Source organism: Panthera pardus, unplaced genomic scaffold, assembly GCF_024362965.1.
Source record: "Panthera pardus isolate Hobbes unplaced genomic scaffold, ASM2436296v1 HiC_scaffold_15, whole genome shotgun sequence".
Taxonomy (NCBI): Eukaryota; Metazoa; Chordata; class Mammalia; order Carnivora; family Felidae; genus Panthera; species Panthera pardus.
This window is the reverse complement of record NW_026526710.1, coordinates 44,179,158-44,323,336: the sequence shown is the minus strand read 5'-3', so window position 1 is coordinate 44,323,336 and position 144,179 is coordinate 44,179,158. Positions and strand designations below refer to the sequence as shown.

The 144,179-nt window shown below is 37.7% G+C and overlaps 1 long non-coding RNA gene across 1 annotated transcript; it reads left to right on the top strand.

Annotated features, from left to right (window-relative positions):
- Positions 1-83,831: 83,831 nt before the first annotated feature.
- LOC109276459 (uncharacterized) lies at positions 83,832-143,764 on the top strand. Its single transcript, XR_002084681.2, has 5 exons — positions 83,832-83,903; positions 93,894-93,945; positions 130,622-130,845; positions 142,805-143,020; positions 143,169-143,764. It is a non-coding gene; the product is annotated as an uncharacterized LOC109276459 (long non-coding RNA).
- Positions 143,765-144,179: the final 415 nt, after the last annotated feature.

The window sequence follows — 144,179 nt, the reverse complement described above, 5'->3', positions numbered from 1 at the left end:
TACCCATACTTACAATATTTTAACTTCTTTAGTAATAGCATGGACAAGCAAAATCATGTTAAAATATGTCAAAATACCAATAGGATGGTATCTCTTTGTCAGAATGAGTGGTACGAAAGCTATTTCAGAAGTATCTGTTCCATAGTGAGCCCAGAAGGAGAGAATTCACATATAATAATAATAGATATAATGTGCTTGTTCTTCCACTAAATGGTTTACTGAACTGTTCATTTTAATACTCAGAACAGAATAATGTCATCGAAATGGCAACATAGGTTGTTCCCAACTTAAGCCCCCCTCATCAGAAGAAGAATTAACAACTATTCATAAGCAAGAGGCTATTGTGAAAATTCAAGAACCTGGAGGTGAGACTGAAACACACCCAGAGAGACTGAGAAGGACCACATTGGAAGGGTCTGAAGAGTGGTTTCATGTTGACTGCATTGCCCCACCTCCAGGCCAGTATAGCCCCTCAGGGAGGAAGCACTCCTGGGCCTCTGGTTTCCTCCAGTGGGAAAAAAGAGCCCAAGGTGGACATGTAGCTCTTCCAGCATTACAAGGTGCTTCCTAGGCGGCACACTCAGGTCTCGCTTCATGAGGATCAATGGGAGAATCCACAGGGCTTGACTACAGGGGATCAGATAGAGATGAAGGGGGACAGGGCTTATAGAAATCAGAGCTCAAATCTTGGCAGATTGCACTTCTGCTTGGAGCTGCTGCTGAGCAGATATCCCAGCAGATATCCTGAGCCATTGGCTCCTCCCATAGGTAAAGCCAAGCCAATGGCTCTGTCTAGCCGAGGAGCTCAGTTGGCAGTTCTGCCTGGTTTGGGTCCCCAGCCAGCAAGCCATACCAGCCTAGGAGTCCATTCTATATCATCTGGGCAAGGAAGAAGGCTCAAAGTCCTACCCAACTGCTGAGCATAACCTCTAGCCCTGTCCCAATAGAAGTATGACAACAGATGCCCACATTTGTGGATGTGACCAAGGAGCACCATCCTACAGTCTCCCTGGGCAGATGAGCAAGATCACAGACCTGCTCAACTGCTGAGCATAATCTCCAGTGGCCTCTCACCAAGAAGCTAGCTAGAGAATCTGGTTAGCGGTGAAGCCCATCCTAAAGGTTGCTCATATAGAGAGCCAATCCAGCAGCCTTGTCCAACTGTTAAGCATAGCATCTGGTCCCACATAACAAAAGGGTCTAGACAGAGAAAGTGGACAGCCTCAAAGCTCAGCCTACAGCCAGAGAACTTAACCTACAACCCTGCCCAGCAACAGATCCCACCTTATGGCCTTGCCAAATTGCTGAAGTAACCTGGGGCACCACCCTCCCAGAAAACATAGACAGTGACCCCACCCTAATGCAGAGCACAGTCTCCAGCCCCACCAGCTACAGGGTACAGGTGGGGGTCCTGCCTAAACAGAGAACCCAACCTGTGACCTCACTCAACACTGGAACACAGCCAATTGCCTACCAAATTGCAAAGACCAGCCTGTGAGCTGGGAGTCTCAGCTAGAGCATTCAGAATAAAAAAGAAATAAAAAACATCGAAATTGGAAAGGAACAAGTAAAATTGTCTTTATGTGCAGATGATGTAATCTTATATATAGAAAACTCTAAATACTCTTAACAAAAACTATTGAAACTAATAAATGAATTTGGTAAAGTTTCAGGATACAAACCAACATATAAAAATGAGTTGTGTTTCTACACACTAACAACAAAGGAATCTGAAAAGGGGATAAAGAAGAGAATCCTATTCACAATGGCATCAAAACCAATATTGTACTTAGAAATAAATTTAGTCAATTAGATGAAAGATCTCTACACTGAAAACAGTAAGACATGGATGAAAGAAATTGAAGAAACACAAATAAATGGGAAGACATCCTGTGTTTATGGATTAGAAGAATTAATATTGTTAAAATGTTCATACTATCCAAAACCATCTATAGATTCAATACAATCTGGGTCAAATGTCCAATGACATTGTTCACAGATACAGAAAAATTATCTTAAAATTCATATAGAATCATAAGAGACCCTGAATAGTTAAAGCAACCCTGAGAAAGGAGAACAAAGCCAGAGACACCACACTTCTTGATTTTAAACTATACAATAAATCTATAGTAATCGAAACAGAATGGTACTGGAATAAAAAACAGACACGTAGATCAATGGAACAGAATTAAAAGCATAGAAATATATGCATACGTATACCATCAATTACTACTTGACATAGGAGCCAAGAATACTAAATGGGAAAATATAGTCTCTTCAATAAGTGGTGTTGTAAAAACTGGATAGCCACATTCAAAAGAGTAAAACTGGGCCCCTATCTTACACCACTCACAAAAATTACCTTGAATTGGATTAAAGAATTAAATGAAGGAACTAAAATTATGAAACTTCTAGAATAAAAGATAGTAAAAAATCTCAACATTTGTCTTGGCCATGATTTTTTGGATATGACACTAAAAGCACAGACAGCAATAGCAAATTGTACAAACAGGACTACATCAAACTAAAAAAGCTTCTGTACAGCAAAGTAAACCATCAACAAAATGAAAAGGCAAACTATGGAATGGAAGCAAATATTTGCAAACTATATATTAATAAGGGGTTAATATTTAAAATATACAAGGAGCTCATATAACCCAGTAGCAAAAAACAAACAAACAAAACAAAGAATCCAATAAAAAAATGGGCATAGGATCTAAATAGATGTTTTTACAAAGAATGTAACCAAATGCCCAACAGGTACATGAAAGGGTGTTCAACATCACTAATCACCAGGGAAATGCAAGTCAAAACCAAAATGAGATACCATCTGAAACCTGTTGAAATATTTATTTTCAAAAAGATAAGAAATAAGAAATACTGGAGAGGATGTGGAGAAAAGAGATCCTTTGTACATTGTTGGTGGGAATGTAAGTCGGTATAGCCAGTAGAGAAAACAGTATAAAGTTTCTTCACAAAATTAAAAATTGAACTACCCCATAATCTAGCAATCTCACTTCTGGTTATGTACCCAAAGGAAATGAAATCACAGTCTTGAAGAGATATCTATACACCTATATTTATTACAGCAGTATTCACAATAGTCAAGATACGGAAACAAACTAAATGTCTTATGTCTTTCAGTAAATGAATGGGTAAAGAAAAAATAGTGTGTGTGTGTGTGTGTGTGTGTGTGTGTGTAGTGGAATATTATATATGTAGTTGTATGATATATAATATATATAATATATAATATTTATGTATAAATATATATTTATTAAGATATTAATATAATTAATAATATGTAAATATAAAATTAATATAAAAATATATAATTACAAATATATAAAAATATATACTTAAATAGAATTAAATATTGTTAATTTATTAAATATATTTATATATTAAATATAATTTAAATATATTATTAAATATATTTAAATATTAAATATAATTAAAATATAATATAATTAATATAATATAAATATAAATAATATAATTAATTAATATAACATGATTAATTAATCATGATTAATTTATATAATATAAATAATAATTAATAATTGATAAATTAATTCTTTTATAATAAAAAATTTTATTTTATAATGATTTTAATGGTTAAAAATTATTCATAATTAATTAATAACATTTATTATATTATTATAATATATAAATATGTTATATATTTATATATTATAAAGATATATATAAATATAATATCAAAAATAAAATTTATCAATAATATTTAATAAATAATAAATATTATTTATTTTATAATAATATCTCAATAGTTAATTAATAATAAAAATAATTGATATTATATAATTATTAATATATACTAATGTGTTAATAATATAATTAATATATTAGTAAACACTATATACTACTATTACTGGTAGTACTATTACTAATACTACTATTATTAATATAGTGATATATATATATATATACATATATATATATATATATATATATATATATATATATATATATATATGTTTTTCAGCCATAAAAAGAAGGAAATCCTGCCATTTGCAGCAACATGGGTGAAACTGGAGAACATCATGCTAGATGAAATAAGTCAGAGAAAAACCAATACTATATGACCTCACTTATTTGTGGAATCTTAAAAAAAACAATTTCATAGAAACAGAACAGTCATTTCCATGGCAGAGGGTTGGGAGAAGTGGACAAAAGTGGTGAAAGAGTAAAAACTTCCTGTTATAAGACAAATTAAGTTCTGAGGACCTAAGGTAGAGCATGGTGACTACGCTTAACAATACTGCATTGTGTACCTGAAAGTTGCTAAGAGAGTTGATTTTAAAAATTCTCACTACTTGCAAATACACAATGGTAATTATGTGAGGTGATGGATGTGTTAACTAACACTGTGGTGATCATTCTGCAATATATATAAACTCATTATGGGTACACCTTAAACTTACACAGTGTTATATGTCAACTGTATCTTAGTAAAGCTGGAAAAATATACAGAACAGCTCTATTAAATAGGTGATATTATTCCATTACATACAGAGAATCTTAGGAAACTCAGAACCTCAGGAAGGTTAAGCAATGATCCAAGGTCATACCATTAGTAAATGAGCAATCAGGATTTGGACCCAGGTTTTTCTGACACTAAAATCCATGCTGTTAAGTCCTATTCTCATTACCTCACCACAAAAACTAGTGGTGGTTGAGAGAGAGAGAGAGAGACAGAGAAAGAAAATATCTAGTTTCAAAGGGGAAGAGGTCAACAGAGCAATATGAAGAATCCCTTAAGGAGGCAAAAAATACCTGAAGAAGTGGACACTGCCAAGACTTCCCAGATGAATTTATTTATTTATTTATGTATTTATGTATTTATTTATTCATTTATTTATTTATTTATTCATTTATTTATTTAATGTTTTCATTTATTTTTGAGACAGTGTGAGTGGGGCAGAAAGAGAGGGGACAGAGAATCTGAAGTGGGTTCTGTGCTGACAGCAGACAGCCCAATGTGGGGCCTGAACTCACGAACCGTGAGATCATTACTTGAGCCAAAGTCAGACACTGAACCAACTGAGCCACCCAGGTGTCCCCCAGATAATTTCTAATTAATAGGTGTTGTCTTATACATGGTTTGCAGTTTCTGGTCTACAATGGAGCAAACCCACACAAACATCACCTACAGTGAAAAACCAAATTCAAAACGCACAGAATGTATCCTGAGCATTGTTAAATTGTAATTAGGGTGTGGACCATGTCATAATTTTCATGGCCTTTCCATTGTTATCTCTTCCAATAATAATAAGAAAGTAAGAATACAAGATAGGTAAAAGAATGATCAAATTTGAAGGTTGAAAACTATCCCAAATATTATGGAGCTATTTTGACTACTCTAGGCTAGAACTTAGCTCTCTTGATTCCAGGTCAGTGGCCTTTTCTCTAAAATACATAATCTTCAATAGAAGTATTTGAGAAGCTGGTTAGAGTTACTGCCACTAGAACCCTCCCTTCCATGCTGTGGTTCCAGGATAATTATGGATACCAGTTTGAGCCACACAATTTCAGTATAATCTACTTCTATCATAATGTCTAATTTATGGCATCTATCCCATCCCAAATATAAAACACTTCCAATCTCCTTCCAGTTCTGTAACCATGATAATTTATATTCCATAATGAACAGCTACAGTATTTAACTTTTTGCTAAATACTGCAAAGGAAATTTCTAAGAATGCTCTAAACAGGGAATGACAGAAAACTCTCTCCATCTCTATTTGCCTTACGTTAGAAGTGGAGAAAGAACAACAACTACAAAAAGTTTATTAGATAACCTGAGCAAAGTTGGGCTATGTACCAATGTATTTCTTGGTTGACTGACATGTAATGCTTAACCTTTAAATTCATAACTATGGGTGGGGTGCCTGGGTGGCTCAGTCAGTTAAGCATCTGACTCTTGATCTCAACTCAAGTCTCCATCTCAGTGTAGTGAGTTCAAGCCCTGCATTGGGCTCTGCACTGGGCAGGGAGCCAACTTATAAATACATAGATACATAGATACATACATACATAACTATGGGTAAAATAGTCTCCTGTATTCAAAGATTTGAGTGAGAATAACATCGCTGATGATTCAATGGTGAGTTAAGTGACATGGCTATGTTCTCATTACCCAGACCTTGATAGGAGAACTTCCCATATAAACTACCATAGAGATAGTGGCTAAATCTAATTGAAGAAACAGGTAATTATCTATATCTTTGGGATTTAACCTAATAATATGTTAATAAAAATCATGTAAAAATTGTCTTGTACTAATTTAGAGATCATGACAAATATTCACCCTCTGGTCTGAAATTTTTGTATCTTTAAGAATGCATTTAAGAGAAATTTTCTGGATAAGATAAAAACCCAGAATTTGTATCCTTAGAATCTTCTATATAGAGTAGAATGCAAGTTTCTTTGGGGAAAACTCTGTGTCTTGCATTCATTGTATGTCTTGCAACAAAGGACAGGGATTGACAAAGAGTAAATAATGAATATGTGTTGAATGAAAGCTCATATATAGCTAATTATTTTCTCTTCTTTCAGCAAATTTTGTATTTCCTAGTTAATTTCATTGAGTTCTTGTTTTCAATTTACTTTATTTGGTGTCAGCAAGGTAGAAGGGAAGCCAAACTTGAGTCTATTTTTGCTCATTATTCTGTAACAGAAAAAATACTTCAAAAGCCTGAATAAAGTCAGGAAATACTTGTTAAACAACTATTATATATACTGTATTATAACAATCAAAATGGTGGCACCCTTCCCCTTACCTGTACTACTTTCTTCCTCTCTCAGACTCTCCAATTTTTAAAGCACTCCTCTAGTTTCAGAGTCTCATTTGTCTCTCACCTAAGGTCTGACTTCTTGTTGAGATTCTTGTTTCTTCCTGATCTTTACAAGGACACATCAAAACCATCAAATAATATGGTATCAGAGGTCAACCACTTCTAAGATATTGAATGTTTTACTGCAGCTGAAGAACAGTAGATATTTGGTACATCTTCAGCTGGTGATCATTTGTAAGCAACGTAAATGATTATCAAATAAGAAGAAAAATTTTAGAAAAGAAAACTTTAAGCTTCTTTGTGTGAGTCTGGGAATGGTCAGAGAAAATGTATTAATTCTATTGCTCAAGCTAATTTAGTTTTCCTTTTTCATCAGCTCCTCTTCTCATTTCCTTTTTCTTCTTCCTTCAAAGATGGTCCAGTACAAAATTATGAAGGATGCAATACTTTACTCTTGCACCATGCCACTACTGCCCTCGTTGCCTTTCTGCTTTCCTGACTGTCCTTCAGAGCTACAGCTTCATTTTATTTTTTTAATTTTTTATGTTATTTATATATTCTGAGAGAAAGAGTGGGGAGGAGCAGAGAGACAGGGAGAAAGAGAATCCCAAACAGGCTCCATGCTGTCAGCACACAGCCTGACGTGGGGCTTGAACCCATGAACCAGGAAATCATGACCTGAGCCAAAATCAAAAGGCAGATGCTTAACTGACTGAGTCATCCAGGTGCCCTAACAAATGTTCCATTTTATTTTTATTTTTTTAACGTTTATTTAGTATTGAGAGACAGAGAAAGACAGAGCATGAGCAGGGGAGGGGCAGAGAGAGAGGGAGACACAGAATCTGAAGCAGGCTCCAGGCTCTGAGCTGTCAGAACAGAGCCCGACGCGGGGCTCGAACTCACACACCGCGAGATCATGACCTGAGCGGAAATCAGACGCTTAACCGACTGAGCCACCCAGGCCTCCCCCCACCAAGGTTCCATTTTAAAATGGACTTCACAACAACTGGAAGCTCCAAGAAAGTGAACACTTCCAGATTAAGTGAATTAAATAGCTAAAACTACGCAGAAACTGCATTTATGTTAATCACATATACAATCACATTTCCTATTATAAATGTATTATCCTAATTTGTATTATGGCAAGTTTAAATCTTAGAAAAGATAAGCCCTGGACATTCCTTAGTCTCTTTTGCTGGCTCCTTTACCCTATCCCTGACTCTGCGAACAAGAATAACCCAGGAATTTCTCTTTGATTCTTTTTTGTTTTTCTTCTCTATCTTGTCTTACTACCATCAGCCATGTCCAACAGAATTTTCCATAATGCTGGAAAGGTTCTTTGTGCTGTTTCAATATGATAGCCACTAGCCCCGTTTGGTTATTAAGAACTTTGAAATGGGACCAGTGTGCCTGAGGAATTAAATATTTATTTTTTTAATTTTCATTCATTTTAATTTAGAGCCACATGTTGCTACTGGCTACTGTGTTGGACAGTGTAGCAGGATGGTTTCATTTAGCCCTATGGCTTTGAAAACCACCTTTATGCTGATTTTACACCCAAATTTTATCCCAAATGTTATCAACTTATTACTGCCATTACCTTGGCTACCTTAGTACAAGCAACCACAGTTATTTTTAGCATAGCATTTTACTAGTCTTCCTGCTGCCATTTTGTACCCCCCCCCCAACAATATATTCTCCACATGGTTGCCACTTAAAACATGGGTCATGCGCAGCATATCACTCCTTGCTCAAAACCCATCTATTGGATTTACACTGCTACTGTAAGAGTTACCACAAACTTAGTGACTTAAAACCACACAAATTTATTATCTTACATTTCTGTAAATCAGAAATCTGACACAGGTCTCAGTAGGCTACAATCTAGGTGCTGGTAGGGCTGCATTACTCTCTGGAATCTCTAGGAAAGAATCCATTTCTTTGTCTTTCCCAGCTTCTAGAATCCATCCATATTCCTTGGCTTGTGACTTCATTCCTCCATTTTCAATGCCAGTCACATATCATCATTCTGATCCGGCTTCTGTCATCACCGCTTTTTCACTAACCAAAGTCAAGAGAAGTTGTTTAATATCTCATGTAATAATATTGGGTCTGGCCACATAATCCAGGATAAACCCCCTATCTCAAAATGCTTACTACAATCATATCTACAAAGACGTTTTTCCATTTGTAATAACATATTCACAGGTTCTGGGGATTAGAGTGTGAATATCTGAGGGAGGGGGACCTTATTTGATCACCACAGCCTTCTGACCACTTCTATAATCTAAACACCTCTCATAATCTGGTCCTTCTCTACCGCTTTGAACTTGTTTCTACTATTTGATGCTGCTCTTACTCCATTCTTGCTCATTCACAATTCTCAAATACTCAGTGTTTCCTTTTCAGAGCCTTTCTCTTAACTTTATCTTTTTTTTTTTTTTCCAACATTTCCCCAAACTTTTCCATGGATCGTCACGGATTTATTAAATTGTCACTTTCTTGGAAACACATTCCTTAACCATCTTGACTAAAAACATGGAAAACCCCCAAAACCACCTCCCCACCCAGATCAAACTCTGTAGACTTAGTTTTATTATTGGTCTTCATAGAACTTATCATTCTCTGAAATATTATATTAAACAGCAATGTTGGTATTTGTATATTATTTGTCTCCTCCGATAAATATAAACTGTGAAAAAATAGGAACCTTATCTTTTAGCTTATTGTTGAATTCCTAGCATGTATAACAGTGTAGATGCCCAGCACATATTTGTTAAATAAATGGATAATTGAATGATGTTGATATATAATGTTTTCATAAAAGAAGTTGATTTGGTAATTCTGATCACATTTAGCAAATGTTAAAAACTTAATAGTATTGTGGAAAGAGGTATGTTCACCCATTGATAATCTATTCATTTTTACCATTATCAAACTAGTCTGAGATCTGTAGACAGAGGTGAGAGGGGAACTGGGCTGTTCATGACATCATGCCAGCTACTTTGAATGTCACATAAACTTAGAGAATGGGAAGCCTAGTGATTCATTCTGGTTCTTGGTGACAGGGAAGTATTAAATAAGTGCTTTCATTTTATTTTAAAAATTTTTTTTAATGTTTATTTATCTTAGAGAGAGAGAGAGAGAGAGAGAGAGAGCGAGCCTGAATGGGGGAGGGGCAGAAAGAGAGAGAGACATAGAGTCTGAAGCAGACTCCAAGCTGTCAGCACAAAGCCTGACACAGGGCTTGAAACCACAAAGTGTGAGATCATGACCTAAATGAAGTCAGATGCTTAACTGACTGAGCCACCCAGGTGCCCCTTTTAGATTCTGCCTTAGAAACTTTTCATAGCATACAAAAGGAAAAGTTTGGAAACTGATAAGGAACATGAAGCAACGTGAGGGCAAAATTCAGGCTAACAGCACCCCCCACCTAAGGTGGGATATGTGTGATATTCCTTGGACACTCCTGGCTACCCAAAACGGGAAAGGACAAACAAACAAACAACAGATGGTTCAACTAAGAGTCTCCACCAGTTTACCAGAAAAAGGCAATTCCATCAATCGCCTAAAGTCCAGGAACTCCCTACTGTCTGAATACTACTGCTTTGCTAGAAGGAAAACAACCTTAGCTTGACAATAGCTAGGTCTCCAGTAAGTTTTTAGCATGTGAAAGACTCTGTGGAAACTCCCTCTTGACTTTATCTCCCCTGACTCCATAAAAGGGTCACCCCCGCATACTTGTTCTTCCTGCCCACAGGTCCAGTCCCTGTGCTTTAATAAAATCACCTTTTTGCACCAAACACGTCTTCAAGAATTCTTTCTTGGTCATTGGCTCCAGACCCCACAAACCCCATCACCCCAAAACTTCAGCAGAAACCATGAGTCAAGTTCATAGCATGATTGGAAAAAATTTGAAGTCCGTATAATCTCTAGTTATTAATCTCATAAATCCTGGCATATTTAGACCTCATAACCTATTGTATCCAATAAGGGGAATTGGAGTCTCAAGAAAAAGAAGGAACTATTTAATGATTGCAAATTTCTACATTATAACTCCACTAAAGTTTACCAAAATTTAGTAGCTCCGTGATTTTCAGCAAGAGAGTTAAATCTCTGAGTCTCATACACATCATTGTAAAGGAACTCCTACTTTTAGAGAGCTGTTGTAAAAATCAAATGTGAAAATACTTTGAAAACTGTATGATGTATCATAATGATATCTACCAATTGTTTATTTGTTGTTGTCTAACCCCAAACTCTCCAAATTCATTGGCTGAAGATGACGGGGGATTGCCAACCCAGCTAGGGAGATGCACAGAGCCACTGGAAATGAGCTCTATTTCCAATTTATGGATTACACCAATCTGGGAAGGTGTGAGAGACTAAAAGAATAACCAGGTAGGAGGGTACTGTAAAAAGGGCACTTTAGAGGAAATTGATCCTCTGTGACTGAGATGATGAGGATGTCAGGAGTCAGGAGGAGGAGCTGCATTTATGAAGAGGTAATGAGTTCAATCTTAGCTGTGCTCAAGACCTTGAAGCAGAATCTCAGAGTCATTTCTGATTTATTCATCTCTACAGCCATTTAAAGTCATTTGCCAAGCCCTGAATAGTCATCCTTCTCGTTACCTGGCAAAAATCATCTCTCTTTCATTTATGTTGCCAAGACCCTCATCATTTCCAGGCTGACACAGCCATAGGCTCCTCACTGCTCTGTCTGCCTTCACTCTCAGTTCTTTCAATTTTCTCAGCCACACTATTGTCATTAAGTTGTTAAGTAAAAAAAACAAAAACAAAACAAAACAAACACATTCTTCTTCACTCAACTCCCAAATCACAAGCATTTAAAGCCTATTGATCTGCCTTTGTTTAGACCCGTAATCAAAGGTTTCACTTTGAGAGGTGACTGCTATATGCTGGGCTAAATCACTTCTTCAAATCAAATTTACATGAAGACTTTAGGGTCTCTTGTGATTCCTGAAATCATTGCAAAGCCTTCAGGGAAGTGATGTTTGGATACTGTGAAATATGTAAATAAGATTTACCAAGGATCTGTGCTTGGTTTAAATAAAGTTGAACAGGTATTCATGAAAAGTTCACATAAACTTCACATAAGAGTGCTCACATTTGACTAAAATAGTTTTTAAAGTTCTAAGAAAAAAAAGCACATAGAACATTCTGGCAAATTCTAGAATGAATAAAAAGCATGGCCTAATACCACAATGATAGCTGGATATGTATTGTAAATAGTTGCAGATAGAGCATAGTAATTACTGTTTGATTGTGAAATGAAAATGAAATCAGATGAAGGCTCCTGAATGGATATATCACTGTACGTAAAGACAGTACTTAAAATTCTACCAGTTGGCAATTTCATGGACTCCTAGATAGAATGCCAAATATCATTGATTTTTTTTTTTTTAATGCATGGGCCCTTTATGAAGCGAATTGTCTTGATTTCTTCCTATGATTTATAAAATCCAGCAGTCTTCACTGGTCAAATTATGAACAAATAAGGCAATTGAAGGTCATTTCAATCACTATCTTGCATGATATGCCTGTATGCTTTTGACCTTTGAGCACTAAACCAATGGTTAAGCATTGCAGTTTTGAAGTTCATTAGCTGTGATGAATCTATGCAATTAAATAAGATTGGAAGAAAGAAAGCTAAAAACTGTCAGTAACTGTAAGGTACTCTATATGTCAAATTGTGAGATAATTAAAGAGTAAAATCTCCCATGATCATATATAATATATATTATATATATACTATGTGTGTATATGTGCATATGTTTGTGGAGAGAGGGGGGTGCAGAGAGAGAGAAAGGAAGAGGAGGAAAGGAGAGGGAAGAGTAAATAAAATTTTATTAATATTACTGAAGGAAGAAAAAAATCAGGACACTGACATGGTGCTTGTTCAGTGGAAATATGTGGTATGCTGATAAGAAAGCAAGGGTTAGGGTAGGATTAAGTCAGAATCAGTATCATGGTCACTCTATTACTTCTGAGACTTTTTAGTCTCCCTTCTAGGCTCCTGGATATCATATTCCCTGTAGGAATGCTACATACAACTTGGTCAACCAAGATGCTTTGGGTCTTAGAGAAATTACTTTAAATGTGTCCTTTATTTCATCAAATTTGAAGTCTTATATAATAGTTGTTTCAAAGCTATAGAGTTGGGGTTTCTTTTTCAACAGTGTGGGGATTTATGGTACACTATCCATGGAAAATTATCATCCTCATTGCCTACCTAGAACAATGAACACCTGGCATTTTTGTTAGTTATGTTTTTACCTATCGTCCCTGACTACATTGTAAGCTCCTTGAGAGCGAGAACTACCTTATTTATCTTTATAATTCCAATAGTAAGTCCAATGCCTGACTCATAGAAGATTCTCAATACATGATCACTAAATTCAAGGAATTTTAGTTTTTACCAAAAGGGCTTATGATAGCCCAAGAGTCCATCATATTCTGGAAATTACTTAGTGTAGTAAGTTCAAATGCAAATTTTTATGGAAAACTATCAGTAAACCAATAGCAAGTGGTTTTTTTTTTCAACTTTTTTTTTTTTTTTTTTTTTTTTTTTTTTTTTGGGACAGAGAGAGAGACAGAGCATGAACGGGGGAGGGGCAGAGAGAGAGGGAGACACAGAATCGGAAACAGGCTCCAGGCTCCGAGCCATCAGCCCAGAGCCTGACGCGGGGCTCGAACTCACGGACCGCGAGATCGTGACCTGGCTGAAGTCGGACGCTTAGCCGACTGCGCCACCCAGGTGCCCCAATAGCAAGTGTTTTTAAGTAAAATTTTATAGCACAAGATTTCTTCTAAAAAAGAACTCCATGACAGGAGGACACACAAGTCACTTAGGGATAGACCACATTGTGGAAAAAGTTTTGTGATGACTACTTTTAAGTGTAGCTGCTGGAGCACCTGGCTGGTTCAGTCTGTAGAGCATACAACTCTTGATCGTGAGTTTGAGCCCCACATTGGTTGCGGAGCCCCCTTAAAAAAATGTTAAGCGTGGCTGCTTACTGAAACTGAAAACTATTCCCCTCAAATCCAGACATCCTAGAGAATAATAAATGTTTCTAGTCATCACAATAAGGAAAATGTATGAGGCAGAAGTATTTGTTTTGGAGAATCCTTTCTAAGAACTTGTCTTTCCAAGCCTTTAAGCATGATGGAGTATGGACCAGAATAATTCAAGTAAGGAAAACTTGGAGAAGGGTGGAAGAAAAAGTATTGAGAGTTTGGTAAGAAAGCACTCAGCACTCAATTAGTGCCACTTCATGTCATTTGAATTGGCAAGAGTGTACTTGGTCTGATTATCATTTAAGCCACAGGACATACAGTATGTATTTACTTTTGTCTCTCTCAATCTCTTTCCTCGAACTTTACTCCTCTAGGTACCTCCAAGACCCAAGACAAGCTGAAGTGTTACACATGGAAATAGAAGTACTTTTAAATACTGCTACGGAGCAGCACAGCTTGCCTTCCTCACAACGAGGGTTGAACTTTAAGTCAAGCGCCGGGTGGTGGTGCATAGGCTGGCTGTGCGCGGTGCCCCAAGGGGTGGAAGATCAATTCAGCTTTGCTGAGCCATGTCAGCAGTGGCTGTCTTTAAGATGCTGACATGGCTCTGGTTGACAGTTTGAAGAAATTTAACTGCTTTAATAAGGTTAAAGAGGGCAACCAACCACGAATAGAAAACAAAACACAATGCTGCTTAGAAGCTTGATTGCATGCTAGAAACGAGTTGTCAACGGGCAACATTACCCTTACCCATTACCTCCTGTACATTAAAACAAAAAAGGGACAAAGATAAATGAAAGCAAAGAAGAGGAAGAAAAGAGGCAAAGCCTCTCATAAAAACTAGCCCAATGATTTAGAATATTCATCACCTTGGCTGATTTTACAAAAAAAGTTTGACTAGTGCCAGTTAAAGGCACATAGTATCTATTGTTTCTAAACCGTTTGAGAAGTGTAATAGCACCAATTAACAATCCACATGGGAACAAGGAAGGAATAATGGCCTTTATGGATCTGTTGGGAAAAATAACAAAGTTTGTAGTTTCTTTAGAAAATAAAAAATCTAAAACAATTGCTGCTGATGTCCATAAAACCTACAAATAGTCCAATAAAATTTAGTGAGACACAGCTACATATGACCTATACTCTTATTCATAAAAATCAAGCAAGAAGTATTAAATTTATGCCTTGACATTGATCATGGCCATTTAGTTTTAGTTGTAAGTAATTTTACTTAGTAATATGACACAGAATCCAGCTTATTAAAGAGGCTATCAAAATATTCCCCAGAAGCCCACAAGAGCTGTTGCATGAAACAATAAAATATCTGGTTGAATATATTTGTTCACTTTTTAAAAAAGAAATGAGATTGTATTGTGCCACTCTTAGGATCTAAAGATCCTAAGATCCTAAATCTTTGTAAAGATATATCTGTTGGAATTAATCACAATGCCTAACCTTCCAATTTTTACTTATAATATTAATGGATAAATGAATCAGATTACTTGAAATCGTAAACTGGGCACTCATTGTGTACTTATTATTGTTTAGATCCTAAGGATGCATCAGTGAAAAAAGCAAGTGTTTTCTTTCAAGGAGCTTAAATTGGAAGGAAGGGCCGTGGAAGGAAGGACATAGATAGGAAAAAGTAAACATAACTAGTAAGTAAACTCTGATTTGTTAGAAGATGAGACATTCTGTAGAAAAAAAAGAAAGGCTGTCCTCCTTTTCTAGGAGAAGAGGGTATGATGCTGTTGTGCCATTACATAGGGTGGTTACTGAAAGCTCCATCAAGAAGAAGAGATATAAATTCAAGCTAAAAGGGCTCCTGGGTGGCTCACTGGGTTGAAGCTCAGACTGTTGATTTCAGCTCAGGTCATGATCTCATAGTTCAGGGGATGGAGTTCCACAACAGGCTCTGTGCTGACAGCTTCAAGCCTGCTTCAGATTCTCTCTCTGCCCCTCCCCTGCTTGTGTGCTCTCTCTCTCTCTCTCTCTCTCTCAAAATAAATAAATAAACTTTAATCTTAAATCAATCAATCAATCAATCCAAGCTAGAAAATAAGACACTGGTGGGGGGTGGGAGACAGGCGAGCGGGGAGGAGCTCCTAAGAGAACAATTTGTGCAAGACTCTAAGGCAGGAATGATGCATCTGGAGTGTTGAAGGAAAGCAAGGAATCGAGTTGGCAGGAAAGATATGATGAAATGGAGAAAAGTAGGAAGTCAGGTTAGAGGAGAATGAGGAGTCAGATTTCATGGGTTTTGTAGGCCTTTGAAAGGACTGATTTGCTCTGATGGAAGTTACCAGTCATTAGAGGATTGTGAGCAGCAAAGTGACCTGGTCTCAAGTGTCCAAGTCACTTGTGGGGAGTTAAGGGGAGCAGCATAGAAGCAGGGCAATCATTTAGGACACTAGTCCAACAATTCACGAGAGCAGGCTCAGACCAAGAGTGGTAGAAATGAAGGTGATGAGAAATATTGAGATACTGGATATATTTTCTTTAACTTTTTATTTTGACCTGCTTGTTTAGCCTAACGGAAATTTGCAAAAGTGGACTGAGAATACCAGTATATTCACCACTTAGCTTCCCCTAATGGTAACGTTTTACATAATCAAAGTACAATTATCAAAATCAAGAAATTGGGGCACCTGGGTGGCTCAGTCAGTTAAGCGTCCAACTTCGGCTCAGGTCATGATCTCATGGTTCATGAGTTCAAGCCCTGCATAGGGCTCTGTGCTGACAGCTCAGAGCCTGGAGCCTGCTTTGGATTCTGTGTCTTCCTCTCTCTCTTCCTCTCTCTCTTCCCCTGCCCTGTTCACGCTCTCTCTGTCTCTCTCAAAAATAAATAAACATAAAAAAATTTAAAAACACAAAATAAAGAAATTAACATGTTACACTTCCATTGACTAAACTCCAGACCCTATTCAAACTTCACTATTTTTAAAAGTGTTTTTTTCCTGTTCCAGGATACTATCCAGGATCCCATCTTGCATTTAATTGTTCTTCTCCTTAGTCTACAATCTGTGACAGTCCTTAGTCTTGCTTATCTTCCACAATCTCTCTTTTGAAAAGCACTGAGCAGTTGTTTTGATGAGTGTCCTTCAAACTGAGCCTGGTGTTTTCTTGTGACTGGAATAAGTTTATGCATTTTTGTCAGGAACACCATAGAAATGACATCTACTTCTCTGTGCATCATATCAAGAGGCTCATGATGTAGGTGTGTCTTATTAGTGATGATATTCATTTTAATCACTTGGTTATGGTGTTGCTTTCCAGATTTCTCCACTGTAACATTAATACTTTCATACTATCCAAATCTTTCTCCTCAAACATCTGTCCACCAATTTTAATATCCATCAGTGGGATCTAGTTTTAGACAATTGTTACTGTGGTGTTTGTCTAATAATGATTTTTTTTTGTTTTGTACACTTACTAATTCAGATTCTATAGTAAGGAAGGGTTGTCTTTTCTTCCCTACATATTTACTGATTCTATTGTTTATTTATGCACTCATGAAAATTTGTTATTCTATCAGTTAAAATCCAAGGCCATTATTATTTATTTTGTACTCAAATTGTTCCACTTTGACAACTGGGAGCTTTCTCAGGTTGGCAGTCTATTCTTTCTATAGGCCCCCCATTCTTGTTTAATCACTTCTTTATTTCTGGTACTACAAGATGCTTCAGGCCTCTATAATGAAGCCTGTTTTTTGTTTTGTTTTGTTTGCTTTTTTTTTTTTTTTTTTTTTTTTTTAGAAAATGGTATTTTAAAAACCATGGTTAGGGCACTAGGTAAGCTGATGTACTCATTGCACAAGGTACATAAGTAATGACATCAGAACATCAGTGTCACTCTGGATCGTGTAGTTTTTCTCAGAACAAAGGCAAAGGCAGGATTTTGTAGTTATGTCTATCAGTCGTATGATATAGTGGCTAAATTTCCAGTCTCTTCTGTTTTTTTATTTTTCTTTTCTCTAGATTAATAGATAAAAGATATTATATCTATAGATAATAGAGATAGATGATAGATAATGTATTATATCTAGATCCATACATAGATCTGTATTATATATTATATCAATCTAGATATAATACATTATCATCTATCTATGTATCTCTGTGACTCTGTATCTCTGTATCTGTCTATCTATCTATCTATCTATCTATTTGGATTCATTCTTATTTTTATTTTAACTTCTGTTGGCATTTTTTCATTCAGGTTTATCTCTGGGTTTTTTGGTTTTTTGGTGGTTCTTTTTTATTTTTTGGTCTCTTCTGCCACCAGTTTTACACCCTTTCAGAGAAAATCTTTTTCAAACGTATGGAACATAATAAAAAATCAGCTTTTCTGTGTATGTCTGTCAGCCAAAAATTATGCTGTGATAATAAACAACCCCCAAACCTCAATGCTTTAAATCAACAATTTATATTTCATGCTAAAATCACATGTTTGTGATGGGTTGCTTGAGGTTTGCAGCGTGTCCTCTTTCCTCTAGGATCCCAACTAGTGGAACAGCTTCTATCTGATCTCATGAAGAAGGAAGAGACATAGTGAGCCATGCTTCTGCTCAGCAGGGACACACATAACTTCAGCTTCAATTTCACTGGCTTTCAATGCTGGTCATATGGATGGGACTAACATCAGTAAAGCAAAGAACTTTAATCCTCCAGAAAGGGAGAGGGGGTTTCCAGTGGGAGCTGGGGATTCAGGGCATCAGATAGATGTAGGTAGATGGAAATCCAAATCCAATCTACTATCCTCTTCCTCTTGGCTAGGTGCTGTCTGAAAGAACGCACCTGAAAGAACGCACCTGAAAGAACGCTGTCTGAAATAACATTGTAGGTTTGACTGCAGGTGCTGGTTTTTTCATGGGATGCTTTCTAGCTACAACTCCAGGCCTTCTAGATTAGCTAGTTCCCTTCTTAAAGAAAGTCCTGGACAAGATGCATATTATTGATGACAGGGTTACAGCCACATGGCGTGACTACATCCTCAAGTTGATTTGCTTCATTCGTATGTTTTCAGCTTGGGAATAGGAACTCAATCTTCCTCTTCCACTGTCTACTCAGTTAGTCACATGGCAGTCCTTTGGAACACAAAGGTTAGAGCAACAAAGAGGTGGTTATTTGCAAGTATACCCTAGGCTATTCTCCAATTTTATCTAGTGAAACTGGTAGAAAAGTATCACCTTTAGCAGGGTAGACTTAAACCCTGACAATACTATTAAACAACTAAGTTTAATCAAATCTCAGCTATTCCTTTGTCTTCATGACAATTTTAATAACACATAACAGAAAAAAATGCTGTATTTCCAAACATGTCACATCTACTGGGAAACATTTGAGGCATTTGATCAGTGACAAAGTATAGGTTCTATATTTCTATATCTTTTCCCTGAGACTAATAATAAAATCAGTCTGTATTCCATTCATTCATCAAAAAATATTTATTGATACCCAATTATGTGCAGGGCTTTGTACAAGGCATAAAGGAATCTTTTTTTCCCTGAATGGGCTTGCAGTCTAGTGGTGAGATAGATAGTTGTTAAATAACTTATTTTATTAAATTAAATGTTTTATTTAATTATTAAGCAAGTAATGAGCTACAGTTACAAAGAAGATGCTTGGCTTACTAGTCTAGTGCATAAAAGGGAAACTGGATGGTATGCAAATTGCTTATGGGTGACCATCATCCAGAAAGTTACAAAGTAAAATGAAAAAGTAAAAGAGACTGAAAGTTTGCTATGAAAACTTTATGACAACACAGAATTTGAAGCACTTGTTAAATTATATAAGCAGATGTATCATAAACTTCATAGGCATTTCTGAAAGTGTGTTACTCAAAAAAGTAGGACTCAATTAGTGCTCAAACCAAATGCCAATGTTAATACAACATTTAAGGGAAAAAAAAGTCTTTGATGGTTAAGGTGTATGAGTTAAAAATTTGTGGATTTTTGAGTTCGCTTTGTGGCTAAGCCTTTTATTCAAGTTATTCAAAAGTTTACAGAGTTAGGAATGTTTCCTGAGGAGCTGGATATTGTAGAAGTTTCTGTTTCTAGCAAAGTTGTTAATTAATGTGGTTACCTTAAGCAACTAACAACCCCTCTGGGTGTCGTTTTTCTCAACTCTAAAATGAGAGATTAAATCGTATGATCTAAGTTTCCTTTCAGCTACACTTACTAAATGCTTCAAATGACTGAAGCAGATTGAAAGGCAGTGCATATTACAATGCACGCGGGCCTGGAGGACTCCATGCTTAAGCAAACCAGGCACCTGTGTCACTTAATGGTTTTTCCTGGTTTTATTCTCATTGTAATCCATGTGGTATCATTAAAGCAATTAGGCACCTATATAAAGCAAATCACTAGCTTAATTATACTGATATTTAGATGTAAGGTTTATTTTGAGCAAAAAATAGCCAAAGAATCAATAGAACTGGCATGTAAAATTGTGTGTATATACAACTTATACATGTACATAAATATATACATAGACATATATAATGTATCTATTGTGTAGTGTATTGGATTTAAAATTCTATCTATATATGTAGCGATCCTATATATCCATTTTTCATGATCCTATACTTTTCTACCAATAAGAGTTCTGAGAGTTCCTGTTATAAATAGAAATAAATATTTGTTTTTTTTTTCTAAGGATATTGGGTCAGAAAAATAATGTAACACTTTTTGATTTGTATAGAGTCACTTGCCACTAAGCCCCCCGGGGTGTTTTGCGGCCATCTGTGGGGTGCTCAGACATTTCTATCAATCATGTAACAGATGCCGTTCAATCAGAATTCTTGGCTCTCTTCCCTGATTTTTTGGATGGAATGGAGGTCCAGTTAGGGGTTTTGGAAGCAGTGCTTCAGCTTCTAGTGGATCTGCTTGTCCATGCAAGGCAGTGACCTGATGCTCTCATGGTATCCATCAGTCAGGTTTTCCCATTCACCTGGGTGCCGAAAACCTGTAACTTCACAATTGACTCCCAGACCACTCTTTACCACTCTTGACTTTTAGGAATGGTTAGGTGGTCAAGAAATTTCCACGACACGTCTAGTCAGACTTAAAGCTAAAATTCTAGATTTGAGCTGAACCCCTGAATTCTAATAGTCCTTTGGGAGACTTGATTTCTTTCACAGGGATTTGGAATAATAGCTCCTGTGTATCTGAATTCTGTTAGAAAGCCGGACAAATTTTCATAGTTCTGGGCATATTCAGTTGCTTGAGTAGAGTTTGGCTGATATTTATTAAGTAGATATATGTGTCAAATGTAGAGCCAAGTGTTTCTGTATGTATTTTTGAAGTAATTCTCACACAACTGCCTTAAAGTGGATGTTTTCAGTATTCACATTTTGCAGAGAAACTGAGTTTTAGAGAAGCTAAGTACCTTGTCCAAGCTCATGAGTAGGATGGTCAGGAACTTAAACCCAGAACTGTCTGACTTTTCTTTCTTTCTTTCTGACTTTTCTTTCTTTCTTTCTTTCTTTCTTCCTTCCTTCCTTCCTTCCTTTCTTTCTTTCTTTCTTTCTTTCTTTCTTTCTTTCTTTCTTTCTTTCTTTCTTCATAATGTTTATTCATTTTTGAGAGAGAGAGAGAGAGACAGAGCACAAGCAGGACAGAGAGACAGGGAGACACAGAATCCAAAGCAGGCTCCAGGCTCTGAGCTGTCAGCACAGAGCCCGATGCATGGTTTGAATCCACCAACTGCAAGATCATGACCTGAGCCAAAGTCAGATGCTTAACCAACTGAGCTGCCCACGTGCCCCAGAACTGTCTGACTTTAAAACTCTAATATAAACCCTAAGCTATACTGCCCCTTTTGGAATTTCAGTTCCACCCTACCTTTCTTCTCTCAGTGCATACTGAAGATTGTTAAAAACCCAGAGACAGATTTATGGGTATAGAAAGGATTTTGATTTTTTGGTGACACTTTTACATGACACAAAGCTGGGCAAACTCCTGGTTCTGTCAATTACTAGATATGTTATACTGTATGTCTCTGAATTTCAGTGTATTTATTTGTGAAAAGAAGATGATAGTACATGCTTATATGTTTTTTTAACCAAGATTACATATGTTAATGCTTATAGAACTCTTAGCAAATAGCTCTTATCTGTCCATCGAACCTGATAGATAAGTATTTGTTTCTTCCCATTTCCTTTCAGATGGCTCAAAGCCAACTGGATATTCTTTGGGATATACCAGAGCCTTATGAGTTCAGGAATCACTTGGGGAACCAGGAGATCTCATAGTTTATCTCCTCCACTTGGTGAATTCCTTCTCATTATTAAACATCAAAAATTTCTTGTGTAGCCTTTCCTGATACTTTAAGCAGTTAGTCTTGGCCTCCTATATGTTCAAGGGATTGTGATGTTTATTCTCATGCCAGTGTCTCCACACCAAGACTAGATTGTTGGGGATGAAATATAGATTATGTATTTTATTTCCACTATCTAGCACACAACATGTGCCCAAGAAGTGAATCAACTCATAGAGCAACTGTTTGCTTTGAGATTTTTCACAATACTTTTGACAGTCTATCGCTGAACAAGTTTTAGAATCACAAATTTTAATATTCTTAAATTCTGTGAGGTATAAAAAGATGAATATTAAGACTTAAATCCCTAAAAGGAGATCCAGAGATTTCTAACTGGAAAATACACACAAAAAGTGCTTTGCCATGAAACTAACTTCATGTAAATTATTAAAAGGGGACTTTCCCATTGTGCCACTGGAGAGTCTGCTAATGCAGAATGGTGTACCATCAGAAATTAAGTGCATTTAAGTTATGCATTGTTATCTAGTAGGATATTTTCTTGGGCTAGCAAGTGAAAAAGAAATGGTGGAAATTCTCTTTGACACAGGATGTTAGAAGCATCAGAGAGCAGTACCCCCAAAATGCATCCTTTGGAGGGACATTGCACTAGATGCTTTATCTCTAGCCTTACCTCATATCCGCTCTTGGTGTCCATCCTGGAGAGTAAGCTCCAGTGTAACAGCCACAGGAAGGTCAAAGTATGGCCAACAGCCTTGAGGTAAAGGAAAGATTTGACTAGTTATTTTCCTTATTTGGACTTTATATCTAAAGGCAGCACATGAATACTTTGATCCCTTAAATAATTCATGCCTTGAAGTTAAGGTAATCAATTCACTTAGTGCAATTGGTACTTCTGACTTTATTAGAAAACAATATGAAGGCAGTTTATAATGACTGAAGATTAATATTAAGAAAAATGATGGGGTGCTTGGGTGGCTCAGCTGGTTAAGCGTCTGACTTAGGCTCAGGTCATGATCTCGTGGTCCGTGGGTTTGAGCCACGTGTCAGGCTCTGTGCTGACAGCCTGGAGCCTGGAGCCTGCTTCAGATTCTGTGTCTCCCCCTCTCTCTGCCCCTCCCTTGCTTGTGTTCTGTCTCTCTCTCTCTCTCTCTCTCTCTCAAAAATAAACATTAAAAAAATTAAAAAAGAAAAATGAACAATAGTGTAATTCGGAGCTTCGATTGTCAATACAGTATAAATAAGAAGATTGTTACTTATTGTAGGTAGGTGATCAATGCAAAATGCCAAACAGAAATTCCATTTATTAAAACTCTTTCAGGAAACTGAATTACCTGCTTTTGCTCTCTTCATTGACAATTAATCTATTTTTATGACTTAAACCTAAAGCAATGACACTTTTTTCAGATGAAATTCATGTTAGAGGAGTTTCAGAAAAAAACAAAACAAAAACCAGTGCTTTTCTCTGTTTGATGGTTAAGATTCTATTCATCTTTCCTTTCAAAGTTGCACCAATTACTAACATGTTAATTGATAACAACCTGATTCAAAGGAGCAAATATTGGTTTTGCAGACTAGAATTGATAGACAATGAGAGACTTATTTTTTATTCTTAATGCAAAAGACCTTAAGCTCAAAATACTTAAGCATGCAAATAAACATTCTTTCTTGAATTTGGGATTCAAATATATCATTGAAAATGAGAAATCCTGTGAGTAATATAAATTGTAGTACAGTGTGTTAAAGAAGCAAAGCTTTAGTGTCTCACACAGATGTCCAGAGAGAAACAGTTCAGGGCAGCTCCATTATCATGAGACACCAGGCTTCTTTTGTTTTTACTGCACCACCCTAGATCTTCACATACATCCTCACCACATGGTCCAAGAAGGTTCTAGATATCTGGCCATATTTTATAGATTTCATTCTGGAATAAGGAGGGTAGGTGGAAAGGGGGAAAATCTCCCTTTCCTGTGAAGAACGTTTCTGGAAGTCTGCTTGTCCACAATTTACCAGTATTCAGTCACATGAGGCTCAGAGAGGTTAAGTGACTTGTTCAAGCTAATGTGACAGCGGCAATAGCGGATCTGAACTCAGATTATTCCACACTGTTTGCTTTGCTATAATAATGATGGATTAGTAGAGAAGAATACAGAACATTTGTAACAACTTAAAATAAAGTTGGTATCAATTCATTAGAAAAAAAAGATTATGGAATTAATGATAAAAATGATTAAATGAAAAATGATAAAAAAAGATTATGGAATTAATGATAAAAAAGCCAAATTAGATCCTCAACTCAGAGCATACGATAAGATATATTTTGTATGAATTAATATATATATATGTATATATATATATACATAAAATATATAAGTATATCTGATCTAATACTGACTTAGCAAGGAATTTCTTATCATATACGTAAGGAGTAAAATGCAAATAAAAAAATTATGCAAAAAATTGCTAGATCTATTACATGAGTACAGCAAAGTTGAAGAATAAAAAAATAAAAAGTAATCAATGAAAACAATTCTCTATTATATTTCTATATGCTAATTAATTACTAATTATAAATAATTAAAAATTTCAATTATAAAAATTGCGAATTGTAGTGTTTTAAAAATTCCATTTAAAATAGCACCCCCCAAAAAAACACACTTAAGGATAAATCCAATAAAAGATGTGGAAGTTTGTATATTGAAAAATATAAAATATTGAGAGAAGCCCAATAAAACCTAAATAAAAGATGAGATATACCAGCCTCATTAACTGAAACTGAAGAGTGTTATATATGTCAGCACTCTCCCAAATTGATATATAGAATCAGCAGAATTCCAATAAAAATACCAGCAAGACTTTTTGAAAAAAATCAACAAGCTAATTCTAAAATTTATATGGAAAAGTAAAGAACTTTGAACAACCCAAACAAAAGAACAACAAAGGTATCAGACTTACACCACCTGATTTCAGTATTTGCTATAAAGCTATAGTAATCAAGAAAGAATGGTATTAACAAAGGATAGACCCATAGATCAGTGGAGTGGAGCAGAGAGCCTAGAAATAGACCAATACATGTATGATTAACTGAATTTTGACAAATGTGCTGAAGCAAGTCAACAAACAAATGATAGCATTTTCAACAAATATTCCCGGAACAATTGGGTATCCATATGCTAAAATAAAAATCCTGACCCATACATACTTCATACCACTTATAAAAATTGACTCAAAATGCATCATAGACCCAAATGCAAAACTAAAACTATGACACTTCTATCAAAAATCATAAAAGACACTTTTTGATTTTAGGCTAGGTGAAGGTTTTTTGGCTTTTTTGTTTGTTTGTTTGTTTGTTTTAGATGGGATACAAAAAAGTATAAACTATAATAAAATGCTGACAAATTGGACTTTGTTGAAATTAATAAGTTCTGCTCTTTGAAAATCATTGTTAAGATAAAAAGGCAAGTTGCACTCTTGCAGAAAATATTTGCAAAACACTTCGGATAAAGGCCTTCTATTCAAAATATATAAACAACTCACAGTTCAATAATTTAAAAAAAATCCAACTCTTAACAAATTGGGTATAAAAGGAATATACCTCAATATAATTAAAGGTCTTATGAAAGCCCACAGTTAACATCACACTCAATAGTGAAAAGCTGAAAGCTTTTCCACTAAGTTCAGGCACAAGACAAGGATACCCAATATCAACCCTCAAATGTTTACAACTGTATATCATCTTGTGGATTGACTCCTTTATCATTATGTAAATCTCTTCTTTGCCTTTCATTTCAGTCTTTGGGTAAAAGACTCTTTTGTCTGATATAAGTAGAGCTACCCTTGCTTTCTTTTGGTTTCCATTTGTACGAAACATTTTTTTTCCATCTCTCCACTTGAAATCTGTGTGTATCCTTAGATCTGAGATGAGTCTTGATGCAACATATACATGGGTCTTCTTTTTTTTTACTTATTCATTCCACCACACTGTCTTTTTATTGATTGATTGATTGATTGATTGATTGGCTGGTTGATTGCATGCACAGGAGGGGCAGAGAGAGAGGGGGAGAGAGAGAGAATCCTAAGCAGGCTTTGCACTGTCAGCACAGAGACTTGATGTGGGGCTTGATCCCACAAACTAAGGTAAAATCAAGCGTTGGAAGCTCAACCTACTGAGCCACCCGGGCACCCCCACCACTCTGTCTTTTAATTGAATTGAGTCCATTTACATTTAAAGTCTTTACTGTTACTTTGTTAATTGTTTTCTGTTTTGTAGTTCCTCTCTGTTCCTCCTTCTTTTGCTTTCTTTCCTTGTGGATTGATGACTTTCTATAGTGTGAGGCTTAGATTCCTTTCTCGTTACCTTTTGTGTGCCCACATGTAACAGCTTACATATATATATATATATATATATATATATATATATATATATATGCAAATGAAGTTTGTACTCATTATGTTTTTGATGTCACATTTTGCATCTTTTTATTTTGTGTATCCTTTGATTATTTTAGTTATAGTTATTCTTACTACTTATGTTTTTTAACCTTCATACTAGCTTTATAAATAATTAAATCCACTTCCTTTATTACATAGTTACCTTTACCAGATTTTTACTTTGATATGATTTCTTATTACTAATCGGCACCCTTTCTTTTCAGCTTAAAGACCTTTAACATTTCTTATAGGGCCAGTTTAGTGGTGATAAACTCCCTTAGCTTTTGCTTGTCTGGAAAACTCTTTATCTCTCCCTCAATTATGAATAACCTTGCTGGGTAAAGTATTCTTGTTTGGAAGTTTGTTTTCCTTTCAGCATTTATAATATATCATGCCACTCCCTTCTGGCCTGCAACGTTTCTGCTGAGAAATCTGCTTATAGTCTTAAAGGGGTTCCCTTGTGGATAATAAGTTGTTTTTATCTAGCTGCTTTTAAGTTTCTCTCTTTATGTTTAACTTTTGACATTTTAATTATAATGTGTCTCGAAGTGGGTCTTTTTGGGTTCACTCAACCACCATCTCTGGGAAGGGCCACAGCAGTGATGTGGGGGTGCAAGGTGCCTGCCTGCCACCTCTGAGCCCATGTCTCTGTACATGGAGGTGGAATACTTTCCCACCTTTGAGAAAATCATGGCAGCAATGCAAGGGGGGGTGGAGATGTTTGTTCACCGCCTCTGGAAGGGACATGGTGGTAGTGTGGGTAGGCAGGTGCTGGCAAGATAGGGTGAGAGTGCAAAAATGGCACCCACCAGTGACAGCACTAGCAAGGTAAAGAGAGAAAACAAAAATGGCACCTACCAGCACCTCCATCCATGTAGAGGGTCCTAACAGGATTTTGCCCCTCTTGCAGACACTTTAAGATTAGCAAATGAACCTCCTTCACATATAGTCTAGGCTCTTTTTAAACTGCTGCTTCTGTCTGGGTCCTGGGGCAAGCGGGTTTGCACTCAAACTCTTCAAGAGTGAAATCTTTGTTTCCTACAATCCTTGGTTTTCCTGTACACAAGTCCCTTTGGTTTTCAAAGTCAGATGTTTGGGGGCTTTTCCTTCTGGTGTAAGTCCCAAGGCTTGGGGTGCCTGATGTGGGGCACAGACCCCTCATTCCTCAAGGAGGAGTTCTGTATTTGTGAGACCCCTTCCGATGATGCTTTGCCATACAAGGGGTGTGGTTTTTGGCAAGACCACATTGCTGCCTTTCCTACCTGTCTCAATGTGGCCCTTTTATACTCTGTTATGGAGTAGATATTTAGATGATTCTCAGATTCTTTTCAAATGGAATTGTTCCATATATAGCTGCAGGTTTATTGTGTCCATGGAGGGAGGTAAATTCAGGATCTTCTTATGCTGCCACATTGAAATGCCTCTCCTATCTTGAACATTCTGATTTATGCAAAGCAGGAACACAAAGAATGAAGCCAAATAAGAGTGAAACAGAATATCATGTGTGCCTAATTCAGTCTTTCAAAAATTGCCTATCTTCCATGGTCTGTGAGGTCCCAGCCAACAGCAGCTCTTTGGAGAAACTTCTCAGAGCTAGAACTCAAAATCAAAGTCTCTATGTGGATAGCATCTATGGCACTGATTAGGACAATGGCATCTCACTTTCTCAGGCTTTAGGCATTTTCATTATTAGGGATAATTGGGTACATGTAAAAGTTATAGCCACTTAAGACTTCCTCCTTCCCAGTCTTAGCATCTTTCGTTCTTAGGGAAGATTTACCTCACACACTGTTTCTAGAGGCATCTTCCTTATTTATACTGAAATAAAGCCTTAGGTCATGAGCAACATTTGGAGGAACCCATCATTCATCTCCAGAGAAGGCCAAAGTGTTCCATCTCAATTGTATAATGTCCTAGAGGTATCTTAGACATCATTGTCTCTGCCTAAAGTTTCTCTACTTGTAAATTAAAAAATAAGAGTGTATAGAGAGTCATAATTCTTCTTTGTACCTGTTTCTCCCAGTTACAATAATTTTCTTTGTCTAGCAAAGCAAGAAAATAATATATAAAGTGAACTTGGATAACATACTGAGCTGTCATCATTTGGCATGTTTGACAGACAATGTAGTTTGCTGCTATTGTATATTCAGTAAGAATACTGGAGAAGAATAAGGACCTTTATGTGCAATATCATTGCCTACCCTATTAGTAGTAGTTCACAGAAAAGTGTTCTGTCCTCTTTGGAGAGAGGCAACATATCCTATAGGTAGTATTCAGTTCTTAACTTTAAAGTCCAGCTACATGGTGACTATTTTCACACTATTTTGTTTGAAACCACTTGCCATGGTGATGGCACTTAGTGAAGCAGCTACTATTTTCTTTAATGACAGTCCACTGGAATCCATTTTTGATCTCATAATACTGCTATAGAGCTGGGATATATATATATATATATATATATATATATATATATATATCTCATATGATACATGTGTATACATATGTATATATATATATATGTATCATATATCATACATATCAGGGTTGTAGAATCTTGAGGATACACTTGTAAGCTAAAACCTGATCATTTCAAGAGCTTTTACAAAATAGAAATACTTTAAGATTCCTGTTTGCTAAATATGTATCTCAAATTCATAGTGAGTCTTATCAATTAACTCAGAATACCAAGGACATGATCCTGATATGCAGACAGGGTTTGAAATCACCTCACTAGGAGGGAAGGTTGCCTGTTATTTGACTCGATTTTCATATATGGACTTTGTCCATCTCATAGACTGATACCGAGTCAAAATACCTGTCATTTTTCCTCTAAACTTTTTTTTTAATTTATGTCTACCACCCTATGGTACTTTCCCCACCATTTCACCCTCTACTTTACATACCATCTTTCTGACACATTTGTTATATATCTCATTTGATTGGTGGCATAGAATCATACTAGCTACTTTGCTATCATAGTTGGTTTGTTGCCTAGACGAATTTCTCTTGCCATGGCTATTCTCAGTGTATCCACCTAGGCAGAAGACAAAGAAAATGGGTATAATATTTGATTCTACTTTCCATCCCAGTGCATCGATGTGCCACTATCTTTCAGGATCTAATTCCTGGGCTTGGAAATAGGGCTTGTGGGTAAAAGTCCTAACGATGTTGGTTACCAGCTTTGTGATCTTGACCTCCAGTTTCCTCACTGGTACAAACAGATGCTCAGCAGTGGTTCCTAAACTTGGCATTGTATCAGAATCTTTTAGAGAGCTTATTAAAAACACAGATTCCCAGGTGTCACTGCAGATGTAAAGAATTAGAATGATCCAGAATGGAGGCCTGGAGTTTATATATTTAATAAGCTTCTTGGGTACTTTTTATGTATTTTTCTAATCTTTGTCTAATTTGAGGACCTTTGATGAAGTGACTTTCAAGGTCTTGTCCAGAAGCCTTAATGTTTGATTCTAGGTCAAATAAAGAAAGAAAGAAAAAATAAAAGTGAATAACATCCAACACCATGACCACTATATATTAGACATTTTGTTAGTGTAGGTTGATTTATTCATAATGACCATAAAAATAGCATCACACATTAAACTGACAGATTTTTAGGTACTTAATATATGTTATCTCATGTAATGTTCATAACTATTCTACTAGGTAGTTGTTGATATTCTTCCTCTTTCTGAGTTGGCCTAGAGGTTGGGTGAGAAAGAAGAAGGAAACTACCCAACATCTTGCCTGGCTATAATCATCTACTGACCCCGGTTACTCCTGCTCATTTACTGATGATCTTCACCCTGGATCACTGCATGCTTTCCACTGCTTCTCCTATCACCATTTCTGATAACTTCAACACCCTAATGAATAATCTAGCCAATGCTATTGTCTCTCTGCTCCATTTCAGCCACCTATTTTCATGGTCAAACCCTTCACCTTGACATAAGTAACTTCTCTGATTCTGAAACCTCAACTTCAACTATCCCCTCCTCTAACCAGTTCACCTACTTTATCATTTCCAATCAGTCTTCAACTTCATCAGTGCATCATCTGTTGAACCTGTAAATTTTTCACCATCAATTTCTCATTTTGTTTTCCCACATTGCTCTTTACCTAACTTAGATTCCACATTCCATAATTATAATCACTCCCTTATAAATATTCATAACCCTCTCCTTCCACTGTATTATCTGGTTAAGCCTGGATATTGCTTAAATGCTACTGTCAGCCTATTTTGTGCCTGCATGCAAGCAGCTAAACACACATTGTTGGAAAACAACAACAACAACAACAACAACACATAACATGCAGACCAAAGTCAATGAAAATTCATGGCCTGAGATTTAAATGAGTTGTCTATAGCTCTTTTTTTAGTTTGTTGCTATCACTACTCAACAAAACTACCATTGCATACTTTTACTTTCCCTCAAAACATTTCCACCTTACAACCCCAACTCATTATCAGCTATTGACCACCTCATAGTTTGCTGAGAAAAGAAAAGTGACCAGATTAACCAAAGTATATTTGTTCCCAAATACTTTGCTCCTACAATCATCTCCTCTCTCACACATCATCCATCTTCTTTTCTGGAGAGGAGGCTACAATCAGCCTACAGGTGTGCTGTGTAGCTCCTGTCTCTAAAATGAACAGACAAGGAAACAAATACCATGTAACACCTATTCTGCTCAATACCTCCCCAGTTTTCTAACCCTTTTACATTAAAGCATCTTTAAAAGTCACCTGTGGGTACTAAATCCATTTATTTAGATCATGTTCAATTTTAAATCATTCCCTGTGTTGTTTACTTCCCTTACTCCAGGAAGATTCTTTACAAGCTCACCAATGATCTTTTTGCCACCTTTTGCACTTTATCACTCAGTTCTAAGCTGACCACTCAGCATTAAATGATATTCTAGAAAAAAAAACATATTTTACCCATTTTCCATGACGCACACTTTTAGTTTTCTTCTTATTTATTCCTTCTCAGTTGTTCCTGCCTTCTAAATCACTGATTTCTCCCCTTCTCTTGAACCTTTTGATGCTGAAGTAATGCAAGCATGAGCCAAGGCATGGACTGGGTCAGAACAGAATGCACTCTGGCTAGTTTCAGCAGAAAGATGTCTTCTTTTAAGTGGGGGGTTATATACCTTACATCATTTTAAGTGAGCTAAAGAAAGCAATGTTTGTCTGGGCTTCCAGAAAGGACTCTCACTGAGGAATTGAGTTTCCGAGAATGCTACCATCCCTAGCATGACTAGGAAACTGTAGAATTAGGGGTTGCTTTCAGAGTTGGGAAGCTGTCACTATAGCTGCTGACTGCAGGACCACAGTAATTTCGGTCCTCAAAAAATGATGCCCAGGTCCTACCTCCCTCCTCACATATCTCAGTTCTAAACTCCGTACTTGAACAAGCACATCAGATTGGTGGAACTGAAATCCCACCTGGAACCCAACTGAAGGGAGTGGGAAACACAGTCATTAGTTTTTCAGGCTCTGCAGCACAGGAAGACACATTAGCTGTCTGGAAAGGACATTGTTAGCCAATCCACTGTATTCGGACAGTCTCATTTACCTTTCTTTATACCTCTAGGGACTTCATTCAATCCCATGGATTTAATATCATCTATGTGTGATGACTGCTAAATCTTTATTTCTAGACTTGACCTCTCTCTGGAGTGAGGTTCAGGCAGACACATATCATTTAGCATCTCCACTTTGATGTCTAATATACACTATAAACTAAAATTGCAAAAATGCTCGATTTGTCAACTTGCTTCTCCCTATCTTGTACTTACAACGATAACAAAACCAAACACACAACCTTATAGGCAGTTGTTTCAGCCAGAAATGTAGGGATTATCTTGGATTCCTTGCCTTCCATTACTGTCCAAACTCAATTTCTCAGCAAGTCCTACTGATTCTATCTCCTGAACATTTCCCAAATCTATGCTTCTCCCTTTGTTCTTCATTATCAGTCCCATTCCAGGGCATCATCACCTCTTTGCCAGATGTCTGCTGTAGCTTCAAACTAGTCCCCAGCTCTGACCCATGTCCCATGACAACCCACTTTCTACTCAGCAATAGTGAGCTACAAAAACACTCTCTACATTTCTCATCCTGTTTAAAATATATCTAGTCCTCTTAGCCTAGCTTGTGACCCTGTCCATTATTTGATCCTTCCCTAGCCATCTGCCCTCTTCTCATGTCACTGTCCCCCTTACCCACAAGCACATCCTGACCTTCCTTCAGATCCCTAAGTGTGTGTGCCCAACTCATTCTTGTCTTAACATATTTACACTAATTCTACTAATTGTATGTTCATCTTCTTACTATTTGTATCCTCCCCTTTTTACCTCTAAACTTTAAGGTCATTCTTCAAAATGACTTACATGAGTAAGCCATCCAATTTATACCTATACCTGTTTGCTCAGATTCTAGAGCAGAAACGGACAAAAGGGTGAACTCAAAAATACGGAGTGAATTAATGGATTATACCCACGCAGATGAGAAAAATGATGTGTGAAGAAGTAGACACAGAAGGTCTCACAAATAGTGGATTGCACATCTGGAATGCAATTCCAGATCTCTGACTCCGAGGCATATGCTCCTGACTACTACATTCTCTTGTGCGAGCTAGACTCCTGACTTGTTGCTATGCCCGTATTTCCTTTCCTTCAAAACCACACTTCTAAGTCATCTTAAAGAACTACTTTGATATCACTATTTTAAAAATCTTTACTAGTGTTCCATTGCCTGTAGGTTAAAGTGAAATCTCCTCTTTCCAGCAGTTAAAGTCCTTCTCACACTGACTTCATTCCATATATGAAATATTTCTTCCACTACTGTACAAAAAATCCCTGTCCTTTTGCAGCCAATGTTTGCTGCGTTTAAAATCCCCTGTGTTTCTTGTTTGTAATTCCCATTATTGGATTCTGGCTCTGTTTCTTGAGTTTAGGGGTTTTGCTTGCATTAGATACTCATCCATTCATTAGACACACACTGAGGGCCATCTCCGTGCCAGACATTCCTTGGATTCAGGACCCTCCCCTGAGCTGAGGTATTGGTAAAGGCTGTGTGTTCTAGAACATCCCAGGATGCACACCTCTTTGGGTACAATGCCCTTAAAGGCAGCTCATGCTGGGCCCACTCTTCTGATCACTCAACTTCTCATTTCATGAACCAGGCCTTGAATCTAAAGTTTCTAGAAAATCAATGGCAAATGATATAAAACCTTCCATAAAGGTAATATGAACCAGCAGTTACTCTCCTTTTCTCTATCAAAGCTTGTAGTGAGTGAATTAAAAAGAAGAGACGTGAAAAGAAATTTCTAAGTGCCCTCAAAACTTCCTCTGTAGAAACCCACTGCCATGCTGAGGCAAACTTTAAAAAAATATATACTTTTAATGAAGTCCCATTAAAAACAGGTATACTGTGGTGGATGGTTTTTATGTATTTCTTTTCACATCATTGCTGATTTCCCAAGGTACTTGTGTTCACAGAAGCTCTCCCTTTTTCTATCAGCCTGCTCCTCCTGCCAAATGCATTCACTGAGGCCACAAGGCAAAGATTTAGGGAAATTGCTACTATGGAGGCAAAATGATGGCTCCAAAACAGCACTGCAATTTTGAATCCTAGAGAGAGAGAACACTGATTTAAGAAGAGAGAGTTCACTTCCATTAAAATGGAGGGAATTATGTTCAGTAATACAGAACAAAAGAGAAGAAGAGGGAAAAAAGAATAGCGCATGCCTCTTTATTAGTATTTTTTAAAATTCTGTTCAAATTGGTCATCTGTGACACTGTCAGGGCATTCCTTCCATTGTTTCAAAGAAACAGTAAGACTTTGAATTCCAAAACAGATATGATGGCCCAAATTATTATTCTCTTTCTTCAGGAAGAGCTGCTCTACTCACCTGTCCTGCCTTGACAGGATTCTTCCACATGAGGATCAGCTTCCCCTAGTGGAACTGGAGCACAAGGTATAACATTAGTGCCTGAATGGTCAAAATAGGAATCCCTGTGAGTCCTAGGAGTTGTGACTTCTAGTAATTACAGCTAGGACACCACCAGGTGACCAGTCTCTTGACCTCCAATCACTACTTACTGTATAAGCTTGGTCCACTTTTATTTACTTTTCTAGGGTTTATTTTTCTTATCCATTCGGTGAAGCAAATAATACCTGTATTATATGACTATTATAAGGATTAAATGAATACTATGATGAGGCTTCATCATCTCCATCCCACTATGAAATTGAGCATTTTCTTATGAGCCATTATTTTCTTTGGAGAAAGAATCTTGTTCCTGAATTTTTGTCTCTGCATCTTCTTGCTATTTATTTTTGACTGATGCAATTACCTGCTTCCTGAGATTTCTGTCACTTCCTGATGCCCTACTCCTGCATAAACATCCTCTGGTTGGTTGTTGCTAGATTTCCCTGATAGTTTGGCATGCCTGTGGGAACTTCTTTCCTTTATTCATTCCACAATTATTTAATAACCAGCTGCTCTATGCCAGGAAATAGGCTAGGCACCGTGGATGGAAAAAATGCAGCTGCTACACTGAGGGGAAAATTCTATTAAGCACTATAGATCAGCTCTAGATGCCAGGAAGTTTGCAGTGGAACTTAGAAACAGGAGGTAAAACAATTCGGGAGGAATTTAAAAGATGAAAATGTTAACTGGTCATCATTTGGGTTGTCTCAAAGAAGGCTAAGACAAAGACTTGGGTACAGGTGATATATTTGAAAAGTGGTCCCAGGAAACACAAGAAGGAAGTGAGATGAATGGGACATGAAAAGAAGAAAGCTAATAATAGGGGGATAGTTGGGTGGACTGTGGGTGACTGGGGCTCAGTCTTGCTGAGAACCTCTGAGAAACCTTATAGAATGCAGCTTAGAGTTTACCACCAAGAAATGGAAAAGCTGGGGTGCTTATCTGCTGATTGTTGTCTCTCTTTGGCTGAGGAGTGTCCTCTCAGTATTGAATACTGGGCAGTTCCAGGTGGTCCTGAGCTTGAGCTGAGAAAGGGGATCTTTAAGCTTTCCAGCAGTAAAAGAGTTTTCAAAGAAAGCCCTCAGGGAGGAAAGCAGAAAGAGGCTGGTATCTGTAATGGGTGCCATCCGAGCGCATGCAAACTGTCCCCGAGTTCCGCACATATACCTGGAGATGAGCTGAGAGGACATTGGGCAGAGCAGCCACAAAATCTGCTGCAGTTCTTATTATTTTTAAAAGTCCAGTCCCTTGACTGAGGCTCCCTAGTATGATAGGGAAGATAGGATTCAGTAGGCAGAAAGGGAAAGGGTAGGGCTTGAAGGTCCCCGGGTGGGGAAAAACACATATTTTAAAACATTTCTTCTGGGAGCATCTGACCTTGAGCAAACCCCTCAGGCATAAAGTTCCTCTTAAGAATGTAATAGACGCCATCTACTCAGAAGCCATCTACTCCACCTCAGGTTTCCCTCAGAAAATTGACAAACAAAAGATCTGACTAAAAATAAGTAGACCTTAAAACATGTGACCCACCTAGGAAACCAATTTGACAATAAATTCTATTTAATAAAATAAATAAATAAAAAATAAAAATAAAAATTTTGTAAATTGATTCACAAATAAAAAACCAAAACCAAAAAAAAAAAAAAAAAATGACCCACAAGGAATGGTATGGCCATTGACCACCCCTCATACAATGGAAACAAGCCAAATCAAAAAGGAATGACTGAGCCTTTAGGGTTATCTAGCCAATAAGGGTAGGACTTGAGAAGGACCAAGGGGGAAGGAGAGGGGCTGACCAAAATCCTATAAAATGGTGGAGTCCTTTGCCTGCGGTGTGCGGGCATTAACTTTCGAATACCCCCTCTCTATAAAGAGAGTTTTCATACTATTCTTACTTCCTTATTTTATACTCTAATAAACTTTGGCCTGCTCTTTATTTTATTCTGTGTCCACTTCTTCATTCTTTGAAGCGGCAAGACAACGAACCCTGGGTATTGAGGTAAAAAAATCCTGCAACACTAGTTTATATTCCTGGTCATCTAACCACTTTTCCATTGTTTCTTGAATCTCTGCTCTTCCAGAAACAGCTAATTGGTTCTAAACAAGCAAACATAGTAGAAAATACTTCACCTTTTATTCTTACCTAGAGTTTCTCTTAATGGTAAATATGAGTAATTTCCCCAGAAGAATTAGGGTTTCTGTGTTTTACATAGGCTGTGATGGAAGGTAACTTTCCATTATAGCCTTCCTCTCTGAGAGACATTAACTGGTAGGGTTTTTTCCAGTTTCACTGAGAAATAATTGATATATAGCATAATGTTTGACTTACATATATTGTAAAGTGATTACCACAATAATTTTAGCTAACATCCATCATCTCATATGGATACCAAAATAAATAAAAAGAAAATAAAGGGGTTTTTTTTTCCCTATGGTGAGAACTTTTAGGATCTACTCTCTTAACAACTTTCAAATATGCCAAGCAATTGTGTTAACTATAGTCATCATGTTGTACATAAACTCCCTAGTATTTATTCATCTTATAATTGGGAGTTTGTACCTTTTGGTCATCTTCACCTATTTCCCCCTCCCTATCCCCCCACCTCCCATGTATAAGTTGATCATACAATATTTGTCTTTGTCTGACTTCTTTCACTTAGCATAATGCACTTAGGACCATCCATGATGTCTCAAATGGCATGATTTCCTTCTTTTTTATGGCTGGATTACACACACACACACACACACACACACACACACACGTGATATATGTGATATGTGTATATATCACAACTTCTTTATCCATTCATCTGTCTGTGGATACTTAAGTTGTTTCCATATTTATAACAGCTATCATAAATAATACTGCTATGAACATGCAGGCTCAGATCTCTTCAACATAGTGTTTTTATTTCCTTTAGATTTATTCCCAAAAGTGGAATTGCCAGATCATATGGTAGTTCTAGTTTTAGTTTTCTGAGAAACCTCCATACTGTTTTCCATGGTGGCTGTACCAATTTATTATCAACTGGTGGGTTTTTATATTCCAGCATAGATAACACATTGGATGATTTTCTTTTTCCATTGACTGTGAGACCTTCCCTCTAGCCTAATGTTTTTTTTATGATTTGTGCCACTTTTACTAAAGTAAAAATAATGCTTAGTTTTGAAACTGTTTTACCTGTATCAACTGATTCCCTCTCTCTACTTCAAGCACTCAAATATATTGAATTTTATGACAGTGGCCTTAGTTCCCCTGCTACTTCTTTACACCATCCTTTACACTACTGCCAATGTCATGTTGTTAAAACATAAGTAAAAAAAAAAAAAAAAAAAAAACCAGCAATCCCTTTCTCAAAAGTTTTTGCTGGCAAGTTCAGACTTTGGTATGTTATTCAGAATCCTTCTGACTCCATCCTACATCCCCTTCTTTATGTGCTTCTCACTCTATAGTCCTCTCTTCAATGTCTCTTTAGCTTCTGTTCTCACCATTTTGAACCTATACACATTTGCTTTGTTGCTACTTATTGAAATTTCACTCATTATATATGACATGGAATACTTGTGACTTTTCCACTTGACTGAAGAGCCTCTGCTATTACAAAAACTGATATAATTTCCACTGCCACATGAGGACTCTGCAGACAGGGGGGGAATTTGTTTTAAAAAATGGAGCAGTGTGGAATCTTATATCCTGTACAAATGTGAGTTCAGATATTTACCACTAGGTAATCTCATTCAACCAGATATGTGGGCTGGTTTTCACTCCATTTTCTGAAAAACATGTGTGGTCAAGGATGAGGAATCTAGGAAGATATCTGGTAGCATAACAACATTGAATCCCACACAGAAACTGTGGTAGGATAGCTAACCAAAGTCCCACAGCAACCATATAGAACAAAACTCAGTAGCAAGGAATCCCCATGAATTCTAAAAGATATACAAGTAGGAAAATTCAACAGCACCAAGATTCATATTAAATCAAGCACACAGGAGAGAAGGAGAGCAGTTTGCTTGACTGCTAGCAAACTGAGAATAGCCAATAAGTATTGCATACAACACTGAACATGTGAATCTGAGACCAGGAGCTGAAACATGCAGGGAGTCTGTGCAATCTCCAATTCACTGATGAGTGTAGGAGACCAAGTATGCTGGTCACGGCTAGAGCAGTCCGGGCCCCAAGCACTTCGACACTAACTGAATAGCAGAGTCTGACACTGAGGAGAAACTTCCAGGAGTAGAATCAAAATTAACTAAGGCTGGGACCATAGGGCAAAGAAAAGAGAAGTTCTAGATAAAAATGTTAAAGAGGATGGGTGCCTGGGTGGTTCAGTTGGGTAGGCGTCGGACTTCCGATTTCAGCTCAGGTCATGATCTCAGGGTTCATGGGTTCAAGCCCCGTGTTGGGCTCTGTGCTGACAGCTCAGAGCCTGGAGCCTGCTTTGGATTCTGTGCCTCCCTCTCTGCCCCTCCCTGGCTCGTGGTCTCTCTCCCCATCTCTCTGTCTCTCCCTCTCTCCCTTTCTGAAGTAAATAAACATTAAAAAAAATTTTTTTAAATGTTAAAGAGGAATAGAACTAGAAAACCACAGCATGTACTAGACCGTGTACCTGAACACTTCACAAGCACACAGAAACAGGAGTCCCAGAACTATGAGACTGGGAAATCTAATCTAGCCTCACCTCTTCTCCTAAGAAAAGAAGAAAATGCATCCAACTTATCATAAGAATGGAAAAGCATGGTAGACAATTTCATACAAGTTTATTATAAAATATAGGACGGAAAGACACGGCTACAGAGCAATTGAAGTCCCTAGCCTAATTTAAATACAATGTAAAAGAAATTAAGAAAAATGATAGAAGTCTTAGAGAAGCCAAATCGGCAGCAATTAGAAAAATGCAATAGTAAAATAATTGGAGAAAGAAAATTTTAAAAAAGAGATTATCGAAGTGCAGGAAAGATTTGGAGGTAAAAGAAAAAAAATCACTTCAGTTGTGAACATTAAACTATAAAGGAACTCAAAAGTGAAAAAAACCCACAGGTAGTACTTTAACAGATAATTGAAAGGATGAAACACTGAAAACTCACAGATGAAGAGAGATACAAAGAATGCAAGAGAAAGTGAAAAATGCAGAATATGGGCAAAGAAGATTTCCTATGCATAAAATAGAAATTGCCAAAGAAGAAAAATCAAAGCAAAGGACTAAGACAAACACTAGAATTATAAAGCAAGAAATATTTCCTGGGATAAAAAAATTGGAAACCAAAAATTGGAAAGGGTTACTATATATCCAGGAAAATTAACCTAGAATGGTCCATATTGATATATACTCTAGTAAAACAATTGAACTTTAAAGAAAAAAGAACTTTAAAGAAATATATATATATATATATATATATATATATAGTGTCACCTTTGAACATCCAGTCAAAAGGGTCAAGTAACTTATAAAGGAAAGAATATCAGACCTTTTGGCTTTTATGTCAGAATGTAGATGGGTAACATATTTAAGATACTCAGGAAAAGAGATTTGATCCAAACTTATCCTTATGTTACAAAATCCCAAAGACAAGTGATTATGTATGAGCTTGCAAAAATTCAGGAAATACTATTTCCACGTGCATTCTCCAAAAACTCTATTAGACAATACGTTTCAAATAACCAACATTGTTGGAGTGACACCCACATAGGGACTGGCATTAAATATATATTTAACTGTTAAACTCAGACCAAACAACAGTTGTAAGGAAGATGATGTGGTATGTAATGGCTGTATTCTCTGCTAGTCAACAGAATATGGGGGAAGTTTGAAGAAAGTACATGAAAGCATCGAATAGACTCATTAATAGTATCATAGGTTTAAACAGAGAATGAAAGGATATTACTTCAAAATAGATGCTAAGGAGGAAAAGGGGGCAGGGAAAAAAAAAAGTTGATGACCTATTTTACTCTTGCTCATAATGGAAAGCCAACAAAGAGAACCCCTATGCCCCTGAAAGAGAAAGAACCCAGGCTAACATAAACTACAATGTTAATCTGTAGAACAAATGCAAATCTTTTTAAGTACCTAAAGATATACAATGCTACTTCCAAGCCTCCCTCCCAGTGATATGCTTTTTTAATGTTGTAAAAAAGATAGTATGCACACAAGGCCCTTTATTGTAGCACTATTGATAAAAGCAAACACTGCAAACAACCTAAATTATCACCAACAGGGAACTAGTTGAATAACAGTAGTGCATTCACACAATGAAATACTAAGCAACTGTGAAAGGGAATAGTTCTTATACTTTTACAGAATGATCATGGGATATATTACAGAGTGAGTATAAATGTGTATATCCAAATTTTAGCATTTTTGTGAGCGTGTATTGGTCTGATCATAAAGTTAAATGCCTGATATCAGGTTGGTACTGGTTCTCCTAGACAAGGCCCGAGCTTCTCTATATTTTGGTATGTAATAAAAATGCTTGATTCCCTTAATTCGTTAGCAATTTAGATGCTTAGACCAAAAACTATTTAAACGTTTCCAAACCATTAAGTCATCAGGCTAACCCTTGGGAAAAGAATTGATATAAGGTAAGCACATTTTGTCTCTGATACATTAGTACACCCTTTCTTAACACTATTTCTACCTTTCATACAATCTCGTTAGGTGGCAGATGACCCTAAGGTCTCCAGTTAGTACACTGACTCAGTGGCACTCATGGTACATTGTATCAGTCCACTTGAACTCAATGAAGATCAGGTATAGAAGAGGAAGCTAGATGTGTCCCCAAATCCATTCTTCACTTAGTAGATAGTAATAGAATCACAGCTAGGTATATGACAACCTAGCTAAAAATTACATTTTTATCCTCCCCGGAAGCTAAATGTGATCATGCGACTAAGTTCTTCCCATTGGGAAGTGAATGAACTTTTAGATGTCAGTGAACTTTTAGGTGTACTTCAAGGGAAGAAGCAGGCTTAACCCCTCCAAGGACTCCCTTCCCATGGACCATAGTGAGGATGACTGGCAAGACTTGGGACATCCACCTTGGGTGGACAGTGAAATTCAAGTTCTGTGTTGGGAGTGTTCACACAACAAGATGGAAGCAATGTGAGCCTCTGATGATTGGGATGTGCTCCCCACCAGCCCTGGATGACTAACCCAGACTTTTCTGTGAAGACAAAGTGATTTCATTTTCTTTAAACTACCATTATTTTGATTCCTGTCTTATGGTAATTAAACTTATACCCCCAACTAATGCAAATAGGCACTAATAGGAAATGACTTGGGTTCTTGGATAAAGTCAGTTTATTTGTCCTCAGTATTCTTCACAATGTCTTAGATTTTCTGAAGAAAAGACTAAAAGTTTAAATACTAAAAAAAGTTGAAAGACTAAAGTTAAACTACAGATCAAAAATCTGTGCTGATAGAAAGTGCTTGTATCTACAATCCTAATATGTTTTGCCCTGACGCCCTTAATCTTTTATGGTTTGTTCTCAAAATTCTGAAGTGCTTGAAAGTCCAGCTAAGGAACAATGTATCAAAAAGTATTGGTTGAAGCAATTTACTGACACTCTCAATTGTATAGTGATATTGCCAATTGGCAGAAGACTGAAATGAAATGCAATGTAAACCTTGCCCTTAAAAATAATTGTCTAAAATATTGATGTTCAAAGAATATATGAGTAACCTGAGGTCTTAGCCATACTTGAAAGTTGGAAATGGCAGTTATAATATGAGGGGGGAAAGAGTTTGTGTAATTTTCAGGCTATGAGAAAGCAATTATTTCCTTTGGTAAGGAAAATTGCACTAGTTAATTTTTCATCCCTGTTTTTCAAGCTTATATCTTCTAGTTTGTTTCCACAAGCAACTTACCTTTCAAGATAGCATGCATCAAAATATTTTAATATTTTAATACTTAGTAAACAGTCAAATGCTTGACAACTCTGGAACTCTGAGGAAAGTTTTTTAAAGAATTTTAAGAACAAGGATATGTTAGGAAAAATTCAACTGTGAAACAGCATTTCTCAAAACAAGTTTCGAGGACCACCAGAGTCAGACTCTCCAGGGGTAGCTCCTAAATCGCTAAATATTTGAGGAGCTCCTCAAGAGATTTGGTCACACAGAAATTGAAGACCATTGATTAGCTGTGCAAATGTACAAAATCCAAGTGCATGTCTACCATTATCATTCTAATAATAATGATACCAATAGTTACTGGTTGTCAAATATCTGGTATGTGTCAGCTTTGCTCATATTATTTTATGTAACACTCATAACATCTCTAAAAGGCAGGTATTCACTGTTTTGCAGGTTTGTAAATTGAGAGGTAGAGACCTTGGGTAAAGTGGCAGACTCAAGTTTTGGACCCATGTTGATTCTCATTATGATATATTACATGGGCATTTAAAATTGCTTATGTTTAATGGTATTGCGACTGGGATAGTAATCAGATATTGATAAAGTCTACTTAATCACTGAGTGCTCAAGATGTCTTAATGCCTAGATATGTATGTCCTTTTGAAGATAGAAAGAAGTAATACATGAGGACTTTCTTCAGTGAGTTTACAATTTAGATGGAGAATGAAAACATGTAGAGAATAAATGTAAAATGACAACATAGAACAGCCCAGAAGAGGGACCCTCCATAGTCCTGTACTTGAGAGGATGGCCAGGATGTATCCAATGTGAAGAATAAGTGGGAGGACCTTGCAGGTGGTTAATATTTAAGACAATCAGTTAAATTTTACAATCCTTCTCTAAATCACTTCTGCTTAAATTATGAACTCATTTTCATCCTAATCTATGAGGCCTAGAATTATAATTGTGATGTCATATACAATGGTGTATATAAATCTGTGCATAAGAAATTTACACAACCCTATTTGCTTGACAGTTTGGCAGATATTAAAGGTAAGTGAGAGATCATCTACTCTGACACCATGTTTCACAGAGGAAGACATTGAAGTTTGAAATGTAACGTGATTGCCCAAGGTCATTCAATTCATCCATCATAGTGCAATGAAATAAAGTTAATTATCTGCAGAGTTAGAATCGGTTTCCAAGCTCTGCTCATTGCCTTTTTAGCAAGAGAGGCCATAAGGGATAAATGTTTTAGAAGAAAACACGTTTTAAAGTCTTCTAGAAACAGTCACTGGAAATGTGTTATATTTTTATATCACTTCAGATTATCTATTGCTTTGCTGCTTCCAATTTGGAGTAGCATGGGATTCATAGACATGACCAAAGAGACATGCTAACATCACTGAACACATAATGCAATTCCATGCAATCTTTATTCCAAAGAATTCAGTTTGCTTCGCAAACATGGTTTAATTAAGCTTCACAGCAGGAGAGTCTAAGGTGGAAGAGAGCAAGAAGGATGTGATGCTTAGAAATCTGAAACAGATGTGAGGATGACCTTTTTATGATCACTGTCACTTTATTGATCTCAAAGGTGGGTTTATCCCCTTCTAGAAGAATGTAACCTTTTTTGCAATTGAACCATAATATTTTTAAGACAAATATATGTCCATCTTTGATTTTTTTTTCATTCTGTTAACTCTTAAAACATTTACTGACCAAGTGCATATACAAGGTACTCTGTTTGGTACGTACCGTGGGATTAAATGAATAAATAATAAAGATAAGTAAGTCATAATCCCTAGTAACAAGAAGACTACAGTTTAGTAGAGGAAGTGAGAAATGTACAAAAGTATTTGAAGTATAATGTGATACATGCAATGTTGACTCTATGAAAGAATATTCAAAGATTTCTAACAGATGGAATGATTTTACCCAAAGAGAGCTAATTTTTGACCTGCTATTAATTAAGCTTATGAGGTTGAAATTTAGGGATCTGAATATTACCTTGTTTTGCTTTCCATTTTTACAACTGAGTTGGGAAAAGATTTAGAGGACATGACAATCAGGATTCTGAATAGTAGGAGGCCAGAAGGGTAGAAGAGGAGTCAAATGATAAATGTGAGACCAAAGACAATAATGTGTAGGGATAGGCTGCATTTTTTTAAATATACGAAATTTATTGTCAAATTGGTTTCCATACAACACCCAGTGCTCTTCCCAAAAGATGCCCTCTTCAATACCCATCACCCACCCTCCCCTCCCTCCCACCCCCCATCAGCCCTCAGTTTGTTCTCATTTTTTAAGAGTCTCTTATGCTTTGGCTCTCTCCCACTCTAACCTCTCTCTCTCTCTTTTTTTTTTCCTTCCCCTCCCCCATGGGTTCCTGTTAAGTTTCTCAGGATCCACATAAGAGTGAAACCATATGGTGTCTGTCTTTCTCTGTATGGCTTATTTCACTTAGCATAACACTCTCCAGTTCCGTCCACGTTGCTACAAAGGGCCATATTTCATTCTTTCTCATTGCCACATAGTACTCCATTGTGTATATAAACCAAAATTTCTTTATCCACTCATCAGCTGATGGACATTTAGCCTCTTTCCATAATTTGGCTATTGTTGAGAGTGCTGCTATAAACATTGGGGTACAAGTGCCCCTATGCATCAGTACTCCTGTGGGATAGGCTGCATTTAATGAGAAGACATTTAATGGAAATAAATGTAAAGTTCTGTACCTGAGTGCAAAAAAAAATCAATACTGTAAGCTTGTAAAGCTATATTTATAAAGCTTAATTACCAAAAAAACTGTAATAACAACAACTAGCACTTACTGAGTTTATACTACGGGCCAGACACTCAACTGCATGTTTTATATATTATTCAATTAATCTTCACAATAATCCTATGCAGTGGGCATTATTATTATCCTCATTTTATAGGTGGGAAAACTAAGTGTTGGATAAGTTAGGTAACTTGCCCAAGGTCAACTTGATTGCTGAGCCTAAATTTGAAGTCTGGTATGTTCTGTAGCAGATCAAGCACCCCTGCCTTAATATCTCAGTTATGATATATAGGAGCATTCTCTGGGCACCCAATTACAAAATAATAATAAAAATAGTTAAAGTGAATTCTGGGCCCCTTTATCAGATCTTTTAGAGTAAAATGCTAATTAATCATACATGACTAACCTTATGTGGTCTTTTTTTAAATGAAAAAGTTATGAAGATTTAACTAAAATATCATTTATTTGGTGTGGTTCATGAGTTACATTTCCCAGATATATTTGATGAACAGAAAATTTCATATCATGAACATTTCTAATGAAGAAAGGACCCATGATAGACGATGTGACGATTTTGTGTAACCACTGTTGTTATCTCTGCTTAATGACTCTGATGTTTTCATTCGCTTGCTGTGCATTTCTAGAGCCTTTGCCTTGCCACCCATTTGTTCTTCTCTCCATAGAAGGATAAACCTTTTCACTTGAGTCAACTAGCATCAAAATATGTTTTTATCATTCCCACTAACAAATGAGATCTCTGCTTGGAGTTACAGAACAAAACACATTTTATAGTAGTATTTAAAATCATCTTCCTGTGATAATGTAGCCTTATTATTTACCTTAGTAAGTACCAAACCGTTTAAGTGTTGAACTTGGAAGGTATCTGGTTGGCTCAGTCCGTTAAGTGTCTGACTTTTGATTTTGGCTCAGGTCATGAACTCACGGTCCTGAGATAGAGCCCCCCGTCAGGCTCAGTGCTGGGCGTGGAGCCTACTTAAGATTCTCTCTCCTTCTCCCTCTGCTCCTCCATTGCTTGTGCTCTCTCTTTAATAAAAATAAAAATAGGGGCGCCTGGGTGGCTCAGTTGGTTAAGCGTCCGACTTCGGCTCAGGTCACGATCTCGCGGTATGTGAGTTCGAGCCCCGCATCGGGCTCTGTGCTGACTGCTCAGAGCCTGGAGCCCGTTTCAGATTCTGTGTCTCCCTCTCTCTCTGACCCTCCCCCGTTCATGCTCTGTCTCTCTCTGTCTCAAAAATAAATAAATGTTAAAAAAAAAAAAAAATTAAAAATAAATAAATAAATAAATAAAAATAAAAATAAAAATAAATGTTGAACCTGAGTTTCCTGTGGATATCTGTTTCTCCATTGTAAATCTGGCATCATGTTCCCACTTTTCAGCACATGTAGGCTTCATTTACGTAATAAAATAATTGTTTAAACATGACCTTGAAAAACAAGTTCAGAAAAATTGGTATATTTTATGTGACAGCATAACATGGAGTTAAAAAATATTTGGTATCATAAAGCACAAACTACTAACTTTCAATGCCCAGCTGAAATAAAGTATAAATACTGGGTCTTCTATAAAAGTGACACCAAATCTCCTGGTTATAAAGCCACAGAAAATGAAGTCAGTGTCAATAGGCCCGAAGCTGAGACCTTTAAATTTTGTTCTCAAAACTCACCAATCCACAATGGCTCCGAAGCTTTCCACACCTGACTCTCTTCGGAATATAAAGACATCTATGGGTGTTGGGATAAATTATTTTTGGGTGTTTGTATTTTCATTTTCTCTTCCTTATCCTAAGCAGAGAAGGTTTGGGCCAAGTTTGGAAGCTTTAGATATTTAAAAATAATCTGCCTCATGGCTTTGCTTCTCTAAACGTGTTCTGGCAGAAGTAGCATAGAAGCCAGAGGGTAAGAAGACATGATTCCCTATACTGGATGGGGAATAGTGATCACTGACTGGGCCCTTGAGTAGTGATGACACATTTCATTCGATAGCAGTACCTCAGAGATGTGGCAAGACTCAGAGATGCTAGAGGAATAGTGTGCCTGTGAGACAGAACTCCATCCATTCATTCTTTCATTCATCAATATTTACTGAAACTTTCTGTGTGCCAAGCATTGGTATAGACACTTGGGATATGGCACTATATGCGTAAAAACTCACTGTCTTCAAGAAAAGCTGTCCCAGCTGGAAAAGATAGATAATAAACAATGACCATCATAAATAAGTAGATAAGACGTTCAAATGCAATAACTGAATTTTTTTTTTTTTTTTTCAAAACAAGGTCATAGAGCACCTGGGTGACTCAGTGGGTTAAACGGCTGGCTCTTGATTTTGGCTCAGGTCGTAATCTCAGAGTTTATGGGTTCTAGCCCCACATAAGCCTCCGCGCTGTCAGCTTGGGCTTCTCTCTCTCCTCTCTCTCTGCTCATCCCCCCCCATCAAAATAAATAAATAAGCATTTTTTAAAAAGGCAAGATCATAGAGATTAACAGGGGCTGCTGACAATTTTAAATAGAATCATCACAAAAAGCCTGAGTGCTAGTATCTTTGAAAAGGTGAGACTTTAGTAAAAATTTGGAGGAGGCAAGGGCTTAGCTCTGGAGATATCTGGAGAATGAGCAAACCAGGTAGAGGGAACAGTTAGTTCAAAGGCCCCAAGGCAGGAATGTTCCTGATATTTTTGAGGAAGAGAGGGAGGCCCGCGTAGCAGAGGGGAGTGAATGTGTGTTTGCAGGAGAGAACCTAGAAATAGCGTCGACCTTAGTCATTGCAAGGGCTCTGACTTTCATTCTGAGTGAACAGGACAGTTGCTCAAGGTTTCTGACCCGAGCAGAGACACAACCTTTGTTTTCAAAGGTTGGACACACACACGTGGGACTCAAGGGTAAAAGCCAATAAACTAGTTCAGAGACTAGATATGATGGCAGCTTGCACTGTGTTTGTAACCATGAGGGCAGAAAATCATGGCTGGACTGTGGAACTGTGTGGAAGGTAGAGCCCACAGATTGCCTAGTGGCTTGGATACGAGATGGGAGGGAAAGACTACAATCAAGAATAAGGAAGTAAGGAAGGGCCTAAGTTACAAGGATCTAAGTATTGGGTTAAAAAAAAATCCTAGTTTTATACTCAAATAGCAGTTCCTGAAAGAAACACATGGTTCAGAAAATGAGGACATAACTGTAACTACGATAGACCAAAGATGAAAAGTCTCTCAACTCTCTGGCTACCACAGAAATCCTCAAGATTTATACATGAGAGAGAGGAGGGGGGACTTCAAGAACTTAAGCTGCATTTTCCTTTATCTGTCAGATGTAAATTGTTCAAATAATGCATGCTTACACATATCATAAGTGTGCAGCTTGGCGAACCCTGGAGGCATCCCTTGACCCCGTCTTCCTGTTACCAGTCTGGTTGAATATAACCACTAACCCGACTTCTCAGACCACAGGTTGATTTTGTCTGTTTATAGGGCAGGTACACCTTGTCGACAGAACTCCTTTCGCTCAGCATGTTGTGAATCCACTCACATTGTTGCTTGTAGCTATAGTTTGTTCATTCCCTCTGCTGTGTTCAAGGTCCACAAATTTTTCTGTGAAAGACCAGACGGTAAATATTTTAGGCTTTGCAGGCCACATATAGCCTCTGGTACATATTCTTCTTTGTTGTTGTTATTGTTGTTTGTTTGTTTGTGCTACTGTTGTTGCTTTTACAACCCCTTTAAAAATGTAAAATCCATTCTTAGCTCAAGGGCCGGTAATAAAGCAGGCACTGAGCTAGATTTGGCCAACGAGTCGTAGTTTGCCAACCCCTGCTATAGAGTAGTGTGGGTATGCTACACCATATTTATCCATTTGGATAGCTCCCGGCTTGGGGCTATTGGAACAACCTAGTGCAAGTCTTCTGGTGCACATATGTATACATTTTTATTGGGTCATGAGATGTAAGTATACGTGTGTGTGTGGGGGGGGGGTGTATGGGGGTGGTGTTCGGTTTACCAGTTTACACTACCAACACTTGACATTTTTCATCGTTTTAAATTTTCACCATTCTGGGAGATGTGCACTACAATCCCACTGTGTTTTAATCATTTTCTTAATGATTAATAAAGTTGAGCACCTTCTCAGTTTTATTGGCCATTTTGATACATATAAATTGAGTTAAAGTCAACAAAAATAAGGCAATTATTCAACACAGGCTTGTGAAGTAAGATTATTTGATCATATTATTCCGGTGGCTCTCATTTCACCTAGAATAAAGTCCAAACACCTTGTCCTGGATTGCAGAGCTTTATAGCATCTGGTCCTGCCTACCTCTCTAACCTAATTTCATATCAGTGTGCTTCTTGACCACAGATCTTCGGCTATGGTGGCTTTTTAAATTTTTCTTGAACATGCTAGGCTTCTTCCTGCCCAGGGCCTTTGCACAAGCTGTGTCCTATGCTTGGAATCATCTTACCCTGATCTTCCTATGACTGACTCTTTTCATTCACATGGCAAGTTAAATGTGCTATTCTGGGAGAATCCTTCTCTGTTCACCCTATCTACAAATCTGTCAGTCAATCTTCTTCCTGTTCCTCTATGATAATATTCTCCATAGCATTTATTACTACTGGCAATTTCAGGGACTATGTCTGTCATACTCATTTTTGTATTTCCAGCCCCTAGAGCAGTACCTACACATTGTATGTTCTCAGCTATGATGTCTGGCCCTCCCCAAAATATATTAGGGAAATGTCCCCGCCCGTGATCCCAGCGCATGGCCACCTTGTCACAAAGCTGGACTGACTTGAAATGATGACTTCAGCAAATTATAGTTCCTCTAAACTCTGAGCCAGAAAACAAAGAAAGAAATGCCAAAAAGCAATGAAGGCTTCATCTTGGAAGATCTTAAAATAGGACTGTGGTTAGGGAGACCCTGACAGAATAGTGTGAGCTGAATTGACAGGATGGGGGCAGGGATACAGGAAACTAGAACCCAGCAGAGGTGGGGAGATGACAAGGAGAAAACACAATGCATTCCTGTTTGGAGTACCTGGAAAGCAGTGACAGGTCACTGGAAAGAAGGTCTCTGAAAGTCTGGTAAGTTCTCCAGAACCATTTCAAATCTAGAGCGTGTCCTCAGCAAGCTGAGATTGATACTCTTGTGACCCCTGACGAGTTCCATGATATTCCACTTAGATTTAGAGCAAATCAACCTTCGTTGGCAGTCGCTTAAACAAATCACTATCCCTTATACGTAAATGCAACATGCCTATAATACTATGGTAGCTTATGAGTGCATACTTAGCTATCAGTGGATTATATATTTATTGAACATGGTATCATTTCACTAATAAGCATTAATTGTACAATACCAGTTTCAAGCTATCGAAACTTTAAGACATAACTTTAACAGCAAAATAATAGAGCACAGCTGCAATATTTTTGTTTTCTGTTAGTCCTTCCCCTCCTGGAAGTCAGTGGGCACCTTGCGTTTCAGTGATAATCTGCAGTCCCCTGCAGTGAACACAGCAGCCTACACCTAATCAGGGGCAATCATAAGTAAGATTATTTTGCAGCATTTGGCTATAATTAGACCAGCTTTCTTTTTAGTGATTCATTAGCATGACACTTTGCTCTCAGAACCAACAAACTCCATCTAAATTCCTCAATGAGTAGAGGCAGAGTTGCAAAACAGAATGAGTACTGTTGGTAACAAGAACAAGGAAAGGGGAAACAGAAAAGAATATTGCTTGGTTTCCCTTCATCCCCCAATTGTAAATTGCAAAGCAGACAAAGGCAGCAGGCTGTCTGCCTGCACTGTTGAGCAATAACCTTCATATACTCTGCTCCCGGAGGAGAGCTGGCTGACAATTAGACTCTTGCCGCATTGCTAGACTTTCTCATGCAATTGTTCCCGTCCCAGTTCTTCCTTTCTGTTTCAGGAAGAGATATATTGTATACATGAAATTCATATGTCCTACTGTTTTCATCTGGCCATTGTCTCCCGTTGCCTTTAGTGTAGGAGACATAGAAGTGTTTTAACTCTCAATGGTACTGACTGCCACACAGGCAGTATTTGCAGCCATTGTCATTCCAGTATGGGAAAAGCAGTTAGAGTAGTAGAAAAGGAATATCTGATTATTTACTGATCAGATAAATCAGATAAATACTAATACTAACACTATTTAATAACCGTTAAATAAGCCCTCAAGAGAAGACCTATGGTAGGCGCTTAAAGCACTGTGGTGATTTCTACATGGACCCTGGGCTCAAGGGATTGCAGAAGCATAGAGGAACACACGATTGTCTGTGCTCAACTCTCCTGAAGTCAAGAAACTACTTCTCAAGCTGTAATATGAATACAAATAGCTTGGGAATCTTGTTAAAATGCAGATTCTGATTCAGTAGTTCTTGAGTGAGGCCCAAGATTCTGCATTTCTCACAAGTCCCAGTGGATGCAATACTGCCAGTCGGGGATCACACAGAACACGGGATCTAAAGAAGTGCTGTCCAATGGCAACATCATGGGAGTCACATCAGCAAGTTTCTAACACCCATGTCAAAAAGGTAAAAAGAAACAAGTGAGACCAATTCTAATATTACCTCATGTATTCAAAACATCATTCCAACATGTCAACAACATACAAAATGTTAACGTGAAAGTGTGTACTGTTTTTTAAAAAAAACTATGCCTGTGAAATCAGAGTGTTTTTTACGTGGCAGCTCATATTAATTTGCACCAGCCATGTTTCATAAGCTTAATAGCTACATGGGCCTAGTGGCTCCCATATTGGAAGATACAGAGTTTCCAGGGACAAGCATAAACATATATATCAGTGAAGTCAGTATCTACCTATCCCAGTGAGCTCTCAAACTATCACAGCATGCATTTGGCCAAAATATCTCCCCTACAGTTTTTCTATCTGCCTGATTATTCCTAATTATATTACACTTATTAGACGACAATAGCAGATTACATTGTAGTCACAAGTGATGGTTTTGAATCCAGTCTGAACTACGTGACTTTGAGCCAGTTATTTAATCCAAGTGTGTTCAGATGCCATAAAATTAGGAAGATGATGTCTCATAATATCATACACTTGCCTACATAACATATGCTCATTAAATTTTATTTGAATTTCAATATTCAGATTTAACCATGAAAAGTTGTTAAGTGGGTGTGGAAGACAAGTTTAATCTTTAGTACTCTTTTACACTCATACTTGAGGGAACTAAGTTTTCATATTGCTAAATATTGAAGGGCAGAGAAGGACCAGATCAGACACGGTTGGATGGGAAATAGCAGTAATGTGAGGGAAGAGAGAAATGGTATGAAAAATAGGTCAATGGAGAAAAGTAACATGAAGAGAGATTTCATAGGAGGATTCTTTGAACAACGGACTGGGTTGGAAAGGGCTGAGGATGTGTTTCCCAGAGTAGTGAGTGGAGAATATGGAGAGTACACTAAATGGTATCACTTAGAATTAAAGTGCAATGTCACTTAATTTTGAAATCAAGGAAACTGTATATTGTTATGGCATATCACAGCTATTTACATTTAGATCAGTACATCTAAGTCCAGAGTAGGGAGTGACTACGGTCTAAGAATCAGAGGAGAGGACTTTGGCAAATTGCATAGGTACCCACGGCAATTTTAATGACCCTTTCACAACCCTATCATATTACGGAATGCGGTGACAACTCACTCTTCAGGGTTGTCGTGTGATCTATCTCTAGAGTCGGAAGTCACTATGTGAATAAATTCCTGAAGAGGTTTACTTATTGTAACCAGTAGTTTATTTAGTCTTTGGAGGAAAAACATATACCAATACTAAAATTGCTTTTCTGTTTTTCATTCATTCATTCATTCATTCATTCATTCTTATTCACTTAACATGATTTAATGCATCCTATGTAAAGAGTAAATAGCTTAGTCTCTACCACTGTGAGAAATCGTCTTTCCAAAATCTTTGAAGTTTGGTATCATTTAAAGATATTCTTCCATTCTTTACCATACTTCCACCTCCAAGAATTTTTATGGTACATAATTTCATGTTGTAGCCAAGTGTCTCCTTACAACATTAGAAAGTTCAGATACTGGGGCCACCTGGGTGGCTCAGTCTGTTAAGCATCCGATGACAGCTCTGCTTCAGATTCTGTGTCTCCCTCTCTCTCTGCCCCTCCCCTGCTCACGCTCTGTCTCTCACTCTCTCAAAAATAAATAAAAACATTTTAAAAAATTAAAAAAAAAGAAAGTTCAAATACTTATGTTCTATGTAATAAAACCTCATTATCTCCAACTTCACAAATTCAAACTGTGTGTGTATTCAGATTTGGCCTTAACTACCATTTGCTCTTATGGTATGTATTAAGTGCACACAAATTAAATCTACAGGTTTAATCACACAATTTTAATTTATTTAAGCATTTTTGCCATACCAAATTTTGCATAATAGATCCATTCATAAATAATCCTCTTCTCTCCATTAAATTCCAGTCTGGAAGAACCTCTCTTTCCCAGCATTCATTAATTATTAATTGTATGCATATATAACTCTCAGTCAGGAAATAAAATTTAATTTAAGACCCTCTATAAAAGTGACATTCTATTCATTTAGGCTGGTCCCCTTTCCAATTGTGTTACTAGAGAAGTTTAGTGTCTTCTGAAAAATTTTTTTCCATCCAACATGGATTAGAAAGAAATCTCCTAAAAATCTTCTGAAATGTGTAATAAGTTGGCCATTGAAATTTATGCAGTAAAGGCATGGTGTATTTCATGCATTGAATGATTATTCAGCTGGATTTGGAGATCTTGTGTCTTGTGCCTGACGTTTCTTGACTTTTTCTTTTCTTACAGTTACAATGTCTTACAGAAAAGAAAGAAAAACAGAACAGGAAACTAAATAAACTGTATATTTAGGGCTTTAGTGTCTATGCTAACCAAGAAACTGCCCCTGACCTGAAATCCCATTCCTTAAAAATCAGGCCTTTTTTTTTTTTTTAATGTTCATTTATTTTTGAGAGAGAGAGAGAGAGAGAGGCAAAGGGCAAGTAAGGGAGGGGCAGAGAAAGAGGGAGACACAGAATCTGAAGCAGCCTCCTGGCTCCAAGCTGTCAGCACAGAGCCCGATGCGGTGCTCGAACCATGAGATCATGACCTGAACTGAAGTCAGATGCTCAACTGGCTGGGCCACCCAGGTGCCCCCAAAACCAGACCTTTTAAGTAGACTGTAGTCAATACTACTTACCTGACTCTTCTTGCTTTGGTTCATAGGCTATCTAGATGCTTCTGCTCTAATTTCTTTTGCTCGGTGGAAAATATCTAAGCAGATCTTTTCACATGTTGTGTCATTTATTTTTGAGTGTGGATGTTTTTATCCAGTACGATGGGTCAGTATTATAATTGCTTTTCTTTTTTTTTTTTTTCTTTTTTTTTTTTTTCAACGTTTTTTTATTTTTATTTTTGGGACAGAGAGAGACAGAGTATGAACGGGGGAGGGGCAGAGAGAGAGGGAGACACAGAATCGGAAACAGGCTCCAGGCTCCGAGCCATCAGCCCAGAGCCTGACGCGGGGCTCGAACTCACGGACCGCGAGATCGTGACCTGGCTGAAGTCGGACGCTTAACCGACTGCGCCACCCAGGCGCCCCTATAATTGCTTTTCTATTCATGTGTCCAGTTCATGAAGATTAGAATATCACTTTTCATCAAGGGGTCTGTTGTTTGTCTGCCCAGGGAGATCTCCAAGGTTATGTAGCATTTGTAGGATTTTATTGCTTCCTTTGCTTCTGCTATGGTTTAATGGGTTACATTTTAGAAGTTCATTCTCCTCTTGCCTAAGGTATACACTATTAAATTATCTCATTTTAATTACCCTGTTCCTATTTTCATCACATTGCCATCATTTCTCTTCATGCCCAATTTGTTAGCTACTGTAACGGGGGAAAAAAATAATAAAGCATGCCCTGGTCCTTCAGTACCGTTTTTGAGCATCAGATTTGGATGGGTCATGGCAATTTGCTAATGAAGACCAGCTGATGACAAGTTACTTGATTCTGAATTTGGGAGCCTGCTGAGACAAGGTGAAAAAAATCCCTAACTTTAATGTTTTAAAGAGATGGAATGATTTCATCACGAATTGAGGTAGTTCTCTACATAGGCAGAGAATTGGCAACCAGAAAGTCTTCAAAGGGCGATTTCTATTTGTCTATGATATTTTCAATCCAGAGGATATTGTCACACACCTTATCACTACACTGTTAACCTACTAATTATAATTTTGGTATAGTTATTTCTGACAAATGGACAAGTAATTGAAGCTATCTTATTTTGTAAATGTTTATTTATTTTTGAGAGAGGGCAAGCAGGGGAGGGGCAGAGAGAAGGAGACAGAAGAACAAAAACTGGCTCTGCATTGACAGCAGTGAGCCTGATGCGGGCTTGAACTCACGAACCATGAGATCATGACCTGAGCTGAAGTCGGACGCTCAATCAACTAAGCCACCCAAGCACCCCTTAAGTTATTTTAGTATGATATATTTGGATCATTTCTCTCACACATGCATAAATATTTTGTCTATTCTTTTTTCCCTCTCTTCTGTTACTTAGTTTTGATTTCATGAATACCTTTGTAATTCTGAGGAAGTATTTTTTTCCTAAACAAAAACAGATACAATAAAAATTAGTGTTTATTGTCCTATTTATGGTGTAAGCATTATAAATACATATTTGTAAAAATTAATTCTGAGGAAATGTGAAAAGTAAATGCTGTGAATTTGACAGGGTTGGAATTTTGGTCCCACTGTTAGCTGTGTGACAATGCTAACTTTTCTTTTCTGGAAGCTTTACCTTTCTCATCTATAAAATGGGCATAGGCCCTGTGAAGCACAACTGCCTCTTCCAGCTTGAAAATCCAGGTACCAGAAACATTAAGTTGCTTGCAATTCTTCTTACAAACCATGTTCTTTTTAACTTCCATGTCTGTGGGCTGTACCTTCTGCCTGGAATGTTCTCCTCCTCTCTCTTCACCAGGTCACCTGGCTCATGTTGGGACTCAGCCGTCTCTTCCTGCAGGAAATCTTCACTCTATGCTGGTGACACTCTCCCCATCCTGTTTAGCCCCCCAGGTGGGCAGCGCCTGCTCTGTATTTCCACCCTGCCAGCACCCTCACCATCATGGCACCTAACACAGTGCATTCAGAATGTGTGTTTGTGTTTATGCCTTTCAACAGACTGAAAGCCACTTGAGACCTGAAACTGCCTGTGCCTCATTCATCACTTTATCCCCTTTGTTTTGTCCAGTACTGTCACAAAGAAGGCCCTCTCCACTCCACACTTGTTAGAAAAACTTCTCTCCTCCCTACCACGGCTCCGGAATCTCCCTAGATTCATGTAAATGTTATTCATTTTAGAGTAAAGTGAATGTTAGAATAAAGTGACATGTGTTCCATGGTTTCTAGGGGGCACCATAATCAGAGTGCCCCACATGTTTTCTTTCCTTTTATTTTATCGTATTATCTATGCTGTGCGATCCTTGACTGGAAGAATTCCATTTTACTCATCCTGATACCCTCAGAGCCTTATGGAAGACCTAGCATAGAATGGACCCTCAGCAAATGCAAAGGAATTGAAAACAAATAATTATTTCGGTAATAACTACTACCAGCTCTCACTTTAAGAGAAGTTACACCATGCTCTGGTTTGTAAATATCCAGCGATGGTTAACTGATAAAGCTGTTGAATTATCTCTAGCTACATTATATATGGACATCTCTGTATACATTGTAAGTCCATTGAATTCAAAGAGAAGTTATATTATTTTTTTCTATGAAAACAAAGTATAGTTTTTTGATTGAATGGTAAAAATACTTCCCTCTATCTCCTAGCTATCCCTATTTAAATGCTGTCTGGAGGCAGCCTTTAAAGTTATGAAAGGAACTTCAGATATACTCTCAAAGATTAACTTCCAACTCAATGATCCATTGTGAGGTCTTACTGCTCAACATATAATATACTCTACCTTATCGGGTCATTTGTTAAAATCATACCACTTAATTTGGTGCAATGCCATTTGTAGTGATTACTCAACCTCAGCCAGGTCTTTGGTATGTTCATCATTCCTCTTATTCACTCCTACTTAACTCTCTAGCTTATTCTGTGCAGCAGATAATCTGGACATTTTCCATTTATTTCAAATCCATAATTGCAGTTCAGCACACTCATGCTCAGCTGCCTTTGCCTCCTACTTCAGTGATACGGTCAATGGCAACTAATGTGGATGTCTGCCATTTGTAAACCTCTCTGACTTCACGTTATTATCACCCCTGCACTCTATCCTGTCTCTCTCCCGCTCTTTCTCCACACACCCCTCCCCACCAAGCTACCATTCTACCTTTCTTCTTTCTGGCCACCTTTTCTAACAAACTTTCTGTTTCATCATTATATACAATTCTTTGACTTACTCATTGCAAAAGTCACCAATGGCCCTTTATTGGAATATATAATGGTCCTTTTCTTATTTTACATGTAACTCAACTTTTCCATTGCATAGTTTTGGCACCAAATGTGGCTTGGAGGTTGTTCGCCAATGATTTGTGCCACCGCCCCCTCAGCCCTGGTCAACCTACCCAATACAATGAAATCAGAATAAAAATTATATTCTTTCAACACAAATGCAGTTGCAAGACTGATGTGCTACTAGCTTTCCTTCTTATCCTTAAGTAACTTGTGCATAAAAATTCTGTAGGTGTTAGTGTGACAGTATTTGACACTACTGATTCTTTACTTTCTTCTAGAAAATCTCCCTTGCCTCCAAAATGAAGCTCTTCTCTTTCTCCTCTTGCTTCAAAGCCTGCTCTCGCTCTCTCTCTCTCTCTCTCTCTCTCTCTCTTTCTGTGGCTCTTTTCACATCTGCTGATCCCCAATTAAGATTTTCTCTAAGGATCTGGTCTGGCCTCTTTGCTCTCTTGAGGTAACTTCATTCATTTCCTTGATTCCAGTTATCCCTTTTATCTTAATCGCTCCTATATTGTCAACTCAAATCTGACCTCACTTTATTTTCAATTATGTAAATACGGTGGTCCTTTAAATGCCTATTAAGATAATTTATGGATTTATGGTTTATTGACAAAAGCAAACGCAACCCATTTTAGCATGTAGCAGCGCTACCCATGAACTTAATCTGATTCTTGTTTTTATTCAAGAGCTATTGATTTTGCATCTAAACACTCTTAAAGTCTTTCACAAATACCGGAATTTTTTTTCAGTAATCCCTCACACAAAATAAAGAGATCCACTTAAAGTGTGTGGGCTAGCTAAAGTGTGTCATGTCTGATTTAATCCAGAACATGGTTAATATTGTCTATCTTGCACCATTACCCACAGTAGTTAGGACTGAAAGGAACAGAACTTTGAATCTGTTAAGGAAAGAAACCATTCTTTTGGTAGCTACCACAAAGCTTTCCTTAATCTCTAAAGAGGGAGCAGAGGGTACCCCGAGTGTCTCAGATGGTTAAGTGTCCAACTTCAGCTCAGGTAATGATCTTACACTCCATGAGTTTGAGTCCCGCGTCAGGCTCTGTGTGGACAGCTCAGAGCCTGGAGCCCACTTCAGATCCTGTGTCTCCTTCTCTCTCTGCCCCTCCCTCACTTGCACTCTGTCTCTCTCAAAAATAAAATTTAAAAAACACTAAACAAATTTTTTTAATAAATAAAAAAATAAAGAGGGAGCAGATTTCTTGCTTCAAGGCCGCTGATTCTTTACTTTCTGGGAATTTAATTAGCTATTACTTATTCTTTATACAAAAAGCAAGCTCACTGACGCGTTTGTGCGAGTGTAAAATAGTGTAAAATAATGACAACATCAACGATTACTATTATGATAGTTTATAATGCTACATGAAAGCACAGAAAGCATTATGTATTTTCTTATTTAATCATCACAATAATCCAAATGGGTAGATACTATTACCATCCTCATTTGATAAATAAGGAAACAGAGGTTCATGGACCACCAGGAGGTTGCTGAAAGTCATATAGTTAGTTAAGTGGCAAAGCCACAATTTGAATCCATACCTGTCTAATTCTAAAACCTACCTTCTTACCTAGTATGGTTTAAAGAACAGAATTGTGTTTCTAAATAGGCAATCAACTCACCTCTGCCATTATCTAGCTGTGTTACTTTGAGGAAATCACATCAACTCAATGGGCCTTAATGTGTACACACACAAACACATAATTAGAGTATGAACCAAGGTCCCCTATAGCACCAAACATTTGCGAGTTTTTTTTTTCTATCTTGACTTTAATTCTTAGAGTAGAATTTCAATAGCATAGATGTTTTATAGAGAAGAGCTGATTCTAAACACAGAGTGAGAAATTGAAACATTTATGTTGTCATTGTATTTCAGTAATTGGAAATTCCACTCTGTCCTAGAAATTGTAATAAGCATCAGATGCACAACAGTGAGCAAAACAGGAAGAATCTTTAACACATATACTTACTCAAGTCTATCTTAAATGTTAAAAGCCATAGGCTGATGTACGTGTTGGTCTGGTAAATATGTTAACCATCAGCTCTACCTACCTTTCCTAGATCACGTGCTTGGGATTTCCCCCATGTTTCAGTATTGGGTTTCTCACCATAACACCAAAATAAGGCAGCAAAACAAAGAGTGTCGTACCACAATTATGTTTGGGCCATGTCTTCCTGAAAGCAGCGTTGACATAATTCTTCTTATGTCATGGGGACAAGTAATTTTGCTCCACCTTGTCTTGATATATCTCAGTGTAATGATACCTTTGGTCTTTGGGGGCAGCTTAATAATGATGCATTTCCTACATAAATATTAAAAATTATTAAAATCTTGAAAATACATCAGGGCGCCTGGGTGGTTCAGTCAGTTAAGTGTCCAACTTCAGCTCAGGTCATGATCTCACGGTTCTGAGTTCAAGCCCCACGTCGGGCTCTGTGCTGACAGCTCAGAGCCTGAAGCCTGCTTCGGATTCTGTGTCTCTCTCTCTCTGCCCCTCCCTTGCTCACACTTTCTCTCCCTCTCTCTCTCAAAAATAAAGAAACATTAAAAAATTTTTTTAAAGAGCTTGAAAATGTATGTTGAGTAGTAAATTCATTCCTACAAAACAAATACAAGCATTTTGAAGGAAAGTAATTTTGCAACTGCCATGCATTTTCCTTTTGCTTTTCTCAAAAAAATTGCCTATGTTAAACATTATTTATAATATGCATGAAATCACCTAACTTTTCTACAGATAACTTCTTTTATTCCTTCATTTTTTACTACAGATAGAGGGAAGAAGCAGGAGATACTTACTTGCTCCATGAGGAAAATAGTATAAACTCCAAAGTTGTTATTTGAAAAATACAAAACTATTAAACTTAGCACACTCAGGCTAACATTAAGAGCAATGTGGAATAGCTAAAAAAAGAAAAAAAGTTCTTTTCAAAAAACTCATTAGAAAGCTAAGAATAAGAAAGCTAAATGATGGAATAGAGAATTTCTAAGAAAGGAGTCCCATGGTTGTTTTCATCCCCAGGGCAACGGAGGAAAGAGATAAGGAGAAATCACCCCAACTTTGCAAAACTTTCCTAACAGCGTATGGGCTGAAATGAGAGATTAGAAAAGTGAGGTCATAGAGACAATCAGCATCTCCCCACCTCCAACTCCTCATGGGAATGCCCTGAGCCCCGGGAGGTGTATGGAACCTTACTCTGAGTGTAAGACGGCAGCCTGCCTGAGACTGGGAGCAGAGCAGAGGAGCTGAGAGACTCTTCTACCCCAGGAAGTTGGCGGGGTCTGCGGTCATCTGTCTAGTGCCCGGTCCTGCTGAGGGCAGCTGTGGGACAGCAGCTTCAAACCTGCCCTGAGCTCTTTACCAATTACATTGCAGAGACATGCTGAAGGCTGTGCACACAACAGGTATGTGGGGCGCCTGGGTGGCTCGGTTGGTTAAGCATCCGACCTCAGCCAGTTTCATGAGTTTGAGCACCCCCGTTGGGCTCTGTGCTGACAGCTCAGAGCCTGGAGCCTGTTTCAGATTCTGTGTCTCCTTCTCTCTCTGCCCCTCCCCCACTCACACACTCTCTCTCTCTCAAAAAAAAAAAAAATGAATAAACATTAAAAAATTAAAAAAAAAAACAGGTATAAGAGATCCTTCAAGGTACAAAAATCTCCCCTCTGGTGGGCAGCCACTTCAATCTCAGCTCTGATTTGCCAGCCCCTAACTGCAAACCGCTCTGAGCCATACAACCATGTGTGATTCCTTGGTCAGCCAGAGAATTTCTTAGAATTTTCACAAAAATGTTGGTGTATTAGTCATCTCAGGCTGCCATAACAAAACGCCACCGACTGGCTGGTATGAACAACAGAAATTTATTCTCTCACCATCCTGGAGGCTAGAAGTTCAAGAACAAGATGCCGGCAGAGTTGGTGGCTGGTGAGACAGCCACCTCCTGTCTGTGTCCTCACGTGGCTTTTACTCCTGTGCAGGTGAGGAAAGAATCTCTTGTGTCTCATCCTCTTCTTACAAGGGCATTTATTCTTATAAGTGATTCTATCAGATTAGAGCCCCACACTTATGATCTCACAACCGGTTATCTCCTTAAAGGCCTTATCTCCAGACACAGTCATGTTGGGAATTAGAACTTCAGTATATGAATTTTGAGGGGGACGCGATTCAGGCCATAACAGTTGGGGTTGCCCTTCTCCATTTCTCTCCTTCCTGGGATTCCACCCTTCACTTTGCAATGAGTGCAGTTGCCCTCGGCTCTTTCCCCTGGTGACCCAGACAGTAAAATGATGAACTCTCTAAAGCAGCTGCAGCTTTCCGTGTCGTATCGCAGCTATGGTTCACACTCAGGCAACCACCCCAAAAGCAAGAAAGTGACCCCACACCACATTTTGACTCCCTCCAAAATCTTTCTGCCGTTTTACACTCTCTAGAGCTTTTAGGCTGCTTCATTCTTGTTGTCATTGTTTTGTTTTGTTTATTATTCCATCCAGAGTTCTTGGACACTGATGAACATGTCTATTATTTTGTTAATACTACACTTTCTCTTTTCCTCTGGTTCAGGGGCTGGAAGTGGAGATAACAATTACTTCTCTGGTAGTGACATCCCTGCTTTATAATCAGGGCACTATGTCTGGGGAGGTAGCCTCTGGTTACTTTTCCTGCCTCTCCTGATGTGGAATCACTGTCCCAGGAGCAAGCTGGGAAGAGGGCAAGGAAAACAGGCTCCCATATTCTCAGTTAGCCATGCTGAGGAGAGTGCTTCTGCTCTGTCCTTGGAGGCTGGGTAGAGAAATGGAGGTCCTGACCTTCCAGCTGCAATTTCCTGAAACATAGTCTCTGAAACCTGGCGTTGGGGCTCATGAGAAGTGCTGGAAGTCTGCTCCTCCCAGAGGGGTACTGTAACTGGGGACTGGAGGCCATGAGAGCCCTGTATTCTTGGTCACACTCATCCAGAATGGAGTTTTTGTCACATTGAGCAATAGGAGGAGGAAGAGAAGTATGGGACTCAAGGGCCACAGACTCCCACTGCACTGACCCAGATTTAGTAAATTTTCTTGCGTAATTTTTTCTCATTGACCTGTGCCTTAGAAGAGTTTTTAGAGAGTTTAAATAACTAAGAATTCTTTAAATAGAATTTTTACCAGTTATGGTAGTTTCTCTGGCAAGCAGGTCTATGGACTTTTCTCATGCCATCATTCTAGAAATGAATCTCTCACTGTACATTTAAATCTCATAAATTGTCATTATTGTTTTATACTATCAATATGCATTGGATTTAGCTATTTTCTCCTACCATCCATCAAGGAAAAGTTTATTTCTTTTCCTGCTTGGTTTATAAGGTTTCTTCTGAATCTTTAATTGATGTCCTTTCTCAGTTTCAGGAAATAATTTTTTCAAATATTGCTTATGCCTCCTTTTCCACTACTATTTTCCCCCCAGAATTAGAATTTTTATATTTCAGATTCTCTAACGATATTCCCTATACTCCCTACCTTTTTAAAGCATATTTTCCATTCTTTTGCTTCTCATTCTTGACACTTTTCTTTTAGTCATCCTTTCTTTTTACCTATTTTCTCTTTATCTGTGTCTAATCTATTGTTAAACCAACTCTCTCCTCAACCACTAAGACCTTATTTATTGTATTTTTTGATTCTAGAATTTCCATCATTTTTATGATTTTCAGTTCTCTGCCAAGTTCCGGTATTGTCCATCGTTTCTTTAAAAGTCCATGTTTGATTGCCCCATTATCTGAATCCCCAATATTTATTTTTCTATTGTCTGTCTTTTCTCTTAGTTTTTACCACATTGTCTTGTCTCCTTGTGTGCTTGGTATAGACATGTGTTTGAGAAGCTATAAAATAACTTGAAGGCTGGGAGAATGTTATCTGTATCTAGAGAAAGCTTACCTTTGCTTCTGGCAGAGAGTCTGGGCTACTAGCAGTCACAGGTCATTTTAATCCCATCATAGGAATTAAGATTATTTGAAGCTGGGCTTTTTAAGGTTAACAACTGGTTTACTTCTCATTCACACTTACCAGTAAGTTAAAATCTTTAGAGTCTCAATCTGAAGTCTTGTGCATTTACTCAAGCCCCACCCCTCCTCCCACCCCACTTTTGGCAGACACACGTACAGTATTTTTTCTCCTACCCCAGAAGGCTTTAAAGTTTCTGTTCAGCTCTTCCCTCTCTCAGTTGTTTCTTTTGGCTTTCGCAGAAACTTTTTGCAGAAAAGATATCCCACATGTCTCACTTACTTACCTACGTTTCCTTCTAAAAGGGCTCAAGACCCATGATTTCTCATGCTTTTATTAGCTCTCTAATGTATCCAAGCAGATGATTTTTACATCCTGTCCATCTTTTCTTGTGCTTAGCAGGAGGGTTAACATATCAATCCTTACCAAAAACAGAAGCTCTGCCATCTGTTTTCCAAAATCACCATGGGCAATATTTTAGAAACTGGAAAATAAACAAACAAACAAAAATCAATGGCTTGTCAATACATGTATAATGAAATCTAAATATGCTATCATGTTCTAGATGGCCCGGAAAGACTTGGCCACAGCCTATTTCTTCAACTTTACCTTGACTAATCTCTCCTTAACTTATTAACTCCCAAAAGAGTTAACTTTTTGTTCTTCGTACACACCAAACATCTCTATTTATTGGAGTTTGTATTTATTGTTCACCTTGGAACATTTTTCCCAGAGCTTTTCACATGGTGAACTCCTACCCCTTTTTATCTTTGTTCAAATATTATCTCCTCAAAACAGCCTAGACTGTCCATCCAGCTAATGAAGAACTTCCTTACTCAGCGTTCTATGACAACAAACACTCTTGATTTGTCTTATAGCATCCACCACAATATGTAATTATCTGTTTTTTCACTAAAATGTTATTTTTACAAGGACAGAACTGTATGAGTCACCACTACTTTACTATTATGAAAAATGACTGACACATAGTAGCTATTTGTTAAGTGTTTATTTAAACAAATGAATTATAGCCCATGACTATAAGCACATTCATTAACTTCTTCAGCCCTCGGTTTTTCACATTTCATTTTAAAGTGGGAGCAATCATAATGATAATGCCTAGCGTACCCACATACCTAGTTAATTAAATAATAAATATGAAAATACCTAACACCTAGAAGACATTCAATAAACTTATTTTTCCTTTCCTCTTCTTTTCCTTTTTTTCTTTCCCAGGTAGTTTCTGACTGATTAAAACTAAGTAAGCATTATTTTATCTTTTGGCATAATCTATTACCCTGGAGAATGTAGTAAGGAATAGTTTCTAATGCAATAAAATTACAGGATGGGGAGGTGGTATTCAAATTGCCCTGAAAACATATGGGAATTTCCCCTGGTGATTTTTGTATGATCTGGATTTAAAAAAAAAAAAAAAATTTAAGTCTAAATCAAATGAATCTTTCTTTGACTTGAGTTTGGCATTAATTCGCATATAGCAACATTGGAAAGATAGCAAAATGCTTGCCTCTGCTGTGAATCCATTACTACTGTCACTTCCAGCTCCCCAATCACTATCTAATTAATGCATTGCCTAGGTTTCATGTCCTAGAAGTGAGGTGGACAGAATTTACTTACTGCAAGACCCCTGGCTACATGATGGTTAAATGGTCTGAGCATACAGGGTTGTTTATTAAGTATGATTTGACTATGATTTGTACTGTGTTAGTGTTGAGACATCCTGTAACTTCAATTCCCATGTATCCCATTATTTCTGTTCTTAGGTTTTTAATGAACAAGCATTTCACCAAGTAGATCTCATTAGTAGAGACATAGCAAAATTGGTAGATTTGTTCTATACTTCATTCCATAGGGGAGCGTAAGATGGCATTCTGCAGAGGTTGGCAGGCCTGTAGTCTGCTGCCACCGAGCTATAGCATAGAAAATAATGCATGCATAATAAATTAGCAATTTTAAATATTTCTTTCCTGATTTTGTATACCCATAATATATAAAGCCTCGTTCCAGGAAAAGTACTTCTATTAAGAAAGATTCAACTTATCCCATCAAATTGTCTCTGCTCCCTGTATCTGGCGTTAGGAACAAGAAATACTTACTTATTAGGATTTCACACTAAAATTCCATGCATTCTGTTTTGTTTGTAGATGGAAGAGTGACTGCAAATTCTTTGTGCTTAAATACTTTGTGACCCCATTAGAGAGAGAGCACAGTATAAAAATATTCAGTGTGTCATAAACACAGTCATTATTTCTAGCACATACTGAAAATTACCAGTATCAGCAAGGATATGGAAACCTTCAAATTAAAGTCACAAGATAAAACAGAGTAAATAACCACTCTTTCGCCATGAATGTGAGGCTATAAATTTATCAAATGTGAAAACAGAACTGTACACACTATGAAGTTTAATATAATATGTCTTGAGAATTTCCTCTCAGGTAGACACATTGCTTATAACATTTTCATTAGAACAACATTGCAATTAGAAATATTTGAAACCTACAGCTCTTGGAGGAAGATATCCCTAATACTGTGAATTGATTTTGACATTATTAGCAGATTTATTCAGCTAAAGGTAAATGCTTCTTTTGGAGATGAAAGATATAATTTTTTAGCCTCATTAGTTCTCTTATAGACACACAAAATTGACAAAATTGGATGCCTTTGGAAGTTCATAATCATGTAACTTGAGTTATTAATTATTTCTCCTTTTTTGAACAATATCACATTAATTATTGCTTTGTAGACTACATTTCATTTTCCCAGCTGTCACATTGGCTTGTATTTTTATCACAGTTGAGCAGATATTTATTTGTGAAGTCTTTTGCTAGCAATTTATCTCAGGAAAGTTTTATTGTGTGTTTAGAATGTTTGGCGGATTTTTCAATAATCTGTAATTATTGAATCCCAAATAGTGGCTGAATTGTTTATATTTATCTATCATTCCCTCATTCAGTTATTTCCTCATTTCCTAATTCTTTTATAATAATGTTATATACCCTTTGAGTTTCTTATAACACGTGTACATGGGGTTAAGATACTGGCAGATAATTAGAGCTTGGCAAATGTTAGTTATTACTATTTGTATAAATTTGCTTATTAAATTAGCCAATAAGTAGAATATATCATAAATAGGTGGATACTATGTGAAAATAGTAAGTAAAACGTAAATCCTCAAGCAGAAGAAACATCTATTCCATGGATGAACCAGCTAAATAAAAAATGAATTTTGGATGAGATGTTTTCCTATTAACAATGCAAGCAAAACACATCAAAACATTAAGTCATTTCAAATTATCTCTTGTTGGTAACACGTCTCCTTTTCTTAAAAACAAAGAATGTTATGACCTAGGAAAATCTTTAGGGTGGCTTTTAATATTTCTAGTCTCTATAACCAAAAGACTCCTGTACTGAGAGTTAAGAAAGGTAATTCCAGGTGGTCTCTAGATATCTGCGTGAATTTGGGTAGGTCACCTAAGAATTTAAGTGTAGAATGGGTTGTGTAGAATGGAAGGCAAGTATCTGGGAAGTAAGGCCCAGGGATCTGCAATTTTAAAATCTCCCAAGGTGCTTCTGAAACACAGCCAGTCAGGGGCGCCTGGGTGGCTCAGTCGGTTAAGCATCCGACTTCGGCTCAGGTCATGATCTTGCGGTCCGTGAGTTTGAGCCCTGCGTTGGGCTCTGGGCTGACTGCTCAGAGCCTGGAGCCTGTTTCAGATTCTGTGTCTCCCTCTCTCTCTGACCCTCCCCCGTTCATGCTCTGTCTCTCTCTGTCTCAAAAATAAATAAACGTTAAAAAAAAAAAATTTGAAACACAGCCAGTCAAAATTAAGAAAATCGCTGGCAGATCTTCCAACTCGCTTGCTCTTTAAAAAGTTTTTTTTTTAATTTTTTTTTTTAATTTTTTTTTTTTTTAATTTTTTTTTTTTGAGACAGAGACAGAGCATGAGCAGGGGAGGGGCAGAGAGAAGGGGAGACACAGAATCTGAAGCAGGCTCTAGGCTCTGAGCTGTCAGCACAAAGCCCGACGGGGGCTCCAACCCACGGAGCGTGAGATCATGACCTGAGCCGAAGTCGGATGCTTAACCAACTGAGCCACTCAGGGGCCCCACTTTATTTATTTTTTAATGTTTATTTATTTTTGAAGGAGAAAGAAAGAGAGCGAGGATGAGTGGGGGAGGGGCAGAGAGAGAGGGAGACACAGGATCTGAAGCAGGCTCCAGGCTCTGAGCTGTCAGCACAGAGGCCAACATGGGGCTTGAACCCATGAACTGTGAGATCATGACCTGAGCCGAAGTCGGACACTCAACCGACTGAGCCACCCAGGCGCCCCTAATTCGCTTGCTCTTTAACAAAAACTTCAAAAGTAGGGGGATAAATGAATAATGTGATTCCTTTATTTTATGTCTGAGTGCTAGCATGTAAAGACACACATCTAGTTTTAAGATGGTTTTCACTAATGCATTTTATCAAGTAGACATTATTTTGGATTCATAAAGGCCTCTATTAAAATGTAATCCATTCTGAGGCAATTAAACGTATCAGTCCTTCCATTGCTTAGTATGAATTATGTTACCGTTTCATCCTTTTAATATCAAGCTAAAATTGGTCGGGAACTTCAGCTGTGGGAAAAGGGTAAAGTAATTTCAACTACTGGTGTAGTTGAGGTTTTTCAGAGGTAGTGTGACAGCCGTGGGGAAGAACTATGAACGTGGAAACTTGGTAGGTAGAGAAGAGATTTCAGAATTTGGGAAAGTGATGCCCAATAGGAGATGAGAATGCAGAATTCATTTGTTCACTCCTTTGTCCCACAAGTGTTCTTTGAATTCTGCTTTCAGCCAAGCATTTATGCAAGCCACCAAGATTACACAGCCTAAATGGGATTGTAGTTTACGGACCAATGATTGTTTATCTACTTAATAATTTTGCCTGGCATTATGACAGTTTTTCAGTGCCATTAATAACTGTCTTACCTCTGCAATCTGATTTATGGGTCTGACTAATTTATTCCAACATTTAGTTTCAGTATACCTCCTTCAAAATGTTCACCAAATCACATAAATATCCATGATTATTTATTTACTTTATATATATTTTTCTTTGTATCAACTTATTGTTTATACCTAAAGACATTTATGTCAAAGGTAAAGTGAAAATCAGTACCATAAGTAGAAAATTAATACTATCGGCCATAAATGTATGGTAAGCATAAAAAAAAATGCAATAAAAACAAAGCAGTGCTGTTAACACTTAGTTGTGCTGTCCTACTTAGTTGCAGTTCCCGATCAAGGCTCCAAGATGACTTTCACGTTGTCAACAAAGGGTTTCAGCAATCATTAGAAAGCTATTAAAGATGAATTTTCAGCAACTTGTTGCTTTCTCCCTAACCCAAAGTATCCAAAGAAATACTATCTATTTCTTAATGTTAATTTAGTCATACATTTTGCACAATATAAGGAACCTAGCAAATGCAGACATTTTTTTTCACAGAGCCTAGACAACAAAATATTGACAATAAAAATACATTCATATGTATAGAAAATCCCAAAGAATTAACGACAAAAAAGACACTTGGAACTAATAAGTGATTGTAACCAGGTTGCATGATACCAAGCTAATATACAAAGGTCAGCTGCTTTCCTATACGTTAGCACTGAGCAATTGGAATTTGAAATTTAAAACAGGAGGGCTCCTGGGTGGCTCAGTCGGTTGAGCATCCGACTTCAACTCAGGTCATGATCTCACAGTCTGTGAGTTCGAGCCCCGCGTCGGGCTCTGTGCTGACAGCTCAGAGCCTGGAGTCTGCTTCAGATTCTGTGTCTCCCTCTCTCTCTGCCCTTCCCCTGCTCGCTCTCTCTCTCTCTCTCTCTCAAAAATAAATAAACATTTTAAAAAAATGAAATTTAAAACAGAATACCATTTACATTAGTATGCCACAAAAGATTGACTATGTGTCAATTGTTGGAAGCTAAAACAAGCTTTTCCAAAGAAATAACATTCCCAGTGTGTTTAAATTGCCACTTCTGTCTACAAAAGCTTTGCAACTCAATGTGTAGCTGGGCATGTATACTCAGACTGCTAAACAATGTAAAATGCTTGGGCCATCATTTAGACCTTTCTATTCCTTTCTCATAAAAGTAGGGGCTCTATGATTTCTGGGTTGCTTTTATTTGGGTCCCTGTCTTAGTACTTTTTCAGAAAAAAAAAAAATAGGGTTGAGATTTCAGACTGATGGGACAGAAAAGAACCTCCCTGAGAAATATATAGTATCTTAGACCCAGAATAGGTGATGGTTTTTGGGGGAAGACTTCATTTGGGGGTAAATCTCTGGTGATTACATGGTTAGATGTTGCGAGGCTATTTGTGTATGGATTTGGTAAGTTTTTATTTTTCTTTTGAAAAGAGATCCTAATTTATGCCAGTATTCCTAAAAGAAGAGAATCATAATTATAACTCATATTTAATGGTTGCTTCTTATGTGCCAGAAATTAAACTAAAGACTTGGTATGGATTGTCCAGTTCATCCACAAAAAACCCTGAAAGTACTATGATTATCCACTTTTACAGAAGTTTTAAGCTGAGATAGCTTAAGTAACTTGCCCAAAATCACAGTGGTTATGCCTGGATTTAAGTCGATTTAGTCTAATAATAGAACTCATAAATCTGAATATCCTCTATATTTCTAAAGAAAATGGCTCGAATAAGGGGGCGAAAGCTTAAACATCAGCCTTGGGCTTTTGTCCATGATCACATAATGTGACCAGAAAACAAAATAATTTGGGGTTCCAGATAACTCAGATTGTAAAATACTTTGCTTACCAAATGAATCCAAATAACCATCCAAAAGCCAAAACGAGGGGTTTACTGGCCTGAAAATTGTGCATAGGCACCCCAGTTTTAATTCTAAGAGCTGAAAGAGAAGCAAAACAAATGTTCTCCAAATTGACTTGCACAAAGTAATTGTTTTCCAGGTCACATCCACAGGGGCTTTCACTTGTATCAAGTGAACCTTGTCTGAAATAATACTTTGTTTCCTGTTCGATTCTTTTATAATGAGCCTGTGCTGAATACTGGAAAGGATGTTGTGAAGAGAAGAGGGTGAAAAGCAGGGAACAGAGTAAATGACTTATCTGGGCCTTAGCCTCTGAGATCTCTGATCTGGAGAGGCCTCTGATCAATGCAGAGGTGTGTGGGTCAGGCATTGAAATGCTTTGCTAAGTGTCCCTCAGGGGAAACAATGGTCTGGAGCTAGAGCAGAGGAAGGGGAGCAGGGAGAGACCCAGTAGGGAGTCTGGCCAGAGGAGTTCACACCCTGGCTGTAGAACCTGAGCTGTAAGGCAGCGATGCAAAAGCAGGAGAAGCCCTGTAAGCTTCTAGAACTCAGTTCTAAGCATCTGCGATCTGCCTCCTGAACATTTGTATCTCACTCTAGGAAGGAGGATGAAACAGCTGCACATGTTGTCTCCAGTGCTGTAAACCTGTCATCAGCCCTGCATTGTTTACATATGGCTACAAGGTCTTTAAGCCCAGGATCCCTTAGCTATACAGCAGGGACAGATATTTACATGACAGCTGTGTCAATTGGAAGCAGCTCTGTGAGCTTGTTTGTTTCACTAACGCCTCAGTCACCACCACCTCCACCTCCCCCACTGCCCCAAAGACACAAATCTAATTCTTCCCCCCCTTTTTAAAATGAGCTCCATGTTAATAATAGAACTGCAGTGCAGATGCTCAAAATGGAAATAGCTGGCATTTCCCTAACAAGACTCATAATTCTGCTAGAAATAATGGATTTCAAGTGAAATAGCTCGAGTCCAAGAAGAGTGGTTATAATTCATGACCAGACGCCCAAATGAAATCAAAATCTGGGAAACATGCAAAGTGCTAATTTTCTACATCAGTGGAATTTATCAAGTTCCTACTGATTAATTTGAACAGTGGTTTGGTTGTTCAATTGATAGAGCTTTGTTTGCGTTGCAAAGACATCTGAATGACACGGATTCAAATATTATTGCAACTTCCTAGTTTTCTGAAAAGCTTTTGAAACTGTAAACCAAAACCCTCTGAATCACAAGTGGCTGATATTAAGTGTTTTATTTTTATTATCCTTTACTGTTTGTGGGCAAGACTCCTATTTACTTCACCAGTGAGGTAAACAGCAATACATCTTTGGAGAACAATTACCATGCAATTCTCAAGGAAATGGAGCTTAATTCATTTCTGTTGCTTTAGTTTATTATTAGCTTTTCCAAGAAAGTACTTATAATATGATAATGACTATTTACAATTAGCTTGGTTGAAAAATAAACCATTCCTAAAACGCTTACAAATAGTTCAACATCGATAATATGCCCTGTAATCTCTTTTCCACTATGTTACAGTGTAAAATAGAAAAACACTCTCTGGTTTTGGTAGGTCAAATAATGACCCGTCTCCCACACAGTGTTGTGCACGTCCTCATCCCGGAACCTGCGATGTTACTTTATATGGCAAAAGAGACTTTGCAGATGTGATTAGGTTAAGGATCTTGAGATGAGAAAATTACCCTGTATTATTTGGGTAGGCCCTGTGTAGTCATAGAGGTTTTTGTAATAGGGAGGCAGGAGATCAGAGAGAAGGCTACAGGACAGAGAAAACGGTTTCGAAGATGCCACATTGCTGACTTTGTAAATGCAGAAAGAGGCCACGAGTCAAGGAATGCAGCTTTATGAGCTGGAAAAGGTGAAGAAAGGTTTTTCCCTTGTTAAAGATAAGACAACAGGCCCCAAGTGGAGTTGCTTAAGCTAAATCCTTGTCACCAAACTGAGACTCACTTTAATTACAATTTCAGCTCTCCCACAAATGGAATCTTAAAGCAGCCAATCAGGAATCGCCTACTCAGCACTAGTTAGGTAACCTGATAGACCCCTGCCATCCCCCAAATGGAAAGTAATCTTGCAATAACCAACCAGCCTTTTTTTTGCCTAGTCTAACTTCCTAGTTCCTGCTCCCTTCTGTCTGTAAAAGTCTCACTGTGTGCAGCTCCTTGGAGTTCCATTCTATCTGCTAGACCGGATGCTGCGTGATTCCTGAATCCTAAAATAAAGGCAATAAGATCTTTAGAATAGGGGGCGCCTGGGTGGCTCAGTCGGTTGAGCGTCTGGCTTCGGTTCAGGTCATGATCTCACAGTTTGTGGGTTCAAGCTCCGCATGGGGCTCTGTGCTGACGGCTTAGAGTCTAGAGCCTGCTTCGAATTCTGTGTCTCCCTCTCTCTCTGCTCCTCCCCCACTCATGCTCTGTCTCTCTCTCTCCTTCAAAAATAAATAAAAACATTAAAAAAAAAAGATCTTTAGAATGTACTCAGATGAATACTGGTTTGTTTGTTTGTTTTTAACACCCTAAAGCCTTTTAAGGGAGTGCAGCTCTGTCTACACTTTGGTTTCAGCCCAGTGAAAGCTATTTCAGTTTCAGAGGTGTAAGGTAATAAAGTCGTGTTGCTATAAGCAACTAAGTTGGACATAATTTGTTTCAGTAACGATAGAAAGCTAATACACTGGCATTAACCTGAATACTTACAGCAAATTAACGCCCTTAGATAAGTAGAGGGAGTGAGTGTTTCATTTGAAATGGAAAATATTGGCTAAGATTAATACATTCAGTTAACTTAAGACATAAGATTTCTAGTCATTTTAAAGTGAAACCCATTCTCCCACTCTGGAGCCCTATGAGGAGATTTGAGATTGTGTGAACTTGAACACGGCTGGATCCAGAAGAAGCAGGGTGCCTTTGGTGTACCCAAAGGGAGCTGAAAGGACCAAGATAATAAATGAGGGGTATATATCTATATATCTATATATATCTTTTATTCAGAAAATTATAAATAGGTGCTATACAATTCATGTCCTATCATGATTTATCACTCATAAAGTTAGCAGTTTCAACTTGCTAATTAATGTTCACGTTTCTCTAAGTCTTAAAAAAATCCAATATATCATTACACTAAACCCCTATTTATTACCTTGTAAAAAATAGAAATTTCCCAAAAAGGCAGGAGCCTGGGACATGAGTTTTGAAATCAGTAAACACTCAGGTTCAACTCTCAATCCTCCCATTTACTAACTCTGTGACCTTGGGGAAGCAACCAGATCTCTCTGAGCCTTAGTTTTATCCTTTGTAAATTGGAAAAGACACCTTCCTGTTGGTTTACCATGGAGATCAAATGAGATCAAGAGTGTGTGTAGAGATTATCTAAAATTACCTGCAATATGGCATCATCTTTAATATTGGAACATTTCACACACCTCATCTCAGAAAGTCCTGTCAATCCGCGAGGGCTCAGGATTTAACTTGACACCCAAATCCTACAATAAAGTTTCTAGGGAAAGAAGACTTACCTGGCTGAGAAAATGTGTCTCTTCTCTGCTGTGAAAGCCAGGAATGGACCAGGTGAAGGCCAGGAGAGCTGTCTTTTTTCTCCTGGTGACATCAATACCTGCTTTCTTCTTTCTTCTTCTTTTTCGTAGTAACACAAGGCTATTAATTGCTCTGGAAATATTCTTTTCTGGAAAGGCATGGTTGAAAATGATGACAGCTTTAGGAAGCTTGCAAAAGATTGGGATCTTGGACAAAAGAAAATCTCTAGGCTTCACTATTCTATCCAGAAGGTGGGTTAGAAAGCACAGCAAATCCTATCTGATTATTGTTCCTTGACTCATTCACATTTACCTCTAAATTAGAAAATAATTAGCTAATCATTCACTGATGCTTTTTCTCCTAATCATCTATAACTAGGAACCAAAAAAAAAAAAAAACAAACAAAAAAAAAACTTGAATGTAGAATTTGTGTAATCTACTAATTAATGGCATTCAATTTTCATTGAGCTTGTTTTCAGAATGGGTTGGGACCGGTCATGGTGAAAAGAGCAATGAATCACAGATGAAGAATCCCACAGTGTAATCTTACTTCTGCCATATTATTTACCTAGAAACTCTGTGTATATAAATCTCTAGTTTCTTCATTCACAAAATTAACATAAAGTTACTCCCAATTCAAAATTACATTTGCAAAAAATGCCTAGGATACAGTGTATGCACTTTTCAGAGTATTTCCTCTACTTTTATTTCTAGAATGAAGAGTACAGACTTTAGTCCACAAACTTAGATATACAAGAAATGTAATGTAGACTTAGTAATTTTTCTATTCAGTGTTAAACTCGAGTACCCTGTTTCCTCAAGGTGGTAGAAATTGCCATCTGAGTCCATCCTCCAGGATTGCTTCAGAAGAATGAAAACTGTTCTCCTTGGGGCGCCTGGGTGGCTCTGTCAGTTGAGTGTCCTACTTTAGCTCAGGTCATGATCTCACAGTTCATGAGTTTGAGCCCCGCATCAGGCTCTGGGTGGACAGCTCAGACCCTGGAGCCTGCTTCAGATTCTGTGTCTCCCTCTCTGTCTGCCCCTTCCCTGCTCACAGTCTTTCGCTCCCTCAAAAAATAAATAACCATTAACATTTTTTTAAAAATTAAAAAAAAACAAAAACACCTATTCTCCTGGGAACCAAACTGCCAGAGTTTCAATCCTGGCTCCACGCAGGATTGCCTCTAAGACCTTGGGTAAGCCAGTATACTCTTTTGTGCCTTGGCATATTCATTTGTAAAGTGAGTTTGATAGCAATAACTGCATTATAGAGTTTTGTGAAAATCAAGTGAATTAAAACATGGAAAACACATAATGAGACTGACACACAGCAAGCCCTTTAATAAATGCTAGCCAGTTTTGTTTATCATTATTATGTGATCCTTCCATGTTAGCTGAAAATTGGGGTGGGGAGGGCATGTGCAGGTCTGCACCTCAGATGCTGATTCTCCATGTGGACCTGAATTTTGCTCCTGGATTTTATGAATTCCATCATTCCTCATGTCACCCAACCAACCTCACATCTGGGGTCTGCATGCTTTCCCTGCCTCTCAGACACACCCACAAGTAGACCAGAGGGACTCACTGAGGCTGCCTGAGACCTTGTGTGTCTAGACACGTCATGCAGCCAGTTCCCCTGCAAGAGCTTCCTATGCTTTTAGAGCTCTCCCCAGATTCTGCTAATATCCATCTTTCTAGATCACCCCAGAGCTAAAGGTCAGAAGGTATTTTCCAATATTATCTTGAAGAAGCCTTATTATGTGTGCATTTAGACCTTCAATCAATCTGAAATTGATTTTTGAGTGTACTATGAGGTAGAGGGTAGAGATTAATTTTTTTTAAATATGGATATCGAACTGACTCAGCCTCATTTAGGAAAGAAAGCCATCTTCTCCCCACTGCAGTGCAATGTAGCTATTGTAATAAATCAAATAACCATATACATGTGGGCTTTCTATTTTATTTCTCTTCTATTAATCTATTTGTCTAAACTTGCACTAATATCACACTATTTTAATTGCTACAGATGTATAAAAAATCTGATTATCTGGTAGCGTAAGTCCTCTAGATCCTTCTTCGATATTCCTGGACCACTCTTAGGCTTTAGTATTTTTCATATATAGTTTAGAAGAAACTTGCCAGTTTACACACATATACACACATGCACACACCACAAAACTACTGACAGCTTGATTAGAACTTACTGAATCCATAAATTAAGCGGAAGTATACCTTTATGATAATGAATCTAATCTATGAACATTATATTCCCTTTGTTGACTTGGGTCTTTAAAACCTCTGTACAACTTCTGTTGAGTTGTAGTGTTTTTATTTGATTTAGTCCTAAATACTGGATGTTTTTGGGGCTATGTAAAATGTCAACATTTTATTTTGTATTGTTTTGTTGCTTATATATAGAAGTACAATTTAATTTTGTATAATGTCTTATATTTAGTGGCCTTGCTAAGTCCACTTATTAATTCTAAGAGTTGCTGTAGATTCCATTTGCATTTTCTATGTACACAGTCATGTCACTTGCAATTAATGAGCATTATATGCCCTCCTTTTCAATCTTTGTGCCTTATTCCAATTTCTTGCCTTATTGCACTGATTAGGAATGCTAGTACAAAGTAACATACAAGATACGTTTTGACATCATCTTCCAGTTCACTAATCTTGTCTTTTGCTATGTCTGCTGCTGTTAATTCATCTGATTAATTTTAGATTTTTTTTCAGGCCTGGAATTTGTACATGATTTCAAGATTTCAATACTCTGAAGAGATTATCTTTTCATCTCTTTTCCTACCTTTTCCTTGGTTTTCCTAAATGTGTTAATTATAGGTATTTAAAATCTTTGTGTACTAACTTTAATATCTGGATATGTGTGAGCCTCTATATTTTTCTCTTGGTTATGTGGTCCTGTCTCTTGGCATTTCTAGTAATTTTTTTATGTAGAATAATAGAGGTTTCATATAAAATAACTACAGTGGCTATGAATGAAATTACCTTTTTCCAAACAGGAATAAAAGTTTCCCCTTCTCAACAGGTGGGATTGGGGAGCTAATCACCTTCGTCTAAGCAAGAAACAGTTAACCTGTTTTCCAGTTTTGGTAATAATACATTTACACCTTATTCACCCTCCTTCATGTGTCATAGCCCTCCCTGGCTTTCAAATAAGAGCCTCGTGCACTTATTGATGTCCTTCCCTCTGACAGGTTCTGAACTCTAACATTTGTTTTGCAAAGACAAGAGTAAGAAAATTCCACTGTTTCTCAGAGCTCTGCGGCTTAGCTTTTTATTCGTCTATACTGTGCACCTTCAGAATTCAGCAAGTGACTTGAGAGGGGAAACCTGTCAGGAGTTGGAGGCCACTCAACTCTCCAACTTTTTCTCCTCACCCCCTAAGCTCTTTAAAAGCCCTCATGGTCTCTCACTCCCCAGGAAGAAGTTTTCTACCCAGATGGATCTTAGATGCTATCTCTATCCCACACTCAGCATGGAAAGTGCCTCCCCAAGGAAAACTGACTAGAGATTGCAGTTCATTTTTTGAAATCTTAATTCCCCTTATCCTCCTTGCTTAGGGAACTGACACCTTTCAAAAGATGAGTTTGGTATTTTATATAGCTTTTCTTGTTGTTCTAAGTGTGTGCAATGGCCTGCAACAAATTACCCCATCTAACCAGGAAATAGAAACTTTTATGCATTTTGAGAACTACTCTTTAGACCTATTTGAGAGAATAGTTCTTTTTAAAAAGGGAGGCACTGGCACGGGGGTGGGGGGTGCCTGAGTGGCTCAGTTAGTTGGGCATCTGACTTGGGCTCAAGTCATGATCTTACGATTTGTGAATTCAAGCCCCATGTCAGACTCTATGCTGACAGCTCAAAGCCTGGAGCCTGCTTCAGATTCTGTGTCTCCCTCTTTCTGTGCCCCTCCCTCACTCGTGCTCTCTCTCCCTTTCAAAAATAAATAAAACATTTTTTAAAAATTAACAAGAAAAAGGAGGCATCGGGCAAGATACATCCTATGGAAGAGTGACAAGGGTGACAGAACCCCAAACTCAAAGAGTAAAGAGGACTGTGGAACACAGCAGCTGGCCACTGGGAATGATTACTCTAAATTTATATCCAGCTGAGTTTTGTGTGAAGTCTCATTTTTAGTGACGCATTTAAATGTCTATGTAAAAAGTTTCTGTGGGGATTAAGCCAAAATCTACCTTGTTTTTCCTTTCTCTACTGTCTGTTGAGAAAGTATGACCCTAAACATATGCTCTGTTGCAATTTAATGGCTAATTAACATGGACCACAACCAGTTCATATGGGGCACAGCCCTCAAATTGATAGAATTTACTAATTAAAGTGACCTAACGCTATTGATCCCACACATATTTTTTTCTAAAAGTCATTTATTATCACACATTTTACCCCATTTTATTACCTCCCCCACATTCTTCTCTGGGCCAGATTTTGAAGGTATCAGATAACATGAAAACATACTAGGCCATCTTTCCCAATCACAGTCCATTGAAATAATAATGTTTTTTATTAATTTTAATTTTAATTTAATTTTTTTGAGAGAGCGAAAGAAAGTGTGAGCGAGGGAGGCGCAAACTGTGAGGAAGAGAGAGAATCTTAAGCAGCCTCCATGGCCAATGAGGAACCTGACTCGGGACTCCATCTCAGGACCATGATAGCATGACCTTAGCCAAAATCTAGACTCAGAGACTTAGCTAACTGAGCCACCCAGGCACTCTGAGATAATCTGTTTTTATGCACCATCCTTTCCTTAACTTTGGCAAATTTTTAATATTATATTTTTTGTGTTCTGTATCCCGCTTGGTGTTATCAAATTCTGACTGGCCGGGACATTGGCTGATGCTGACTATACACATAGGCTGGCTGTCCAAAGCAATTCCCATATATTTCTTTCCCATAGCATTATACCTTGGCACGGTGCTAGCAAGTAAAAAGTAGATTTATAATGCCTATTAATGTCATTTGAGAGAGAAGTCAGTGTCCATGCAAATGAGGGATTAATGCTGATCCCTAAATGAAGTGTTGGTGCAGCCAAATGCTGTGACAGCATTGCCTCGCAGCCTATTTAAAAGGCATTTGCATTATGATATGATAAATTCGCCCCACATTGGGCTATGTGACCTCTCTGAAGCAGGAGAGGCCATTCATCCAAAAAGACAGAGCCATTGGGGAGCCTGAAAACATGTTGTTTGGCTTCTAAGAGAAAAATCTACCCAATTTCATGTGCATTTTATTTTTTTTTTTTTAATTTTTTTTTTTCAACGTTTTTTATTTATTCTTGGGACAGAGAGAGACAGAGCATGAACGGGGGAGGGGCAGAGAGAGAGGGAGACACAGAATCGGAAACAGGCTCCAGGCTCCGAGCCATCAGCCCAGAGCCTGACGCGGGGCTCGAACTCACGGACCGCGAGATCGTGACCTGGCTGAAGTCGGACGCTCAACCGACTGCGCCACCCAGGCGCCCCTCATGTGCATTTTAAAAGCAGGAATCTGGCCTCTATCACTGGCAGTGAGATAAGTCAGTGTTTAACTTCTGTGTGTAGGTGACTTTGGCAATGACCAGTGGAATGACGATATCTTTCATGTTCTGGGTTGGGCTGTAAAGGCTTTGCCATAAGCATAGTCCCTTGAGATTTTTGAAAACATGAAAACAAATTGCAGGACACAGGAAATTTGCTATTGCAATAGGTAGAGAGTTGAGTCTGTCTGGCCAGAACCTTGTTAAGGAAGCATTGGATTTATATAAACAAGTAGGTCAATATGATTGGCCTCCTCAAAGTAGCAAGCTTCATTTTGTATTCGTTTTTTGTGATTCGTTGTGGTAATTTAGAAGCAAAAAAAATATGTTAGACTAGTTACTTCAAAGTGTCAAATGTAATTATCACTTAGCGATTTTTCACTTTTAAGGGTCACAAGGAATACCTGGGACTTGGAATAATTTGTTGTCATCACAGTTGGCATTTTGCTTTGAGACTCTGCTGTGCTTTTATGACCAGATTAAAGGTAGCAAATGTGTCTCTTCCTCCAGACTCACTACCCTTTACCTCCTCCATGCTTGCCAAGGATACCCTGTGCAGTCTTTTCTAGTAATCCAAGACAAATACAGATCTAAGACGCAGTCTCAGTTGAGCCTCTAATCGTGATGGCTTAGTTAGCTCATAAACTGTCTATAACACAAATAAGAAACACAAAGACTTTTCTACATGACCTATATTTAATCTACATTTTTGAATTTATGTATTGTACTTCCAATCTGTAAAGCAGTTATCTGCTATTATAATTTAAATATGAATTAATTCAACTAGAGACCCACACTCTCTCTTAGAAGCCATTGTAACTTAATGAGTAAATACATATTAGCATGCCTTAAAACTGCACATTATTGACCTGGGAGACAACCAGGAGCTATAATGACTGATTATGTAAATCCTCAGTTGTAGGTTGTCACCGTATTCCATAATGTCATTAATTTACATTAATGTCAGTCTTTCCTTCCCAGGCACCTATTAATTAGCTGTTCCTTGACACATATTCTAATGTAGACTTTTTGTGAGTCATTAAAGTCCTTTGTGTGGAGACCTCCTTGTAGACCTTCTAGTTTGTGTATAATTGACAAACCAGATGACAGCTTTTACTGTTGATCATAAAACTGCAGCCAATTCACTTGGGTGCTGGATTTATGTTTTGAAACCTTTCCTTTTAACATTTTTGTACGGAAAAAGTTTAAATGCAGGTACATTTTATTTATTAGATGGTTTAAAATATGCCCTTTATTGCAAGGTCAAGTTCAGATGAGTTTTCAAACCAAATGCACAATGCTTTCAGAGATTTTAGAATCACAAAACCTTCTCCAAAGCACCCACGATCCATGAATTCTCTAAAAAACTCTCATGTTTTAACATAATTTTCTAGCAGTTGAAAGTATAGACTTTCATGGGTTCAAAAACATCATCTAACTGAATTCAGCCCTCTGAGCATCCAACGCCTGGCAACATCCATCTCTTGGAAAAAGCCAACATCATTGGGTTTCAACGTAGTGCTTACACACCAAGGGTACTCACTTTTGTCTCACTTTTGTCTTTGCTTCCTTTAAACTAAGTACTGTATTAGTAATCACTGTAATCCTTTCATTACTTCCTTTATTCATTCAAAAATATGTAGTAAGCATTAACTCTACACCCAGAACTACCTAGACTGCAGTGAACAAAAGAGACCAAAAAAAAGTCTCTGTTTACATGCAGCTTACTTTCTAAGGGGGGAGAGAAGACAGGCAATAAGCAAGAAAGTCATGTAGAACTTTAGAAGATAAAAAATGTGGGGAGTGGTGCAAAGGAGAAGTATAGGAAGTATAATAAAAGGCAGGAACAGGGTGAGATGAGGTCATAATTTTAAATAAGGTGATCAAAAAAGGCATCCTTGGAAATAGGGGTATTGAATGAGGGGAGGGAAATTTGATCATTCAAGTTGCTCTTTAGAAGGAGAAGTAACTCCTAGGGAGGAGTAAGTTGGAGACAGTCAACTTTACTTTCATTTGGGTCTCCGAATCTATTACTCACAAGATGGCATGACTTGTAAAATAATTTAAAAACATTATTCACTGTAAGAAAAAATGTCAACAAAACATTTTTTTAAAGCTTATTCATTTTTTGATAGAGTGAGACAGAGCGTGAGTTGGGGAGGGGCGGAGAGAGAGGGAGACACAGAATCCGAAGCAGGATTCAGGCTCTGAGCTGTCAGCACAGAGCCCGACGCGGGCCTCAAACTCACGGACGGTGAGATCATGACCTGAGCTGAAGTCGGACGCCCAACCAACGGAGCCACCCAGGCGCCCCTCGATAAGACATTTTTGATAGACATTATCAGTTGCCTATCCAGGATATTTTCTCTCCTTCCTATTCCCTAATGGACTCTAAGTATTTTCTAGGGTGACATTATGCCTAAATGAATAACCCAGCTTCCCTAGATACCCACCAAGGGACACGCAACATGTAAGTAGAAGTTACTGGAAGGTACTTGCGGGAAAGCTTGTTAAAGGAGGAACATTCAAATGGCATGTATCTTTTTTGCATTTTTGCCCTTTGCTTTTGCTCTCTCACTCTTCTATCTGCCTGAGGATGGAGCAGGCAGCTTGCAGCCATGAGGATGAAAGCTGTTCATTAACAGGGGAGAAGCAGAGAGAGAGAGGAATCTGGCTCCTTCCGGCTTTGCGGAAACACCATACAAAACCTGAGCGCCCTCGCCTGGGTGGCTCAGTCGGTTGAGTGTCCGACTTCAGCTCAGGTCACGATCTCACGGTCCGTGAGTTCGAGCCCCGCGTCGGGGTCTGGGCTGATGGCCCAGAGCCTGGAGCCTGCTTCCGATTCTGTGTCTCCCTCTCTCTCTGCTCCTCCCCCGTTCATGCTCTGTCTCTTTCTGTCTCAAAAATAAATAAACGTTAAAAAAAAAAAAAAAAATTTAAAACCTGAGCGCCCTACTCTGGCCACATCATGGCATGAGGAAAATAAACATCTTTTCAACTAAGATACACTAGTTGTGCTTCTGTTACATGGAGCCAGACAGAATCTTCGTTATTATAATCTTTGCTTCAATGATATGTATTTTTTTTTTTTTATCCCCAGCCCTCTACTTGTGATTTCTTTTTCTTTCATCCCAAAAGTAACAGTCTTGGTCTGGCATTTCTGATGCCTGCATTTAAAGTCATTTTCTAAATCAGTATTGTAGATTTTCTTGCCTGTCTTTATTATCCACTTGGGACCCCCCCACCATGGGTAATATTAGGTGACCCTCTGGATTTGAAATAAAGTCAAGGTGATTTGCTCATCTGAGGATTGTGTCCTCCATGCTTATTGCATTACCTCTGTCACTTGACTCTGTGAAATGACCAGCCTGAGATAGACTTACTTCTATTTATTTCTTCTACAGTCTCCATATTTATATGAAAGTTGTTTTGCCATCCATTCAAATTTGTAAGAAATGACTATCTAATATGATTTCAAGGGCCAGAATCTAGTTCCATTCAAGTATTTGTACTTACAATATCAAAAATACATGATTTTCTAAGTAGATGATATGAAATCTTTGAATTCGTTTTTGGCTATTCGTATTTTTATACTGAAAGAGATATGTTAAGGAGAAGAAATGGAGATGAAATAAGATTGAGCCATGATACACTGAACTAAGGCCAACCTCTAAATTTTCAAATTTGGAGAACATTTGGATTCTTTTTTTTTTAAGTTTATTTATTTATTTTAAGAGAGACAGTGAGCACAAGTGGGGGAGGGGCAAAGAAAGAGAGGGAGAGAGAGAATCCCAAGCAAGCTCCACACTGTCAGAACAGAGCCCAATGCAGGGCTTGACCTCACAAACCATGGGATCATGACCTGAGCTGAAATCAAGAGCCATTCACTTACCTGAGCAAGTCACCCAGGTGCCCTGAGAATACTTGTATTCTTTCTTTTTTTTTTTTTCTTAAAAAAAAATTTTTTTTAATGTTTATTTATTTTTGAGAGAGAGACAGAGACAGAGACAGAGAGACAGAGTGTGGTCAGGGAGGCGCAGAGAGAGAGGGAGACATAGAATCCAAAGCAGGCTCCAGGCTCTGAGCTGTCAGCACAGAGCCTGACGCAGGGCATGAACTCACAAACCCTGAGATCATGACCTGAGACAAAGTCAGACACTTAACTGACTGAGCCACCCAGGTTATGGCAATACCATCCTGAACACGCCGGATCTCCTCTGATCTCAGAAGCTAAGCAGGGTGGAGCCTGGTTAGTACTTGGATGGGAGAATATTTGGATTCTTAAACAGCCCTCTCAATCCACTTTCGTCCCATGCCATCAACAGAGATTCCCTAGGAATTTGGATGAGCTTGGAGTTCTTGAGAATTTTGGTCTATCTAGGATAGAAACTCCTTAAGGATACTGCTCTAAAATCGCTTTTAGAGTCCAAGTGATGAACAACAGCTTAGCATCCTGTTTTAATATGCTATTAGTAAAGCACCTGACAATTACCAGTGGGCTAAATACCAATCTCTTTCATGGGCTGGTCTCTGAAATATATATTAGATTGTGTTCCAAATCCTGTTTGAAAGTATTCGATGATTGAATGCAATGGGATCGTTCAATTATTAAATGGAGTATTGTGAATATGGGCATTAAGATCTGTGTTTATCGCTTAATTATTCTATCATCTATGGATAATGAAGACTGGCTCATATGATAGATTCATCTCTCCTCTTCTTTCCCTAAGCTTTTTCCCTCTAATTAGTTCCATAATCTTGCTTCTATCTCCTGTGGGAATCTGCTTCCAGTTTGGCCTCTTCATAAAAATAAGATGAAAATAAATTCTGACTTCTCATGCACTTATTGTTGATAAATAGTTATACCAACTTTTGTGTGTGAGGGAGGCATTTGTGCTGTATTTGTAAAGAGGTATGATATGGTCTCTCTATTTAAGGTGTTTGCAATTTAATTAAAAGTAGGGATGATGATGCGGTGCCTGGGTGGCTCAGTCAGTTAGGTGTCTGACTCTTGATTTCAGCTCAGGTCATGATCTCACCATTCATGAGGTCGAGCCCCATGTCAGGCTCTGTGCTGATGGTGCAGAGCCTGCTTGGGATTCTCTCTCTCTGTCTCTCTCTCTCTCTCTCTCTCTCTGCTCCTCTCCTGCTCGCTTGCATGGGCTCTCTTTCTCTTAAAATAAATGGATAGACTTAAAAAAATCTTTAAAAAAATAAGGAAAAATAAAAATAAAATATTAAAAAAGAAAAAAAGAAAGGATGATTGCAATGGTGGTATAGACTATATGACAAATAAGTTGCACAAAGCCTGTCTCCCAAGATGACATTCTCCATGTGGAATCTGAAGTCTTAGAAAAGGCAGGACTTAGATGTGTTTTGCAGGAAGGATACAAATACACCATTCATGGATGCAATGGGGCTTTAATTGTAATGATGATAATGAGAGCTACCACTGACAATTTACCATGGGCCAAATATTATATTAAGCATCCTACAAAGATAATCCCATTAAGTTTTCATTATGACACTGTTTTGCAAAGAATTTTAATTTTCACTCCCATTTTAGAGAAGAGAATACTGAGGGTTAGAGAGGTATTAGCTAGGTCAGCCTAGCTAATAAATGGTAAACATAGGATATAAATCCAAGGTAGTATGACCCCAGATCCGTTTCAGCTCTAGACAGGAGGACCTGAGAGACAAATTATATCTACCTTTGATCCATTTCCCGTAATGTAGAATTGTTAGCTCTTAAATTATGCTCAAATTAGTGAACCAATACCCCTGGATTTCAGTATGATGGCTTTAAAATCAAGGAACTCTGCACTTGGGCTTATTTAATGGGCTGATAAACTGCCAGGACTGTGAATTCATTGTTAAACATTAGCCTGGAAGTGAAAGATAAGAATGCACATGCTTTGTCTACAGATGGAGCAAGTTGTCATTCAAAGCTGCAAAATATAGCTAAGGAGTTTAAGAACTGAGGGGAACATAAGTTCAAGACCCAGGAGGAGAACATGAGACCAGACAATATGCCAATTAATGGAATTAAGCTGAAAAGATTTAAAATGAGGTCCCCTCAGGAGACAATGTAAAAGAAAAGGCAGTTAATTCAATAAGGACAAAAGGATAAGCGAGCTAACTATGAGAGGATCAGAATATTTAAAGTTGATAGTGTCTTAAGAATTAAAGAACACTGGCTTGTGATTGCTGTGAATTTATTATGCCCCAGTAGCTCAGTCTAATTTGGTCCCTTCATCCTCTGAACAAATATTCTCATCCTGAGATTCCAGGACAAAAGAAATAATCCTTTTTGTTGCAGTCAAGCTATAAAAGTGATTATGATCAGCAGCCATTCACAGAGGAATAAATAAAGGACCCATCCATCATGCTAGTAAAGTTTTCTGTCCATCTGTCATGTTGCATTTCAAAGACGATTTCACCACATTTTAGTTGTTTTAAAAGGTGTACTTAAAAAATGCATTTTATACTTTGAAACTCCCCAGTACACAGAGAGTTTAAATGTATGGATGTAATTTCCCTTTTGCTAAGCAGGTTTTAGAGTGCCAAAGGCATGGCAGGGGGTAGTTAATACAGTGTAATAAAGTGAATCTGTATGTCTCTGTAGCAAACAACTGAAAATATGAATTTAGAAGATTCTGTTATAGACTGCATTCTCTAGCAAAGCAGTTGCTCAGTGTCATTATTCAATTGTGTATCAACAAATGTGCCTCTAAAGACCAAAGTCTAAAGACTACAGCAGGGAGATTTAAAATGCTACACAAAATGCAGAGGCACCAAAATCCCTTAACTGAGCTTTGGCAGGTGCATACTTGGAGGAGTGGCTTTGTGAGGACACGTGATTGGCGGAGACAAATAACATATCTGAAATCAGAAGGATATAAACTAAGAAGAACAATTTATGGGAAGGAAAATTTTTAATCAGTGGATATCAATGAGACTGGAAAAGCACAATTATATTTAGAAGCTTTTTCCTTCTTATATTTATACCTGGAGGCTATCAGTCTTTATAATTGTTCTACAGCTGATAAATTGTACCCTTTTATTTTTTATGAAGCCCCGGTCTACACAGATTTCATCATCTGAAAAATTCAAGCGCAAGACCAATAAATTTGATGTTTTTTTTTCTTTTGGTGTGAATTGAATGATCTAGATTTTCTGGCAAATCAACCATACATGTACATAATTTTCTTTTGCTCTAAGTCTATGTGTACACATAACTAAAATTAGTTCCTTAAATGTGGCAAAAAAATGTTGTTAGTTTATAAAGAAATACAGTAGTGTCTTAAATTCTGCAAAGTCTCTGCTCTAAAACATTTCTTTAAAATATTTAGTTCAAACTAGGGGTGGAGGATGGAGATCCTATTCTGTTAAATAGTTCTTTGTCTCCCATTGTTGTTGTTGTTGTTGTTGTTGTTGTTGTTCACCATATAGTTTAAGGGACTCACCACTCAGGTTATGGGTAGAAATGTGTCGTGCTAGAATTTCTGACACCCATTAGCTCCAATGAATCTTAGCTCTTAATTAAGAATAAAAGATGACACTGTTGGCTCAGCTGGAATCCCTCAGAATCTTCTAAAGAGGTCCTTCTTACAGGAAGCCTGGGTGGCACAGTTGGTTAAGCATTCAACTCTTGATTTTGGCTCAGGTCAGGATCTCACAGTTTGTGGGATCGAGCTCCATGTCAGCCTCTGCACTGTTAACACAGAACCTGCTTGGGTTTCTCTCTCCCCCTCTCTCTCTCCCCCCCCCTCTCTCTGCCCCTCTCCTGCTCGTGTCCCTGCACTTTCTCTCCCTCTCTTTCTCAAAATAAATAAATAAACTTGAAAAAAATTATTTGAAGAGTTCCTTCCCAGGATTGAGTAAGTGTGACATTGCCATAAATCTACTTTCTTGGAGTTTTTAATATATTTTTTGTAAGGGTCTATAAACTTACACCCAAAGATCCAAAAGTAAGAACAGTTTTTGAATAAAATATCCCTGAAAGTTGAGTACATACTTGAAACACAGTTTATATTTGGCATAGAGCTTCAAGGGCACAACCCACAAGTGAATGCCAATGTTTGCATTACCCACTAGTTGTTCTATTTCTCTGACATCAGATGAAGAAAAGGACCTTTGCATAATACTGATCTATAGGAACATTTAGTTCAACACTTCCATAATCCAGTAGCATAGTGGAATTGGAAGATCTAGCAAATGGGTAATTAAAATACTCTGCCTATGATGTGCATGGTACTGTGGTAGGTATAAGAAAAGAAAGAAGATATGAGGTAGGATTCTTAACCGGCTAGAATGCACACATGTGGCAGCATGAGCTAAGTGTCATAGGGTAGTAAGGTAGGGAAGGAACTAACAATTTTATGAAGGTCTGTAGCCTTAACCCAATGGTCTTTTGTTTTGGTGGGGGAGGTAGGGGCAAAGGGAGGGTAGGTGATTAGTATGTTTTAGGTGCTGTATGGGAACTTTATTGATTTTAGGTAATTTAATTAATGGTACAAATAATAGAAGTTATAGAAGTTAGGGTTGAAAAGGTAGGGAATTACTGTAGATTGGATTATCTGGAAAAGGCTTCATGGGATAGCTGTAAGACGAGGTAAAGTGAATGGAAGTTAAAAAAAAATGGGTTTGGTGGTTGTGGAGAAAGAAGGCCCTTGAGTTAGAGAGCGATCTAAGTCTGGTAAGGGGAGGGATTTGTGAAAAGTATTTGGGGAATAGGAATATGACAGTTTCACTGCTCTTATCATTTGTCATTCCAATGGTGCCTCGCTGATGCAAAGGCTATCAATAATTCATCTGACCTGTTTACTTTGACAGCCACAGAAACAACTGAACGGAGATCCTTTCCTTTTTTGAGATTCACGGCATGTAGCAAATGATCATTCAGTGGAGCCATGCCAACTCCTTGTTCTGCAAATTGCAAATGTTTCAGCCAAGCTGTTCCTCTGCTGTCTTGGTCAGTGTTAAAAGGTCAATGTTCTCTTTGTATACTTAGGGCAGTCAGAGCTGCTTTAATCCCAGAAAGGGTGTCTCACTTATATTGTATGCTGATTTGTTGACTCAGCAAGGAATTATCTTCTAATATAATTCTAAGATCGCTGACTATGAAGCCTATCCAACCTAAATGAAACCCCTGCTCCTTCAGCCAGAGAAAACTCTGTGCCATGAAATCACCTTTTTGAGAAAGTTGCTAATGTCTGAGAATTATCTCCAAGGTAATTCAACAAAAATAGAAATCAGAAAATTCAGACAAAGGGATCTGCAGCTTTGATTCACCTCTTTATTTTCTACTGTGTTTGGAAATGAGACTAACACATCATTGTGTGCCTGGTTAAAATGATCTAGAAGACCCAAGCTTTCCAAGAGAAATTCAGAATTTACAAACACAATCGAAGTTTTCCCAGACATTTTTTTTGTCTTCTGAGTTATTTTTCTCTTAAATATTCCCAAATAACTCTAGTCACCATTTGTCAGGGCTGAACAAATCCCATGCCTTCTCCAGGAATTTGTAAGAATGCTTAGGAAGTGCTTAGTGCAAACTGGATATTGCCTGTCACCTATCTCTCCACTCTGCTACCCAGGTATTTCCTTTCATCTCCTCCCAGTATTTCTCACGAATTACTCTCTCTGGTCTTGCAGATCCCTACATTTTATTCCCCTAAGCCATATTGAACTAGGCTTTTGTGCTTAAAAAGCTTCAGGAAAGACTTGAGGCTCTCATAACGGAATTAACAAAATGGCAAAACTAAGAACTCAGCTGCCCATATCTTTGTTCCTAAAGGTCTCTTGGTCATCCTCTGTCAAAGATAGAAAGATGACTTTCTGGCTTCTCTCTCTGAGGGTCTTCACCCACTGCACATTGTGGAGCCCCTCTCATCCCTGAGAACAGTTTTTCTCTTTGCTTCTTTCCTCCTTGTTCTTGGATCCACCAGAGAAAACACCACATCTTCGTGTATACCTCTTAAATCTCTCTACAGAAGTTCAACACCTATTCTTACCATGGAAAAAAAAACTCCTACATTATCTCTACATACACTGCTTTTAGCTATTTCTATCTGTCCTTCTATACCAAAATCTAGAACCAAAATGGCCCTGAAAGTACATTACTTCTTCCAAAATGTTGTTTTCATGAACTGAAATGCAGTAATAATAGCTACTGGCATCTTTTGGAACAGCAATAATTTTTTCACTTTGGGTTTCAAGGTAGAACCAGGGAAAAGGCTAAAAGTGAGTAGGAGGGATATAAAGAGAGACTGAACACTGCATCATTTAGATGGAAACCACTCTCAGATTTTAGGACCTTGTAAAGTGGAACCTAAAAGTCAAACATGACTGAGGCTTCTAATGTTAGCCCAGAGCTCCCTCTGAGCTCAGATGTGATCATCTGAAGACATTTTGTCTGTTATAAAAGACATCTGCCAGGGAGGACAAGATCTGGTATGCTCTCAGAGAAACTACCAAACCCTTCCTACAAATCCATTGTCAGTTTTTTTCATCTGCAAATTTGTGCCCGTTCTATTAAAATAAGAATATCTTCCTACCTATTTCCTCAATTGATACCCAAGTAATTTACAAATATAGTCTGCAAAAATAAAGGACCTTTTAAAATAGATTTCATTATATTCTATTTTTAAAAGTCCATATGTGAGGAGGACAATTAGGTATATAGAATGAGAAACATTCATCAAAGACATTCCTGCAAGTTTCACAAGAATAGTGGACCATTTGTTTTCTGGAAAAATTATATTTTAAACACCTCTGTTATACATATTCAATGAAGTACACTTTTTAAAAGCCATTTTACCTTGTATCCTAAAGTGACTGACCTGAAAATAAAGTAAAATATGTATTTGGAAAAGGGCAAACATTTTTTCAATTTTCTGTCTTATTATTACCCATATCATTGTTACTGATTTTTTTCAAAGTTTATTGTCTTCTAACTACATTTGTTACATTTAGTGGTGAACACCATAAAACTTCACACATGGGCATCAAGACCAGTAAATGATGTTATTTTGGTGATCTAGGGAGTAAGAAATCTTTTTTTTTCTCCCTTTTTTATAGCTGACCTTTTCAGAAAGGAATCCCTCTTGAGAAGTCCCACTTTAATTTGTTATATTTTTCAAACTAGACTGTCACACATGCTTTAATGATACAGTATTTCTTAACACCTAGAAATAAAACCAGCACTACTTTTGTGGTTTTAATACTTGTGTGGTCTAATACACTGAATTCAATCTTCATTAGTAATATACTATTTTATACATGTTTTCCTTTTAAGGGGTTTATAGGCACCAAGATGGATCCCTGGCTGAATAGAATTCAATAACAAGCACCTTGGGAAATGCTGTTAGATATTACTTGGGTGGAAAAGATCTCCTTTGTCAGGAAGGTTTAATGAGCTTCGTAAAGGAGCTCTTTGTGATTCCTAATGTAGAAGTCAGTGGAGTTAGACCTATTACTTCATGGGTCATGAGAGAATTTAGGTTAGTGCTGAGCTGATGTATAGAAATAAAAATGTTGGAAGATACGTTTTTTCATTTCTTTACTCTTGCTTTTTTAAAATGACAGCATCATTCCATACCTGGTAGTAAGGAGATCTTGACCTAGTTCTGCTTCTGCCCCAAATCAACTGGCCATCATTGAATAGATCGCTCAATTGTTCTAGCCTTCAGTTTCCACACTTATAAAAGATGTAGATTATGTTCAACAATGCTTAAGATCCTAACTGCAAATCATATATCCGATAAGAGACTTGTATCCAGAATATGTACAGAAACCCTTATAACTCAGTAATAAATAAATAAATAAATAAATAACCCAATTAAAAAATGGGCAAAGCATTTGAATAGACTTTTCTTTAAGTGAACATATATGAATGATAAATAGGCATCACTAATGATGCTCAGCATTATTATTAGTTTTTAGGGAAATGCAAATCAAAATTACAGTGAGATACCACTTCACGTCTACTAGGAAGACTATAACAAAAAAGACAATAACAAATATGAGGATGGAGACAAATTGGAACCCTCATACGTTGTTGCTAAGAATGTAAAATGGTGCAGCCAGTTTGGAAATAGTTTTGCAATTTCTCAAAGTGTTAAAAATGGAGTTATCACATGACCTAGTAATTCAAATTCTAACGATATACTCAAGAGATGTGAAAACATACATCCATACAAACACGTGTACAACACAATGTTCAGAGCAGCATTACTCTTAATAGCCAAAAGTGGAAACAATCCAATTATCCATAAATTGATCAATAAACAAATTTTGCATACCCATAAAATGGGATATTATTCATAAAAAGAGATGTTCATATCCATAATAAAGTGATGAAGTGCTGATATATGCTACAATGTGAATGAACCTTGAAAATATTTGCTAAATGAAGAAAACCAGTTACAACAGACCACATATTATATGATTCCATTTACATGGAAGTTCAGAAAAAACAAGTCTACTGGGCCAGAAATTATAAATTTTTTAATGTTTATTTATTTTTGAGAGATAGACAGAATGCCAGCAAGAGAGGGGCAGAGAGAGAGGGAGACACAGAATTTGATGGAGGCTCCAGGCGCCAAGCTCTCAGCACAGAGCCTGACGTGGTGCTTGAATCCATGAACTGTGAGATTATGACCTGAGCCGAAGTCAGACGCTTAACCAACTGAGCCACACAGATGCCCCGATTGGGCCAGAAATTATAGCTGTTGCTTGGGTCCAGGGAGAAGAGTAGAAGAATGAGAAAAGGGATTCATGTTAATGGGTATAGAATTTCTTTCTTGAGTGATGAATATGTTTTAAAATTGATTGTGGTGATAGTTGGACCACTTTATACTAAAAACCATTGAGTTCTATACTTTAAATTGGTGAATTATATGATGTGTGAATTGTATTACAGTAAAGCTATTATGAAAAATGTCCCATCTATCTCTAAAATATGATTTAATTAATTATTATTTTTAGATATGTATGTGCTTGTCCTTATGAGCTATTTTTATGCCATTTGCTTCCAATAAAGCTGACTGTCCAGGTAAATTGGATATATATGCTCATTTTGAAGGTAATTGACTCTTTTTTTAAATAAAGATTTTCAATTACTATACTGGTATCTCAAGACCATTCTTGGTGTCCATATAGCACCACTAAAATCCTTCCTAGAGCAGTTGATTTTTATATGCTACGATGCCTCAGAGAGTCTTAGCAATGACAAATCTTTAAAACATTAATTTTAAGTCCTTGTCACAATTCCCATAAGAAGGAACATATCAAAAATGACGAGTGCAGAAAGCATTCTAAATTTTGTTTTAGTGAAAGAGTAATTAAGAAACAAGTTTCCATGGATACATGGAGGATGGATGAAAATGAGGAGGACAGTATGGGATGAGTATCAGATATTAGTCACCATGGAGACTACACTAAGTTGTAAGTCTCAGCTAAGTTCCTTAGATCCAATATTGATCACTTAAGTTCCAAAGAGGGACTCTGTGCAAAGACTCAAGGAACTATCTAGAGGCAGCATCACAGCAAATTTGCTCTGCTGTCCAGGTGATAAATGTGGCAGAATCAGAAAGAAGGCCATTATTTCATTGTAGTAAAATATATACTATGTCCCTTTTGCACTCAGTTTTGTGAATTTGTAGCACTGAACATAGCATATTTGTCAGAGATGTCAACAGTCTAAAGGAAGAGATTAGCAATCATGAGATGCTCTGAACCAGGGCTTTTAAGAGTAGAAGATTTCAATCAGGAGTGCTGGAGAGAAGGAGAAAATAAAACGACTGTTAATGGACACACATGAGATATCCTCTGGGAATTCTCCAGGACACTTGATGGATGGGATGGGAGGCTGACCATAACTCAGGTCCTGCTTAAATAGGGGAAATTTGGGAATACTCTTAACATGGAATAAAGAACTATGAAGAGTCTACAATTTTACTAACCTATTACGTTGCTCATATCCCTATTTTGTCTAAATTCCAAACTACTAGAAATGGAAGCACCTTCAGGAAAGAGGTGAGTGTCTCAAATAGAGAGGTGTGTTTTGCAATAGATGCAAGTTTCGCAATAAATGAGTCAACCTACTGGGTCTTTTGTGTTAATGTGTCTGTTCATTGATGCTGTTCTGTAGACAGTGTGGTCACAGCTGTTACTGACAAGAATAATGTCTTGGAATGGTCTTGTCTGAAATTCAATGTTTTGTTTGTTTTTACAGTCTGCTGACCTTATTAAGATTTCACCAACTTTCCATGCATTTATATGTGCATGTATGTATGTATGTATGTATGTATGTATTTAGTTCTATGCAATTTCATCAATGTCTAGATCTGGGTGCCCACCACCACAGCCAAGGTACAAAACATTACCTTGTTATGGAACATCACACGATTCCTCATCCTATCTTTCATAACCAGTCACTTCCCTTCCTATCCCTTCCAAATCCCTGGCAACTACTAATCTGTTATTCCTTTCTATCCTTTGTCATTTTAAGAATACAATATAATTGAATTATACAGTGTGTAACATTTTGAGATTGGCTTTTTTTCCCCACTCATTCAAATTTCCTTGAGATCTATCCAAGTTATGTTTGGATAGCTTGCACCTTTCTATTGCTGAATAGTGTTCCACGGTACCGATGTCCCACGCTTTGTTTGACATTCACCCTTGAAGGACATCTGGATGGTTTCCAGTTTGGGGCTAGTACACATAAAGCTGCCATGAATATTCAAGAGTATGCTTTTGTGTGAACATAAGTTTCAAGTTTTCTGGAATTAATGCCCAAGAATGTAATTGCTAGACTGTGGTGAACATTTTGAGCATATGTATAGCTTTGTAAAAAAACTGCCAATTTTTCCCCCAGAGTGGCTATGCCATTTTACATTCTCATGAGCAATGTTTGAGTGATCTAGCTTCTCTGCATCCTCACCAGTATTTGGTGTTATTACTATTTTCTTTTTTAACTTTAGCCATTCTGATAGATGGTGACCAGATCTCACTTGGTTTTAATTTTTATTTCTCTGATGGTGAATTATATTGAACATATTTTCATGTATTTATTTGCCACCTATGTATCCTCTTTCGTGAAGTGTCTATATATGTCTTTTGCCCAGTTTCTAACTATATTTTTAAACTATTGAGCTTTAACAGTTCTTTGAATATTCTAGATACAATTCTTTGGTCAGATATGTTGTTTGCAAAACTTCTTACCCAGTCTGTAGCGTGTCTTTTTATCTGCTTTGCAGGGACTTTTGTAGAGCAAAAGCTTTTAATTTTAATGAGATCCACTTTATCATCTTTCCTTTTACGAATCATTCTTTTGGTGTCAAGCCCTAAGAACTCTTTGGCTAGCCCTAATTAATGAAGAATGGCTCCTAAAAGTTGTGTGGTTTTATGTTCTACACTTAAGTATGTGATCCAGTTTGAGTTCATTTTTGTATAAGGTGTGAGGCTCACATCCAAGTTTATTTTTGCTGCCTATGCATATCTGACTGCTCTAGCACCATTGGTTGAAAATGCTGTCCTTTTTCCCTGAATTGCTTTTGCATCTGTGTCAAAAGCCAGTTGGGCATATCTGTTAGGGTCTATTTCTGAGTTCTATATACTAATCCACCAATCCATGTGTCTATGGTTAATATTTGTTACTGTAGCTTTACAATAAATCTTTTCGCTGGGTAAATAATGTTTACCACTTTATTCTTTTCTCAAAATTGTTTTAGCTATTTTTCACCTCCAGCATCTTTACAAATAAAGTTTAGAGTAAGTTTGTCAATGTTTAAAAAAAGAAAACTTGTTGGGATTTTGATAGGAATTTTATTCAACTATGGATCAGTTTGGAAAAAATCAACATCATACCTACGTTGCATTCTTTCAATCCATGTACATTGTATTTGTCTTCATTTATTTATGTCTCCTTTGATTTCTTTCATCAGTATTTTATAATTTTTGGAAGTCAGATTTTGTAAGTTTGCCTTTGGATTTATGCTGAAATATTTTATTTTTTGGAGCAATTATAAATCATATGGTATTTTAAACTTCAGTTTCCAAATGTTCATTGTTAGTTTATAGAAATACTATTGATACTTTTGTATGTTAATATAATATTCTTCACTCTTACTGAGCTCACTTATTAGTTCTAAAATGTGTTCTGTAGAGTCTTTGGGATTTTCTACATAGACAATCATGTAGTCTGTAAATAGCAATGGTTTTGTTTCGTCCTTTCCCAGTGAGACTGGACACTCTTGCTTTTTTCCCAGTCTCAGGTGGAAACCACACATTTTTCCACCATTAAGTGTGATGTGAACTGTAGGGTTTTTTTGTATGCTCTTTTTCCATTTGAGGACATTCCCCTCTGTTACTAGTTTTTTTAAAGTTTTTATCATGAATGATTATCGGATTTTGTCAACTGCATTTTCTGTATCAATTGATATGGTTTTATGATTTTTTTTCATCCTGTTGATAGGGTGGATTACAGTAATTGATTGTTGAATGTTGGATCAGCCTTGCATACCTGAAATGAATTCCACTTGATGTTTGAGTCTAATTCCCTTTATATATTGTTAGATTTGATTTACTAATATTTAACTGAGAATTTTTGCCTCTAAATTTATGAAGTATATTTATCTGTACCTTTCTTTCTTTTCTTGTCTTTCCTTTTTTAAAAAAACTATCTTTGTCTGGTTTTAGTATCAGCATAATACTAAAATAAGTTAGGAAGTGTTCCTCTCCTACTACTGGAAAAGATAGTGTGAAATTGGTGTTAATTCTTTAAATGTTTGGTAGAATTATCAAGTGACACCATCTGGGCCTGCAAAATTTTTTTGTAGAAGCATTTTAATTTAAAGTTTAATTTCTTTAATGGTTATAGGACCATTTATGGTATTGATTTCATGTTTTGTTTTTTGTGTTTTGTAAGAAATCAATGATCATTTTCACAGTAATCATGGCGTGCATGCCACAGTACTGTTTCTACTTACTTCTTCTACAGAGGCCTTCTTATCTCTGGATCTAATACAGGACCCAAGATTTCTTGTTCAGGATGCCCTTGGTTCAGGAACCCCTGGGTTTAAAGAACACTTACACCTGTTTTTTTTTTCCTGCTGTTGTAGTCCACTGCTGAGTTTGGCTGCTGGAGTTCTGAAGCACCCATATCAGTAGGCAGAGGTGGCCTTCAGAGCCTTCATATTTTCAAAACCCCTGATGCCTCAGAAACCTTTTTATGTAACTTTAATCTGTTAATAACTTCAAAAGGGGAAAATATAGTAAACTGGAAAATAAGTAATGGAGGATATCCTGGCTGCAATTTTCACTCGTCTTTTTAAGAAGCTGTTTTCCTTAAATTGAGGGGAGCCTAGGTAAAACTGCAGCAGATTAAGCACGAAAATGTGGACAATTGCTCTGGCTCGTGTAATATGTGTGTTTTCAAAGATGTTTAAAATGAATTTGGAGAGTATTTTATACTCATGCTCAATTACTGGCATAAATCATATTTTTCAATTAATATGTTAAAAGTTTGTTCTCTCCTATATCATGAATAATCCAACTTCAGCTGGTTTAGTAATCAGATCTTGACTGCACTTGATCCATTAAAAACAGCAACTTTTTCTGACATAAATTAGTGTCAACATAAATCTCAAAAAAAAAAAATTTTAATGCTTTTCTAGACCATGAAATAAAAATGCACTTTGCTAGTTCTCTTGCACGTAATACATGCAAATGTCCGATGTAGTAACTCCGCCACAAAAAGAGACTTTCAGGAAAGGATATTACATGTTAACCACATTAAATTGCAAATGAGTGATCAAATAAAAAACTCTCATTTTAAGAGATGTTTACCTTTAAAAGAGCAAAGTGTCTATTTGGTATAAACCAAAGAAATTGGGATATAATTTTGACACTTTAAACACCAGAGAGCAGAATAAGTAGGTCACTGTTTCTTCTACACATTTTGAAATTATGTGTATGGGTTCCTTCACACAAGATCAGCTCTAACTCTTTACCACTTTGGGTGGGTTCTGTTGAGTTTTGCACCTAGGATCCTGGCAAAGAAATCAACCTTGCTAACATCAAACACCAAACTAGATGGAATTTAATCCACCACGAAAGTGAAGAGTCAGAGTTAGAATTTTAGTAAACAAATAGACTTGTTATCTTGCTGCAATGTTTTAAAAGTGTTCATCGTGAGGATAGTTCAGTTTTGTACATTTTCTTGGTATATTACTAAATACAAAGGCTTAAGAAAATGGCTTTTGTTTCTACTCCTCAGACTATGTCCTCTCTCTATGGTTTGAAGAAAGATTTCCTTCTTTGACATTGCTCAAAATTACATTCAGAGTAAAGGAATAAACCGCGTGGGTTCTCTTTGTGTGTTAGAGGTTTAGATCTGAAACAACAGCATCTAAATGAGCCTCTGATGTGCGCATCACGCCCAGGTAACTCGCTAGATCCATATGGAACATTTTTAATGGACTTCTTATTTTTCCTGACAATCGGCTTTCTTCAAAGTCAAGATTTACTCCCTCCGTGGGTGTTTGCATGGCCGGTGGCCATGGATCCAGTTCCTGGGCACATTTCTAACACCATTCATGGTGTTTAGTTGTGCAGCTCTCCACTGGGTGAGTCCCTTCTCTAAGGGCACATAGAATTCCCATTAGCATCAGTGGGGTTGAAGCTCACATTTCAAGAGGCTCTAGAACTTGCCAACAGTAAGAGGACATTTTAGTTTCTCATGCTTGGATGTAAGCTTCCTGTGGTGATTTTGATACCTCTGATAGGATTTCTTTTCTTTCCATTTGTTAATATGTTTACAGACAATTAGCTTTCTGAAGAACACAAGGCCAACTGGAGTTTCTCTCTGTGTCTCTTTCTCTGTCAGATCATTGCATTTTTATTTGAGATAATATCCTTCTTGTTTCCTTCTCACTGCTCTTTAGGTCACCATTTCTTAGCTCTGTTACTCATTCCAGACTCTTACTCCTAGAGGAAATATCTCTCCAATCTACATTTTATTCTTTTTTAATTTATTTTGAAATGACTCAATTCTTTCTTTTAATATAACACAGAATTCTTGACTCCAATACTTGAGGGAGGCCATATATTTTAATTATTTAGTCTACATAAGACTCAAAACTATCAGTTAAATGTTCAGAAAAAGCTTATCTCAATGTTATAAAAAACTTAATTTTTTTTCCTGGACTCATAAGTTAAACTGTAATTTTGACAACATTAAATTCTCATATCTTAGGAAGTCACAACTTTAAATTTAAAACATAGCCAAAAATACCAGTTCTCTTCTTTCTCAAGTCCCTTAGATTTTTCTCAAGACATAAAAGTCACTAGAACAAGGCTTCTTAACCCACATTCTATGGAATCCACATGTGTTCATGGATGCACTTTAAAGGATTTGCAGAATCCCACTAAACTGTTTGTTAGTTTATGTTTATGTGCATTTTTCTAAGGAGAGAGGTCAAATCTTACAGAGGATTTATTACTTTAAAAAAGTATTAACCATCCTATTAGAAATGCATTCTAAGATTCTTATGGGGATAGCCTTGATTCTGATTCTCCTGAAAAGTGGGTAACATCTAAGGAGTCTGATGAGTCTGTAAAACTGCTCACCATCCTGCCTCATTCTTTTGCTTCCTGATAAGCTGCTTCTACAGTCCTTAGCAGAGATCTACCCATTTCTACTCCCCCAAACCACTAATCCCTGACTAATAGGATTCATTGAAGAACTACCTCATTTCAAATTGTCAAGGATATAACTCCTCGTTCCTCTTTGTCAGATAACTAGAGAGTCAGGTAAACCCAGGGAAACATGACCCTAGTTCATCCCTTCTGGGTAACAACATGGTCGCTGGGTCCATTCATTCAGTTCACCCTGACGTGCCTGATTAGAGTTCCAATATTACACATATAAGCAAAGTGAGGTTAGCTGAGTCTAACTCACACTGTGGATGAACATAAACATTTATATAGTTAAAGGCATTATTACTAATTATAGTTTTACTTATTTTTCAAAAACATACTGCACCCATGCTCTCCGGCACCTACAGTTCGGAAATCAGTTAAATTTGGGTTCCTCGCTGGTAGTCTGTTTATTAGAAAGGGTTGACTAGTTCAGTGTCTCAATATTGATTTTCTACATTTGTATTCATTGCTTTCTTTTGTTACTTTTATTCATTACAATAGTTTTGCAAACTCTCTTTGCAATTCACTCAGGGAATCCCCTGTGAATTCTGTTTCTCTTGTACAGTCTGTCTTTCGCATTTGTAAGCTTGCTGTTTCTTGCACCCTCCACACTCCAGCCGTTGTTTCCTTTAGTATTTTCTCTCTGCTTCTGGGCTACAAGTCTTCAGAGGAATCTTCTGATGCTGGTTCTCTCTGTTGGTGTCATCAGATAACCGACTTCATACTCTTAAGGCTGCCATTATTCACACTAGATGATGCTCCCTTGAGTTCACTATTTTCTATTCTATTTGTAACTGTTGATTGGTTCTCTCTGATAGGAATAGTTTAACTTCTGGTCATTGTCATCAAGAATAACATCCTCAAGTAGGAAAGAAAGTCTACCTATTTTCTGCTTCTTTTAAGTACTCTGAGAGCAAAAGACCTCTCATATCAGAGATATCTACTATCTCCCTGGTTCCTGTTTGTATGTGTGTTTGTATATGTTTACTCTTTTATTCAACAGACGCTAATGTGTTAGGGATTGTGCAAACTCCTGGAGATTATTGTACGTGGTAGGGTCTCTGCCCCTAAAAGGCTTCCAATCCAACACGAGAATAATCTTTGCTTTAGCCTCTATTGTTCATTGTGCTTGGATTACATTTACATCTTCCTGTACTACTGCACCTTATTTTTGCTTTTTTTCCCCTTCAGAGTTTGTGACACCTTAATATGCCAAGAATTACCCTCCATAATAAGCATATTATACATGCTATAGAAGAACTTTCTTTTTTCTTCTATGTTACATTTTTATAGCTACAACCTTTGACACCCATTTCTATTCCTGCTTTCTCCTCAGAATCTTCTCCTTCTGAGCTTTCTTATTTTATGAGTGTACTGAAAGGCATTCCTCAGTCCTTTTCACCTTTTCACCTTCTCTTCAGTCAGAGACACCAGCTTGCATTTATAGCATGTAAAATTGATGAGTGCCTTGGAGAGAAAGGGAAACATCAAGCTCAGACTGCATGTTACCTCCATCATTCTGTTCCCTTGCATTCACATCTCCTGGGAAGAAAGGACAGCCACAGTTCTTTGTAAGTCCCTCAGAAAGTTTTCCTATCAATGCCCAAAGCAAACTGCCTTTTGGTGATGCCTGTTTGTCTCTAGGCTCCTGGGACCACTGTCTCAAAATCAGCCTGGATGCTAGTCTCTGTTTCTTTTCATTGCGACTCTATTATTCTCTTAAGATGAGAGCTTGACTTACTAATTTGCATTTCAGGTGTCTGTCTTTTCCTGATACCAAATAAACAAAAACCCTTCACTCATATATTGGAAAATTCGCCAAATTGGAAAATTCACCAAATGCACTCAGTCGTGAAACGTGTTACTCAACAGCCATGTGCTGGTAATGTATCAGACACCGGAATGCAGGGATGGATAAGGCATGGCCTTGCCTTCCAGAGACACACAAGAAAAATGAGGGGACAAGTACACAGAGGAAGTTATGGTGAAAATGTCAAATGTCATTACACAACATAATTACACAGGAGAACAAGAGAAGTTACCTTCCCTTAACACTATCCAAGTGTGGGAAGAAACATGATACACATATCTCAGATTGAGAAAATCCCTCCAGATTTTCGAAACTGTGCTTTATGCCACCTTGCTTTTACGAAAGACCTACACTAGTACCTATTTTTGCTACCAGAAAGAAATCCAAAGAGGATTTCCAACTTTCGAGAAAGGTGAAAAGCAAAAGTAGCATCCAGCCTTAGTTTTACAGCGAGTCATTACAGAGGCAGTGCACACCCAGAGCCGCGAGAACCACCCCACCGAGCTCTTTCCCCAGGAACTGAACTCAGCGTCTCAGCATCAAGCCGCCACGGCTTTGAACTGTGTCTGTGAACGTCTGTGCTTTGACTCCATCTATTTTGTGCATCCCTTAGCAAGATGTGTCCTAAGGCATCAGAAAAGCCTAAGAGACGTGAGTTTTGGGGTCTGGGAACACTCAAAAATTTTTCCATGTAGATTATTGACAACTGTTTCTTCATTTGATGCCATTTTGGCTTATGACAAGTTTCAAGGAACACTTCACTTTGGGATAGCAGAAGAAACCTGTATCATGAAAAGCTTTGATACAATGATAACGTGTGAGGTGAAACAGATGTGGGGTTGAAACCAGGCTATGCTGTTTACTAGCCATAAGACCCCTATAAGTCATACCCTGTTTCAGCCAATTGCTTATCGGGACAGTGGGGATAGAAAAGAACTTCTAGTTGTCAAGATGGTTAAATGAGCTATAGGATAGAATGCAAAGCACCCACTCGATATATATATAGGAGATGTTCAATTAAGTATTTGTTGAGTGGACAAATGAATGTATGCCATCAACAACAGTCTCTGGTGGACATGTAAATATGACATATGGCATAGTGGATTTTTTTAATGTTTATTTATTTTGAGGAGGTACAGAGAGAGAGGGAGAGAGAATCCCAAGCAGGCTCCATGCTGTCAATGCTGAGCCCAACACGTGGCTCAAACCCACAAACCTTGAGATCATGACCTGAACCAAAATCAAGAGTCAGACCCTTAACCAACTGAGCCACCCACGTGCCCTGGCATAGTGTTTTAATGTCACAGTAATCTGGGTTTGAATCACGGCTCTCCCATTTCCCAACCTTGGGATTGTGGGTAAACATTCCTCCAACTTTCAGTTCCCCTGTATCTAAAGTGATGGCAATAATACTCCACAGAGGAGTCAGAAGGACAGAAAAAGGTAATGTGCATAAGTCAATTACAGTGCCTAGACTACGGTGAGCACTCAACACGTATTAATAATTTTGATACCCTATACATTTTCCTAAGATTTAAAAAATGTTTTAAAAGTAGTGAAACACTTTCAACTGAAAAAATAATAACCCACTTATTCATCATTTGTTTTGCATTGCAACAGTTATCCACAACACACAGGCTGTGTAAGTCACACAAGGAGAATTTCTAATATTTTCAAAGGAAGCAGACTATTCCTAGGATTCACTTTTCCCACCGGTCCCAACATTTAGTGCGTGCAATTCTGCCTTAATTTTTACTTGCCCCATGGAATTTGTTTGCATTATTTTGATGAATTATTCAAAGATGAAAATAATTTTGGGGGGTTTAGTCTCACTTTTTTCAAACCTACATTCCAAAATTATATATGAACCTCTCCTGTGTGTTACATATTTTCCCTTCACTTTGGTTTCTCTGGATTGGTATTTGTATGACTTTTCCATTTAAATGATTTTTGTAAGCAGTAGGACTCAGTAATGTGAATCCCTTATATGCTTTACCAACCATCTCTAATCCCCTGCCTAGTATGTGAGATCCGTGGGCCGGGGTGGGGCGGGGGGGAAGGGGGAGATGGTGCTGTGGTTTACTGATAAAATCCCTTGACAGCTCAGAACAATGCCAGACATATCATAGATGGCTAAAAACACAATGTTGAATAAAAAAAAAATGAATGTGTTTACAGAAAAACTACATGCAATGCATAATCTCTTGGTTTTCTTTTTTAGCCATTCGAAATTACTTAATACGTATTGGTGAACTATAGAAGTTTTACGATACTTTTACTAAGCATTTCTAACACATTCTTTACTGAGTGAATCACTTGTGTATAGTTAAATTATTTAAATAATGGTAACCCAGAGCACCACTCTTCTTGAGCTACCTCTTCCTGCCATTATACCACTTTCCAGTACATGTTTTCCTGTTTCCTGTTACTTCCTGGTCTAGGATATCTAGCGTTTTACCATAGCCTTTTGGCTAAAATATAAACTATAAAGACATTCATTTTAAAATAAATAATTAGGATATGACCTGTTTTTTTGAATTGTGTTTTGAATTGTATCACTAGGGATGTAATAAAGTCATTGGGTGTTTTAGTAGAAAAGGAACTCTATTTCTATTGATGTGCTTGCAGTCAGAAGACATCAATGTTATGAGAAAATCCCTAGGTGTGGTCCTTGGTAATAAGTAAAGCAGTGAATCCCAACTTTTTTAATTTAATTTATTTAATGTTTATTTACTTTTGAGAAAGAGAGAGACAGAGTGAGAGTGGGGGAGGGGCAGAGAGAGAAGGAGATATAGCTTCTGAAGCAGGCTCCAGGCTCGGAGCTGTCAGCACAGAGCCTAATGTGGGGCTCAAACCCACAGACCATGAAATCATGACCTGAGCCAAAGTTGAGTTCTTAACTGACTGAGCCACCCAGGTGTCCCGTGAATCCCATCTTTTTAAGGTGCAAGCATTCTCTTTGATCATAAGGCAGTGTGCTTTTAGAATTCACCCACACATAATGGTGAAATGTATAATGGCATTTAAAACTATTAATTTAGTAATGTTAAAAATGTATTTTATTGATTACAATAGTATCTTAATTTTTGAAATAGTCAATCTGTATACCAACCAAGCACATAATTGTTGGAATTTGTGCTGATTTGCAGGTCACTCCAAGTGAATCCGCAGGTCAGTGTGCTATGAATGGATCTCAGCCCAGTTTGCTCATGAGAATTGTTAAAGAGCTTTTTAAAAAGTATGATTTCTGTGACCAGGGCTGGCTTCATGGTCATGCCTCCTGTGCTGTCACAAAGGGCCACGTTTGGAAAAGCTCCTCTCTTGATTCATCCGTTCTGATGGTGTTGTGTTGACATTTTTAATAATTCTGAACAAGGGTACCACGCATGTTCACTTTGTACCGGTCCTCACAAATTATGTAATCAATTCTGTCTGTGGCCCTACCGGCAACTATCAGATCATGATCCAAGGGAAGGGAGTGGATAAAGGAAGCTGTGAATTCACGCCATAATTTATTTTTTTTTAAATTATGATTTGTTCATTTTGATTTGTTCATTTTGGCCACTCTGTGTAGTCAGTGTTTTTAATTTTAGCTAAATTTTTATCCTAGTCTGTGGATTGTCTTTTATATTTTTCTTTATGGTTTCTTTTGATAAGCAGATTTTTTTTTTTAATTTTGAAGAAATCCAATTTATTTATTTTTTCTTTCATGGTTAGTGTTTTTGTGTCCTATCTCAGAAACTTCATTTCCCTCAAGGTTGCAAGAATAGTCTACATTTCCCTTTGGAAACTTTATACTTCTAACTTTTTGGTGTAAATGTGTGATCCATTTAATTTCTTTTCAATGGCAAGATTTGGTAAACTGTAGCTTGCAGACCAAGACTGTCTCACCAGCTTTTTTTTATTTTTTTTATTTTTTTTTAATGTTTATTTTTGAGAGAGACAGAGTACGAGTTGGGGAGGGGCAGAGATAGGGAGACACAGAATGTGAAGCAGGCTCCAGGCTCTGAGCTGTCAGCACAGAGCCTGACGTGAGGCTTGAACTCACAAACCGCGAGATCATGACCTGAGCCAAAATCGGATGCTTAACCAACTTAGCCACCCAGGCGCCCCATCCCACCAGATCATTTTTAAATAAAATTTTACCATAACATTGTTTCATTCGTGTAGTTGCACATTATCTATGGCTACCTTTTCACCATAGTGACAGAGTCCAGTAGTTGTAACAAAGATTGTATGGCCCAACAAGCTAAAAATACCTATTTTACTATCATACCTTTTACAGAAAAGTTTGCCAAACTCTGGTATGTGTTATGAGAAAGGGATCAAGTTTACTTTTCTGTGCCCTTATCCAGGTTTTTATCACTATTTACTGAAAAGATTTTCTTCCCTTCATTAAATTGCCTTGGAACCTTTGCTGAAAGTCAATTGGATCTGTTTCTGGACTCTCGATTTTATTCTATTCATCTCTCTGTCTGCTCTTAACACACTGTCCTGGCTATTTCATTTTTGTAAGTCACAAATCTTGATATCGGTCAGTAATAAACACTGAAACATAATTTTCCTTTTTATAGGATTGTATTGACTGACTCTTTGTTATTCCCTATAAAATTTAGAATCAGATTCAGAATTCCTTTGAATGATTGGAATTACATGAATTTATAGATTGATTTGGAGGAAATTTTTATCTTAACAATATAGTGTCTCTCCATCCATGAATATGATGTCTCTTTTCATGTATTTAAGCCTTTATACTTCTCAGCAATATTTTTTTAATGTTTTATTTTATTTTTGAGAGAAAGAGTGCGCAAGTGGGGGAGGGACAGAGAGAGAGGGAGACACAGAATCCAAAGCAGGCTCCAGGCTCTGAGCTGTCAGCACAGAGCCCAACACGGGGCTCTAACTCAGGAACCGCGAGATCATGACCTGAGCCAGTCAGCTGCCTAACTGACTGAGCCACCCAAGGTTCCCCTCTCAGCACTATTTTTACTTTTCACTTATAGAAGTCCTACACCTCTTTTGTTAAATTATTCAGAATTATGTTATTTTTTGAAACTGTGGTGAATATTTTTATGTTTATTTACCTGTATTTTCCAATAGTTATTTTCTTATAATGTAGAAATATGTTGATTTTTCACCGCTCGTATACTGCAACTTTGCTCAGATTACTTATTAATTCTAGCAAATTTTTCAGATTCCTTAGGACTTCCAATATAAACAACCTCACCTGCAAATCTTTAAAAAACAGAATTTATTTTTTCCTCATAATATTTATGCCTTTTACTTCATTTTCTTACCTTACTTCACTGGCTGGAATAAAAGTGTAATAATTTTATGTTGAATAAAGTTTTATTGAGTAAAAATGGTAAGAATGAATTTACTTATCCTGTTTCTTACTTTATAGAAGAAATGTTACACATTTCACAACTTGATGTATTGTTGGCTGTATGTTTTTCATAAATGGTCTTTGTCAGATTGACAAATTCACCTCCAGTCTTAGCTTGCTGTCCTTTTAGGAGTATATTTTTAATTTTGTCAAGTGCTTTCCCTCTATCTATAAAAGTAATTATAAGATCTTTCTTCTTTTCCTGATAACATGATGAAATATAATGAAAAAATTTTGAATAACAAACCAGTTTTACATTCTTGTGACAAGCCTTGATTAAACAAAATGAATTATCCTTTTTTAGGTATTTTAGGATTCAACTTATGGTATTTTGTTAATAAGTGTTACATCTATGCTTCCTAGTAATATTGATCTATAGTTATGATGACTCATAAAACGAGGCAGGAACTACTCCCTTCACCTCTATTTTCTGAAACATTTTTACTTAGTATTTTTACTTAGTATTTTTACTTAGTATTTCCCCTTTTTTCTTCTCAATCTTGCAAATAGTTTATCAATTTTATTAAGCTGTTCTAATTATGAAATTTTGACTCATAAAAATTGTTTTTTTTCCTTTTTTATTTCTGCTCTTGTCATTATTTTTAATTTCCCTCAACTTACTTAGGGTTCAGTTTATTCTTTTTTATTTTTTTCCTAGATTCTCCATGTACAAACTTTAATTTTTTTATTTCAAATAATTCTTTTATCATACAGACATTTAAAATAAATTTCCCAGGGCACGTGAGTGGCTCAGTTGGTTAAGCATCCAACTCTTGATTTTGGTTCAGGTCATGATCCCAGGATCATGAGATAGACCCCCACATTGGGCTCCATGCTGGGTGTGAAGCCTGCTTAAGAATCTCTCTCACACTTTCCCTCTACCCCTCCCCTACTCACATGTGTTTGCACTCTCTTTCTCAAAAAAAAAATAAATAAATAAAGCAAATTTCCCTCTAAATTTCCAACTCTTTTAGTTGGATCCCCCCCAATGTAGATATGTCATATTTTCATTATCACTCATTCAAAATATGTTCTAATTTACTTTTTATTTCTTTTTTTTGTTCATGAGTTATGTAGAAGTTACTTGTTTCATCTGCAAAAATGCAGCAATTTTCAAAATAATTTATTATCATTGGTTTCTAAGATTATTCTGCTTTTGTCAGAGAAAATATTCTGTAGTGTTTCAGTCACGTGGACTTATTGAGACTTATTTATGGCTCATCAAAATTCTATTTTGGAAACTTCAAAAGAATGTGTGCTCTGTGGTTGTTGGGTGTAACTCTAAACATAGCCATTAGATCCGATTGGTTTAGTGTGATGTTCAAATGTTCTATGTCCTTACATTTTGAAGGGAGGGTCTGATTTTTCTATTAATCATCATAAAAAAGATTATAAAATTTCCAAATATGATTATGGATTTGTCTATCTCTCCTTTTAGTTCTACCAGGGTTGGTTTTGTTTTGTTTTGTTGTGTGCTGTTCTGTTTTGGCTTCCTTTTAGAGCTTCACGTTAGCTCCGTATGTTATTAGGTAACCTAATTTTTTTATATTTAAAAAAAAATTTAATTATTATTATTTTTTGGAGAAAGACAGAGAAAGAGATAGAGCATGAGCAGGGGAGGCGCAGAGAGAGAGAGACACACACACAGAATCTGAAGCAGGCTCCAGGCTCTGAGCTGTCAGCACAGAGACCAAAGCGGAGCTCGAAGTTAGGAACCATGAGATCATGACGTGAGCCAAAGTCAGCCACCCGGGTGCCCCAACCTGTGCCCTATCTTTTGTGCTTTTATTGTCATATACTTTATTTCTATATGCACACAGTAAATATTATTTTTACTTGAAATAATCTTTTTACTTTTAAAGACATATAGTACTTTTTTATTTGCCCACATATGGATCGTTTCTCTTAGTTCCTCACTTAGTTACAGTTTAATTAATTTAATTCCTAACTTAGTTATAAGTTTCTATCTGATAACATTAGTCTTCAGGCTAAAGAATTTTTCTTAGCATTTCCTATAGTGCAGGTTTGCGGGCAACTTTTCTTTTTTCTTTTCTTTTTTCAAATTTTTATTTAAATTCTGGTTAGTTAACATATAGGGTAGTGTTGGCTTCAGGAGTAGAATTTAATGATTCATCACTTACATATAACACTTAGTGCTTGTCATACCAAGTGCCTTCCTTAATACCCATCAGCCATTTAGCCCATCCCCTACCCACCTCCCTCTATCAACGTTCAGTTTGTTCTCTATCATTAAGAGTCTTATTGTTTGGGGGTACCTGGGTGGCTCAGTTGGTTAAGCATCCAACTTTTGACCTCAGCTTAGGTCAGAATCTCAAGGACATGAGTTCAAGTCCTGTCCTGGGCTCTGCACTGGGTGTGAAGCCTACTTTAAAAAAAAGTTTCGGGGCGCCTGGGTGGCTCAGTCGGTTGAGCGTCCGACTTCGGCTCAGGTCATGATCTCGCGGTCCGTGAGTTCAAGCCCCACGTCCGGCTCTGTGCTGACAGCTCAGAGCCTGGAGCCTGTTTCGGATTCTGTGTCTCCCTCTCTCTGACCCTCCCCCGTTCAAGCTCTGTCTCTCTCTGTCTCAAAAATAAATAAACGTTAAAAATAAAAATAAAAAAAAAAGTCTCATGGCTTTCTTCCCCCTTGCTCTCCCTTTTTAATTCCCATATTTTCATTTGTTTTGTTTTTTAAATTCCAATTATGAGTGAAATCATGTGGTATTTGTCTTTCTCTGACTGACTTATTTTGCTTAGCTCAATACACTCTAACTCTATCTACATCATTGCAAATGGCAAGATTTCATTCTTTTTGGTGGTTGAGTAATATTCCATATATATGTGTATGTGTATATACACACACATATATATATCTCGCACCCTTTTTATCCATTCATTGGTTCATCACTCAGTGAACCTTAGGACTCTCTCCACAGTATCACTATTGTTGACAGTGTTGCTACAAACATCAGGGTGCATGTACCCCTTCAAATCTGTATTTTTGTATTCTTTGTATAAATACCTAATAGTGCAATAGGGTAGAACGTTTTTAAGGAACTTCCATACTGTTTTTCAGAGTGGCTGCACCAGTTTGCATTCATACCAACAGTATAGGAGGGCTCCCACTTCTCTGGATCCTCACCAACATCTGTTGTTTCCTGTGTTGTTCATTTTAGCCATTCTGACAATCGTGATGTGGTATCTCATCGTGGTTTTTATTTACACTTTCCTGATGATGAGTGATGTTGAGCATCTTTTTATGTGTCTCTTGGCCATCTGGATATCTTCTTTGGAGAAATGTTTATTCATATCATCTACCCATTTCTTAACTGGATTATTTATTTGGGGGTGTTGAGTTTGGTAAGTTCTTTACAGATTTTGGATACTAACCCTGGATCCAATATGTCATTTGCAAATATCTTCTCCCATTCTGTAGGCTGCCTTTTAGTTTTGTTGATTGTTTCCTTCACTGTGCAGAAGCTTTTTGTCTTGATGAAATCCCAATAGTTCATTTTTGCTTTTGTTTCCCATGCCTCTGGCAACATGTCTAGTAAGAAGTTATTCCGGCCAAGGTCAAAGAGGTTGCTACCTGTGTTCTCCTCTAGGATTTTGATGGTTTCCTGTTTCACATTTAGGTATTTCATCCATTTTGAATTAATCTTTGTGTATGGTGTAAGAAAGGGGTCCAGTTTCATTCTTCTGCATGTTGCTGTCCAGTTTTCCCAACACCATTTGTTGAAGAGACTCTTTTTTCCATTGGATATTCTTTCCTGCTTTGTTGAAGATTAGTTGACCATATGGTTGTAAGCTGTTATTTAACTGAATATCTTTTTTTTAATTTTTAACATTTATGTTTATTTTTGAGACAGAGAGAGACAGAGCAGGAGCGGGAGAGGAGCAGAGAGAGGGGGAGACACAGAATCTGAAGTAGGCTCCAAGCTGTCAGCACAGAGCCTGACGTGGGGCTTGAACCCACGAACCATTAGATCATGACCTGAGCTGAAGTCAGATGCTAAACCGACTGAGCCACCCAGGCACTCCTTAACTGAATATCTTTTCATTCTACCTCATTATTGAAGGAGAAAATTCGATTTTTCCCCCCAGCACTTCACATATGCTGTTACACAGGCTTCTGGCTGCCATTATGTCTGATGGAAGGGAGCCATCATTTGTGTCATTGTTCACTTGAATATGATGTGTGTTTTCTTCTCTGGCTACTGTTAAGATTTTTTGCTCATCTTTTGTTTTTCAGCAGATTGACTATGATGTGCCTAGATGTGGTTTTCTTTGTATGGGGGGCATTAAGTTGAACCCCATAGAGGCCATGTAATGAGAGTGAGGACTGTGCCTTAGCATGAGAACCGTAATTTAGGATAAAAAAAAAATAAAACACTATAGACCTAGTTTAGCCAAATATAAAACCAAGCTTGATAAGCCTGATAAGATACAGTGGCAATCTCACCACCTTCCAGGACACAATTCAGCCCTTTTGTAGCCAGGCCAGACCAGTAACTTCTCCCAATGGTGCATGGCCTCTGGGGTTCCGTGCAGCGCTGGGTCTCTACAGCAGCTCTGCCAGGCCGACAGCACCCCACCTCCCCCCTGCATACACAGGGCAGCTTTCCACTAGGCCCTTAACAGGGAAACCCCATGCTATCTTTTGGTACCGCCATCTACAGGATCACCTCCTCTCATGTCCTGCTGCACAAACACCAGTGGCTTTACCAGACTCAACCTAGACTCCCCATCTCCTCTCCTCAATTCAGCAAGATAGCCACTCTCTGCTTGGACCCCACCTGCCTGTTCTTAGGCTAGGAAAGTAGCCCCAGGGCAAAATCTGGGGCAAAATGGGTCACATCTCTTATCTTTTCACTCTGTCAAATATCACAGTCCTCTGACTCTGACTGTCCAACGCATAAAAATAGTCACCTCATATATTCTTTCTGGTTTTCCACTTATTTACAACAACAGAGTAAGTTCAAGCCAGTTATTCCATTATGGCCAGAAATGGAAGCTCCATTTCTTTCTGTTTTGAAAACTCCTCAGGTAATTTTTAATGGGTAGCCTGGAGAGAGAACTACTATCTTAGATCTCCTTGATCGTGTCAGGTGGGCACTCCTTGGTGCTAAGAACAGGGGCAGGAGGAAAAGTGACCAGAGAGGAGATTCCAAGGGAAGAGTATCCAGTTTTTTTTTTGTTTTGTTTTGTCCTGGAAGTCCTTTCCTGGGGGATAAACCTCTGAGACAGCATGGTATAGTAGATAATATTCTCAGAGTAAGAGAGCCTGAAATTTTAATTACAGCTCAGCCAATAGCTACTGGATGCCCATCATTTAGCTTGCCTTTCCTTATCCACAGAAAGATAGAATTGGATACAGAATACTTACATTTTTTGTACCATCTAGAGCCTGAGGACCACAAAATATTGAGCTACCTAATGATTTCCATAACCAAGTGACCCAAAAGAAGGCTTAAAAAAATCAGGCTCCTATTATGAAAAGCAAAACAAAAACTTCATGAAATAAACTCATGTGCTTCCAAGAAAGTGGTAAGATATAAGTTAAACTTGCCTGTAAGAGGCTGTAGGGATTTTAATATATTGTCAAGAACTCTTTGCGGAATTTCAAGGTTTTCCAAAGCAGAACAACAACTGAATCCCAAGTAATTGAGATGATCAGATGTTTTAAGTTTTATTTTCTACTCTCAAGTGTGCCCTATTGTTAAGGGGGCAGTGCATCAATTCTTACCTGCTGACAGCCAAATGAAACCATAAAAAGGACATGTGCAAAATGATTTTGATATCTTAAATAAATGAATTACTTTGAAAGTGTAGTACAGGAGAAGACTTACCACTTAGCTTGAACTTATTACATCCACATGCTTTTTACCCAATGTATATGTTGAAATAATAAATTCCCCCCCTCCCCCATTCACATTCCTATTTCTCAAGTTACTTAAGGGCCGAGCATTGAATCCCTTCTGTTGTTCTGAGCATTAGGCTCAGCTCTCTGAAAGTTATAATCAGTTACCAAGGATAAAATAGCCTGGAAAACTCCGGGTAGGTAAAAGTTTGGGCATATGTTGAATTGGAAAAACAAGACACATTTGCCTTTAAGGCACCTTTTGATGACAAGACCAGGATTCTAACAGAAAGTTGAAGTTTGGGGTTCTGTGCATTCTTGTCTCTTAAAAGTCCTGGTTCCAAGGCTTGCTTCTGACATAATTACACACTTTGCCCTGTCTTCTGACCTTCTGAAACTATGATTTGCCTTTGCTCAGATTGTATTTCTGCCCTCAGTAAGAAACACATTCAAAATGTTTGGAACAAATTCAGATGGGTTTTCATTTTTTTCAAGAATAAAAACAAGACAACACAAAAAGAAATATTTATGGAAGTTATTTTTGAGACTCATTTCATCCTGTCTTTAGAAAGAGCATTTTGTGTATAAGTAGGGTGAAGGGGGCCTAACTGTGACATAACCTTGGTAAACTCACCCACATTTTAAGAAAGGCATAGGTGTTAGGGTTAATGACAATTTCAAATCAATATCTGCAAGCATACTATTTACAATAATAATATATCATGAGAACTTGTAGTTTCATTATAAGAAATGGAAATTGATGTCAGTAGCATATAGAAGCAAATTATGCTCTAATGATTTTCTAATAAAGTAATTTGCTCATAGATCACAGGGGATACAGCAAAAACCTGCTAATACTGAGGCCAAAGTAATTATTTTTCAGCCTTTAAATATTAAGCAACTTGCCGAAGGCTTCTCATGGCATGCTAAATAATGTTTCCTTGTCCCAACAAGTTTCTTGGGGAGTCTGATAGGTCAAAGGCAGAACCTCAGAGATAATTGAGTCCACTTAAGATGCAAATGTTTACCAAGAAAGAACAGGTTAAGTTTGTTTTTCCCCTGTGACTAAGTCAGTTTTCCACCTGTGGCCTGTGTGACAGATTTAGAGATTTTTGTAGATTCCTGTAATTGTAATGTTTAACCAAGGGGAAGGGATCAGCTGGCAGAATCTGTAGAAATTTTACCAAATACAATCCACCAACCACATCCTCAACTGCAACCTAATTTAATCCCTGGGTAGGTAAATAGGAAAGTTAAGTCGAATGACGCATGTAAAAATGCTTTGGCTATTACAATATGGTATATAAATAAAAGTTATTAAGACATACTTGACTGGAAAAGACCAACTGTTTTCAATACCTAATTACATTTCCCTCAGGATTTCTAAAAAGTGAGTTATCTTACACTTTAATATTAAGAGGTAGTGAATAATTGTATTTGTGTACAGGCAGTAGCATAGAAATTATGTTCCTATTTGGTGGACTTTCAATCAAGCAAAACAAAGAGACAAATTAAAAACACTAGGAATGGACAATTGTGGCGGCAAAGCCCTTTGCACATGTTTTTCTTCATTATTTCTCTTTGCCTTACCTTGGGCTGCTTCTAGAGCTTATTTTAAAAGGTTAAAACAAAATTGAGAAAGGAAGCAAAACTAACAAGGCAGATGGCTTGTCAAATCAGAAACAGGAAGCCTTTCCAAAAACAGAATAAAGAACATGGAGAATTATGAGAGTGAAATGTTCATCGTGGGTCTACTGCATTTCCTTTGGATGTAAAAATAAAACATGGCTATAGTTCAGTCTTTAATAATTCTTCATGTCCCTTGATTTGTCGATCCTGCATTTTTAACAGGATCAGTCTTCACAGAGGTGTATCTCTGAATCGTGAAGCCTGTCAGATGTTTGTAAGAAGCTCCCCCAAAAGACTCTAATTTTTGCCCTTTTGGAATCTGAAATTGCAGACACTGGTTTTTCTAGAGCAACTTTTGGATTCGGGATGAAAAGGATCCACCACGTGAGGAATAACCAGAGATGAAAGACGTGGTGTTACGTGGGTGTCTGTTCTCTTCAGCACCTCTGGCCCTTCTTCCACCTCCTTATTCTCAGCACCCGGGGGTGGGCGGGGTGGGGGGTGAAGGATAAGCAGGAAGTTGGCAGCACCACCAAGTTTGGGAACACAGTAAGAGTCAGATTTTCTTTCCATCACGTTTACCATCTGATCCTCTTTTTTAGTGTCTGACTCTACCTCCTTTTTGGGAGCCTCTGGCTTTTCCTTCTTCCTATCTTTCTCCTCTCTTTGATACTCTGTTTCTCCATAAGCCCATTTCATATTGTCTTCTTTTGTCTATTTCCCTTTATCAGCCATCCGTTAATTTGTTCTTTCCTTATAGGCATTTTTTTTTTACACTGCAACGCAATAAACTTTTTCAACCTTAAACTCTACACTTATTAGCTTGAGTCTTTTGAGAATCGGGTATAGAAAACAAGATATCAAGAATTAAACATGCAAATGACTTAGTAAGAGAAATGCCAGGGAGGGAAAAGGGAGAGGATGCTTGGGTAGACTGGTAAAGCCATCAGACCACGTTGGAGGCTGGATCCTGAGAAGAGAAAGGGAAAGCAAAGGAGGTCAGACGGTAGGGTGGAACATCCAGGCTGTGCTGCAGTTCTGAGAAATGTTCAGCAGGAGGAGCTCCTGAGCCAAGATCATTCATCAAAGGAGCCCTCCTTTTATCAGGGATGGTCCTGCTTCAGTACCCAGGCTGTGGCGGTCAGTGGCTGGGAGCAACAGGTGGGAAGCAGGGCCTCAGTCAGAATGTGGAGACGGATTTCAGACTCCAGAAGCTTGAGGCCATCAGTAAATTATTGTCTCTGCGTTTGGAGATCTGTGAGGTGCATTCTCATGGCCACCAAACTATTTTAGAGCTATGGCGTGTGTGTGTGTGTGTGTGTGTGTGTGTGTGTGTGTGTGTACACTAATGTAGACCTTACTCTTTCACAAAAGGATTTGGAATATGTAAGTAAAATAGCTCTGTGGGCTATTTGACAAATTAGAAATCTGCTTCAAGAAATTACCTTTAGATCCACATTTGCTGAGCTGGTGAAAATGAGATCTATTTCTTTCAGCAGGAAAATAGACTATTCAACAAACCAATGGTAGGAAGTTTTGTGTATATTCCAATAAATGTCAGCAGCCATCGTGGCTACTCGTATATCTTCATCTAAAGATTCATTTCTCTATTGTTAAATTTCTTTTAAAATGGGTATTAGCACAATCACCATAGAAGCCAGAAAACACAACAGTTGGTAAAAGTTGTCTTTTATGTGAATGGTGGTTGTTGTAAAGCTGTATAAAAATCACTAAAGGAAAAACATAAACACTGAGGAATATGTTTAGTCTTATGGATTTTGAAACAGACCAAGTAGGATTAAATGTAAAATATAATAGGTATTGCTAAATACAATAATTTAAAATAAATGTATTCTGTACTTCATACTTCTAAAGACATTAGGCCAGTGCTTATAAAAGGGTCATGATAGTCAAAAAGCCAGAATTATATTTCCAGTCAATAGCCACTGCTGAATTATTCTATATCTTGTCACATGGTCAGTGGAGATAGCATATTTAGCAAGAGGGAAAAAAAAGAATTCAACACAATACAGAAGGAAGAGGGGAATGATAAGAAGCAGACTGATTTAAAGGGACTATAAAATATTAATTTCTTAACAAATGTTCAGTCGTTTTGATGACATCCCAGATTTTGACCCTTCTCAGTCCCCACTCACATGATAGCCTTAGCACATTCATCTCATGATTTTATGTGAGCACACCTACTATTTAAGTAAAAAGAAAACATAAGTAGAAATAATAAATCACAAGAAAAAAAGACTTTAGCTATGTTAAAGTAAGGATTGAGAGACGGTTTTCTGCCATATTTGGGGAGCATAATGACAGTTCAGGCAGAGCCAAGGAATCAGAGGTAGTGATGGTGGTCTAAACCTTTGGGGGTTGACAAGCTGTATGAGTCAGATTTTCCAGAGAAGCAGAACCAGTAGATGGTTAGATAGATAGATAGATAGATAGATAGATGATAGATAGATAGATGATAGATAGATAGATAGATAGATAGATAGATGATAGATAGATAGATAGATGATAGATAGATAGATAGATAGATAGATAGATAGATAGATATAGATAGATAGATATAGATATAGATATAGATGATATAGATATAGATATAGATATAGATATAGATATAGATATAGATAGATAATATAGACAGAGAAGGAAGGAAGGAAGGAAGGAAGGAAGGAAGGAAGGAAGGAAGGATGGAAGGAAGGAAGGAAGGAAATTTACTGTAAGGAGTTGGCATACACAGCTATGAAGGCTGGCAAGTCTAAAATCTGCAGGGTGGACTGGCAGGCTGGAGACCCAGATAGCTGATGTTCTAGTTCAAGTCTGAAGGCTGTCTGCTATATAACCAGGCAAAGACTATTTTGCAGATAAAATCCAAATAAAGACTTCTGTATAATTTTATCTTCTTTAGAGGAGATGGTGTTTTTATTCTAGTCAGGCCTTCAACTGATTGGATGAGGCCCACTACATTGTAGAGAGCATTTTGTTTTATTTGTAGTCCACTGATTTAAGTGTTAATCTCATCCCAAAACACCCTCACAGAAACATCCAGAATAAAGTTTGACCAAATATCTGGGCATCTTGTAGCCCAGATCAAGTTAACATAAAATTAACCATCATACAAACCTTCCAGATTTTCTAGCTTTTGTAGCAGGAATAGTTAACTAGGTGATGCCCTATCCACCCTGATTCTATGCAACAATGAGAATAGGCCCTAAAAGTTGGGTCATCTACCCCCTGAAAAGGTTTTAGAAATGTATGCCATCTTCTTAAACTTGACTTCCTAAGTTGTTAAAATTCACAATGCATTTTTCTATTGGTCTCTCTTTTATGCAACATTTTATTGAGATATAGCATACATGCAATAAATCACATAAATCTGAGTGGACAACTAAATATCTGAATCTCCATGTAACCACCATCCAAAACAATACATAGGTCATTTTCAACATTCCAGAAGACTCTCTCGTTTTCCTTTTCAATTAATAAACAGAGAAAAATGCAACTCCGATTTTTATCACTGAAGACTTGTTTTGCCTTTTTCTGAATGTCATATAGGTGAAATCACACAAAATTTCCTGTCTTAATCCTGGCTTCCTTCATGTTCAGCCTGCAGGTGTAAAAGGACTGTAATACTCCCCTTGTGAGGTAACAACTTAGCTTGCCATCATCTTACATACATATACTGACAAACGAAAACAAGATCCTGGGTCAGAGACACACATGTTTTATTACTCACAGCGAAAACCTGCCAGTCGACCATCTCAGCATCTGTTCCCTGTGCCCCAGTCTCCACAAGGTGACAGAATGAGGGCCAGATGTTTCCCCACACACGTATTGGGTTTGCATCACAAGAGAGGAATCCTAAACAATGAAACTTGGAACTTATATAGGGCAGCCAGCACATTTGCCATTCTCTGCGTGGGAGAGACCTCTACTCTGCACAGTAAGCAGTCCTTTTCAGGGGAAGGGTAGGTTAAAAGTACCACCTTGGACTGCAAGCAAATGTCCCTGGAAGAGTGGAAGGAAACCTAACTAACTTGCATGTCTCTAGAGGTTTCTATCTTTGCAGAGATACCGTCTCTAGCTTCTGAGGCATATTTGCAAAGGATCCCCTTTACTGGGAACACCTAACCCATGTGGAAACTCTGACAAGTCCAGAAGAAATTGTCTGCCAACAGCATCAATCTTTTCTTGAAATTAATACACAGTTTTGCATAAATCAGTGGTTTGTTCTTTCCTTGCTGATATATATGCTATTACCATAGTTTATTTAGAAATTAGTTAAGTATGTACCACATGCCCAGGCATGATACCAGTGCTACCTGAATAAAAGGACTGATATGCTTATGAGTAGGGATTGTGGAATCTAGTGCAAGAGTTTTCAATGTGAGTTCCACAGATTGCTTAGCAGTTTATATTTGGTACTCAGGTGGCTCACGATCCTTTCAGATTCCGCTTAAAACTTTGTGTCATGTTACACGCATTTTTCTGGGGGAAATGGAGCCACTGGTTTTATGAGGTACCTAGATGTGTGTAGAACTCAAAAGATTAAGAAGTGTTGATGTGGTGATTCCATCACAGTTAGATCCCAACACACTTTATTTGGTCTTGCTTCCTCCAGCCTAATCCAGACTCTGAGGCTCTAATTTCCTTAAACTTCTCCCTGTCATCCTACTCCTCCACCAGAGCAGTAGAACTGCCAAGAAAAATATAAAAAGAATGAGTGGAATAGGTGATGGGGCAGGGTGGTCAGACAAAGTAGAAAAAAAACACCTTAGATGAATAATTTCCCAATTTTTTTGTGTGTCCTTGGTCAAGGAAACGGTAATACAAATACTCAAGACCAAGGCCTGAGACCCACATGAATGCTGCCTTCTTCCCAGGACTTAATCTAGAAAAACCCTACCACCCTACAAGGCTCAGGTCTGCCCCACTCGTCTGACACATTTAGAACAAATCTCCCCAAACTTAATATTCACCTGCATGCCTTCAATTTCTTCTCACCTGGCACTGAAAGTAAATTTAACAAATGGACTCTCTTCCTCATTTGAATTTTTGCCTTTTTGGAATATTTGCATTTTAACAAAAATATGCCTGAAAAATAAGTCTTTGCTCGAGGGAATGTATTACTAATGTTAAAATGTTAGGCGTTTGTTAGAGTCTAGTTGAAGAGGGATTTAAAGATGAGTAAGCTTTTCTGTCACACTGTCGCACAACAGTGCTCATATCACATGCTACCATCATCTTCTTATATAGTTTTCATAAAACTCTATACTTTCCTTATTGAACAAGTTGCTCTTTGGAACAAAATGGCTGCACAGATCACCTAACTAGGCTTCCAAGAACATAGTCCAAATCATGGACCTGCCACCCAGTCTAGCATAACCTTGGGCACATTCATAAATCTCCCAGAGACTCCATCTGATTATTGGTAATACATAACAATGGCTGTGGTAGTACTTCACGAACTGGAGGGTTGTTTTACAAACTTATGTAATACCACAACACGTTTATGCCGTAACCAACCCACGCATATGACCTTCTCTGGACCATATCTGCCGGTTATGAAAACATTTCTTATTCAAAACTGCAACACTATTGAGATCAAAATTTTGAAATGTAATCCTTTGGGTAATAGTTGGGGGGTGGGAGAAAAGAGGGGAGAAAAGAGGATAATGCTTATTGTAAATGTACCATTGTTACTATCCTTGGAGGAATCATAACAGTTAGGCAGGTGCCTTTGCAATATAGAACTCATAGACATAAAGGCTTGGTGTTCAGTGATAAATCAATAGTGTGTTGCATACCTTTGTTACATAAAGACTCAAGTGTGTCTTCATTAGTCACAAGTGGGAAAGATCAACGATGCACCCACCAAGATGTATGAAGCCTATGTCTTAATACCATTAGCCTTGTAGGTTGGTTGGTGATAGCAACTTTGTTAACTGACAGGTATATTTCATGTGATAATCTATAACCTAATACATTTAAGAATGTTAATAAAAAGCAGCCACATCCATTGCTTATGGAAAGCAGAAGACAGTATCTCCCAGACATCGTTAGCATTGAACAGTGCCTGAGCTAATGGAGCCCTGTTGGTTCCAAATTAATAATGTCAGTGAAAAGGCACAGAACAATTTAAAAAGTAAATAATTGTATTCTTTGGCTTAGGATAATGCCAGGTAGGTCAATTGTTATAGTCACATCTTTGTCTAGAGGAACTGCCAGTTTAACTGACTTCTTCGTAGCTGTTCACCTAAAAATTTCTCTCAGTGAAGAAAGTTTTCTATGTTTCTGGATGAGGATGAGAACAATAGCATACTGTCAACTACTTTTTAGAAAGGCAGAACAAATCCAGAGTCTAAAAGTATAGTACGGGGGCGCCTGGGTGGCTCAGTCGGTTGAGCGTCCGACTTCGGCTCAGGTCACGATCTCACGGTCCGTGAGTTTGAGCCCCGCGTCGGGCTCTGGGCTGATGGCTCAGAGCCTGGGGCCTGCTTCCGATTCTGTGTCTCCCTCTCTCTCTGCCCCTCCCCCGTTCATGCTTTGTCTCTCTCTGTCTCAAAAATAAATAAACGTTAAAAAAAAAATTTTAAAAAATAAAAAATAAAAGTATAGTACGTGGGGGAAGGGATGAGAAAGACAACATTGGGTCAGAAAAAGAAGTAAACTTAGGCAATGGAGGGAACCTAACAAACTTTCTTTTCTTTTTCCCCTCATTCCTACCAAATCCTATGCAATTTTGGAAAAGAAAAGAAAAGAAAATGAAATACGCCATTTTTTATTGTTGATACACCATCATAAACGAAGAGCAAACAATTAGAGAATGTAGGAATGTATTTTGGTTGAACACCACAAATGGAAGTCTAGAGGTCAGGGTTCTCAGAGAGAGTGGACTCTAGAACTCCAAGTTTCTCTTCTTGACTTACCACGATCACATCATTTTTTTTTGCCCAAAAGTTGATGCAGTTTATTTTTTTCAAAACCTTAACATTCTTATGGTTAGACTTGAAGTTCTGACATGTCACCATCATGAGGAAAGATTGGGAACGTTAGTATCAAGTCATGACGTCTGTTAGATAGAAAAAAAAGGTCAACAGAAGACCATTACTCAGTGATTTACTACTCCGAAAGGTAGTGTGTCAGTTTGCTCTTAGATATGTCTGCTTGAGGAATTTGAAGAATTCTAGCTGGTGGACTTTAGAACCATCCTTTCATATCTGCAAACCCTGAAGTTGATTTATAGAGTTTAAAGTAACGATGATACACACATTTTTCCTTGGCTTCTAAGAGATAATTGTTCTAAGGGAAGAAGTAAAAAGTGCCATGGCTCATATGATGTTTTACTACGACTCCCAAAGAATGTAATGGTACCATTCTATTCTATACATGTTAACTTCATTTTATTTGTGAGGCAATTGGGGAAAGATTAGCCTGAAATTCAAACTGAGCTTACTCTACCACTGGAGAGTCAGAGAACATGTCCGCCACCCAGCCCCGTGAATGGTTATACATTTATGATTCTTGAGTCACCCCATAGAAAAGGTCAGGTTTCTGAGACATCTTGGTTGGCAGAATCTAATGTAAAATTTGTAAAACATACAGAATAAGTCTTTACTTCCTGTTTTTAGTGTGTTAGGAAGTTTTAGTTGACCCCATGATTTCATGGGTTGTCATTTCAAAAAAAATTTTTTTTATTTAATATAGTATATGGATTTTTTAAAACTACTTCTCTTACAATATCATTTAGATAAACAGCTTCTAGAGTATTTGTTTGCAATCTCTGAATTCTCTCTTCAATAAATCATGTATATAGAAATGTAGAAATTTCATGAGCCCTCTGAAGCTTATTCATAGACCAGTAGATCCCTGGTCTCAAAATTAAAAAACCACTGTTATAGAGGAATTGCAATTGTATCAGCTTAAATAGATTAATATCACACTTTAGATAGTTCCAGGGACTCAGTAAGCACTTCATAAAACCTTTTGGAAGAAAGAGAAGATAGAACATTTTTTCATTCTCTGCTCTGAAATTACATTTCCTGGACCACTCAGAGATGCATTAAGGTTATCAGTGGCCATCGCCGACATTCCTGCTGGTCATTACTCAACTATAAGGAATGGGGGGAGGAAGAGTAAAGTCCCTATTTTAGCATTTCATGAATCTGATCATTACATAATCTCAGAAAGTTACATTAGGCTCTTCTCTCTTGTCTTTTATTTGTTGCTGAATTTGCTAATGAACGGGCCTAAATGAGCTTTGTGAGGTTTTATAAAAGGGAGACAATACTTCATTTCTTCTTTTAATTTTTATTCTATTGCCTTTCTCTGTCTTTTTCCATCTGTCTGTCTGTCTGTCTGTCTGTCTGTCTCTCTCAGCCACAAGCAGTTGTTGGGTGTTACTAAAATTCTTTAATACAGTGGTGAAATGCTTTGCTCATGAGAAGCAAAGGCTTAGTAATTCAACAGGACAAATGGGATCATCTGAGTTTTATAAGATAGTTTCAGCTTCAGATACTACATCAAAATCCACCTGTCTATTTAAACTCAGTCATTTTAATTTTAATTCCCTTGTTACTTTGTCATTGAACTATTTTGGCTTTAAACCAAGGGACAAATAAATTTTTAAAAGGAGAATGATAGGGGCACCTGGGTGGCTCAGTTCATCTAACTCTTGATTTTGGCTCAGGTCATGATCTCATGGTTCACTGACAACACAGAGCCTGCTTGGGATTCTCTCTCTCTCTCTCTCTCTCTCTCTCTGCTCCTCCCCCACTCTCTCTGTCTTTGTCTCTCTCTCCCTCAAAACATATAAGTAACCCCCCCAAAATAGAATTAGAATGATAAGGTTTTCTCTAATTAAATATATATATATATAAATTCAGTTCTGTAGTTGAAAGGCTATAATAATTTTCATTTTTGATTGACTTAATATTTTTGTCATTAATATAGGAAACAGTAGGGGCACCTGGGTGGCTCAGTTGGTTGGGCATCCGACTTCAGCTCAGGTCATGATCTTGTGGTTTGTGAGTTCGAGCCCCACGTCAGGCTCGGAGCCTGGAGCCTGCTTGGGATTCTGTGTCTCCTTCTCTCTCTGCCCCTCCCCCACTTGTGGTCTGTCTCTCTCTATCAAAAGTAAATAAATGTAAAAAAAAATTTTTTTTAAATATATAGGAAACAGTAGTCAATCTAGACAGAAGTGAAGAACATTTTATTTTCATGGTGAAACTTCAACACAATATTAAGAGGCTCTTAGATTATAGGCATGCCAAAATTTCGACCTTTCATTAAATAACTTACAAACTGATTTTGTAACAAATTTTTAAATTGATTTTGAAGTCAGTGATTAAATTATGGTTTTCTAGAACAAGTGTAAAGAATTGTTACCCTATTCCCTTCTCTTTCTGACTTCCTTTCCCATCTTAAAAGAATTGAAGCTAAGAAAATGCATTTTTATACAAAGTTAATAGATGCTTGTTAACAAAAGTCCAGGAGTTCAGAAAAGTACAACAGAAAATTTTGCCCCATACCCATTCCCACCACCTTCAAATCACTCTAGTTACTCTTCTACGAATATCACTTTGTACATCTCCTAATTGAGAGATCAATAGGTAATAGAGTAAAAAGTATGGTCATACTGGGGCACCTGGGTGGCTCAGTTGTTTAAGCATCCAACTTTGGCTCAGGTCATGATCTCACGTTCCTGAGTTCAAGCCCCACATCAGGCTCTGTGCTGACAGCCCAGAGCCTGGAGCCTGCTTCAAATTCTGTGCCTCCCTCTCTCTCTCTGCCCTCCCCCACTCATGCTCTGTCTCTCTCTTTCAAAAATAATTAAACATTAAAAAAAACCCTCAAGGAGGAAAGTAGTCATTTGAAGAAAGAAAAGTATGATCATGCTATATATACTATTTAAAATGAAATGAATTCTAGAATTTAAATAAAGAAAAATAAATTGAAGTAAAACTGAAATAATAGTTTCCCCAAGACATACTCAATATTTTAAAATTTATTACATTTTAGGGGCACCTGGGTGGCTCAGTCGGTTTGGTGTCCGACTCTTGATTTCAGCTCACCTCATGATCTCATGGTTTATGGAGTTGGGCCCCACGGGGATCTCTGTGATGACAGTGCAGAGTGTGTTCTTTCTATCCCTTTCTCTCTGCCCCTCCCCTGCTCACGCATACGTGCACACGTGATCTCTCCATCAAAATAAATAAACTAATTTTTAAAAATGAAGAATAATTTATTACATTTTAATATTTAAAGGATTTATAAAAAGTTACAATTCTACTTTAAATAGTATCTATTTTCATTTCGGTTGGAAACCATAATTCGCATAATTCTGGATTTAAATTGATTCACTATTTACTGAAGTTTTTTTTTTTAATGTTTATTTATTTATTTTTGAGAGAGAGAGAGAGAGAGAGAGAGAGAGAGACAAAGAGACAAAGAGCATGAGTGGGGGAGGGACAGAAAGAGAGACACACAGAATACAAAGCAGGCTTGAACCCATGAACTGTGAGATCATGACCTGAGCTGAAGTCCGATGCTTAACTGACTGAGCCACCCAGGCGCCCCTTTACTGCCGTGTTTTTTACCATGTTTTCTCCACATCTGAGTTTTTTATTATGTTTCATCTCATGTCTGCCTGGTATTCATTCTACTCAGGAATGGTTTGGTCTTTAAGTTGTTAACAAACTTGCCAACTAGATGGATATGTCTGTTGCCTTTCATTTGAGAACACTATTGGATCACTCTCTTGAAACTTTGTAGATATTGTTCACTGTCTTCAGGAACCGAATGTTGCTTTGGGGACACCTGTAGCCAATACCATTTTTACCTCTTGTACACGATTTGCCTTTCTTGTCACGTGCTCATATTTATTTTGCGGATTGTCAAAGTACAGCAACTTTGACAAGATGTGTCAGAGGATTCTGTCTGCATTTTTAAAAGAATGTGCCCTTTTGATTTGTACTACTACTATTCCTTATGTGACTTTCGTCTTTATAATGGGTAAATTTTCTCTTATATTTTCTCTGTTGTGTCAGCTCATTTTTTTTCTCCAACCACTATCATACAGTTTTTTCTTTGAATCCTATATCTACCCTTTGAGATGGATCTTTTCAGGAGTTACCAGAATGTTCCCAATTTCTTTGAGACCTAACAAGGTAAATGTTCTTGTGATATGAGCATAGCTGCTGCAGTAGTTGGTAGGTTTGAGATGGTAAAACTTCCCTGTTTTACCAGAGATGAAGAGTTTTTCTCTTCTGTTTTTTCTTTTTCATTGTTCACGGTGGGTTTTAGAAAAGGGGAATGGAATTCTAACAATGCCTTTGCTCATCCATCTTTGGCCTAAAAGCTTACAACAGAAGTTTAAATTCAAAATTTTATACCACTTCATTGCTATGAAGCCCTTCCATCGTTGGAGGGCTTCCTTTTCCCAGGAATAAGCAAATTCTTAGAACAATCTAGATTGCAGGAACTAAGACACAGGATTCTTTTTCCAGTTCTTCTAAACACCTTCACTCCAGACAAGTGGAGGGTAGAGTCGCTTGCTCCCTAATACCGAAAGTATGACTGCAGGATAAGACTCCATAGCTATTGTTAGAAAGGTGGGTGTTTTGTTTTGTTTTGTTTTGTTTTGTTTTGGGGTTTTTTTGCCCACAAAGAATTGAAACATGGAGTGTTAGAGTCAGTAGCTTGACTGTATTTGAAAGACTGGGCTGGTTTGGGCCACTTTGCCCCTTGGATAACTTTTTACTGTACAGAGGGTCGAGATACGAGTAGATCACTTCGGACGTTCTCTTCCTGTTTGAAGGGAAAACAGTAGCCAAAAACCTTGCCAGAGCTTTTACCAGCCATAGAATAAAGTCTAGCTGGAAATACCGATCAGCTTACAAGGAAAGCTCTCCTTTTATTTTTCCAATCGGTCAGGGTCTTCCTCAAGGATTGAATTCTTTATATTTCTCAATTCTGTGTTTCTTCTTCTTTTTCATGCAGTATCATGAAACGAAGTTGCCACATATCTTCTCTCTGCCGTCAGTCAGAAATAGTTTCTTGACCAAATGTACCACCGGTATGAATCCCACCCCTCCATTTTTGGCAAGCATCTATATTTGTACTGAACTTATATAAGACAGATTTTGTTTGACAGTCAAAGCCCAAGAGGCATATTCATCAGGTGATTTATCAGTATAAGACATGCTACTAATCATTATGTCTTAGTAGCAGTGCCAATGGCTTACAGTTTTACTCTCTTTCACCATATTTCCTTCCCTGTCTCCTACACTATCAACAACAGTACATAACTCTTAATTTATCCCCACATGCAGTCAGCTCTGAGATAAAAGAATAAAAGGAATAGTAGTCCCCTAGATAAATAAGCACTTTAGATTTAAAGACAAAAGAAAAGTATGACTTATTTAAAGTGCAAGAAAATGAGAAAGTTTGGAAAATAGTTATTCCAGAAGACATTGAAATAAAAATCTGCAAAACTTTTGATGTGTCAAATCTCTCTCTAGCAATAAATACTATAGAAACTTGCACAAGTAAGTATATATAAAGAAAGGCATTAATTGCAATTTATTTTGGTGGCAACTGGAAATAACAAATACCTATCCATTTGGGAATGATTATAAACTACGATATATTCTAAAGAAAGGGCATAGCTATTAAATAGTATGAAGTAGATCTCCATGTAGGAGAGTGAAAAATATCCATGAGGCAGTGTTGATTTTTTTTTTTAAAGCAAGTTGCAAACAGTAAGTAGAAACATAATCTCATTTTTTATAATTCATGCTTCATACTCAGGAAGGTGTCTATGGTTTTAAATTATTCAAGAAGGATGAAGATGTTTTATAAATGTAAAAGATTCTTAAAATTCATTGTGGGTTTAATGGTTTGAGCATTTCTTCAACTGCCAATGTACATGCACAGATTCTGAAGGTTACTCTAATGGTGGTTATCCTAGGGAAGTGGGAGATTGGGGAAGAGAGATAGGAGACGTGATTTTTACTTCTAAAACTCTAGTCATCAAATGCATGTAATTAATAAGGAATACCATGTAAAAAGCAATCATCTCCGAGCAGAGCTACGCTACTTCCTCCATTGATGACTCATTCATCAATCTCTAACAACATCACATCTAACTTACAAAAACATGTAAGACAAATACATAGTATGATGTAGGATAGATGTTAGTAAAATGCAGTTCAACTTCCCAAATTAGACGTATGAGTTTGGCGAATTATAGAAGAAACATTGTATTTGAATTCTTTGTAGTTACCTTCCACATGGTCGATAGAGATAACTCAGACATGTGAGATAACTATATTAATGGTAGAAATGACTTAGACCCAAGCTTTGTTTGGTCCCAGAAGAGGTGATGTTATCCATATCAGTTAGAGTCTATCAACATGGTTTAATGACCCTGCATTAAACCATTTCCATAAAGAGCAGCTGTTTCTTTCAATCTGTCTCTCCCTTGTTGTCCCTAAATATGTGTTCATACACTCATTGGTCTTTGTGTTTTGATATCATATAAGGTGGACAAAGGTGCTGTATAAATATGAAAGATTATTTTCAAAGGTGGTTTTTAAGGCTTACTATTTTAAACATGATTTAAACTGTAGATGCTTCGAGTTTTCAGTGGCTTAATGCAATAAAACCCACCTGTTATTTTTGGCTGCTTTATTTAGACCATCTGCTTCACAAAGAATGAAAAGCTCAACTGTGGATGGAGAATTGTCTACTCCTCATGTGTCAATAATTTATTTATTCTCTCTATCCAAGCCTTCAGGTCATTGCAATAGTGTTTATTCATTTTCTAACACAAGGGAAGCCAATATTTGGTGTTTGGCTATATTAAAAATCATCACAGGAAATTGTATTTTTTGTTAATTCATAGTTTCATATTTCCCCCTATGTTAAAATCGCTTGCTGGTGTCCTTTATTTTAAAGACCCCGAGTCTCTCTTCCTTCTGTGGCAGGTAGAATATCTGCTGAAGAGATATTTTTGGTGATGGTGAATGAATAATATATCATTCACAGTTCAGGTAGCTATGTGAGCATAGTCTTCCTCCTAAATCATGAAGTCATGTCAACTACAGACAAGAATTATAAAAGTCAGGCATTTGGTCACCAACTGCTTCCATTTGAATGGAATGGTTTTATAGTCCTCATCCTCATTTTATTGCAACATAGACCACTGGAGGTTACTTTGACTTTTCTCCTTCATTTGATTATTATGCCTTTATTCTCTCTAAAGTTCACTGCCACATCTTTGACCATCTCTAATAATAATAATAATAATAATAATAATAATAATAATAACAGGAATAGCAACAACAATAATAACAGCTTGTATTTATTGAGAGTTTATGAGGTTTTTTTTAAGTTTATGTATTTATTTTGAGAGAGAGAGAGCGAGAGAGCAGGGTAGGGACAGAGAGAGAGGAAGAGAAAGAATCCAAACAGGCTTTGCACTGTCAGCGCAGAGCTCAAGGCAAGGCTCAGTCTCACAAACCATGAGATCATGACCTGAGCCAAAATCAAGAGTTTGGACACTTATCTGACTGGGCCACCCAGATACCTCAAGTGGTTACTAGGTTCTAAATGCTATACTAAGCACACTTCAAATCTACTACTCATCTTTATTCAGCTCCTCTTTTTTCTCATTTTAGGCTTTCTCCAAAACTTACTCAAGGGTTTTTTTCCTTCTCTTACTCAGTTATTTCCTCAATGAGAACACTTCCCATATGGTTCAAAATACCACCTCTTTGTGGGCGGTGTCTAACTGCATCTCCAGCCTGTCTTAGTTCATTCTGGCAGCGATAATAAAATAGCATAAACTAGATGGCTTATAAATAACAAATTTATTTCTCATAGTTCTGGAGCTGGAAAGTCCAAGATCATGGTGCAGGAGAGGACCTGCCTTCTCCTTGATGGCCATCTAACCTCACATGGCAAAATGGGTGAGGGAGGTCTCGTTTGGAATTTTTATGAGGTCACTAACTCCATTTGTGAGGATTCGGCTCTCATGAGCTTATCCTCTATCAAAGGCCTCAACTCAAAAGTACCATCACATTAGGGATTAGGATTTCAACATTTGAGTTTGGGGAGAATACAAACATTCAGACCCTATTATAGCCACAAAACTTAAATCTACCTTCCAGTTTCCAGCTGCCTCTAGGATATTTTAGGGTTAATTAAGTGAAACAAGGAGCAAATATTTCTTGAATGCCTACTAACTGCCTGGTACTTAGTCAATGTTTTACATGTTATTTTGTTTAAGCCTCCACATAAACAATTTTAATCTCATTTTAGATTTGGGGAAAGTTAGGAACAAGTAGTTTAATAATTTTCCTGAGATGACACTGTTGATAAGAAGCAACATGGAATAAAAACTCAAGTGCAATTCTAAAACCTATAACTTTATAGTAATTTATGTGGTAAGTTTAGGCTGTAGTACTTTCTCCATATCATTGACTGGCATTTGAGATTATCACCCACGTATCACCAAAGTTTCCTTTCAGTGTTTCTCTGTTTCTCTCCTACCCACCTCCCTGCCATGACTCTCACTCAAGTCCTCAGTACCTCAACTTGAGATCACTCTGGTTATCTCCCTCCCCACTTTTCATTTCCAACTCATGCTGCACATAACTACCCAATTTATTTTCCTGTGGCCCTGCTCTCCTACTGTCATTTCTTGGCAAAAGAATCTATCACCTCACCCATGATCTATCCGTCAAGGTCAAATGATAGATTCCGAGTTTTCCTTCAACTTCCTCTAAACTACCTTCCAAGATGATCCTTATTTATTAATTCATTTCACTCACAACAGTCAGTTCACTGGGCTCTTCACTAACGCTGCTCTTTGTCATTCCTTTTCTACTTCCAGAAATCTTTCCTCCTCTTCTTAGCCAATGTGATCTTACCCTGGGTCAAATTTCCCAACAAAGTTCTTTTTTTTCCAGGGAAGCCATCTTGTCTGCCTACAGCCCACTAACATCTTTTCTCCTTACAGTTCCTGCAGTTTTTCAGTGTGCTTCCCAACTTTATCTAGTGCCTCTTATTTGAGCCTCCAATATTAGACAGTAAACTGATGAGGACGGGGGCCCTCTGTTCTACATTTTGGAACTTGGCATATGAAGTTGGCACATTGTATGTGTGCAATTCCTTCTTTTAGGTTAGTTGACTGCCATAAACTGTGTAGTTTGAAGTGACAATCATTCTGTCACATAAAGCTTCTACCTTCCTGATAACCTTTATCACAGTCTGTTTTTCCTACAGATATTTGGAATTTCCCACCTTTGATATTATATATGTCTAATAGGAAACAACAAACAATATTTGTTCAGCTCTTACATATGTTTCTTATCTGATACCATCTCTCATGCAAAAAAGAAAATGATACTTACATGCTGCCATCCTTTAGAACCTATCTATGGTAACTTTTACAATGCAATGTCTATCATTTAAAGGGAGGTAATAAGATGATATAAACCATACTATGTCACCAGGTTTCTTATCAATAGTCATGATTCTCTCTTTTTTCCAAAGGCATGCTTACGAAGTATTAGATGAAGAATTTGAAAAGTCCCGTCTGTCCTTGAAATGTAATCTCTTATGAAGCAGCCTGGAAAAATGCTGAAGAGCAAAAGAGTACGTTTTATTCTGAGTTCTTTTGAGGCTGAAGCTAACATTTGAACTATCTCCAAGATTGTGATCTCTGCAGAGATATTTATTGCACCTTGATGAAGATGAATGGTATGACAATAAATAAGGTAAGTGGCTGGGAATTCAAAGCTCAGATATCCTGGTGACTCTTGAGATACAAGCCAGGTACCTCAACTTTCTGTAATATGAGAACAAAGGACAGTACCTCTGATGAGAGTTAGCTTCTTAGCAAGGGAATACATTGTGTTCAGAAAGCACTGGCTTACCTTTTCAGTATTTTAAAATACATTGGCATCATTAGTGCAGGGCTATTTAAAGGTCTATAGAATTCCAATAGAAAAACCAATGATCAGTATAGTGTAACACTAAGGTCACACACACACACACACACACACAATGGTCAGCTAATTCCCAGTGATTTACTATGTGATTTCCAATGGGGCATCTACTGAAGGAGTGATTAAGTAGAATTCAAAACTGTCAACAACTCCTCTGCTTTGTTTGTACATTAAAAATAATCTATATTTTTGGTATGGATATAATCTAAATTGCATGATTATGTGGAAATGATAATACAAATTATATCCCTGAATAGAAAATGTTACCAATTTTGGTATTTTATCTTGTTTAATCCACTGACCAATTCTGTGATGTTAGTATTTGTATCCTAACTTCACAGATGAGTATATTAAACCTTAGATTAAATAACTCGCCAAAGGTCAAAGTTAGTAAGAAGTAGAGGTAGGATTCAAGTAAGTCTGAAAGTGAATTCACTTTCCTCACTCTCTTATTCAGGATTTTGAGAAATCCTGGAGTAAATAAATACATTTCACATTGTTTAGAACAAGCTCCGCCATAGTTATTTGACCAGTAAACATGTTTTCAATGGGAAACTTTCTAAAACCCAAGACACTAATGTTCTACAGTATATACTTTGGGGAATCCTGCACTAGGAAGATGAGTAGTTTGGCAGGGAGATCAGATCTCACACAACTGAAAAGAGCTGCCCAGGTAGCTGGTTATAATCCAATGTATGGCCAGAGTGCATGCATTGGTGCTATGGATTCAAAAGAGGGGCAAATCCCTCTTGGCTTCGAAAATCAGAGATGCACATGGCCATCTGTCTCAAAACCCTGAAGGAATGATCAACAAAGCTGACAAATCAGTTGTTGGTCTTACTCAGGATTCTGATCAAATCAAGCAAGAGAAATCATGGAGGACCCCTTGCTTCTCCAAGAAGCTCCATCTTGCTTCTCCCATTAATTCTCTCAACACTAAGTATTTGCAAAAGTAGGCAATGGCACTGTACCTCCACTAGCTTGAAACCACTGCTCTGAATAATCTCTCCTGAATAAACCACACCACCCAGTTGGAATCTGCTTATTTCTACTGAAGCCTGTGAATCTGAAGAGGTCAAGAGGTTTCCGTGCAGACAATTTGATGCAGTCATTTAGATGAAACAGTTATTTTTGTTTGGCCTTAAAAATTAGCTCTTGGACTTTAAGCTTTTTAGGATGAAAAATGAGAGTTTCTCCTCCCCTTTTTGACCCCATCCTTCTTCTTACCTATGTGTATGTGGGGTAAGAAGTGGGAAGAAGGTTGGAGATTAGATAAGGTTTGATTTCAAATATTATTGCTGCTTTAAAATAATTACTTTGTATTTTGATGCAGCAACATGACAAATATCCTTCAAGTCAAAATTCTCTTGAGGAAAAAGGTGAGCCAAAAAAATACGACCTCTCTTGAGACGATGACTATGTCTTATTTATTTTGTGTTCCAAGGATCTAGTACAGTATTTCACCCTAAATAAGAGCAATGAGGAAAATCACCACCACACTCAGTCCAATCAAACCCTAGCTATGAAACCTAACCATGGCTAAAGACTATGAAAAGGGGAAAGAGAAGCTTCCAGTCCCCGCTGTATCCCTCTGACTGTACTGTTCCCTTCGTGCACTCCTCACTCTTTGTGCTGTCAACAATCTCCTGGCCTTTGGGGGCGCCATTTCTTCCAGTGCATCTTTTTTTGTAGCAAAATTGAAAAGAGGTTGGATAGTTAAAGAAGACTTTTACTTAAAGTCTTATTGATAAGGATGTGGGAAGAAACCCAAAGATAAATATATAACTAGATAGAAAATATTCATTTTTATCTTGGGAACACCTGCAGAGATTCTTTTTGCCTATGTTCTTAACCTGCATTCATCTTCCCTTACCATGGCAAGTTAAAAACCTCAATTCTAGATTCCTTATGACCCAAAAAAAAAGAAATCAAAGTTTTTCTTCTCAACAAGAGCTGCTTTAACACATTTTTTACAGCAGTGGGTAATACCATCTCATTGCTCAAAGACCCTAAAGAGTATGCTGTAAATATGCTCAATACAGGGAGTTGGCTGAGTCATAAATACCCTTCGGTTAGACCACAAAAACTTAGCTGAAGACAATGCATTTGACCTGGAGTTCGGTTTCTCAGAAATGTTGTCTCCTGGCCTGCCTGTAGCAAATGTGTCCACCTGAGCATTTCTACCTCACTGCAATATTCTGTCACCACTCCTCAAAGTAGCTCACTACTGTGGGGTTAGCAGATTCTGAATTTGAGGATGTTTCAACAACACGTATGATTCTCTAGCGGTTGTTTGTAAAGCTGATTTAGCAGGAGGTGTCAATCAACAATTTATGGGAAGATTTTTCTGTCTCCTATACCTGATCATTCAAAAGAAATACTTTGCTTTGGGGTTATAGTTCCCATAAATCTAGTGTACAAGAATATTGTACTTTTACAAGGGGCCATGTAATAAATAATAGCTAGGAATATTTCAATTAACTCTTCTATACTATTCATTCTTTCTCATGTTAAAAAGAATGTTTTTAAATAATTCTAGCCCTTCAATCTATGACTTCAATTTTTTATAAAAAATAACTTTGTAAAAATGAATACATACAATGAGGATTTTTTTTCTGTAATATATTTTACATATATACAATTACATAAAGAGCTAAAATATACCATAACTTCCTTTTTGGAATACTGATAGGTGTGCTATATTTAATTACAAATAGATCTTTAATGTTCAAAAATATCTTTTTGTAAGCTTTGAGAAGGATTTGAGGGAACAAAGGGATTCAGTTTCTTGGGTGAAGAAGTGAGACTCCCTCATGGAGGAGGCTCATTGACAGAGGGTAGAAAATTGTTCAGTAATTCTGCCAAGGTCAGTGTCAGCTTCAGTTACTGGCTACATATTTTACAGTAAACACTGCTGAAATCACAGTTGCTCGTGATGGTTGAATTATCCCCTCTCCTGGTTCACTTGGTAGAGATAACATGAGAGAAGGCTATGTGTATCCTCTGGTTCATTTTCATTTGCTCTCTCTCATGCACTTTATTTCCTCTTCGGGTTTTATTGGAAAACTGAGTCTGTTGAAAGTGTATTTGTGAGCTACAATGAAGTCCCAAACTCCATCTAGCTCCCGCCTCATTCAGGTTTCTCTCACTCACCCAACTTTTGGGTAGGGATGTTCCTTCCTGGGATATACCTCTGGGCCAATTCTCTCACCATTTGTTTTATATTCTTTCATTTAGCCTGCATGTAACACAAACAGCTTTTTGGTGGGTGCAGATGTTCTCAGGCTTTCATAGGTCCGCTATCTGATCCTGAGCAGTCCTGGAGGACTCGATGAGCCTTGCCGGGCCATTTCTCTTTCCAGGATCCAGTTCCCTGAGGCTTGAGAGGTGAGGAAGTCTTCCCTGTTTATATAAGCATCCCACACTGAAGAGTTATAAATAAAGTGTTTCTTTACAGGTTACTTTTGATTCCTGGTGAAAGTCAAGGGTCACAGTGCTCCTGGTGGGTCAGGGAAGAGGGGGGCTGATTGCTGAACGGCAGGTTGATTCATGTGATGGGACAAGTAATTGCTAGAGAAAGGGAGTGGATATTGGCTATGCCTCTCTCCTCCTTGGTAATTCCTAAGAAATATGTGTGTCCCAAGCTACTTAGTATCTGGCCAGGTTGTATTTCAGTGATGGCTAATCATCAACCTATTTTGAAGACTTCTGTATTCTTTAATCACTGGCTTAGCAGGCAGCTCTTTTATCACTGGTTTTCTCTGGTTTTCTAATCTCTCCTCTGAGTCAGGTATCTGGGCATATTTTTGCAGAGACTACAGGTCCCTGAAGTAACAGAGTCTGGCCCTTCACACTCATCTCCTTTCTTTTTTGCTCCTTTGTTTAGTTAAAAAATCTTCATTTCTCTCTATGGATTCTTGATCTCCAAGACATTGCTTTCAGTGGCAATCTAGGGTAATAATGAGGTCCCTCTACTACCACGTCAGTAGTTCTAGGACACTGTAGCTCACCACTAGGGATTCTGTTTGTGGGCTGATCCCTACCAGGTAAGATCATTGTGGTCTCTCTATATATGGTTAACACTCCACCCTGACCACTGATGCTTTTTTGTGTTAGCCTATGGAAGGGCATTTTCTCAGCTTGAAAATGTCACAACGGCCACTAGAGTGGTGGTTGATAAAAATGTGGCTCCAATAACTATGGGTACAAGTTCAAGTCAAATGCCTGATTAGAATATAGGAAGCTTGGCTTGTCTATGAACAGCTTAACATTCATTTTGCAGCTGCATTACCATTGCACTCTCTTAGTTTTCCATCACCCATTAAATATTACTTTGCCTATGTGGATCACAGAAGGATCAATATCTTATGAAAAGATTAACAAAGGAAAAATACAAATTCTTTGTATATATAGATCACAGAAAGATTGACATTTTGTGTGGAGAATACCAAAGAAAACACATACAGCAGGGAGTTTTTCATCACATACGTATAGAAAAAGAGAAAGTGATCAATAAGGCTATGTAGTTACTGACCTGTGAACACTTGGCTAAAGAGAATGCTCCTCTGATAAATCCAGAAAAAGAGCCTAATGCCACAAATAAGAGAACTAACAAAATAACCCATCTAGTTTTATCTGTGTATCTGAGGAGCTCAGAGGTGAGTGGGGACCGTAGATGTCCTAGCAGCCTGCCCTCCCTGTGATGTCTGCCTACCTGTTCATGCTTTCAGTCAGTCCTCCTGGCAATAGAGAATCAGTCTGCAGCTCCAGGATCCCCAGCTGTTTTACAAACAGATGAGAAGTGCTGCCACCATCAGGAATAGTGAAAATTCAGCCGTGGGTTGGCGGGATGGGGGATTACAAGTAGTGGCCATGACCTCGAGCTCATTATAGTGGGCAGTTCTTCTGGCCAAACTCACGAGTTCTCTTTCTCTCTCAGAGAGGGTTACAAAAGATTTGTTCCCTGGTAACCAGAGTATTTCTCCTCCGCCACCTCCCCACTAAAACCTATTTTCATCATACAGCTCAGGATTGCCTTGAACTTGGTGGAGTACATGAGAAGTGTATAAAATGTTACCTGCTTACGTTCTATAATGGACTCAATATAAATGAAAAGATATTTTTACCTAGAAGGAACTTGCAATCTATTCAGTTGTCATATGTTTATTTTAGCTATTGTCCCTTGGAGTTGTTAGTGATTGACTCTTCTGTGTGTTTGCATTTGTGTCATAGTGGGAGGGGTTGGTTTCAGATGCTTGATGAGTCTTGCCGGTGCTGCTGGGTGCTGCTAACTAGGAGGTGGGATTTGGAAATGCACAAAATGACTACATTCTGAGGTGGCACTGAGCAGAACAAAAAACTTGTAGCCCCAAATCAATCCTTGAAGGTTTTCTAAAGGCAGTAAGTTCTGAATAAGGTTTTAGAAAAAGATAATTTATGCTCTTGCTTTAAGGCACAGCCCACTACAATGTGCAGGAGACCAATTGAGACACTATTAGGCAAAAATTGAATAGAAATAGGTAAACAAGAGTTTTCAATCTTAGTCTTAAAGATGATTTTCAAATGTTTTTAAATTATTAGTTATATTAGAATAAAACAGAATGAGCTCTTAGTAGGAATGTATAAGCTGCAAATTAAAAGACAGGAAAGATCTGAAATTGGCAATGTCTTCCTTTTGATTAAATACCTGCTTTATGTTTTTGAAAGAGGAAGAATAATGTAATATTTGATTTAATGCAAATGATTTCTTTCTTTGAAATGTAACTAGCACTTGATATGGAATACACATTTGCAATGAGAGAGAAAATAGCATGATGTGGTGGTTCAGAACAAGTAAAAGTAGATTTCTATCAAACTGTATTATAATGTAATCTGACATATCCAAGCAAAGTCTTTTACACAGGAGAAAATGGGTGGGTGTTGGGACAGTATAAAATTCTTATCCTAGATAATAATACTGTGTAAGTTATAAAAAAGATACTCAGTCTACCAGAAACACTAAATATGCAAGAGAACCATCATTGAATAACTGATAAAAGATGAAGTTTGTCTTTAAACCAAGAAGCTCTATATACCAAGGACGGACTCAAACTATAGCACAATTCTAATCTCAACTTTTAATTTTCCTATTCAGTGTGATCTAGAATTTGTTATGAAATGTTGCAGTAACCGTTCACTGCATTCAGAATAAAATCCAAAGTCCTTCAAAAATCTTTCCAATATATTCCTTATATAAACATTCAGCTTAATCTTCCATTAAAACCAGTAAGACCCCAAAGCTTCCATTAGACAGGCTGGCTTCACATCCTATGAACTGAACTCTATGTCCCACATCCAGGCCTTGGTTTGTTGGTTTGGTCAGCTCGGCCCACTTCACCCCTGTCTTCCATGTCTTCCTCTTAAAAGTTTCCCCTTCATTTCTGGCCAAATTCAAAAACCCACTGGTCTAAATAGCCTTTGCACGACTTCTCATTTAGAAGAAAGTTCGCTTTTTCTCGTATTCCCCTAAGCGGATTGTTAGCTACTCTGGCACCAAACGCATCCAGTCAAACTCTAAGTGCTGTGGATTTTAAGGCAGAGAATGAGTGTTGGCACACAGTAGGCATTCACTCAATATTTGTTGGCTGACTGGCTCAGTACTTTGCAAGTTATGCCTTCTTCCCCAAAACTGCCACCACTGACCCAGTCACATCCCGATCTTCTTTGAGCTAATCCCAAAACTAGAGTCCCCTAACAGGTTATTCTCCCTTTAGTTGTGCCCTCCTCCATTCGGCTGTCATAAAGATCTCTCTAAAAGTGCCATGCTATTTATTTTATTTTTTTTAATGTTTATTTATTTTTGACAGAGAGAGAGAGAGAGAGACAGAGCATGTGCGATGGAGGGGAAGAGAGAGAGGGAGACACAGAATCCGAAACAGGCTCCAGGCTCTGAGCTGTCAGCACAGAGCCAGACATGGGGCTCGAACTCACAGACCACGAGATCATGACCTGAGCCGAAGTCAGCTGCTCAACCGACTGAGCCACCCAGGTGCCCCTAAAAGTGCCATGCTACTTTAAAAAGTACAACGCTCTCTCCCTCACTCAGAGGCTTTATATGACACACGAAGCCCCATGGTGGGTCCTCTTCCTCAGCAAATTGTCTAAAAAACTTCCTATCAGATACTTTTTGTCCCAGCAACACTGGAGAGTTGCATCACAAGGGCTGAATTCCTGAAGGCCTCTGAAATTTAAAATTTAAGTTTTTATGTAATAAAAAATCTCTCACGTGAATAAATGTAAACTTGAGGGAGCGTATAGGAGCACGTAAGGCTTGACAGTTGTGGTACATTTTCCCATTCATATTTTTCTACTCAGCAATGCCTCCACAATTGTTTCACAACAGACTTCCTGTTAAATTTACAGATAGTGGATTCGGGGACTTCTTTGTCACATTTTATTGCATTTAAATCTTGTTTCAAAGTTTCAGATGTTCAAGCATTATTTCAGAACCAACCTGTAGCCTTAGTCTTGGCAGTGCTGTTTAATGAGGATTTCAATTCTATCATTGTATTCTTTCAATTCTATTATTCTTTCAATAGAATAGAATTTCAAGAAATTCTATTTCTTTCAATGCGATTATTCTATTATTATAGGAGATTATTTAAATTATAAAGTAGTGACTGCTAAGATTGGAGGGCAAAGGTCGCCGAAAGCCTTCACAGAAGTCTGAATGCAGGTAGACAACAGTGGTCACACATAGGAGAGGACACATGGCTGTTCCCTAGCTGACGAGGCCCATGGCAATAACAGAAACTGCTCCCTTCATATGCTGGCTTTTTCATATTATTTTCTTTGTATGCCACTCAAAGCTACCCCCCCCCCTAAAGTTTACTCAAGCAATATTCTGAAGTTGTGTGGAATTCAGTGATAAGGGCACATCGCAAGCCACTGCCATTCTTTACAAGTTTGATCAAACCACCCTCTTTCCTGAACTGTGAGCACCCGCCTCTAAATCATTGATTTCATTTTCCTTTCCGGGAATCAAGTGTCAGTCCATGAACTTGCTCTTTGCTCTTTCTCTTTTCTCTTTCTTTAAAGAAGTTCATATAAACCTTTTCAATTATACACTATAATTCCTCATTCCGTCCCAGCCCATAAAGCTTCTTTATATTCTCTATAGCTGTCACCTCTGAACCTCTCTTTATGTTTTATAAAATCTAAGATGCTCTCTCTCAAACTTAAGGGTACATACAAACCATCCAGGGACTTGGGGGAGGGAACTCCATGAAACCTACGTATCACCAATATTCTGATTCAGTAGGTTTAGGGTAGGGTTCAGAAATTTTCATTTTAACAAATGTGGCGGAGATTCTGATGCTGGCCTCTGTGGTCCACAGACCTCCATCTGAGATGTGCTGCCTGACAGTGTTCTTGAACCGAGTCCACATTATCTCCTCTCCTTCCTCCTTGATCTACGCTCCATAAAACTGCCTCCTCTGCCTGGTGCTATTCGCTATTTACCTTTCATTGTTTTTCCCACTTACTCTCAATTCAGTCTGAAGTTGGAAATGTCTCTCAAAATATTTAATTTTGTTCATCCCCTTCAGAATTTTCTCCATACTATCATCTGAAGGCCAACCGCTGGTATTCTGAAAGTGACTTGATTAATATTTGTATTATGCTTTGCATGCCATCCCATTCTATAAACAAGTTGCTCATACCACACTCTAATTTCTCAGCTTTCCGGAAATAAATCTGAGGCAACCTCACGATCAGAAAAGATGGTAACTTCCAATTTACATGTCACAAATTTCAAGTTTTCCCGTGTGTAAATTGCCTGGTTTTTTTCAGGGCCATTTCTCTTCATTAAATGCATTCAGAACTATTAGTATGCACATACAAATCAGTGCCCTTCAATCCCAATAATTTTGCAGGCTGGTTGTAAATATTTGTCCTCAGAGAGTACACTGTCCCTGCTTATGCTCCTGCAATTGAAAATCCTGTCTATTCAACATCTTTATTGTTATACTAAGAAAAGTGGTCAAGTCTTTAAGGTTTTTGTTGTTGTTGTTTATTGGAGGGAATGGAGCAGAGAATAAACAGGATGTGAGATTATGTTCTGAATCAATGTCCTTGATTGTACATCATTTAACACAGATCTCAATCTTGCCTTCCTTTTCTCTTATAGATGACACTGGAATTTCAGCATATTTGGGGGCAGTCGTCACGATTTCCACATTAATTCTTCATTCTATTGGTTCTTCTGTCCCAAGTTTTTTTTATTTTTACTGTTTATTTATTTTTGAGAGAGAGAGAGAGAGAGAGAGAGAGAAGCAGAGAGAGAGGGAAACACAGAATCTGAATCAGGCTTCTGGCTCTGAGCTGTCAGCGGATGGGCCAATGCGGGTCTTGAACTCCCTAACCATGAGATCATGACTTGAGCCAAAATCAGATGCTTAACTGTCTGAGCCACCCAGGCATCCCGTGTCCCAAGTTTTGTGACATATTCCCCAAATTTTTACTCCTTTTCATGACAGTGGTCATGCATAATTCCAAAGAAACAGAAAGCAGTCTTACACCCTTACCCTCTGAACTATAAACCCTGTTTCTGAATCCATTTTATTACTACCTAATAAAACTTCCTGTCTCAGAGCATAGCTGAAGAGGGGAACTTTGAGAGACATGTACATTAGGAAGTGTACAAGGCCCACATCACATGCATTGTCCAGTTTTTATATACATACGCTCTATGTGCCTAAGAACCATGTTGTTTAAATCAGTGACATTTAAGCCACCATTTGTGTTGCCTCCAGTAGTATCCACATCTGGAAAAGAATCCATCAAGTCTGAAAAAAATGTTTTACTGCTTTAGATAAAATACATATGTCTACACATTTGTATATTTCTCTACCATTATTGATCCATTTGACCTTCATACCAGCCTTGCTTGAATACCTGAATAAGTTTGCTACCAGAATTGTTTTTTTAATGTAAGGCTCTTGGGTTAAGTATTATGTAGTAGGTTTCAAAATCAAAATATAAAATAAAAAAAAGCTACAGAGCTTTTTATTAAAGTTGACAAATACTAAGTAATCTTAATCCAGATTCAAGGAAGCGTTGTTGTTGTCAAAGTAATCAAGGTGGGAATCTAGAGGGTGACAGTTTACATAAGTATGTGAATGGTTTGTGCATGTTCTGACTCTCATTTAAAAGTTGCCAGATATATCTAGCCCTCAGTTTGCTCTTCTGTAAAAGAAGAGAATTGAACTGATTGTCTGGCAGGTCTCAAATATGGCCATGACCAAATCACCTGAATGATTCTCAATCCCATTCCAATATTTTTGCTATGGGTTGAATCGTGTCCTTCACAAAAGGTATGTTAAAGTGACTGACGATGTGGCCTGATTTGAAAATAGGTTCATTGCTCATGTAATTAGGTAAGATGATGTCATACTGGCATATGGCGGGGCCCAATCCAATATAACTGGTGTCCTTATCAAAAGAGCCACAGAGGCACACACCTACAGGAAAATAGGCCATGTGGTACCTGAGGCAGAGTGGAATGATGCCCCTGCAAGCTAAGGACTACAAGAGATGGCTGGTGACCACCAGACGTAGGGAAAGTCATGGAAAGATTTTTTTTTCAATATATGAAGTTTATTGTCAAATTGGTTTCCATACAACACCCAGTGCTCAACCCAAAAGGTGCCCTCCTCAATACCCATCACCCACCCTCCCCTCCCTCCCACCCCCCATCAACCCTCAGTTTGTTCTCAGTTTTTAACAGTCTCTTATGCTTTGGCTCTCTCCCACTCTAACCTCTTTTTTTTTTTTCCTTCCCCTCCCCCATGGGTTTCTGTTAAGTTTCTCAGGATCCACATAAGAGTGAAACCATATGGTATCTGTCTTTCTCTGTATGGTTTATTTCACTTAGCATCACACTCTCCAGTTCCATCCACGTTGCTACAAAGGGCCATATTTCATTCTTTCTCATTGCCACATAGTACTCCATTGTATATAAACCACAATTTCTTTATCATGGAAAGATTTCTTTATAAGATTCAGATCCAGCCTCCACAACTGTGAGACAGTAAACTTTCGCTCTTTTAAACTACTCTGTTTGTGGCACTTTGCTTTGGCAGCCCAAGGAAACTAGTATCATTACCAAAGATCTTTAAGAATAAACCAAGGGAATCTGTATTTTGAAAACCCCACCCTCCCTGGTGGTGATTCTCCTATGAGCAAGGTTTGGGGCACCGGATGGATGATCTCTGAGGTTCTGTTAACATCCCAGATTCTACAATGTGTGGATGCATATGTGTTGCAAACAGTAAAAAGAAAAGAACAAAAAGATATATATACATGTCAATGATGAAATAAGGTTGAGGACTACCAGCACTTCATAACAATACCAAAAGTTTCCCTCCTATTTATGATAATGAAGCCCTAAATGATGCTATTCTATTGCTGCTACCCCAAAAGTACAAGGCACTTGAAGGTCAATCCAATTTCATCTTGACAAACACATCTATTTGAACTTATTTGCTCTTGGAGATGTGATGCTTATTCAGTTTTCAGTCAGTAAGTGTTGGGGTACTGTTTGTGATAGATTTGCCTCATAATGGGTAATATATCTTCTGTGTGTGAACATCTAGTTCTTTTGCAATTGTCTGTGATGATTGATATTAAACTATCATTCCTTGGTCTGTGTCATCAAGTACAAACTTATCTTTCATATTGCCAACTCCAGACGCTTCTCTCTCCTGCCTGGGTCTGCCCTTGAGACACAATAACGTGTGGCACACAGCACCGTGGGAGCATCAGGGATCCGCATCATGCCTGGAGCTGACAGAGTGCCCTGAGTAATGGCGGCAACCTTCCAAAACACACTAGTGGGGCCTCCATCTATAGCCGTACCAGACAACAATGACCCCTAACTCCACAATACATCTTGTTCATCATTCCTGTAAGCTGTTCTTCTACATTTTTCTCTTTCTTTTGTGTCTTCACCGTGGACTACCAATGGAATCCTGTAGGAAATGCAATTCTCTGAGAAAAAAATTCAGAAGGAAGAAAAGAAAAGAAATACTCTTTAACATTTTTCTCTCCCATAGTATATTACCAAACAGAATGGGATTGGAAATGCCGGTCAAAAGTAATGAGGCACCTGGGAAACAGAAAGAAAGCTTGTCATTCACAGCCCTGTCCACTGAAGTGGTTTCAGTACACAGGGTGGGTACCACCTGACTTCTGTCTTCATTGTCATCGCGTGTGTGTGTGAGCATGTGTGTATTCATTTGTGATTGGCTTATTATCCCCAATTTGGCATGATCTCTTTATCCACTCCAATAGGAATGTCCATATGAGAGTTAATCATCATGGTTGTATAACTGTCCTTTCTCAATCTTTTGTCTCACAAATGAAGAAGATCGCTTACTTTTAGATGATTGCAGCAAATATATTATCTTCTATCTCTTCTATTGGAATTGACAAGATTAGTGTATTGGAGGCATCCGTTACAATATTAAAATGATTAGTTTATGTGTATACGACCACCAGAATATTGTAAGTTCTCTAAGATTAGGACTCATGTCTAGGCCTATATTGGTATCCTGTTCCTTAGCTTTGTACCTGGCACATACTAGGTACTACGTATATATACATATATATGTATATATGTATACGTGTATGTACACGTATATATTTCCCTCCCCCCCTGAATTGTTTCCTGATAGGTGAGGCACTTCTGTCTTCTAGAGTGAAGGAGGAGCATACAGAATTCTGTATCATGGTGGTATTCACTCCAAAGTAGTTGGGAATCAAGTTTCAGATGAGAAGCAAGACACCAGTTCATAGAACTGGTAGATTATAAATATAGTATGAAAACTGTGGAGAGCCAAGGCTAAGAAGAATGGAGAAGGTCTAAACTGTTGTTGGAAGCATAGTTAGAGGTATAGAACCATTTGGGAAAAGTGTAAAGTGAAAGGGAAGTTTCAAGACTCTAGAGTCAGAGGATCAGTGAGCTGGAATTTGAGTCAATAGGCAAGATGAAGACATTACAGTCACTCTCAAAGACCAGTATAGATCCAACACATGGGTTGAACAATAGGAGGTGAGGAATCCAT